This window comes from Lathyrus oleraceus, chromosome 3 (assembly GCF_024323335.1).
Source record: "Lathyrus oleraceus cultivar Zhongwan6 chromosome 3, CAAS_Psat_ZW6_1.0, whole genome shotgun sequence".
In the NCBI taxonomy this organism is placed as follows: Eukaryota; Viridiplantae; Streptophyta; class Magnoliopsida; order Fabales; family Fabaceae; genus Lathyrus; species Lathyrus oleraceus.
Genome location: NC_066581.1, coordinates 218,059,244 through 218,203,422, shown reverse-complemented (window position 1 = coordinate 218,203,422; position 144,179 = coordinate 218,059,244).

The window sequence follows — 144,179 nt, the reverse complement described above, 5'->3', positions numbered from 1 at the left end:
TATCATGATCCAAGGTCCAAATGGAAAAGTGTTCAACAGAAAAGTTGTTCCCCTTCATGATACATTTTCAAAGAATCCAGGATCATGGGACTTGGAGAAGTTTTCAAGAACTTGCGCATGGTTACATTGCATGGTCCCATTTGGATCATTCTCATGACCAACTTTCAAATACATTTCCATGGCCTCATGTTAAGCTTTCAGCAACACTCATGCACAATTTTGGACCTTTCCCAATCATTTCATGGGCCTATCACAATCCCATGCAAGCATGCACATGAGAATTGCTATTTTTGTAAAAATTATGGAAGTGTGTGGAAATCAATTGCCAAGCCTATAAATACATGCCATTCTGCTCAAAATTGAGGACACCTTGCCCAAGCATTGCTACTACAACCTTTCCACCCTCCATTGATAGGATAATCTTAAAGATTTCATTTGAAATTGAGTTTGAATTTCATTTATGCTTTGAAGTTGAAACTCCAAGAGTACAAGTTATTTGAGCTTTAATTTCATCTCCTACAAGAAAGTAGAAGCAAGCCCAAGCAAATTGAGATCCAAATCAAGCTTCATCACTGCAAACAGAAGGTGGATTTTGTGAAACTTTCTCTGTTCGATTCTCTCTCAATTATCCATCATTTCAATTAATTTTTGGTTGGCTGAAGTCCTACCAATGTAGGCAAACAGATTGAGTTTATTTGAGGTCAAATCGAAGCAACTCAGATCAGACTCCTGAAATTTCAAATCCATGTATCTTTCAATATACGTGGAATTGGAAGAAATTGAGGTCAGACTTAGACTCCTGAGGATTTTTCCTTCAAATTAGTGTATTCACTTTCCATTTTTGTGGAGGTTGGTAGTGGACCAGTCCGGTGAGGTCCACCGGAGAAGAAGACCGGAGCTAGGGCTCCGGTGGTGTGTTGGCATCCTCTCAACCGTTTGATCTTGTTTAAATTTTTTAATCATGGCCCTTGGTTCTGATTACCATGCATGCAACACGTTGACTGAAGTGCATCATGGACCGCACACGCGTGGCCATTAAATCTGCCACCACAATTAATGAGGGAGATCTGATGGGCCTTGTTTTTCTAATTTCTTTTTATTTTCTGATATTTCTTCTAATCCACTTATTTTGATTTATTCATAATAAATTCATTTTTAATCAAAAAAATATGGGACTTTCGCCAAAAATCTATAAATATTTTCATCTTCCATATTTTGAATTAAAATATTTTTTTGGATTAATTTAGATATTTTTTGTGAATTAATTTATTTTTGACTTGTTTTTAAATATTTTAAAATCCTTCTGACTTTCCAAAAATTCTAAAATTTTCTAATGAAGTCTTTTGACATTGTTTGGCCAAGGATAAATCCCTTGGCCATTTATTTGGTGATTTGAATGGATTTCAGGTTTTGTCCATTTAAAAATGAATTTTAATTCATTTAAAAATTGATTTTTAATTGATTAATTGTTTAAAAAAATTGTTGAGCCATTTAATTGATCTTGTGATGTTTGACTTTCTGTTTGGCCTTGGTCATAGTTGATTTTACTTTTATTTGACCAATACTATTGGATTTAGGGGGTTGATGAAATGTACATTTCATCCCCCAAAATGAATGGATACTATTGATGAGATGCATAACCTCCTATGATCAATTTTGGTTTCTATTTCCCCTTCCCCCTATAAATTCATCCATATTCTTCCTCAATCTATCATTGACCAATGAATTCACCTCATGTATAATGCTAGTTGATTCATCAATGACCTTGTGTTAGATGAATCAACATGAGCCTGACTGAGATAGGTCCTTTCCACTTTATTTTTTGTATGTGGTATGTTTTAGTAGTTTGGTTCTTTGTACCAAGTCTCTAACATCAATTAACACCAATATTTTTATTGCCCAGCCTCAGATAGTTGTGACTTCTACATAAGTCCAATTACGATTGCTTAACATAATGATAAATTTGTCCCAAAAAGGCATATCATTCTTGTAAGTGAGATTGTAAGTCTCTCATTCTTCATGGAATTGTGTGAAGACTTGACCTTTTTTCGATTTATGAGAGCTAGTGGCATACTTTTTTATTTATCCAAGTTGGAGCCCTTCTCATGGATGATGTCTTGGTTCATGTATTCATACTTGTGAATGAATGATAGAGTGTTCTCAAAAGAATGAGTTAAACAATCAAAACTATTTAGTAACCTTTAATTAACTCTTTATTAATGTTGCTTTACTTTTAAGTCATTTACTTAACGCAATTTAAATTCCAGTACATTTATCATTCATTGCCATTTACATTTCATGCAACTTGTTTATGTTTCAGTCCTTTTCACTTTTCTCACTTGAGCCATATCTTGTGATTGTATATATTGTGTACTTGTGATTTTGTTTTGTTTGTGGTCTTAGAACCTTAAAATACGTAATAGCAACAAAAACCCTAAAAAATATCTTGGTGGACTATTGGACTTGATCTGAACTTTTGGACTTAGTATAGGAAACTTCCATATGCTTTGAAGCCTTGGCCAATGTGTAGCGGTAAATTCATGACCATCAAACTATGGATAAGCTTAACATCAATAAAACCAGATTCGCCACCGCTCTTTTATTGTTTCCAAAGGAAAAGGGAAAAGTACGAACAAAAGCCAAAGATAAGAAGTTTTCAAATCAAAACTAATAAAATGCCAGAGATTTTAGGAAAGGGGGTTGGTTACACAGAGGGAAGGTGTTAGCACCCAAAGTGTCCTAGGTAATCCTAGGGAGCCCTTTTTTATGTGTGAATGTGTTTTTGGTATAAAAGATGTTTGAGAAAAATATAGTGTGGGGATGAGAAAAGAATTCATTGATTATATATTTGTGTTTGACAAGATCTTCAGACTTGTGCCTACGTACCAACATAAGAATGAGGGATCAAAACCTCGTAGTTCGTGGTATCAATATCAAAATTAGTGGATGGCTTTTAATGAGAAATTAAGTTAAAACAGGCACAAAGGGCCCAAGAGTTTGAATGGGTGTTAGTTTTTTTTTCTTTTGAAATTTTAAGTCAATATGATTAGATTTATTTACAAGTTTGATTTTAAGAAAAGGAGTTCAAAAATGCAATGGCATAAGGCCAAAGTTTCTATTTGAAATAAGTCTATGTTTGAAATCAAAAGCAAAGAAGGTTTTTGAAAAAGGGGAGAGATTTTTAAATTTAAGAAGTGAGAGGAGACGAAGAGACTAATCCTAAGCATGAAAGTAAAAGTTAAGAGTTGAAAAGATCTGACCAAAGGGATGCAATCCAACAGACAAAAATGTCATATAGAAAACCCATTTTCTCTTTGGACTTTGAATCAAGTAATTAGAAATATCATACATCATGAAGATCAAGGCATCAAATAAAAATTGCCACATCCAAGCAAGCAAATCCCATAGCTAGTAGTCTTCTTTTTCTTCTCATGTATCAGATGAAATACTCCTTGGTTGACTTAGAATAATGCATCAGACATAAGATCAGTATAATAGTTGCATCAAGGCCATGTAGAAGATAAGTTCAAATAGATCTCAATACTGGCATCAGATGAAGGCTCAAATCACAATAACTGGTATCATAAATGTTGACATTGGCCAAGTCATTTTGCATCTGGAGTGTTGCCTAATCCTAAGTCCAAAAGTTCAGATCAAACCCAACAATCCATACAAATAGTTTTTAGGGTTTTTGTTGTTTATTAAGTATTTTAAAGTCCTAAGACCACAAGCACTATCAAAATACACAAGCAAATATGTACAATCACAATATAGGGCTCGAATGAGCAAAGTGAAAATGGCATAAACATAAACAAGTTAAAGGATATGTAAATGATAATGAATGGTAGATGACTTGAAATTAAATTGCATAAAAATAAATGACTTAAAAGTAAAGTAATATTAGTAAGAATTATTCAAATGTTAGTCAAGGTTAACTATATGTTAGTAGTGTTTTTCTTTTTAATTGATTAAGTCATTCTTTGGAGAACACTGAACCACTTATTCACAAGCATGGATCCTTGAACAAAGATATCTTCCAAAGGAATAAAAAAATGCCAAGTTTCCACATAATACCGTGAAAGATGGGAGACTTACAATCTATCTTACTAGAATGTTATGCCTTTAGGGTCAAATTTAGCTCTATGTTAAGCAATCGTAATTGGACTTATGTAGAAGTCACAACTATCTGAGGCCGAGAAATAAAGATTTAGGTGCTAATACATGTTATAGATTTGGTATAATGAACCAAACTCCTAAAACATACCACACACTAAAAGAAAATATCAAAAAGATGGACCTATCTCATCCATACTTGTATTGGTTCATCTAAGACAAGGTTATTGATGAACCAATTAGCCTTAGGATATTGAGATTTCATTGGACAATGAAAGGGATGGGAAATAATGGGAATGAAGATGAAGAGGGAGGGGAGATGAGAGAAACCCAAATTAGTCATAGGAGGAATTTTATCAAATTAAAATCATTCATTCATTTTGGGAGATGAAATGTATATTTCATCAATCCCCTAAATCAAATGATTTTAACCCAACAAAAGTCAAATCAACCTTGACCAAGGCCCAAACAAATAGTCAAAAATCACAAGACCATAAAAATGGCTCAACATAATTTTTACACAATTAATCAATTAAAAATACATTAAAATTCAAATTAATTTGGTCAAAACCTAAAATCTCTTCAAAACACCAAATAAATGGCCAAGAGCTTTATCCTAGGTCAAACAAGGACAAAGGACCTTAGACAAAAAATTTCATGATTTTTGAAAAGTCAGAAGTATTTTTAAACAATTAAAAATATGCACAAAAACATTTAATTCATGAAAAATATCAAAATCAATGCAAAAAATAATTTCAATTCTGAAAATGAAAGAGAAAAATATTTAAAGATTTTTGGTGAAAGTCCCATATTTTTGGGATTAAAAATGAAATTAATATGAATTAAACAAAATAAAGCAATTAAATGAAAAATCAGAAAATACAAAAACACAAGAGCCATCAGATCTCCCTCATTGATTGAGGTGGCAGATTTAATGCCCAGCAGCGTGCAATCCATCAACACTTTAGTCAACACGTGTACACGCGTGGTAATTAAAACAGACGGCTAAAATTATAAGATAGGAGGAAGATCTGATGGTTCAGGCCATTGCCAACACATCACCGGAGCTAGGGCTCCGGTCTTCTTCTCCGATGGACCTCACTAGACTGGTCCACCACCAACCATCACCAAAATGTAAAACAATGACATGGATTTAAAGAAAAAATGCTCAGGAGCTCGAATTTGGCCTCAATTTTCTCCAATTCCAAGTATATGAGAAGATACAGGAATTTAAATTTTGAGGATGATGAACTGAGTTGCTTCAATTTGACCTCAAAGCAATACAACCTTCTTGCCTACATTTGTAGGACTTCAGCCAACCAAAAATCACAAAGAATAGTGAAGAATTGAGAGGGAATCAAAGAGATGAAAATTCTGAAAAATTACCTTCGAGGGAGCTTCAACCTTGCTTGATCTTGATTCCAATTGTGCTTGGCTTTGTTTCAGAAGCTTGTAGGAAGTGAGTAAGATCAGAAAATGGCTTGGACTGTTGGAGTTTCAATCTCAAAAAAGAATGAGATTTGAAGCTCGAGTTTGAAATGAAAAACTTCCAGATTATCCTTTAATGGTGAGGGTTTGGATTGCAGGTTCAAAGCTTGGGCATGAGGTCCTCAATTTTGAGCATGAGGGGTTGTATTTATAGGCCATGAGATTCATTTCCACACAGTTCCAAAATTTACCATCTTAACAATTTTCAATGCATGCTTGCATGGGTGTGTGATAGGCCCATCAATTGATGCTATCAGGTCCAAAAATGCTTGAGAATCATGCTGAAATCATGTCATGTGGCCATGCATTTGTGTTTGAAATGTGAAGGTGAAAATCATCCAATTGATCCTTTAAAAAGGACCCATGTGCAAGTCCTTCATTCTTTGGCCAAATGAGATAATCTTGGACTTTTTGTAAAGGTGAGATCAAAGGGAACAACTTTCATGTTGAACATTTTTCCATTTGAAGCTTGGATCACGATGAATTTTGAGGTGGAAGTTTGGAAAATCAAACATGTTTGAAAATTTTCTAAGTACCAAGTCAAATATTCATTTTTTCCACCTTGAATAACTTTTTCTTTGGACTTCAAATCAAAAACGTTCCTTCATCAAAGTTTTAGATATTTAAAACCACTTCAATTTGGTCACAAATTTGACCTCATTTGTATTTGGCATGAAGGCGTTGTGCATTTTAGAAGTTGAGGAAAATCACTTGTTCAATGGTAATGGCCCAAAATGACCTATAATGTTTCCTCTTGGTACATGCATTTTCAAGTTGTATTTGAACTTCCTCCAAACATAAAAGTTGAATAGGAAATCTTGAATTTAATCATAGAACTTGAATTTCTTTCATCTCATAAAAAATGAGCAAGTTATGGTCTTGGAAAGTTGACCTCCTAACTAGGGTTCAAACAAAATGACCTATAATCTTTCATCATAAAAAATGACTTTCCAAGAAAGCATAGCTCTATACGTCAACATGAAAGTTATTTGGAATGTCATTACGAGTAACTTTTCTCTTGGAATCATTTTCATATGACAAAACGTTTTGGAGATAGGGTCTAGGGAACCCCAAATTTGACCAGTTGACTTTCTCTGGTCAACCACTATGAACCATCTTGCTAGCTTGACATTCTCTTGATTTTTGGGACGCATGCAGGATCATATACGTATAAGATGATTTAATAATGAAGTATACCTTGAAATATTTGATCAAATGTTGAAGAAACTTGTTGAAGAATTCACACAAGATACCCAGATGAATTAGGGTTTCCAAGGCAAACAAGCTTCAAACTCTTGATGATTTCTTGATCAAAAGGATATTTGAAGACCATGGGGATCCATATATGATGTCTAAAGTAAATGTAAACCATAACTTGATTGGTATCCTTGCATTGAGGGTCTTACATCCTAGATATGAGCTTGATGGAGCATGGGTGAACTTAAATACTACCTACAATAGCAACAAATTATACATGGACATATTTTTTGGTATTTTGGTTAGTAAATAATGAAAAAAAATTATAATACAATCAAATATGCTTGGTGATCTCTCCCAATGCAAACCAATTGAATGAGGGGTAAGGAGGATGGCAAGGTGTGATCCCAATGCTAATGCATATGATGAGATAGCATGAGGGATCTTAGGGTCAAAATTAGAGCCTTACACAATGCCACTATCTGAGACTGTGTTATCCTTCATTGTGCCTATCATCTGATGCAAACCTTAAGTGTTTCTAGTTCATCTGTCACCTTGCCTTTGCGCTGGATTGTTATACTGCTATTATTATTAATGTATGATGATTGTTTCTGAGTTTACCACAAGAAATGTTTTCATCTGATACATTGGAAGATATTGAAGACTGCTAGTAATTGGAGTGCTTGCTTGGATATTATGGCTATCTTTATTGGATGCCTTGGTCTTCATATGGTTGTTTCCTCCTAAAGTCCAAAGGAAAATGAGTTTCTATCCGACATTCTTGTCTTATGGATTACATCCCATTGGTCAGATCTTTTCAACTCTTAACTTTTAATTTTTGTCTGGGATAGTCCATTCATCTCCTCCCACTTCTTTAATTTAAAAATCTCTCCCTCTTTTCAAAACCTTATTTGAATGTGTTTTTTTCCAATTTAGACATGTTTTAATAATTACAAACTTTGGCCTTATGTCACTGAATTTTTTTAACTTTTTCATAAATCAAACTTGTGAATAAACTTAATGATACTGACTTTAATTTCAAAAGGACAAAAATAACTAACAACCCCATTCAAGTCTTTGGCCTTTTGTGCCTCTCCTTTTAAACTTTTGTTAAAATCAATTCACCAGATTCTATGAAATTTTTACCACGAATTATAGGTTTTTGATCCCTCATTTTTATGTTAGTACGTAGGCATAAGATTGAAGGTCTTGTTAAACACAAAAATATAACTAATGAATTATTTTCTCATCCCCTCACTCTATATTTTTATCAAACATCATTTTGACCAAAACACTTGCACACAAAAAAAGGCTCCCTAGGAGTACCTAGGACACTTTGGGTGCTAACACCTTCCCTCTGTGTAACCAACCCCCTTACATGTAATCTCTGACATTTTATTAGTTTTGATTTGAAAAATTCTTATCTTTGCGTTTTGTTCGTACTTGTTCCCTTTTCCTTTGGAAACAATAAAATCACGGTGGCGACTCTGATTTTATTGACGTCAAGTTTATCCATAGTTTGATGGTCATGAATTTATCGCTACAGGTTTGTCTTGAAATATGGTCAATATTACCATGTTGAAACAAATAATGGTGGCTTCGAATATGATCTCCAAGAATTTCTCATGTGTTGTAATAAATATTATATGCAAAACCTCTTGAGCCTTGTCTTCCAAATTGATATACTTTTTTTTAAGCATGAAATAACCATTTGCTTCAAGTGTTGTTGAATGAAAGCGAGTTGCATCAACGTACACAAATTTATTGCATAAAAGTTTTTTTTAATGTAATGGATGTTAAATGATCAATAAATGAGTTCAAAAAATTTCCATTAATAACTTTTTCCAGTTTGGGACATAATAAAGTAAAACATTATTAATTTATAGTAATATAATTTGCTTAATTTTTTTGTATACTATATTAAGGAAATAATCAAAAAATATAATACAAAAATATTTTTACAATTTATTGGTATATTGATATATAATAAACATTCCATTGTTAATGTTATGAATAAACATTCCATTTATCATTGAAATTTTGGACATAAGAAATAATAATATATTTATTTAGTAATTGATGAAATTTTCCAATCTGTTACTAATTTGAGGTATAAAAGCGCAAATATTAACCTTCATAATAAATGATTATTTAACCAAAATACATAAACCATGTAAAAGAAATACCAGAACCTCATTTGTTTTAAAATATAGTAATGAATACTACCAAATGTTGAAATTAATTGCAATTGATACAGTAAGGTTTAATGCAACAAAAGATATTGAAACAAAAGGTTCACAATTTTAGTTAAAATTGTGAGAAATAAGTCCAGCAACAAAAATGATTTAACTTCGTACAATTCTTTGGTCCTTAAAAAACTGAGTTTATACAAAACCTGCCCGCAACCTTTTAGGAAGTGATGATTTATTACCCTGTAAAAAACAATTACATCCATATAAATAAATGTTAAAACATAATGTATATTTTATACAACTCATTCAATAAAATTCTAATAATAAACAACGACATTTGTTGATATAATATAACTAATGAAAAACTTACGTTCTATAAGTTTTCAAAAACTTCTTTGAACACGACGTTTGTTGTAGAATTCAAGGGATGGTTATCCTTGTCATGGATTAATATCTTAAGCCCTTTTTTGCTTTTGGGTACCACCAAGAAACACAAATTTTTTTGAATGATCACATACCTTCCACTGAAAATCATTGTTATAGACACTGCCATTGTTTATAATGCAGGTCATATTCTCCTTAATGACCTCTTTCCATTTCAGTAAATGGTCATGACGAATAAGGACCTAAATCCGATCACCCTAACAAAATAAAAATAATCTTCTTTTTATATGTTATACAAAAAAGCATTTTGTTGTAATTACTAACTATCATATAAAAATCTATACTTAAAAAAAGAAAAGCAATTTACCAAGGAATCCATAACAATCATCTCTAAATGTTCAATACCCTTATTATTCACAACACTCCAAACATCCATTATTCGAACAAGACGCCAAGTTTCTTTTGATTCATTGATGTCTTTCACAGAATCAACCTTTCTACTCATTTTCACTGAAAAAAAATTCAAAAATTAATGTAACTGCAAATTTAGATGACTATAAAATTACAAACCTAATAACCTGGAAAAAAAAGAGTATATAAATTTGATAGAGGTGTGTGGCAAAATGCTGAAAAAGATCCAACCTTTGATGTTACACATATATAACCCTAATTTTCATCTAAATATTAATAAATAACAATATTAATAATAATAATAATGAAAATCAATATTAATATAACCCTAATTCACTGAAAATGATGATAATAAATATTAATAAATAACAATATTAATAATAATAATAATATCAATTTATTCAACTAATTTGATTTCAGGATATTGATTTCATTTTGGAATGATAAGATTGCAACAACAATAAAATATTATATTTGAAAAACTCTCTTTTAATGTATTTTGATATAATGTGGTATATTATTCAACATTATTTGAAAAAATTAAGAATTATTGTAAATTTTAATTGAAATCGTAATACATGTAAAATACTAAATATAAAAAATAATGTTATGAATAATATGATTAAAAATAAAAATTATTAAAAAAAAATTATTAGATAAATCGATTTTTTTAATTGTTTACAAATAAGAGGATTATTTTATAAAAGAGAATACAATTTTAAAATATCAACTCAATTTTTTTAATAGACTCCCTAAATTGTTTTCACATATTTGAAGAAAAATAAACGATCAATTTTTATTATTTAATATTTGGATCAATAGTAAAGTTATTCCCGTTTATAAGGATAATATTTATATTCGTGTGTAAAATATTTTAATCTACAATGTATTTTTCTCATGTAGAAATATTATTCTTATTTTGATATTATTTATAAAAATATTTAAATCAATAGTAAAGTTGTTCCCGTGTATAAAAATATTTGAATCAATAATGTGTTTTTCCCATCAATAATAATTATTATTATTTTGAAAATATTTATAAAATTATTTGAATCAATAGTAAAGTTGTCCCCATTTATAAGAATACAAAATTATTTGTATAAATTTGTTTCACGTATAAAATCATTTGTATGATGCGTAGATAAAGATAATTGAGTAGATATTGATTCATCTGAAAATTTCTTATAATAATTTTAATTTTTAAAATATATAATACAATAAATATTTTATGTATTACGCATCAGTTATAATCATTTGTTCTATAATAGACCAATTGCATTTTTTTGTCTCTAGACAATTTTATTCCTATATTAAGTATAAATATTTGTTCTATTTCTGATTAGATCGATCTATATGAATATTTGTATATATATCTTTTAGCCGACAGTGATTTTAAAATTCATTTTAAAGATTCAAGTTATAATATTTTACTTAAAGTGAATTGTCATTATTTTTTTTTTGTTTTGTCAAACTCATATTTATTTATCTTTGATGCATAATAAAATGTATTGAATCCAAGGTTATGAAAAAGAATCTTAAAATTCAAAAATAAAAAATATTCAATGTTTCGTTAAATAAACCATTCATTTTAATTTTCTTTTATAAATAAGTTAACCATTTTTTTTACACAATAAGTCAATAGTTTTTTAAATTGGTCTGATATTTTTTTTTTTTTTCCGTATATCAACATTAATGACAAATTTGGTATTAAAACAAAACAAATTTAATATTTTTAGAGGCTATATAAGCGTTTCAATATCAGTATATTTCAATGTTGAATTGACATATTATTTAAACTATATTACTCAATTTATTATTATATTATTTGTTTTAAAAATTGAATATTTTTGCAAGAATACCATTAATTAATGTTTTTGTTGCTAATTTTCCATGAAATATATAATTATAACATTAATGTTTAGATTTAAATTAATTAAATTTCCATGAAATATATAATTATAACATTAATGTTTAGATTTAAATTAATTAAATTTACATGATATCAATATATTTAATGTTATGGCTTAAGAAGATTTCAGTAAAGATATTTTAATGTATTCTGATATATTTGAATCAATTTTTTAATTATATTTTATGTTGAAGAGGCAAATTTATTAAATTGTAAAATGGTAGAGTTAGTTAGAGTATTAAATAGAGTTTAGTACGAAATTACTTATAGGAACATGAAATTAGTTGTATTATGGATTGTAATTAGGGTAATTAAGTAATTATGGTGGTAATTAACTTTTATATATTAAAAGTAGATGTAGCTTTTTATATGTAATTATTTCATATATCGGTCTTAATTATAGTCCATAGTAAATTATCTTAAAATAAATTTAATAATCATATTTTATAAAAAAAATATTTAAACATATTTAAAACTGCACATTGAAGGAGTCTTCATCTAGTAATATATTAAAATCAAGGCATAAGACATGACTATAATATAGTACAAAACTCTTATGTAGCTTTTTAAAATATATAGTTCAAGCATTAACCTTCAACCGACCGAAATAAATATTTTGAATGCTTAATAACTAGGCTGGTGGGCAAACCCGCTATTTTTTTGGCGGAGTTAAGGCGGGATTGGCTGAGCGAGTAGACATACACAAAATCTCCACCTAACCCACCTTTTTAGGGGGTGCACGTATCAGGCTGGAAGACCACGACCCATTTTACCACCCTAACTAAATTATTATATTATTAAAAAGAGTAATTAAAGGGTGAATGTGTAAACTGGATTGCGTCCCGTGGATTTTCCACGGGAGGGAATCTAAATCCAAATAAAAAATAAACATATAAATAATTTATTAATTCATATTCCTATACATCATGAATAAAAAAAGGCTAAATTATTGAGATAATTAGATAACCTATCAACATTATGACTTGAGTTTATAAAATTAAATTATTATCATCAGACTAGTACATCAAGTGGGTTAGATATTTCATAATTTATTTTTTAAAGATGCAATTCATCTAATACACACATCAAACATAAACATGTGGCACAGGGATGCTATGGATGATGGGGTTATGTTTTTTATTTGGGCCTGATGGGGTTTGTCTTAAAAGACGACCAATATTATCATGCCAAAACAAATGATGGTGGCTTCGAATAAGATCCCATAGCCTTTCTCGTGTGTTGTAATAAACATTATGTGCAAAACCTCTTGAGTCTTGTCTTCCAAATTGATCTACTTTTTTTGGTAGTATGAAATCACCATTTGCTTCAAGTGTTATTGAGTGAAAGGGAGTAGAGAATTTTGTGGAACTTTGCGATTTCTATTGTGTAATTAGAATAAAGTGCTAACTTTTAAAGAAAATTTACATTCATTGGATATTTATAGTAGAAGTTAATAGAATAATATGAACTTTTAGAAAATTGCCTATATTTGGCCAACCAAAAATATAAAATAAATATATATTCCATATTATTCATTTTTTAAATTTATTAAATCATTATTGAATACTGATTACTTATTCGGGATCAATCCATTAAAATAATTTATTGTTATTTTAAGAAATAGTTTGAAGACTCTCAATTTAATATAGTAAATAAGATTAATTTTTTATATCCAATTAATAAAAACCCAAATAATTAATTAAAAAATCAAGGTAATAGAGTAACTAGCATTTTCAACCCCTTTATTTGATAATAATCACAAACATATTTTATATCATTTAATATTAAATATAAATAAATATCTTTCACAATTTAAGATTAAATATCAAAAAAAAAAAAGAACTAAAAGGACTTAAGAATCAAAACAAAACCAAAAAAACTACTATTTATTTATTTAAATTTGTAAAATTAAATTATAGGTGTCACTTTCAATTTACAATCATGTATTTTTCTTTCAAGTGAAATGTAGCTTTCTATATGTAATTATTTCATATCTCAATTCTAATTATAATCAATAGTAAATTATTGTAAAATAAATTTACTAATCATATTTTATCAAAACAAATTTTCAACATATTTAAAATTTAAGAAAAAGGAATAAACTAATCTAAAACTACACGTTGAAGGAGTCTTCATCTACTACTATATTAAAATCATGGCATAAGAGATGACTATAATATAGTATAAGATTTTTATATAATTTGTAAAACATATAGTTCAAGTATTAACCTTTAACTAACCAAAATAAATATTTTGAGTGTTTGATAACTAGGCTAGAGGGAAAATCTGTTATTTTTTTACGGAGTTAAGGCGAGGCGGGATGAAAGAGTAGACAGACACAAAATCTCAAACCAATGCATATTTTTTAGTGGGTACACGTACCTGTCTGGCAGACCACGACCCATTTTACAACCCATACTTAAATTATTAGTCTTTGACTTTTGATTATATTCATTGGGTAGATCATTTTTATGCTTTTGCTTGTATTATTTTTGAATCTATCAATAAAGTACTATTTAATTAAAACATAATTATATTATTAAAAAGAGTAATTAAAGGGTGGATGTGTAAAATGGATTACCTCCCATGAATTTTCCACGTGAGGGAATCCAAATCAAACATAAAAATATAAATAATTTATTAATTCTTTTCCAAACCAATACATCAGGACTAAAAAGGCCAAATAGTTGAGATAAATAGATAACATATTAACTCTATGACTTGAGTTTATAAAATAAAATTTTTATCACCAGCACTAGTACATCAAGTGTGTTAAAGATCTCACAATTTATTTTATAAAGATGCAATACATCTAATCCATACATCAAACATAAATATGTGGAACATGAATGCTATGGATGATGGCGTTATGTTTTTTATTAGGGCCTGATGGGGTTTGTCTTAAAATACGGCCAATATTACCATGTTGAAACAAATGATGGTGGCTTCGAATATGATGTCCTAGCCTTTCTCGTGTGTTGTAATAAATATTATGGGCAAAACCTCTTGAGCCTTGTCTTCCAAATTGATCTACTTTCTTTGGTAGCATGAAATCATCATTTGCTTCAAGTGTTGTTGAGTGAAAGCGAGTTGCATTTGTTTTGGCATTATTAAAAACCAATACTAAAAGAGCAACATTGATCAAAAGAATTTTGTGGAACTTTGTCATTTCTATTATGTAATTAGAATATAGTGCTAATTTTTTAAGACAATCTAAATATGACATACATTGGATATTTATACTAGGAGTTAGTAGAATATTTTTTCATCTAATATGAACTTTTAGAAAATTGACTATATTTGGCCATATATCATTATAATGTAAAAAATGAATTTTATAATAACAAATATAGAAAATAAATATATATTCCATAATCTTCTTTTTTTAAATTTATAAATCATTATTGAATACTAATGATTTATTCGGGATTCAATCCATTAAAATAATTTATCCTTATTTTAAGAAATACTTAGAAGAATATGAATTTAATATAGTAAATCAGATTAGTTTTTTAAAATCCAATTAATAAAAAACTACATAACTAATAATAAAAATCAAGCTAATATAGTTACCAGCATTTCCAACCCATTATTAATTAGATAACTAAAGTTCAACGAAAATAGATATAAGTTTTATAAAAGTGTTGAAAGTTTTATTTGATAATAATTACAAACATATTTTATATTATTTTATATTAAAAATAAATAAATATCTTTAACAATTTAAAATTAATTATCAAAATAAAAAATAAGATCTAAAAAGACTTGAGAATCCAAACAAAACGAAAAAAAAAACTACTATTTGTTTATTTAAATTTGTAAAATTAAATTATAGGTGTCACTTTCAATTTACAATCATGTATTTTTCTTTCAAGTGAAATGTAGCTTTCTATATCTAATAATTTCATATCTCAGTTCTAATTATAATCCATAGTAAATTATTGTAAAATAAATTTAATAATCATATTTTATCAAAATAAATTTTCAACATATTTAAAATTTAAGAAAAATGAATAAACTAATTTAAAACTCCACATTGAAGGAGTCTTCATCTAGTAGTATATTAAAATCAAGGCATAAGACATGACTATAATATAGTTTATGATTTTTATGTAGTTTTTAAAATATATAGTTCAAGCATTAACCTTCAACCAACCGAAATAAATATTTTGAGTGTTTGATAACTAGGCTAGCGGGCGAGCCGACTATTTTTTTAGCGGAGTTAAGGGGCGGGCTAAGCAAGTTGACAGACACAAAATCTCAACCCAACCCACCTTTTTTAGCGGGTGCATGTACCAGGCTGGCAGACCACGACACATTTTGCCACCCCTACTTAAATTATTAGTTGGCTTTTGATTATATTTATTGGCTAGATCATTTATTATGTCTTTGCTTGTATTATTTTTGAATCTATCAATAAAGTATTATTTAATTAAAACAAAATTATATTATTAAAAAGAGTAATTAAAGGGTGGATGTGTAAACTGAATTACCTCGCGTGAATTTTCCATGGAAGGGAATCCAAATCCAATTCAAACATAAAAATATAAATAATTTATTAATTCTTATTCCAAGCCAATACATCATGAATAAAAAAGGCGAAATAGTTGAGATAAATAGATAACCAATTAACACTATGACTTGATATTATAAAAATAAATTATTATCACCAGACTAGTACATCAAATGTGTTAGATATCTCATAATTTATTTTATAAAGATGCAATACATCTATACCACACATTAAACATAAACATGTGGAGTAGGGATTCTATGAATGATGGGGTTATGTTTTTTATTTGGGCCTGATTGGAATTCATTTAAAATACGGCCAATATTACAATGTTGAAAGAAATGATGGTGGCTTTGAATATGATCTCCTAGCCTTTCTCTTGTGTTGTAATAAACATTATATGCAAAACCTCTTGAGAATTTTCTTCCAAATAGATCTTTTTTTTTTGGTAGCATGAAATCACCATTTGCTTCAAGTGTTATTGAGTGAAAGCGAATTGCATTTATTTTGGCATTATTAAAAAACAATACTAAAAGAGAAATATTGATCAAGAGTAGGGAGGAGAGGGTGTTGTGGAACTTTGTCATTTCTTTTATGTAATTAGAATATAGTGCTAACTTTTTAAGACAATTTAAGTTAGACATACATTGGATATTTCTACTAGGAGGTAGTAGAATATTTTTTCATCTAATATGAACTTTTAGAAAATTGCCTACTGAAGCTAGTGGAAATATACCCGAATGCATCTCACGCTCGAACATAGAAAAGAGTCTCCATCGAACTTTATTTCTTTTTGAAGGAAATGGAAAACATCGATAAAACCCGAGGGAAAGAGATATGAAGGGTAAAGAAGTTGGTTATGCAAGGAGAAGGTTTTAGCACCCCTAACATCCATGGTACTCCATGAGAACCTTTTTGTTTATTCTCGCTCGAATGGGTGTTATATCTAAGACTAAACGAGAAAGAATGGGAAGGAAAAAGAATTAGATAAAGTGCTCGGTGAGGATTGGGCCCCTCATGCCTATGTATCCTCATAGTGCAATGAAGAATTCAGAGCTTCGTAGTTTAAAGAATTAGTGATAGGAGGTGAAAAGAAGTGTGATCAAAGTATTGTCTAAACCAAAGGATAATCTTATTTGAACTCCAAAAAGGGTGAAATATGAACCCAAGAGTAAAATTGGCATTGACTAATATGTGGACTAGCCGACAACGTCTTCCACTATATGGTATAGCCGAAAGTAAGAAGAATTAAGTGTTTGGGTACAATCCAAACAACTCTTGGTTCACAAGATGGCACAAGATAAAGCACAAAGAGGTAGTGTCTTTGGGTCAAAGAATAGGGTATATCAGACGGATTAAATGAAGGTATAACTTGGATGTGTTATGGAGATGAACAGAATGAACGACCAAAGTCACAGAATGTGAAAGGTTTGATAACAATGACTGAAGAGGTATAATTTGAAACCAAAAGTAAAGGTGTACATTGGAATCCATAAGAGAAATGAGATTTGTACTATAGAGGAAAACATCTAGGTACGAGCCAAACAACTCAAGGTACAAATGCGGACTGCCGTTATATCATCCTAAAAGGGTGTATATGGAATTCCAAAGAAAACTGTATTTCGGTCTCAAAGAAATAGTATGTCACTAGAGTGAACAGTTTATGATCTAAGATAGATAATGGATCATGTAATATATGAGTGGTACCCTAAGGCGGAAGGAGGAACAATTAGGAGTATGCTCGCCAAGGATTCACATCCTCGTGCCTACATATTCTCACTATGCAATGAGAAAGTCAGAGCAATCGTAGTACGTGGAACTACAAAAACAAAGGAGGAATGAAAGTGATGGAAAGTATAAGTTGTACCAATAAAAGGGTAACAAAAGGTATTTGTCTAAGTAACAAGGACTCACAAGACAAACCCAATTTCATAAGTTAACTGCCATGGAACAAAGAGAGAGATATTTGTCTAAGCAATGGGGACTCACATGACAAACACCACTTCAAGGATTAAGTGCAGTACTGCATGGTACATGGAATATTGTATCACTTGCTGGGGAAAAAACAGTTCGAGATCCAAGATTGAATGGTATCTTGGATCCATGAAGGAGATAGACTCTAAGCTTAAGAGTAAACTGGCGTCTTAGCAGAAAAATAATGAATTAAATGTTTGGGGACGATCCAAACAGCTCTTGATTCATGATGGGGACTGTCGATATATCTTCCTAAAAGGATGTACATGGAGTCCAAGGAGAAGTATATTTGATCTCAAAATATGGTATTGATTGAATGAATGAAGAAAGAAGTGTAAATAAATAGGGTAGCTCGCAAAGAATCTGGGTTCTCCTGCCTACGTATTCTCATCGTGCAATAAGAAAATCAGAGCTTTCGTAGTTCAACCCACTAGGGCTGAAAGAAAAATAATTGATAAGGCAAGAGAAATGATTGATTGAATATGAAATATGAACAATCTTGATAGTTGATCGATAAGAATGACACTAAAGTTTTGAATACAGGCGAATGCTTTGAATATTTAGGGCCTATGCCCCATACTCAAAGTCACTCTAGATAAGGGTAAGAGAAACTCTATCTCATCATTCCTTATTACTTAAGGCTCATGGAGCATGATATTTCTTATAACTGACAAGTTGTTGGAGAAGAATCCTCATTGTTGCTTCTTGTGTTGATGTTGCTTTGCATGAAGAAGACTTCGTATTTTACTCGATTCGTATTGCACTAAAGTCTATGAATAAGGGAGAATGCTTTGAATAGCTAGGGCCTACGCCCCGTACACAAAGTCACTTTAGATGAGGATAGAAGAAACCATGTCTCATCATTCCTTATTACTTAAGGCTCATTTTGTTCTATTTAAATCGTATTTACCAAGTGTTGACCTTTGATTTATCTTGTATAATCCGTTGCTTGGTATGACTGAGGATGACTTGATTGAGAGTCTGACTTAAGGCTTCGAGCTCCACAGCTTACAGGAAAAGTCTTATTAAGTGACCAAGGATCTTTCGGTCACTCCAATTAGACTGTGGGATTATACATGGTCAAAGGATTTAGTTGATCAAATTTGCTTTTGATCAACTTGAATCGAGGGTTTGATTTGATTTTGAGAACTAGGTTAACCCTAATCTAATGGTTAAAATGTTACAAATTAATTTAAGGAATCATGCAACTCTTGAAACTTGATTAAAATTCTATGTCAAGATTAATCCTAGTGGATCATGCAATTCCATGGTCAAAATTACCAAAATAAACCCTAAAAGGGTAAAAAGGCCATATTACAAAATATATCTAATTTGGGAATTATACTAGGATTAAATATAATTAAGGGTTAACCATCCTAATTATTTCTAATCAAGATAAATTAATTCAATTAACCAATTTAATTCTAATGTCTAATTATTGTATAGCATGTTAATAGTTGTTAATTAATTTCATAGTAGAAACTAAACTAATTATTTCTAAATCCTAATAAAATTAAAACCTAATTACAATAAACCCAATTAGCCTAATTAACCTAATTAAAATTCTAAAAGTCAATTAACAAAAATAACAAAAGAAAATACATGCACAAATGGGCCAAGAGGGTGTAGGCCATGAAAATGGTGTGAAAAGTGAAACTGGCGCATGGGCTTTCAGCCAAGCCCAATGCCAAATTTCTTCTGGCCGTGGGGGGTGCACACAAGGAAAATGGGGTAGGATTGTATCCAAGTGCATGGACCTTGGTTGAAAATCCCACTGAAAAATTTCTTTTGGCCATGGGGCATACACGTGAAACTGGTGTGTGAGAATGAAATCACACTTGTCTTAGATGAACCAAGCCCAGCAGAAGTAACCCAATGGATGGAGGCTTTAACTTGGAAAAAGTCAGCAGAGTTTGAAAACTCCATACTCTCTCTCTCTCTCATGCCCAACCCATACCACTTCACCGGACCTCGACCATGGGCCACCGTGTTAGAGGTTGCCTTCGGCAGCGGTGGTGCACCTGAGCTAGGACAAAAGCTACCATCTGATGCGCAATGCCACGCTGGTGAAGAATATATGGATGGATTCATGAAATTCTCAAAGGATAAACCTAATTGATGGCAAACATCTAAAGAACCCTAGGTGGTTCCAGTCAAATTAAATAGCAATGGTGAGGAATCAACGCCTATGACATTAGGGCGTGGATTCCTTTCCCCTAATCGTACATCTTGGTAACTAGGAAATATAGAATTGCAATGGTTCAAAGTTAACTCATCGGAGAGAAAGATCAGAAATACATATTAGGTGAGCTTATGATTCCCTCTTTTTTCCTTTTCTTGATGCATATTGTCCTATTCTATTCCTTCCTTCCTTCTTCTTCTTCTTCTTGAAATTGAAAGTAACTGAGTGGAGAGAGGTGAGATTCTGATACAGTCTAGCTCCAGCAAATTGAAGCTTCAATGGCTAGGGAAGAAGAGCTCTGAGTGAGGGATTGAGAGATTATGCAAAGTGAATTTGAGAGCTTGAGGGTTGAATCCAAAATTTCTCAAATGATGGTGATGATCATGATTAAATAGATGATGGACTTGGATCAAAGTAGGATTGGATTTTAAGTTTGGAGTTAGTTAGGTAAGGTATGAAGTTAGTTGGTTTATAATCAGTGAGTTACTCACTAAGTTAGTTTGTTATATGCCTTGACAGTTGGTTGGTTACTTGAGTGGAATGTGTTCAAGTGATTGCTTATGACTGGCCATTGTAGGTTAAAACTTGAATGATGACACGTGGTTTAATTGGCTTAGGTGAAAGAGGTCACCAGTAGACTTAATCATGACCTGCAACTGTAGGTTAACAAATGTGTGGTTATGTTATGCCAACCATGATTTTGGTTTTGTTTAGGCAGGGCATGTGATGCTTCTGAGTTTAACCTTGTTCATGCCTTTGGTTCATTGGTTGAATCTTGTTCACACTGCCATGACAAGTTTCCCTTGCTTGTAAAACTTAGGCATTGTATCAGATGGTAGCAGACTGATCTTATGTTGAACTGGTGCAGGATGCAGGTTAGCTTGATTGCTTGTGATGTGTCAAAATTGCTATTAATATGCCTACTGATGTGCAATGTTGCCATAATTGTAAATGGACTTGATGTGTTATGGATTAAACCCAAGTGCTGAGTTGTGATGCTAGGCTCATTTTATACCATGATGCTATGATGCTTTGCTGGAAAAAGAAAGTAAGTATTTCTCATGTGTGGATTCAGCTATGTATAGCATACCGATTTGGAAATGAGCCATTGATTCTTTGGTCATGGTCATATTTATGACAAAAATCCATACATCAATTGGATCAATTCTTATAGTTTGTGTTTGAATTCTGACCTTGTAATGCCATTTCAATTTAATGTTGATATAAGATGTTTTTTCTGTCTATGTCTGATTTGCTCAAGGTCAATGTTGGTTTGTTGTAACAAGCAAGGCCAATGTGTATTGATGTAGGTATGCAAGGTTCTGAAATGACTTTGTTTTAATGCAATTCTGAATTGGTTTTTGCTTATGGTTTTGGTGCAACCAGGTTAGTGTACATTGCACCCTATGTTGTTCTAATTTATGCTAGCATGTGCTTGTTGATCATTGTTTGGATGGTTGTGCAGCATGGTGCATTGCGTCTTGGTTTGGTTTTGTAGCATGTTTCTACTCATGTTTTTTGGTTCAGTTTTTCTACTGCAGGGCCATTTGCAGGTTGATCATGGCCTTTTATTTGGTGGCGTGACAACAGGGTGATGGTATGTTCATGGTTTAATTTTGTTTCATGATGGCCTGTGTTGGTTTTCTACAGCATGTATCAGGTTGTTCATAACTAAATCCATGTTTAATTTGGAACATTTCAATGTAATGATATATGATTTTGTGGTTTTCATTTGCAGCTCAACGCATGTCTATTGGTTCAATCCCCTTGGAGGCTTGGTCATGAACATATGGAGGTTGGTTGGACAAGGCAAATGACAATCACTTTTCCATTTTGAAGTTACAAGTGTCAATGACAAACCAATGGTCAAAATGAGACATGTAGATGGGATTAGAATTATGATAGGGGTTTGGGATTTTAGGATGGAAAAAAATACTTGGGTTGACTTTGGTCAAAGTTGACCTAAAAGTCAACTATTGACCAATGTCAACATTTGGTCAACATTGAATTTTTTATACTTTTTGGATTAATGAACATTATAATGGTTATTTGAATGTAAATTGGTGTTTATGGATGAAATTGTTCTTGAATGAAATCTTATATGAACTTGAATAAATTGAATTTGGAATTTGAATTGACATGATCCTTGAATATATTGACTTGTAAATGGATTGAGATGGATTATAGACTGAAGGAGAATAGCGATCCAAAATGCAGCGAAAATTAAAAATTTCTGCTTTAATGATCCTTACGAATGGGCATGATCAGTGATAGAATCGTTACCTCTTGTGGCGATTGAAACCTTTGATGCAGATATAAGGAGTGATCACAAACGTTGAATGGTAAAAACACCTCGACTCAGTCCACACTGTAGCGGTAAATTCATGACCATTAAGCTATGGATAAACTTAACGTCAATAAAACCAGTTTTGCCACCGCGCTTTTATTGTATCCAAAGGAAAAAGGAAAAGTACGAACAAAACCCAAATAGAAGAAGTTTTCAAATCAAAACTAATAAAATTCCAGAGGTTACAGGTAAGGGGGTTGGTTACACAGAGGGAAGGTGTTAGCACCCAAAGTTTCGTAGGTACTCCTAGGGAGCCCTTTTTGTGTCTACATATTTTGGCATAAAAGATGTTTGCAATAAATAGAGTGTAGGGATGCGAAAAGAATTCATTAATTATATTTTTGTGTTTGACAAGACCTTCAGACTTGTGCCTACTTACCAACATAAAAATAAGGGATCAAAACCTCGTAGTTCGTGGTATCAATTTCAAAGTGAGTGAATTGCTTTTTAACAAAAATTTAAGTTTGAAAGAGGCCTAAAAGAGTTTGAATGAGTGTTATTTCTTTTTGTCTTTTGAAATTTTAAGTCAATATGAGTAGATTCACTTACAAATTTGATTAAGAAGAAGAGTTTGAAAATGCAATGGCATAAGGCCAAAGTTTATAGTTTGCAATAAATTTAAAGTTTGGAAATCATAAACAAAAGAAGCTTTTGAAAAGAGGGAGAGATTTAAAATTTAAGAAGTGGGGGGAGATGAAGAGACTAATCCTTATCAAAAATTTAAAAGTTAAGAGTTGAAAAGATCTGACCAGTGGGATGCAATCCAATATATAAGAATGTCATATAGGAACCCAATTTTCCCTTGGACTTTAGAATCAGGCAATATCAATACAGAAATAGCAAGGTGAAGAGCAAGGCATCAAATAAAGATAGCCACATCCTAAGCTAGCAACTTCATAGTCTTCTTCTTAAGCTCCCATGCATCAGATGCCATACTCCTTGAATGGCTCAGAATAGGGCATTAGACACGGGTTCAAAGTAACATTTGCATCAAGACCATGTAGGAGATGAACTCAAAAGGGATCTCAACACTTGCATCTGATGAAATTTCAATTCACAACCACTTGGTTTCAGAAAATTTGGCATTGACCAAGTCCTTTTGCATAGGGAATGTTGTCTACTTCTAGTCCAAGTCTCGGATCAAGTCCAACAACCCACACAAACAATTTTTTTAAGAGTTTTTTGTTGTTATTATGTACATTGAGGTCAAAAGACCACAAACACAAACATGTATATACAATCATAATATATGGCTCAAGTGAGCAAAGTGAAAATGACATTAAAATAAACAAGTTAAATGGTATGATAATGACAAATGATAAATGGCTTAAATTTAAAGTGAATAAAAGTAAATGACTTGAAATTAAAAGTTAGTCAAATTTTAGTTGATTCAAAGTTAGTGGAGTTTTTGCTTTTTCTTTATTGTTTTAAGTCATTCTTTAGAGAACACTCAACCCTCTATTCGCAAGCATGGATCCTTGAACCAAGACATCTTCTAAAGGAAGGAAAAAAGACCAAGTTTCCACACAATACCATGAAAGGGGGGAGACTTACAATCTCACTTAGTAGAATGATATGCTTTTGGATCAAAATTTAGTGCTATGTTAAGCAATCGTAATTGGACTTATGTAGAAGTCACAACTATCTGAGGTCGGGCAATAGAAATTTTAGTGTTAATGCATGTTAGAGATATGGTATGATGAACCATACTCCTAAAACATACCACAACTAAAAAGAAAATGGCAAAATGGTGGACCTAATCTCATTCATACTTGTATTGGTTTATCAACCAATTAGTCTTAGGATATAGAGACATCATAGGTCAATGAAATGGATGGGATATAAAGGGATTGAAGATAAAGAGGGAGGGGGGAATGAGACAAACACAAATTGTTCATGGGAGGACTTTTATCAAATTAAAATCATTCATTCATTTTGGGAGATGAAATGTAAATTTCATCAATCCCCTAAATCCAATGATTTTAATCCACCGAAGTCAAATCAATCTCGACCAAGGCCCAAACACAATAGTCAAACTTCACAAGTCAATAAAAATAGCTCAACACAATTTATTCACCATTAAACAATTAAAAATCAATTAAAAATTCATTGAATTAAATTATGATTGATCAAAAACCTAAAATTTCTTCAAAACACCAAATAAATGGCCAAGAGATTTATCATAGGTCAAACAAGGTCAAAGGACATTGGAGAAAAAAATTCAATATTTTTGGAGAATTAAAAGTATTTTTAAACAATTAAAAATATGCATAAAAACAATTAAATCATGAAAAATATTAATATTGATCCAAAAAATAATTTTAATTCAGAAAATGAAAGAGAAAAATATTTGAAATTAAGAAATTACAAAATACGTGGACCATCTGATCTCCCTTATTAATTAAGGTGGCAGATCAAATGGTCCACATCGCGCATTCCACCATACACCAAGTCAAGCGCGTTGCACACGTGGTAATCACTTCCAACGCTCCAGATTGAAACAATTTGAAAGGATCATGTGGTTCAGAAGCCTGTCAACACACTGCCGGAGTCAGAGCTCCGTTCTTCTTCTCTAGTGGACCTCACCGGACTGATCCACCTTCAACCATCACCAAAGTAAAAAAGAAGGACATGAGTTTAAATAAAAATGCTCAGGAGCTCGAATCTGGCCTCAATTTTATCTAACTCCAAGTATATAGAAAGATACAAGGAGTTTAATTTTGAGGATCATGATATGAGTTGCCTCGATTTGACCTCTAAGCAACTTAATTTTATTTCCTACATTTGTAGGACTTCAGACAACCAAAAATCAACAATAATAGTAGAGAATTGAGTGAGAATAAAAGATATGATTTTTTTAAAAAAATAACCTTCAATGTAGCTTCAGATTGGTACGATCTTGCTCTCTATTATGCTTGGTCTTGCTTCAGATGCTTGATGGAGTTGAAATGGATCAAGGAAAAGGATGGACTCTTGGAGTTTCAATATCAAAAACTGTGGGAGATTCAAACTCGATTTTTAAAGAAAATATTCAAGCTTATCCTTTGAATGTAAGGGTTTAGGGTTGCTGATTCAAAGCTTGCACGCCAGGTCCTTAATTCTATTTATAGCCAATGATATTGATAATTGCACACTTCCATTTTTTACCAAAGTTGGAAATCTCACTTGCATGCTTGCATGGGTGTGTGATATGCCCATAAAATGATGCACTTAGGTCTAAAATTGTATGTAAGCAGTGCTGATATCATGTTAACAAGCCATGCATTCGTGTATGAAAAGTGGAACTTCAAATCTTCCAAATGGTCCTTCAACTTTAAGCCATGCATAAGTCATTCATACCTTTTCCATATGAGATAATTTTGGACTTTTTGGAAAGGCTGGATCAAGAGGAACAACTTTCATGTTGAACACCTTTTCATTTGAAGCTTGGATCATGATGCATTTTGAGGTGGAAGTTTGGAAAATCAAACATATCAAAAATTTCTCCAAGTATCAAGCCATATGTTCATTTCTTCCACCTTGAGTAACTTTTCCTATGGATTTCAAATGAGAAACATTCCTTCATCAAAGTTATATCTCTTTCAAATCCATTCAATTTGGTAACAAATTAGACCTAATTTGGATTTATCATGAAGGAGTTATGAATTTTAGAAGTTGAGGAAAAACACTTGTTCAATGGTATTGGCCCAAAATAACCTATAATGTTTCCTCTTATGACATGTATTTGAAAGTTGAATTTTCACTTCTTCTAAACATAAAAGTTGAATTATACATCTTGAAGTTGATCATGCAATTTGAATGACTTTCATCTTATGAAAAATGAGCAAGTTATGGTCTTGGGAAGTTGACCTCCAAATTAGGGTTTAGACAAAATGACCTATAAACGTTCATCATAAAAAATGACTTTCCAAGCAAAACTAGCTCTTGACTTCAACATGAAAGTTGTTTGGAATGTCATTTAGAGTAACGTTGCTCTTGGAATCATTTTCATATGACAAATATTGTAGGAGATATGGTCTAGGGAACCCCAGTTTTGACTAATTGAATTCCTCTGGTCAACCACCATGAACCAACTTGCTAGCTTGACATTATCTTGACTTTTGGGACTCATGGAGGATCATATGTATAAGATCATGAAATGTGAAGTATCCCTTGAAATATTTGATCAAATGATGAAGAAACGTGTTGAAGAAGTCACATAAGATATCTAGATGAATTAGGGTTTCCAAGGCAAACCAATATCAAACTCTTGATGAATATTTGATCTAAATAACATGTGAAGATCCCGGGGATTCATATATGATACTTAGAGCCATAGTAAACCATTTATTGATAGAGCTCATTGTATTGAGGGTCTCAAACCCTAGATATGAGCTTGATAGATCATAGGTGAGCATACACACTACCTACAAAAGAGTTACACTATACAATGACATATTTTTGGTATTTTGATTAGTAAATAATGAAAAAAAAGTATGATACAATCAAATATGCTTGGTGATCTCTCCCAATGCAAACCCAATGAATAAGGGGTAAGGAGGATGCCAATTTATGATCCCAATTCTAATGCATATGATGAGAATAGCATGAGGGATCTTAGGTTCAAAATTGGGGTCTTGTCACGAGGAAATAACTCAGCAGGGAATGAGAAAGGTTAAATTGTTTCTGCTTAAGGGGTTGACACTCTATAATTGAAAGAGGACAGACATACCAAATTTGCATGGGGGGAAAGGATACCACCGTAGCAGAGGATCATAGAAATAATGAATTACAAAGTTCATTATTAATGTAATTAATAAATGAATATGTATGTATATGTATATGTATATATGATGATTATGTTGACAAAACAATCACAAAGGATACAAATGTCACTAGTCTGCATCACCGATACAATACTCATCCAATCCTCACAGGAGGGAAAACAACCACTGGAGAGAAAAAGGTTACAAAGGATGAACGTGAATCATCTATCCCAAAGGCTCAAACCTGGCTGGAGAGAAGGAGAAGGTTTGCCGAAAATCCGCACCATCAATTCTGTGGGGAATTTTAGGTCAACACCATAGCAAATGGGAGACAACCTTACAGAGGATCAAAAATACTGCTCAAGAATCGGGGCTAACAGGGGTAAATCCACCGACGACTTGAGGGGAAACAAAATTTGCTGAATCTATACAACCTGCTACAATAACGCGCCTACAACTTGAGAGAGGCAATTACGAACTCATTTGGGGAAACCAACAAAACTCGGCTGGAGATGTTGAAAAGATGCTGGCAAGGAAACAAAGATCACACTAATTGCTTGAGAAAAACCAACAATGCTTCGCATTTTATGGCTTACCTGTCCTTAGACCGCTGTGGACATCCTTTAAATGAAATCGATTGCTCTTAAAGTAACTGCATTTATTATTTAACAAAACATGATTTTTATTTTAAAACTTTAATTTCAAAATGATCATAATAAAATTTAATTCTATTTAGCTGAATATATAAGAGTAGAAACAATTGGATAAAAAGCTAAACTTTATTTAATAGGATGGTAGTCTGTAAATGACAAGACCTCATAGATTTTTTTACAAAAGTTGAAAAATGGTGATTTTCATGGAAAAGGGATACATTGAATACAATGATCACTAATCATTCTACCTCCTTCAATTTCCACTGTGCTCTTGGCTTTGGCTGAAGATGAATCAGAACCGAACATTGTGCTCAAGAAAGTTTTCAAGACTGAAGATCGACAGCTTGCAGTTACTTGCCATAATCCCTAATTTTTGGATAATTTTCCCCAAGATGGGTATTCCATTTATCGGGATAATTTTTCTGTTTTATGTCTCTAACTTTTGCCTGGATCGCCCTTTTGGGTTTTCAATCCACCGAGACGCTCATTTTTTCCTAAGCCGCCCTTTCGGGTTTGACAAGATCTTCGGACTTGTGCCTACGCGCCAACATAAAAATGAGGGATCAAAACCTCGTATTTCATGATACAAATTTCAAAATGGATGCATTAGTTTTAATAAAAATTTAAGTTTGAAAGGCACAAAGGCCTAGGAAATGGTTTGAATGAGTTAGCTCATTTTGGCTTTTGAAAATTTTAAGTCAAGTATAGTTAAGTTTATTTACAAGTTTGAAAATGCAATGGCATAAGGCCAAAGTTTCTAATTTGCAAAGGGTCTATGTTTAGAAGAAAAAAACAAGTTCAAACAAAGAAGTTTTAAAAAAAAAGTGGGGGGGGGGGAGATTTTGAAATTAAAGAGATGGGGAGGAGATGAAGAGACTAATTCTAAGCACAAAATTAAAAGTTAAGAGTTGAAAAGATCTGACCAATGGGTTGCAATCCAATAGACAAGAATGTCATATAGAAACCCAAATTCCCTTGGACATTAGAATCAAGCAACAAACAAAACACACAATATTAACTTGAAGAGCGAGGCATCAAATAAAGATAGCCACATACAAGCTTAACCATCACATGATCTTCTTCAAATTTGCCCATGTAGTAGATAAATTCCACAATGCTACAAGTCACAGGTTCAAAATAACAACTTCACAATGATCATGTTACAGATGAACTCCAATGGATCTTCAATGATGTATCAGATGAAGTTTCAAATTACAAGCACTTGGTTACATGAAAGTTGGTATTGGCCAAGTCCTTTGCATAGGGAGTGTTACCTAAATTCTAAGTCCAATTGTCTCAGGTGAAACCAATAGTCCACACAAGATATTTTTTAGGGTTTTTGTTCTTATTTGTAGCGGGGTATTCGTTACCTTTAGATTTATTGACTAAATCAAAAGTAAATCATACAAATCGAGTCGCCACCATACTTCTATTTATCCAAAGGAAAGCTTAGAAAGCGAACAAAAACCGAGTAGTTTTATCAAATCAAAAACTAATAAAAATGTCATAGATCGGGGTAAGGGGGTGGTTATGCAATGGGAAGGTTTTAAGCACCCAAAACATCCTAGGTACTCCTAGGGAGCCCTTTTCATAATTTGTTGTAAGGTAGGTTGGTATTTGTGAAAAATTTATTTGTGCAAACATGATTGGGGAGATGAGAGAAGAATGTACAAATTATTTACAATTTTGTGTTTGAATGGATAAACCCACTGCCTACGTACCATCTTAAAAAAATATTAGGATCAAAACCTCGTAGTTCGGGGTAAAAATCTCAAAACAAGTTGGTGAATTGATTGGTCCAAAAGCCTTAAGGTCTTTTGTTATCCAAGGGAGAAAACTCAACCTAAAACCACAAATCCACCATGTGAGGATAGCTTCAACATGCTAGTGAGGGGTTAACGCTATAATAAGCATGGAAGACTCATTGTCCATCACTAAGGATGTAGGTCAGTATTATATCAACCTCAAGGATAACTCAAACCTAATAGCTAAGGTTTATGAAAAGCTTTGGCAAGAAGTGGCCATTGAAACCACAAAAACATTTGAATGAGTTATATTTACCAATGAAAAGTATTTACAAAATATGGTCAAAGTTGACTTAGGATTCAATTCAAAATAAGTGTTATGAAAAGAAAGTTTGAAAATCAAAAGCATAATGCTTAGGTTTCTAATGTTTGGAAATAAATGTTAATGTTTGCACAAAAGTTTTGGCTTGGGTTAGAGTGGAGGGAAGAATAAGAATGGCTATGTCCTAAACATACAAGAGGTGAAGGAAAAGAAATAAAACCACAAATGGAGTTCCCTTCTTGAGATCATAGTGATGATCCAAGTAGCTCCCATCCTTTGGAATAAGCAAGCAAATAAGTAATTACTCAAGCAATCAAGCACACAATCAAACAAAGCTCCTAGGAATCTCCCAATGGCTTTTGTATTTCTCACTTTGGATGCTCATGACAATGGTTCTTCAACTAGGCTCAAGTTGGAATCCCTAGCACAAGGACACGCACATCAAAAAATTCCACAATGCAAACAAAGAATGGACAAGAGTGAGTTTAGAGATTAGGTCCTTTCAATTCATCTTCACCATTAAGCATTCTAAAGGCATGAGGCCTAGTTTCTCTTTGACATTTATAGCACTCTAAAGGCATGATGCCTAGTTGCTCTTTGACTTCATTTTGCATAGGAAATGTCCTAAAGTCTAAGTCCTTTTGTCCATTTGCATTTGGTTCACAACAATCAAAACAAAACACAAGTGTAATTCTGGTATCAGATATGAGATGTCGAAGGTAATGTCACGACACTAATATCTGAGTAATGCGAACAGGATAAAGATAAAGAATGGTAATGCAAAAGACACAAGCAATTGTTAACCCAGTACAGTGCAACTCACCTATGTCTGGGGGCTATCAAGCCAGGAAGGAAATCCACTAAATAGAATCAGTTCAAAGACTCTCCGTACACTTCAACAAGTTACAGTCTTTCTCACCTAATCTCTACCCGTGCAATTTCTACCTAAGCACTCTTAGATATGAGAACCCACTCACTTCCCTACAATCACACCTGTGATCTTAAACAACAATCCCTTGAGAAAAGAAAACACTTTTCAATAACACACTCTTGATTTTACTTCACAGTTTCAATCAAGAAGACACACTCTTGATCTTGCTTAACAGCTTTGATCAAGAATAGTCATCATCTTTCTCAGCTTGGGGTTCTACCTCAGGTGAGGGGTCCCTTCTGAACAGAGGGGTATAAACACCCTTGACTGCATGCCCTTCACTTAGAATCCTAGTTACTAGGTTCTTAATGGCATGATCAGCATAGTGCATGTCATTTTGATGAGGAGATTTATCAGGAATGTTACCTTGCTTACTTCTAGCCATGGAAGAGGGGCCTGGGGCGTCACCTGGTATCACACAAAGAGGAGTAACGTCCAACACATCTTCATCTAGAAACTCCATGGAGGGAGTCCTTGCATGATGAAAGGGTTTTGAACCAGATGATGAGGTATGTTGAGACATGTTGTTGAACTTTTGAAAAAAAAATATTTGCCCTAGCAGAGGTTCTCTGGGAAGTTGGATGAAGATGGAAAGAGTTGTGTTTAGGTAGCATGTGGAAATGGCATAGATACTAGTTCCAATACTAGTTAATGATTTATCATTAATGTGGCTCTTTCTTTTAAGTGGGCAAACACTGTTTTTATTTCCTTTTCCACTCCACTTTAATTGCCATAATTTCATAAGAATCCAAATCCCCAATTTCTCTCTTATATATTCAAACTTATTTTCATCCAAACCTCTTACAAATTTGTCAGCTAATTGCATTTCATGCTTTAGAGCTATGAATTTGTCTTCCACAAATTTTCTAATGAAGTGATGACAGCAATTAATATGCTTGGTCCAACTGTGCTGAATAGGATTTTTGGACAGAGTTGTAGCATTCAGGTTGTCATAGTACAATGTCATGACATTGTGTGTGACATTGTAAGCAATCATCAGTAGTTTCAACCAACCCTGTTGAGAACAGCTACTTACATCTGCTATATCTTCAGCATAAACACCATTTTCATCTTTCAAGTGTGTAGGAGTAGGTGTCCTTTCACTCTCCATCCTAATCTTCTCAACATTGTTCTTGGCACTTTTGCTTTGAGATAGACACATAGTCCCTTCTATCTGCTTGACTTGTAGCCCAAGTCCAACAAAGATTTTTCCAACTTCAGACTTCATATGACTAATAACATGTCCACCTATCTGATCCAACCTCCTATCTATTTGAGCCATCATGAGCTTTTCTCCTTTGGAAGTGATGTTAAGTCTGAGCTTCTGGTGTGACATCTTTGTCTGACATTTCCCACAGACTTGTCTTTCATCACTCTTGAGAGTTCCTCTAGCAGATATACTCATCTTCATCCATTTTTCTTTGACATAGGTACACTTTGAGGAATAATCAATTTGAGAGCTCCACATGTAACTGTTGTCTTTGGTCCTGATTCCTTTCATAATCACTTCATTGTCTTTGTTAGGATTCAGACATTCAGTTTTGGTGAAGTTAACATTCAGACCTTGATCACATAATTGACTGATGCTTATTAGATTTGAAGTCAAGCCTTTAACCAGTAGGACCTTGTCAAGTTCAGGAACTCCAAGACAATCAAGCTTACATGTTCCATTGATTTCACCTTTTGCTCCATCACCAAAGGTTACATAGCTTATGGAATGATGATGAAGGCCAGTTAGCAGGTCTTTGTTTCCAGTCATGTGTCTGGAACATCCACTATCAAAATACCACTTTTCTTTGGCTGAAATTCTAAGGGGAGTGTGTGCTATTAGACTTGTAACATTAGTCTTAGGAACCCATTGCTTCTTGTTGACAGGCCAGAGTTGTTTGGGTCTGGATTGATAGTGAGTCTGATGATGAACAGGGCTAGGATAACCATACAACTTATAGCAGAAGGGCTTCAGGTGACCAAATTTCCCACAGTAATGGCATCTCCATCTTTGGTGTTTCCCTTTCTGCTGTCTTCTCTTCTGATGTTGTGACATATGATGTGACATCACAGGTTTGCTCCACTTAGGTTTGGCTTGAGGTTTCTAACCAGTGTAACTGCACTCATTATACCCAATGCTAGATTTGTCTCCTTTTATTTGTCCAGTTTAGAGAATCTTGTCTAAGGAGTCAGATCCATTGTTTAACATTCTTACATACTTGGTCATCTCTTCTAGTTTAGAATTCAAGAACATAGCTTCAGTTCTTAACTTGGAGATGGTTTCCACATGGTCTGCCTTCCCATTCTCCAGCTGTACTATCTTCTGGCTTTCAACTTGTTGACTTTCATCTAGCTTGCCATTCAGAACCACTGCTTCTGTTTTTAATTTGGAGATGGTTTCCAAGTGTTCTACCTTCTCATTCTCAAGTTGAGTTATTTCCTTCTTCTGGATTTCAACCTGTTTACACAACTCTACACTTTTGTCACACAACTTTCTGTAGTTAGAGGCCAACTCTTCATAGGTTACATCATCATCACTTGAGTCTTCATCAGAACCCCATCTTCCAGTCAAGGCAGTTACCAGATTTGCATATTCTTCTGTTTCACTTTCATCAGACCAAGTGGCAGCAAGACTTATCTTCTGCTTCTTGAGGTAGGTTCCATATTCAGTCCTAATGTGTTCATACCCATCACATTCATAGCACTGTACTTCTTTTCCTTCTTGGGGCTTATCATTTGACCTTGCTCTTCTTCCAGCATTGTTGGATTTTCTGATGTCAGATGAGATATTCTTGACATTAGCCTTAGATCTTACATCCATCTTTTTCAATAGTCTGTTGATCTGTCTTCCCAGCATTACTACTTCATTGGCCAAATCTTCATCACCATCCTGACTATTTTCCTCTTCTGTGTTTGACATGAAGGCCATGCTTTTGGTTTTCTTTTCAGAACCATCATTTAATCACATCTCAAATGTTTGGAGGGAACCAATTAGCTCATCAACCCTCATGTTGGAGATGTCTTGAGACTCTTCTATGGCAGTCACCTTCATAGAAAATCTCTTAGGGAGTGACCTGAGTATTTTTCTTACTAGTTTTTCATCTGACATCTTCTCTCCCAGGGCTCCTGAGGCATTAGAAATTTCAAGGATACTCATATGAAATTCATGAATATTTTCATCTTCTTTCATCCTTAAATTTTCAAACTTGGAGGTGAGCAGCTGTAGTCTAGACATCTTTACTCTAGAGGTGCCTTCATGAATGGTCTTGAGAATGTCCCAAGCATCTTTAGCCACTTCACAGTTGTTTACCAACCTGAAAATATTCTTGTCTACTCCATTGAATATTGCATTCAATGCTTTAGAATTTCCAAGGGCTAGATCATCCTCCTCCTTGGACCATTGTTCTTCAGGTTTCTTATCAGTTGTGGCTTCTCCTTCTTTAGTGATTACATGATGTACCCAGCCTGTTAACACAGCCTTCCAAGACTTGTTATCAAGAGATTTTAGGATGGCTACCATTCGAGGTTTCCAATAGTCATAGTTAGATCCATCCAAAGTTGGTGGTCTGTGAACAGATCCTCCATCTCTCTCTATTGTACCAGAAAGCATTGTCCCTAGATCTCACCCAGAACCAGAGCAGGATGCTTGCTCGGATACCAATTGAAATTCTGGTATCAGATATGAGATGTAGAAGGTAATGTCACGACACTAATATATGAGTAATGCAAATAAGATAAAGATAAAGAATGGTAATACAAAAGACACAAGCAATTGTTAACCCAGTTCGGTGCAACTCACCTACGTCTGGGGCTACCAAGCCAGGAAGGAAATCCACTAAATAGAATCAGCTCAAAGAGTCTCCGTACATTTCAACAAGTTAGAGTCTTTCTCACCTAATCTCTACCCGTGCAATTTCTACCTAAGCACTCTTAGATATGAGAACCCACTCACTTCCCTTCAATCACACCAGTGATTTTAAACAACAATCCCTTGAGAAAAGAAAACTCTTTTCAATAACACACACTTGATTTTACTTCACAGTTTCAATTAAGTAGACACACACTTGATCTTGCTTAACAACTTTGATCAAGTAGACACACACTCTTGCTTACAAGCTTTGAGTGACAAATTACAACCACAAATTATACCAATTCAATCAGCTAAGGATGACTTGAATGGCTTAGAAGTCTCACGACTAAACAAGACACAAACCCTAGCTCTCTCTCTCTCAGTATTTCGCTCAGTATTGGTTGTGTTGTTAAATCAGGTTTTCGAAGTCCCTTTTTATAGAAGCTTTCAGCTGGGCTTGGACATCTTGAAAACCCTAAAACTATTTTTCAATTAAATATTTTCATAACAGCTGGTTAGATCTCCCTGGAAAATAAGTAAATCAGGTTGTAATCAATGATTGAATGCGCCTGCAAATCAGATCTTCAATCATACTTAGATTGCCATTAATTGCACAATCACATAACACCAGACATTCATACTGAATGTTCTGTGTACAGGATGTCATGACATCGGGTCTGACATCCTGGAACAATCCTGCGTAATTCCATAATTCCTTTTATAATTTCCAGCAGGTACATAATATCAGATGTCATGATATTGTGTATGACATCATGAAACAATCCTGCATAATTATGTTTTCCATTTAAACTCCAGCAGGTACATACTATCAGATTCCATGACATTGTGTATGACATTCTGAAACAATCCTGCATGATCATGTTCTTGAACTCCAGCAGGTACATAGGATATCTTATGTTAAGACATCACACATAACATCTTGTTTTACCAAAATTGTTGCCAACACAAAGAACCAACAACAAGCACAATAGTATATACACAATTATGTGCTCAAGTGAGCAAAAGGAAAATTGCATTAACATAAACATGTGCTCAAGTGAGCAAAGGGGCAAAAGCAAATGAATAATGTACAAGAATATTAAATTGCATTAATGTAAAGTGGAAGAATTAAAAAGTTAGTGGTCAATAGTTAGAGTTAGTGTGCCATAAGGCAATTTAGCGCTATCTTAAGCAATCGTAAGTGGACTAATGTAGTAGTCACACCTATCTGAGGTCGGTCAATAAAAATATAGGCAACAAACACAAGTTAGAGATCTTGACTAGTAAGCCAAGCTCCTACAACTTGCCATGCCAAAAGAAAAGAAGGATGAGATTGTATTGATTTAGGTTTTCTGCTTGATCAAGAAGCAACCTATTCTTAATGCAAAGCCATTCACTTGATCTTTGATCAAGATGAATTAGATTTGAATCAAGGAAGGTTAAACCGCCCATACATCAAGGCTAACCACTAATCTTTAACTCATTGATCAAAAAGAAAAAGATGAAGAAGAAGATGGATAAGAATGTACATTAATGGAATTCAAATGAAGTAAGTAAAGCACATTGACCAAAGATAGATGGAATCAGGGTCAAACAATAGTAAACAGAAGCAAAATGAAACTTAGAAGTTAAGGAGCAAATAAAATATTTTTGATATTTTTTCAAAATTAAAATAATACTTGAATTAAAATAAACAATTAAAGGTAAAACTTCAAATCCATTTCAAATCAACTTTGAAAAGTCCAAATGGATCATCCTAAGTTCAACAAGGTCACACAAAGTTTGACAAAAAAATTCAGCATTTTTAGAAACCAGAAACTATTTTTAATCAATTAAAAATGAATAAAAAATAACCTAATTGAACTAAAATCTCAAATAAATCTCAAATTAATTATAAATTGATGAGAATATTTTTCATAGATCTATCATCATTCAAAGAGGTTAAGAAAATATTTTTGTATTTTTTGAATATTGGAAACTATTTAAAATGAATTAAAAATAACCAGAAATAAGAAAATTCACAAAAAATAGCAAATGACAAAATAAAAAATGTTAAGAATCATTTTTAGAAACTAGAATTAAAAAGGGAAATAATGAAATTGGTCCCATATTTTTTAGAATTAAAATGAGAGAGATGTGATTTTTTGAAATAAAAGGAAATAAAAGAAAATAAAAGAAATTAAAATCAGAAAATGAAAAATGGGAAAATATCTGGCGCGTTGGATTTGTTGATTCTTAGTGTTGGCAGCAATTTTGGTAAAACAAAGAGTGTTCACAAGATGTTATGGGTGATGTCTTAACATGAGATATCCTATGTACCTGCTGGAGTTCAAGAACATATTCATGCAGGATTGTTTCAGAATGTCATACACAAGGTCATGGCATCTGATATATATGTACCTGCTGGAGCTTAAATGAAAGACATGTTCATGCAAGATTGTTTCAAGATGTCATACACAAGGTCATGGCATCTGATATAGTTGTACCTGCTGGAAGTTATAAAAGGAATTATGGAATTATGCAGGATTTTTCCAGGATGTCAGACCCGATATCATGACATCCTGTACATAGAACATTCAGTATGAATGTCAGGTGTTTTGTGATTGCATAATTAATGGCAATCTATGTATGATTGAAGATCTAATTTGCAGGCGCATTCAATCATGGATTACAGCTTGATTTACTTATTTTCCAAGGAGATCTAACCAGCTGTTATGAAAAGATTTAATTGGAAAATAGATTTAGGGTTTTCAAGATGTCTCAGCCCAGCTGAAAGCTTCTAAAAAAGGGACTTAGAAAACCTGTTTTAAAACACAACCAATACTGAGCGAAATATAGAGAGAGAGCTAGGGTTTGTGTCTGTTTAGTCGTAAGACTTGTAAGCCATTCAAGTCATCTTTTGATGATTGACTTGGACGGATTTATGGTTGTAATTTGTCACTCTAAAGCTGTTAAGCAAGACTGTGTGTCTACTTGATCAAAGCTGTGAAGCAAGATCAAGTGTGTGTATTCTTGATCAAAGCTGTTAAGCAAGATCAAGAGTGTGTCTTCTTGATTGAAACTGTGAAGTAAAATCAAGAGTGTGTTATTGAAAAGTGTTTTCTTTTCTCAAGGGATTGTTGTTTAAGATCACAGGTGTGATTGTAGGGAAGTGAGTGGGTTCTCATATCTAAGAGTGCTTAGGTAGAAATTGCACGGGTAGAGATTAGGTGAGAAAGACTGTAACTTGTTGAAGTGTACGGAGAGTCTTTGAACTGATTCTATTTTAGTGAATTTCCTTCCTGGCTTGGTAGCCCCCAGATGTAGGTGGGTTGGAGTAAACTGGGTTAACAATTGCTTGTGTATCTTTTGCATTACCTTTCTATATCTTTCTTCTGTTAGTGTAATTCAGATATTAGTGTCGTGACATTACATTCGACATCTCATATCTGATACTAGAATTTCAATTGGTATCAAAGCAGGCATCCTGCTCTGGTTCTGGGTGAGATCTGGGACAATACTTTCTGGTACAATGGAGAGAGATGGAGGATCTGTTCATAGGCCACCAATTTTGGATGGTTCTAACTATGACTATTGGAAGCCTCAAATGGTAGCCTTTCTAAAATCTCTTGATAACAAGGCTTCGAAAGTTATGTTAACAGGCTGGGTGCATCCTATCATTACTAAAGAAGGAGAAGCCACTACTGAGAAGAAGCCTGAAGAACAATGGTCCAAGGAGGAAGATGATCTAGCTCTTGGAAACTCTAAAGCATTGGATGCAATATTCAATGAGGTAGACAGGAATATTTTCAGGTTAGTAAACAACTGTGAAGTGGCCAAAGATGCTTGGAACATTCTCAAGACCACTCATGAGGGCACCTCTAGGGTAAAGATGTCTATACTTCAGCTCCTCACCTCCAAGTTTGAAAACTTAAGGACAAAAGAAGATGAAAACATTCATGAATTTCACATGAGTATCCTTGAAATTGCTAATGGCTCAGGAGCCCCGGGAGAGAAGATGACAGATGAAAAAGTGGTAAGGAAAATACTTAGGTCACTCCCTAAGAGATTTGTAATGAAGGTGACTGCCATAGAAAAGTCTCAAGACATTTCCAACATGAGGGTTGATGAGCCAATTGGTTCCCTCCAAACCTTCGAGATGGGATTAAATGATGGTGTTGAAAAGAAAACCAAGAGCATGGCCTTTATGTCAAACACAAAAGAAGAAAAGAGTCACGAGGTTGACGAAGATTTGGTCAATGAAGTAGCAATGCTGGGAAGACAGTTCAATAAACTGTTGAAAAAGATGGATGTAAGATCTAAGGCAAATGTCAGGAACATCTCATCTGACATCAGTAAATCCAACAATGCTGGAAGAAGAGCAAGATCAGATGAGAAGCTTAAAGAAGGAAAAGAGGTATAATGCTATGATTGTGATGGGTATGGACACATCAAGACTGAATGTGGAACCTACCTCAAGAAGCAAAAGATGAGTCTTACTGCCACTTGGTCTGATGAAAGTGAAACAGAGGAGGCTGCAAATCTTGTGACTGCCTTGATAGGAAGATGGGGATCTGATGAAGACTCAAGTGATGATGAAGTAGCCTTTGAAGAATTGTCCTCTACCTACAGAAAGTTGTGTCACAAAAGTGTAGAGTTGTGCAAACAGGTTGAAAGCCAGAAGAAGGAAATGACTCAACTTGAGAATGAGAAGGTAGAATACTTAGAAACCATTTCCAAATTACAAACAGAAGCAGTGGTTCTGAATGCCAAGCTAGTTGAAAATCCACAAGCTGAAAGTCTGAAGATAGCACAGCTGGAAAGTGAGAAGGCAGACCATGTGAAAACCATCTCTAAGCTGAAAACTGAAGCCATGTTCCTAAACTCTAAACTAGAAGAGATGACCAAGTATGTAAGGATGTTAAGCAATGGATCTGACTCTTTAGACAAGATTCTCCAAACTGGACAAATGACTGGAGACAAATCTGGCATTGGGTATAATGACTCAAAGCCTTAGAGCGGTAACACTGGAGCCAAACCTAAGTGCATCCATAATAAAACTAAACCTGTGATGTCACATCATATGTCATAACACCCGAGGAGAAAAAAGCAGAAGGGGAAACAACAAAGATGGAGATGCCATTATTGTGGGAAATTTGGTCATCTGAAGCCTTTCTGCTATAAACTGTATGGTTATCCTAGACCTGCTCAACATCAGAATCACTATCAACCCAGACCCAAACAACACAGGCCTATCATCAAGAAGGAATGGGTTCCTAAGACTAATGTTACAAGTCTAATAGCTCACATTCCCCTCAGAGTCTCAGCCAAAGAAGAGTGGTATTTTGATAGTGGATGTTCCAGACACATGCTTGGAAACCAAGACTTTCTAACTGACCTACAACATCATACCATAAGCCATGTAACCTTTGGAGATGGAGCAGAAGGTGAAATCAAGGGAACAAGTAAGCTTGATTGTCCTGGAGTTCCTGAACTTGACAAGGTTCTACTTGTTAAGGGCTTGACTGCAAATCTAATAAGCATCAGTCAACTATGTGATCAAGGTCCGAATGTTAACTTCACCAAAACTGAATGTCTAATTTCTAACAAAGATAGGGAAGTGATTATGAAAGGAATCAGGACCAAAGACAACTGCTACATGTGGAGCTCTCAAAAAGATTATTCCTTAAAGTGTTCCTATGTCAAAGAGGAAGGGATGAAGATGAGTATTGATGCTAGAAGAATCCTCAAGAGTGATGAAAGACAAGTCTATGGGAAATGTCAGACAAGGACGTCACACCAGAAGCTCAGACTTAACCTCACCTTCATAGGAGAAAAGGTTATGATGGCTCAAACAACTGAGAGGTTAGATCAAATAGGTGGACATGTGACCAGTCATAGGCAGTCTAGAACTGGAGAGAGCATTGTTGGAACTAGGTCACAAGGGACTGTGTGCAAAAATGCCAAGAATAATGTGGAGAAGATTGGGATGACATCTGCTCCTACACATGTGAAAGGTAAAAATGGTGTTCATATAGAAGATAAAAGCAGTTGGGGTCAACTGAGTTGGATGAAACTACTGATGATTGCATACAATGTCACACACGATGTCATGACATTGTATTATGACAACCTGAATACTGAAACTAGGTCCCAAAATCATATTCAGCACAGATGGACCAAGTACTGTTTTTGCTATTATCACTCCATTAGAAAATTCGTGGAAGACAAATTCATATGTCTAAAGCATGGACTGGAACTAGCTAACAAAGTTACAAGGAATTTGGGTGAAATTCAAATTGAATATGAGAGAGGGAAATTAGGGATTTGGACTCTTGTGAAATTATGGCAATTAAAATGGAAAAGAAAAGGAAATAAAAATAGTGTCTGCCCTCTTAAAAGAAAAGCCACATTAATTATAAATCATTCCCTAGCATTGAAAATAGTATCTATGCCCTCAGCACACGCTACCTAAACACAACAATTTCCATCTCCATTCAACTTCTCAGAGGAACTCAGATAGGGCAAATAAAATTCTCTCAAAAGTTCTACAACATGTCTCAACATCCATCATCATCTAGTTCAAAACCCTCTCACCATGCAAAGACTCCCTCCATGGAGTTTCTAGATGAAGACGTGCTGGACGTTACTCCCCTTTGTCTGATACCAGGTGACACCCCAGGTCCCTCTTCCATGGATGGAAACCAACAAGGTAATATCCCTGATAAACCTCCTCTTCCAAATGACATGCATTATGCTGATCGTGCCATTAGGAACCTAGTTACTAGGATTCTAAGTGAAGGGCATGATGTAAAGGGGGTTTCTACCCCTTGTAGCGGTGTATTCGTCGCTATTTGATTTATTGATTAAACCATAAGCAAAGCATACAATGAAATCGAGTCGCCACCACACTTTTATTTATCCAAAGGATTGGCTAAAAAGCGAACAAAATCCTAAGAAGTTTTACACATAGAAAACTAATGAAAAGATCAGAGAGTTTGGGTAAGGGGTAAATTACGCAATGGGAAGGTGTTAGGCACCCACTACGTCCTAGGTACTCCTAGGGAGCCCTTTTCACACTTGTTGTATAAAATTGTTATTTGTTATGAAATATTTACTGTGCAAACATGATTGGGATGATGAGAAAAGAATATACAATTTTATAATTTTTGTGTTCGAACGGATGAACCCGTTGCCTACGTACCTTCCATCAAAGGTAAGGATCAAAACGCCGTAGTTCGGCTAAAAGATTTCCAAAAGTTAGTGGATTCAATTTTAAACACAAGCCCTAAGGTCTTACGTTATCCACGGGAGAAAACTCAACCTTATACAAACAACAAGTCCACCATGTGAGAACAGCTTCAACTTGCTAGTGAGGGGTTAACCCTATAATAAGCAAGGAAGACTTACAATTCAATCAACTAAGGACAAATAGGTGAGATTAACATCAACCAACTAGGATAAATCAAATCTATGGCTAATGTATGAAAACTTAACAAGAATGGACAAAGCCACAAAACAATTGAATGGATGAAGTTAATTGATTATGATTATTCACAAAAGGAGGGTCAAAGTATGATTAAGATTGATTCAAAAGAAGTATTATGAAATGGAGTTTGAAAAAAAGTCAAGGACTTGTGGTCCAGGTTTTTAATTTGAAAGCATGAAGATGTTTGCACAATATTTATCTCAAGTTTTGAAAGCAAAGTGTGAAAAAGTTTAGGACAGAATGGGATGAATGAATGAAGATGGAGTGTAAAACTTCCTAGAAGGTTCACCTCTTGAAATCATATAGAAGATGATTCAAGTGTGTCCTTTGGAATAGGCAATGAGCAATAACAAACAAGCAAAGCAAAAAAGTCAACAAAAGCGGATACCGGATGCCAATCACTGGACTTATACCAATCTCCTAAAACAGAACTGGATATCAGAGGCCAATCTATCTGGGCTTATACCAATCTCCAACAACAAAGCAAACACTTGGATGTCAGATGCCAATCTATCTGGGCTTACTCTAACCTCCAACATATGATCATGGGAAAACAAATTCCAAATTACATGGACTTACAATTGTATCCTCACATAAAACAAGCAAATGCATCAAGCAAAGAGAAAATGAGTGGCCAATTAAATGGTCTTATACTCACTTCCATATCATAGGAACAATGGCCAATGAATGGTCTTACAATTGTCCTCAATGGGCAAACAACAAAGACATGTCACAAAGATAAATGAAATGATCATGCACTAATGAGCAATTAATGATGGTAAATGCACAAAGCATGCAAGCAGACATATACAAATGAACTAAGTAATCAATCAATCAAAGTCATTCAGCACACTCTATAACCAAACAATGAGGCTCATACAAAGGGTTAGGCATTGAAGCCAACTGGAATAGGGTTAATGGTGCTCTTAAACTTGACATTGAGAGCCAAGGTGAAGCAGATGAAAGGATATGAGGGGTGTGCCTCATCACTCTTATCCCTGGTCAGGGAGAGCATTGAATATCAGAAAGTGTGGGAGTTCAGAAAGATGGAACTCTCTCCACAAGTTAGACTCGATAGATCTTGGGTTTTTACTCACTATGCATCAACACATGTGGTGTGAGCAAGGTGAGTGACTCACAGAATAGTAGGAGATAGGTTACATATCTCTTGGATTCTACCAATTGCCTTATTTAAAGGACTTTTCCTGCTTGGGACAAAAGTAAACAAGCATAAACATTGCATCTTAAGGAGGACTTCAGACAGTTGCCTGGCCAAGTAACAGGCCAGGTCTTCCAGACTACATGAAGAATAAGAGATTCTACCTCAATGCAAATGCTATCAAGCAAAGAAATGCAAGTTCTCAAAGAACTATTAGCAACTAAAGGTACCTGAAATCAATCAAGTAAAATCAGTATACAACTCAAATTCAAAACCAATATAAGATAAGGATCAACACAAACAGTCAAATGTGCAATGCACAAAGCTCAAAGCATATGAGCTAAGCATCCTACAAAACAAACAAGTTAGTTCATGATAATCAATCAAACTCAACCAACTTTCATTAATCTCCTTGAAGCATTTGCTTCTTAACCTGAAAAACCAAGCTTAAACATGAGCAACAAGACCACTAGGACAAGCCTAGGGTCAAAAGGAGATAAAAAATCCAAAACAGCAAGTGAAAGATATCCAAAATCAAGTTAAAACAATTAAGGAACAAACCCAAGTGGTTTCACATTCATATCATTCATCATTATCATTTCACAAACAAATTAGGTCAAGGCATGTCATATAGAACCTCAAAGAAGTCAACAAAATGATTCAACTCAAATCCAATCACAAACATTTCAATAAATCCTCAAATAATTCATGCTCAAACATCATCCATAACATGATAAGCATACCAAGTTTCAGCTCATTTGGATCAAAGGAAGTAGGTCAATGAAAATCAGAAAGTCAAAGCAAGTTCAAGCAAACTCAAACAAAGCATCAAAACATGCACCAACTTCAATAAATCATAAAACAGTGACAACATATGATAAATGAATGGGACTAAAACCATGACAAAGCTTAAGATGTCTATAATTCACATGTCAAATTTCAAGTCCATCCAATTAAGCATGAGAATTTCACAAATCAAAAGAAATCATGTATCACAAAAAGTCAACAAATGATCAAACAGGGGAGAAAATTCCAATCAAATAGGAAATGCCATCAATAATCCCAGAAAAATTCACATGTATTCCCAATATCCATAAGTATGTTCATGCAAAAATCCAGACCATTTTGAGTTCAAGAAGCATGGTAATGAAAATCATGAAATTGTCACACCCCTATTCAAAAAATCATATCACATCAACCAGCAATGATAAATTCACAAACTCTACACCAAAATCACCATGAACATGTCTAGTTTAAGCACAAAAAATTTGAGAAGCATTGGATAAAGTATCATCATTTCACAAGCAATTTGGCAAGGCATACATAAAATGGACAACATGAACAAACCCTAGCACATTTTAAAATCCACACATGCAAAAAAATCTGGAAAAATCATCATAAAAAACTAGAGGTCATGAGGAGCAATTCACAAAAAATCCCATCAAATTTGGATTAAAATTGAGTGACTTATGATTTTTTGAAGTTAGCCATACAAAATGAAATAAATATTGAAAATGAAAATGATTTAATGGAATATTAAAACCGGAAATGGCAAACTTGTAAATACTTGGTCCCTTAAGTGAAACTCTGCGTTTCACTTAAGGAGGTGTCCACACCTGATTGGTTTCATGGCAATGGAATAGTGACAAACATGCAAAACACAGAGCCAACAGCCAAAACACGATTCTGGTTTATGAAATTAGGGTTTTGGGTATACTGTTCATCATCATCATCAATTGAAAATCCCAGCAAGAACAATGTTTCACCAAAATCAAAAAGCGACATATCAAACAACTCATCTTGCAGTGTACATCAATAATCTAACAATTATTAACACTAATTTGAACTAACAAGGAAGCATCGAGCAAAATAAAGTTTAACAACCAAATTTCATTTCAACACAACTCTCTTAATACTCAACCATTTTCCACGATTCAAGTTTCATAATAATCAGCATGGAAAGATCTTTATAGGGCATAGCATGATTTTAAGAATAGTGTGATTCGAATTTTTACCAGATTTGCAGAACAGTGATGATTTGGTAGTTGTTTGGCTGTGTATGCACGAAATAGATGTCCAATGATGCTCCAGATGATGATTGAATGAGTTTTGAAAGTTCAGTTGTCTTAATTCTAGCTCCAAATTCGAGCTGCCATGGAAATGGTTCAATGGAACAGTAACGGATTCCTTGCTTACAGTTGTGATATGATACTTGTTAAAGCTTCCAAAAGGATGGCATATGATGAAACAAACAACCCAAGCTCGAGCTCTTTGAAGATTTCAGCAAAAAGTTCAAAGGAAGAAAATGAGTGTTTTGAGAGCAAATGAATTTTTTTGATCTGTTTTGCAAAGTGTGGCTAGGGCTTTTGCAGTCTGAAATGTCAAATATATACTTTGATTAATGTTGCATAACCTTGGTTAATGGAGTGGTAATCACAATTTGCTTAATGGAGTGTTTTTTGGTTAATTGATGAATTTCACTTAAGTGGCAAGGTGCATGTGCTACAGTGTGAAATGGGCTTAGGCAACACATCCCAAATGAGTTTTCTGAACATTTTCCATTGGTAGAATGTATTAGAAATGGTCAATTTGAAAAGTCACTTTTTCACCTCCTTTATTTTAAATTCAAACCACTTGAAAAAGGCCATTTTGATTGGTTGATTTTTGGTGAATTATGATGAAGGATTTGGATAGAGCACATCAAATATGACTTGTAGCAAAAAACCTCACTCAATTTGGCCAAATGGTTTGGAAGATATGCCACTTTGAAGTTCAAAAATTTTTGAGAATGATTTGATCATAACTTGCCAACCACACATGAGAAATGAGTGTTCTTGGACTTGTTGGAAATGGGAGGACAAGATCTTCAACTCTCATGTTGGACAAAAGTTCATTTGAAGCCTGTATGATGATGTAATGTTGGGGAGAAGAACTTTCCATTTTTGGCAAATTCCAATTACAGGTCAACTTTCTATTTTTGGAAATTTCTTGTCTGACTTCAAATTCTTCACTGTGGATGTTTGACATGTTATATGAGGCTTATATGGACATGAATGAGACCTCTCAGACCAATTCCCACCATCAAATCACTGATTAAATGCACAGTTGACCACAGTTGACTTCAGTTGACTTTGCTATGGTTTTGGTTGACTGAACCATGTTCTGATGAATTCCAAGCCCCTACCACTTGATATCTTGATTCAAAATGATGTCACAACTCATACGAACTCTTGATGAATGATCATGGTGCCCAAATTCTTCAAGAATGGCCACCATCTACCTCAATGACTGACTTTGACTGATTTGACCTAATTGGCTTCATCTGCAAGTAACATGGTTAGATGACAATATTTTTGTACCTTTGGTTAATAGACAGATGAAAAGCAATGATACACAAATGCAATACATGCTTGGTGATCAAGAACCACACTCACAAGATAACCCACCCACTAGGAGGGAAGCAAAAGTGCACAAAGATCCTTGAGGCAATGATATGATATGATATGATGCCATGAGGGATCTTAGGGCCAAAATTGGGGTCTTACAGATGCCCCTATTTAAGGTCATTCTAGCCGGAGAAGTGAAGTTTAGAAATCTTCATCTCGACACGGTAGAATGGGCTTAAATAACAGTAATGAGACAAATTTTGGTCCCTAAGAGACCTCATGATGCAAATGTATGTATGCAAAAGATACCAACTCTGTGGGGAATATGATTCACACAGGAGAAAAGAGGATCCATCGGAGTAATACACTCACCAGGAACAGAGACTCTAACAAGACTCTTATTGGGGATAGTAAAAGAAAAAGAATGCGTGAGCAGGACACGACTTCAAGTTGGGGAAAAACAAAAACTGACACAGCGTGAACAAGACACGACTCTGATTAGGGTAACAGAAATCAGACTGGAGACCTCACTGGGGAGTGAAGGACTCACACTGGGGAAGAGAAAATTCCAAAAGGAAAACATCCATTGGAAAGACACAAGCTGACTCCTGGGAAGGAGCAATAGGAAAATCCACTGAGGAAGCACCAAAGAATGAGAGGTTACCGGTATAAGGGTAACAAACTCAGGAAGAATGAATATCTAAGACCGGTATACGGGTGAGAGATATCAATCAACCAAACATCTGAGGAAGACCTGGAAAAGGTACATAAACTCAGGAAAATCTGACTCCACAAGGGACCAAAGTCATAATAGGGAGCAGAAAGGAAGGAACACCAGGGATACCGAGGTATAAAATAGGTGACCGACCAAAGCGTGAATTGGTATATATGCCAAAACACTCATCATCCGAAAGGAGGGCTTGAAAAAGCAAATCGACTTACAGGATGGACATTCGAATCCACAACGGGAAAACGAACCTTACTCAACTGGGGACACAAACCCAAAGAGTGCATGAGATATAATATCCATTACCGGCAGACCGTGGATAAGAATACTCGCATGAGATATATTATCTATTACCGTCAGAACGTAGATAATAAACTCGCATGGTAAGAAAACACCAGAGATACCGAAGCATATAATAGGTGATCTACCGAAAACGTGAATTGGTATATATGCCAAAACACTCATCATCCGAAACACAAACTGGTTAAAGGATGGATATTCGATTCTACAAAGAATACGAATCTTGCTCAGCTGGGGAAAATCAACAAAGGATTCCAACTAAAGAGCGCATGAGACATATTATTCATTACCGGCAGACCGTGAATAATATACTCGAAAGGAAAAGACACCAGAGATACCGAAGTATATAATAGGTGACTAACCAAAAAGAGAGACAATCGATACCAAGCATCCGGGTAAACGAAAGACAACTCAAAGGGATAAATTGCATGCATTCGGCAATTATCCAACAACAAAGAATATTCGATTCCGCAAAGGGATATAACGAATCTTACTCGACCAGGGAAACACAAAAGGCTTCGACTGAAGAGTGCATGAGATATATTATTCATTACCGGCAGACCGTGAATAACATACTCGCATGGAAGGTTATCCACAACCGGTATAAGGGTTAATAAAGGATAAATCAACCGAAAAGAAAGATATCGGGATACCAAACTAGGTATATAATGATGACCAATCAAAAGGAGCAACAGACATTACCAACAAGAGGGTAAATGAAAGGCGATCTGCTGAGGATTCACTGGTGAGAATCAATAATCCGGGGATGAATTGCATAAACAACAATTATCCACAACGACAAGCTGGGGATATATTGATGACAATCAACTATCCGGGGAACGCAATCACTGACAAACGGTGAAGGGACCTGCTGGGGATAAATTGCAAGCATCCGACAATTATCCAACTGTACCACAAGGCACAAACTCCGCTGGGGAGAAACATCAACACTTTGGGATTTACAACTACCGAATACGGGGTAGAAGACCACAGACTCAACCGGGGATAGAAATCACCACAGGGAGACACCAACTCTGTTAGGGATAAAACCACAACAACAGAAATCCACTTATAATCAGAACGGACCGCAAAGGTTACCTCTGTTAGGGGAAAAGAGATAGGACTTACAACTACCGAACACGGGGTAATAGCCATACTCTGGTGGGGATAAACCATGAATTAGGGTTTACATCTACCGAATACGGGGTAGAAAACCAAAAAACTCTGCGTGGGGATAGAACAAATCACAAATCCGCACAAGAAACCAAAAAATAAGGTTTATAACAAATCACAAACTCTGTTGGAGAGTAAGAAACAGGATTTACGACTACCCCCTACTAGGTAGAAAACCAACAATTCTTGCCGAGGAATAAAAGGTATATAACCACCAATTCCATCAAAAGGGCAAGGAAAATAGGACTTACAACTACCGGTATAAGGGTAGAGGCCCAAAAAACTCCGTTGGGGAACAACCCACTGGGAAGCACAAGACATTTTGACAAATAGCCAATCCGGGAATAATCCGAAAAAGACAGACTGAATCAAAAGACGTTCTAATGAGGATGTAACTCAAATAGGAAAATCCATCCCAATATATGTGTTGGGAGGAAACGGAAGAAACCGTCATCCACGAGGATATATCTCAGTGGGGAACTGCAGAAGGACAGACAACAGACACTTTCTGCTTATGGGGTTGACTCTATATGGAGAGATTTAACACCCGACATCTGCTAGGGGAGATCTATTGGGGATCTGCATCACCATAGCAGGAACAATCAACAAGAGATATATGGCGAGAAATGCAACATGAATATCTGAATGTTTTATGAATATGCATGAATATGCGTGATTTATGTTTGATGAATGCTGACATAACAGACATATCTAACACAAACAGGTCCAGGAATCAAATGCCCGGTACTATACTTCCAGGGAAAAACCAACTAGAAAGCCAATCCGCGGAGATCTATATGCCATAAAGCATAGATCTGCGGGTACTGCTGGGAAAGCAGAGGATCAAAGAGATATCAGGAAACAACAAAACTCTGAGTGATGGATCAACAAATAACCCAACCAGGGTACAGAAAGGTCACAACGGGCAAAACAGCCACCAAGACGAATCTGTTGGGGAACAAGAGAAAATCTCAAAGATCCGCAGGGGATCTCAGCATCAACTGAGAAACAAAGAGCTCTGCAACTCCAAACAACTCCGGGGAACAACCCACTGAAGGAGAACATCATCCAAGTAGAATCCAACTGCATAAGCAACTCTACTGGGGAAAACTGCTGCTGGAGAAAACTGAGTCTTCAACAACACTATGCTTGCAACTATGCTGGGGAACAACCCCATCATAAGATCTGGAGAAAGAAGATACAACCAAACCAGGAATATGAACCAAATGTATTACCTGTTGGAGATCATGCCACCCTTGGGAGAGCACTGAGATATCTTTGAGTATCCTTTCGACATTGTGAATATTCACTTTGTTTAAAAACAGCAAATTTTGAAAAATTTGATTTGGTTAAAAACAATGATATTTTATCAATTAAAACATGCAAAACATTTGTTGAATTGAAACAAATAAGAGTGCAAATAATTGGATAAAAAGCTCAAATTAATTTGATGGAATGGTAGCCTGCAAATGGCAAGACTCCATAGATCTGTACAAATTTGAAATCAGTGATATATATTGGAAGAGGGCTACATTGAACATAATGATCCTTTCTCTACCAATTTGAATCTCGATGTAGTTGAAGCTTCAGTTTACGACGAATCGAGAATCCTCTGACGAAAATACAGCTGGTGAAACAGAAAGTCTTGTCAGGATGCAGTTACTTGCCAAATCCCTAATTTTTGCCTAGATTGCCCCAGGGTGAGGTACTCAATCTAGCGGGATGCAAATATTCTTCTTTTTTCAAGTCTCTAATTTTTGCCTGGATTACCCTTGCGGGTTCTCCACCGAGACGCTCATTTTTTCCTAAGCCGCCCTTTCGGGTTTTCAACTTAGCGAGCTGTTCTGTTTTTTCATTTGCATATACTTTTTTTTTAGGCAAAGTATCTCTTGACTGCATCTGAATTCACAAGACGAGTGAAATCCTCCCCATCCATTGTTGTAAGCATCAAAGCTCCGCCTGAAAAGGCTCTCTTAACAACATATGGACCCTCGTAGTTTGGAGTCCACTTGCCCCTGGAATCGGGCGCGAAAGACAAAACTTTCTTGAGCACGAGGTCACCTTCTCGGAACACACGAGGCTTGACCTTCTTATCGAATGCTTTCTTCATTCTCTGCTGATATAACTGACCATGACACATGGCAGTTAACCGCTTCTCTTCAATCAAATTCAATTGGTCATAACGACTCTGCATCCATTCAGCATCAGTCAACTTGGCTTCCATCAAGACTCTCATTGATGGGATCTCCACCTCTACTGGGAGAACAACCTCCATGCCGTAAACAAGAGAGAAAGGGGTTGCCCCTGTTGAAGTGCGTACAGACGTACGATATCCATGCAAAGCAAATGGCAACATCTCATGCCAATCTTTGTATGTGACAGTCATCTTCTGGATAATCTTCTTGATATTCTTATTAGCAGCTTCAACAGCCCCATTCATCTTAGGTCTGTAGGGAGAGGAATTATGGTGTGCAATCTTGAATTCAGTGCATAACTCATCCATCATCTTATTATTCAGATTAGATCCATTATCAGTAATGATCCTCTCTGGCACACCATAACGGCAAATCAGCTGGTTTTTGATAAACTTCACAACCACCTGCCTGGTTACATTCGTATACGAAGCGGCTTCAACCCATTTGGTGAAGTAATCAATTGCTACGAGGATAAACCGGTGTCCGTTGGACGCTTTCGGCTCAATCATGTCGATCATGTCGATTCCCCACATAGAGAAAGGCCATGGTGATGAAATCACATTCAGAAGTGTCGGAGGAATATGAATCTTATCCGCATAAATTTGACACTTGTGACATTTCTTCACATACTTGCAACAGTCAGACTCCATTGTCAGCCAATAGTAGCCTGCTCTCAACATCTTCTTAGCCATGGCATGTCCATTGGAGTGAGTACCAAATGAACCCTCATGGACCTCAGTCATCAATAGGTTTGCTTCGTGTCTATCCACGCATCTGAGCAAAACCATATCAAAATTTCTCTTATACAGCACTTCTCCACTGAGGTAGAAACTGCCTGACAACCTTCTCAAAGTTTTCCTATCTTTCACAGATGCCCCAGGCGGGTAGACCTGGTTCTGGAGGAAATTCTTGATATCAAAATACCAAGGCTTGTCATCTTTCACTTCTTCGATTGCAAATATGTGAGCTGGTCTATCCAAGCGCATCACAGTAATATTGGGGACATCATTCCACCATCTGACCACAATCATGGAAGCAAGCGTAGCAAGAGCATCCGCCATCCGATTATCCTCTCGAGGAATGTGATAAAATTCAACTTCTGTGAAGAATGTTGAAATTCTCCTTGCATAATCTCTGTATGGGATGAGACCAGGTTGATTCGTCTCCCATTCTCCCTTGATCTGATTAACAACCAGGGCCGAATCACCATACACATCAAGATACTTGATTCTCACATCAATGCATTCTTCAAGTCCTATAATACAGGCTTCATACTCCGCCATATTATTCGTGCATTTGAAAGTTAGCCTTGCTGTAAACGGAATATGTGAACCTTGAGGAGTAATGATCACTGCCCCAATTCCATTTCCATATTGATTAACAGCGCCATCAAACACCATCGTCCATCTGGAACTAGGTTCCGGACCTTCATCAAGTGTAGGCTCATCACAATCTTTCATCTTCAAATACAGGATTTCCTCATCAGGGAAGTCATACTGGACAGACTGATGATCTTCGATCGGCTGGTGCGCTAAATGGTCAGCCAAGATACTACCTTTGATAGCTTTCTGAGCTCGATACTCAATATCATACTCAGACAACAACATCTGCCAACGGGCAATCCTCCCAGTTAAAGCAGGCTTCTCGAAGATATACTTAATTGGATCCATTCTGGATATCAACCAAGTGGTATGATTTATCATGTACTGGCGCAAACGCTTAGCAGCCCAAGCTAAAGCACAGCACGTCTTTTCAAGCATAGAGTACCGAGACTCACAATCAGTAAACTTCTTACTGAGGTAGTATATAGCAAATTCCTTCTTCCCTGATTCATCTTGTTGACCGAGTACACAACCCATCGAGTCTTCAAGAACAGTCAAATACATAATCAGAGGTCTTCCTTCCATAGGCGGAGACAATATCGGAGGTTCAGACAGATATTCTTTGATACTGTCGAAAGCTTTCTGGCAATCCTCGGTCCAATCATGAGACTGATCTTTCCGAAGAAGCTTGAATATCGGCGCACACGTGGCAGTCATGTGGGATATAAATCTGGAAATGTAATTCAAGCGGCCAAGAAAACCTCGGACTTGCTTCTCAGTTTTGGGTGCAGGCATCTCTTGTATTGCTTTGACCTTTGCAGGATCAACTTCAATACCTCTTTCACTTACCACAAAACCCAATAATTTGCCGGAACGGACTCCAAATGTACACTTGTTCGGATTCAGGCGAAGTTTGAACTTCCTCAAGCGCTGAAAAAGCTTCAACAAATGCTCAATATGCTCAACTTCCGTTCGGGACTTAGCAATCATATCATCAACATAGACCTCTATCTCCTTGTGCATCATATCATGAAACAAGGTAGTCATAGCTCGTTGATACGTGGCTCCGGCGTTCTTCAAACCGAAGGGCATCACTCGATAACAGAATGTTCCCCAAGGTGTGATGAATGTTGTCTTCTCCATATCCTCTGGTGCCATCTTGATTTGATTATATCCGGAAAATCCGTCCATAAAGGAAAAGACTTTGAATTTGGCTGTATTGTCTACCAACATATCAATGTGTGGTAGAGGAAAATCATCTTTCGGGCTAGCCTTATTCAAATCTCTATAATCAACGCACATACGGACTTTTCCGTCCTTCTTAGGAACATGCACAATATTGGCCACCCATTGAGGATATGTAGAAGTCACCAGAAACCCCGCATCAATTTGCTTCTGAACTTCCTCTTTGATCTTCACTGCCATATCTGGATGAGTTCTTTTTAGCTTCTGCTTCACAGGCACGCACTCAGGCTTCAAAGGCAGGAAATGTTGCACAATATCTGTATCTAAACCCGGCATGTCTTCATAGGACCAAGCAAAGATATCTGAATATTCTCGTAGCAAACTGATCAAATCTTCCTTGACAGACCCTTCAAGAAGTGCCCCAATCTTCACCAGACGAACACAATCCTCAGACCCCAAGTTGACTGTTTCCAAGTCTTCTAGATGCGGCTGAATGATCTTCTCTTCGTACTCAAGGAGACGGGTAATCTCATCAGGAATCCCCTCAACGTCATCTTCCTCTGCCTCAAATACAGGGAATTCAAAATTGGGAGATGGCGTTGGATCATTATGTTCAATGGGTTTTAGGATCAACCTGCATAATGATTTTGGTTAATGAAAAACTTTAGCATTTAAACAAGCAAACCATTATGCAGATGAAAAAGATTGTTTTTATTCTTGTTTTGTATGGGTTTTTTGTGATCACTGATTTCATGCAAAAAAGCAAAAAGCAAAAACAAAGGAAAAACAAATGTTTAACAATGCATTAATTGAATGAAAACATCATTGTATATATGCTTTGCCAACAAGGTCATCACTTCTCCTTTTGGCATGGGAGAAGGGTTTCAAACAAAGTGAACAATTACTCTGATCTATGGATGACTGTAGGAACATCTACAGCGACCCAATTGTGGCAGACACCACCAGGAATAACGAAGTTGTTCACGTCTTCTGCATCCTCTTCCAAGATAGCAGCAACTTCCTCCTCAGGTTGGTCACCATGGATGAATCCTCCACTTGTGAACAAACCTTGCTCATTACATGCCCCAGAACAGTAGCCAATGCCAGCTCGGGATCTATTATCTTCAAGCTCGATCACCTTCCCTAATCCGGCAACTGCACCACATTCAATGGCCAGCTTTGCATCACGGTAGGAAGTGAATGAAGGAGACTTCTTCACGATTGGTTTATCAATAGATAAAGCTTGGAATGGCGTTCCAACTTCATCCTCAGCGTCAATGTACGAGAAAGAAGACAGATGGCTAACCAGGAGAGCCTTTTCTCCCTCTACTACAACCAATTTCTTATTTTTCACAAATTTTAACTTTTGGTGTAGGGTGGATGTCACGGCGCCAGCCTCGTGAATCCATGGTCTGCCTAAGAGACAGCTATAAGATGGGTGGATATCCATTACCTGGAAGGTAACCTGGAAATCACTTGGTCCAATTTTGATTGGGAGATCAACTTCCCCAATCACGGTCTTACGCGACCCATCGAATGCTTTCACAACAACCCCACTCTGCCTCATAGGAGGACCTTGATATGACAATTTGGAGAGTGTGGTCTTTGGCAATACATTTAGAGAAGATCCAGTGTCCACCAGCACATTGGACATTACATCAGATTTGCAATTCATGGAGATATGTAAAGCCATGTTGTGGTCTCTTCCCTCCTCAGGGAGATCAGCGTCACAAAAGCTCAAAGTGTTGCAAGCGGTGATGTTTGCAACAATACTATCAAATTGCTCAATGGTGACGTCGTGATTAACATACGCCAGATCCAAAACTTTCTGCAGAGCCTCCCTATGGGGTTCTGAATTCAGCAGCAGAGAAAGGATGGAAATCTTAGACGGCGTTTGTAGAAGCTGGTCTACAACGTTGTACTCACTCTTTCTGATGAGCCTCAGCATCTCATCAGATTCTTTATCTACAATGCCACTCGGGCCAACCGAAGAAACGGGAGTTTTTTGTACAGAGGAGGATGGTTTGGCAACATCACGTGCCTGATTCTGAGTATTCACAGCGGTCCCAACCGGACGCTCAACCGTATCAGAAGCAACAACCTTAGGAGGCGCAAAAAACACACGACCACTTCGGGTCAAACCACTTACATCAGCGACGTTGGTCACAGAAGTTGAAGGCAAAGGCACTTCTACCCCATCTTGCACAGCAACAGGGTTATATCTGAGTGGAACGGCCTTATCAGATGAGTAGGGCACAGGGCCGGCAGGTTTAATGACCAATGAAGGAGAAACCTTCGGCTTGCTGCTATCATAGAGGATAACAACATGCTCGGGCAACTTGAACACTGGAGATATAACATTCACTTCAGGCTCGTCTTTATCAACATTGCGATTCTGCAGAATCTCAATGGTACCCTCATCCAACAGCTCTTGAAGTTCTCGACGTACGTGATCACAACCCAAGCGGTTAACCGAGCAGACGCGGCACTTTTCGTGGTTATGCTCCAAGTAGCTGTACTGACACAGCAAACGGTGTAATTCAACCAACGACTGCCTAATGTGGCTTACATATCTGACCTTGTACTTCCCAAGGCATTCCTGAACCATATTAACTGACTTCCCATGCGCAGGCAATGGGTTCTTGGTGACATTCGGGCCTGAATCTTCAAAACTCAGAATCCCACATCTCATAAGGTCTTGCACCTTGGTCTTGAGTGGGTAGCAATTCTCAATGTTGTGACCCGGAGCACCGGAATGGTAAACACAATGTTGATCTGGTTTGTACCACCATTGTGGATTTGCAGGAATGGCAGGAGGATCCCTGGGAGAAACCAATTTCCTTTCCAACAAGGAAGGATAAAGCTCTGCATATGTCATAGGAATTGGATCGAAGCTGATCTTCTTCCTATCATAATTCACGTTAGCTTGATTGGTTGTACTGCCACGAGGCTGGTAAGCCTGTTGCTGTGGACGAGGTTGTTGCTGATACCGAGGTTGCTGATATTGTTGCTGATGCTGATATTGCTGATGCTGCTGAGCATTGTCTTTGAAGACAGGTGCTATATGAGCCACCTGGTGCTGATGACCGGCACGACGTGCAGGCTTCCTCTGAGCAGAGGGTCTTCTATGCTTGGGATGGGATTGCACAGCATGTGCTTCCCCATCCTTCCTCTTAAACGCTCCATATCGTTTAGAGGAAGAGCTCTCATCCTTCGCCAATCGTCCTTCGCGGACACCTTCTTCAAGACGCATCCCCATGTTCACCATCTCGGTGAAATCAGAGGGAGCGCTTGCTACCATCCGCTCATAATAGAATGAGCCAAGAGTCTTCAAAAAGATCTTGGTCATTTCCTTCTCCTCAAGCGGTGAAGTGATCTGAGCTGCCAGCTCTCGCCATCTCTAGGCGTACTCCTTGAACGTTTCCTTGTCCTTCTGTGACATGGACCTGAGTTGATCTCGGTCAGGCGCCATATCGACGTTATATTTGTACTGCTTGACGAAGGCTTCGCCAAGGTCATTGAAGGATCTGATATTGGCACAGTCCAAGCTCATGTACCATCTGAGCGCCGCACCTGACAGACTGTCTTGGAAATAATGAATCAGAAGCTGATCATTATCAGTCTGGGTAGACATCTTCCTGGCGTACATGACCAGGTGTGCAAGTGGACAGGTGTTCCCCTTATACTTTTCAAAGTCAGGTACTTTGAATTTAATCGGTATCTTCACACCGGGAACAAGGCACAACTCGGAAGCAGACTTGCCGAATAAATCTTTGCCTCGAAGAGTCTTCAATTCCTTTCTCAGCTCAAGGAATTGGTCGTTCATGGCGTCCATCTTTTCGTAAACGTCCGGGCCCTCAGATGGCTCGGAGTGATAGATGGTGTCGTCTACCCTTGGCATGGTATGCACGACAGGAGGAGCGGGAACAGGGACCGGGCTAGATGCCGGCATGTGAGTAAAAGTTGGCGCAGGCCGATCAGGCATAAAACCTGGAGGCATCCCCCAAGGGAACCCGGCTGGCATAGCATTGGGCACCTGATGAGCACTGGCTGGCACGGTCGAAGCGACGACCTCTGAGATGACTGTCCTCTGGGTAGGCGTTGCAGGCGGTTGAGCAGGTTGATTTTGAGCAGCGAGGAGTTGCTCCATCAAAGCGCCAAGTCTGGCGACCTCTTCCTTCAGTTCTTTGTTCTCTTGTTCTAGCTGCTCCATAACTCTTGCAGAATTGACTCGAGTATAATACCGGTGAGTCAGCTTGTCTTCAAAATAAATGAAGAACAAAGAGTTAGGACAAGAAGACCAGAAACAAAGGGTACCTGCTTATGCAAAAATGATGCATGAAATGCTTGTGCAGATGCTTTGTTTATTTTCAAGGAACCCTTAGGGTATTATTTGCAATATTTTGAATAGTTAAAGCATTTTAATTTCTCACGGAAAATATTTCATTCAATATATCGAGACAAAGGAGTACAGCATTTTTTCGATCATTACAAAGAGAAAAGGGAAATAAACATCCTATGGATCCCTAGAAGCTCGGGATACTGGAAGACGAGAAGTACACAGCTTCTTGATCTCTCTCTCATAGGCCGCTTCCATATCTGCTTTCTCCTTTGCAAGTCGATCATACCTCCTCTTCCAGAATTTGGAAGACTGAGGAAGCAGAGAGGTCCAAGTGTCGTTCGGATCGTCGATCACTCGATGCTCGAGGAACTCAATCATAGCGTCCTTTTCCTTAAGCTGCTGAAGTAATTCTTCTCTTTCATGGATCCAAGCACGTGAAAGGTCTTCTTCTCTCAACTCCTCTACACGTTGGGTAGGGAGGGTTGAAGGCCCAGCCACATCCAACGGTGTAGGTCTCGGATGATCATACGACATCAAGTACACGGCAGCTCTCTGTCTGACCCAAGAGGTGTATGGCTCCAAAGTAATGCAGTTCTTTGGACCCAACTAATTCCTATTCTTCTTGTGAATACTGCGCCAAGCACGGACAAATCTGGCTTTCAGGCCTTGAGGATCTTTACCCTCCTGAAAGAATACGCCTTCTAACAGAATTTTATGAGGTTTATCCTTCAGGGGGAACCCAAGCTGACGTCGTGCGAGAATGGGATTGTAGCTGATCCCACCACATGTGCCAAGAAGAGGCACATTAGGGAATTCACCACAATAGTCAATGATCTGGACGGTATCATACACACGATCATACCAGGTGATATCATCATTGGTGAGAGACATAAGTCTCTGAGACCACCGTAGACATCCCTTGTTCTCCTTGAAAGCAACTGTCTGCGGCAATTGCGAAATAAACCACTTGTATAGCAAAGGTAGACAGCAGACAATAACTCCTCCACCCTTTGCGTTCCTCAGATGCAAAGAGACATAGGCATCGCCCAACAAAGTCGGAACGGGATTAAGAACTGAGAAGATCCTAATAGCGTTCATGTCCACGAACTTGTCGAAGTTGGGAAACAACACCAATCCATAGATGAGCAGCACAAACAAAGCCTCAAAGGCATCCTCACTCATGGCCTTCCCATAAAAGGTAGCTTGGGCAATGAGGAACTCGGAAGGAAAACCCTGAATTCCGCCTTTGGTAGTCAGATTAGCTCTAATCAGATCTTCATCTACGTGCAACAAACTGGCAATCTCTCGAGCAGTCGGAATACTCTCTAGGCCACTGAACGGCACTTGATCCAGAATCGGAATCCCAATGAGATGAGAATACTCCTCCAAAGTTGGCAACAACTGGAAGTCCGGAAATGAGAAGCAATGATACAGCGGATCATAAAACTGGGCTAGAGTACTCATCAACCCTTCGTCAACCTGAGTAGTCAGCAGAGGTAGAAGCTTCCCATAGCGAGCTTTGAAACCCAAGGGATCTAATACATAAGATGTCAGATTCCTTAACTCTTTTACATCGGGCTGTTTAAAGTTGTACTTCTTTGTATGCCTTTTTGGTCTTTCCATGTCTGAAAATTTTGCAAATAAACCCTTTTAAGTTCCTTGAAAATTTTTCTTCTCTTTTTCTGATGACATGAAGTGCAGATGAATGCATGAATGCATGAATGCAACAATCACACTCAAGGATCAAGCAAGTCACACCAAACAAAGGTCATGGGAAAGCTCATTGTATCCCTAATATCAATCATCCATTTTGGTGGATTTAGGTTTTCACCTTATCGACACCCAAGTTCCATTGATATTAACGGTACATGAACCGGCTCGAACATCCTTAATATCAACCATCCGTTTTGGGGGATTTAGGTTTTATACCTGATCAACACCCAGGTTCCATTGATATTAAGGTTGTTTGACCGACTCAACCACGAATCACGGGTTTGTTGAGAGTCACGAGCATGGAGTCTCGGTTAAGAACCACCTAAATGGAGTGTACTAGGGTTTAAACCTGCCAGACATGTTCTACCAGAGGTTCCCATAATCATCGTTCCATCTTTCGAATATTATCGGAGGAACGAATACTCGTATTCTAAGAATATTCTCAAGAGAAACTCTTATGAGTGTAGTATCGCGTAACAATCGTATCAGAACTTACATCTGAACGACCTCCGCACTACGTTCCTAAAAATAGGCCAAGATGGGTTTGGTAAACTACGGTCCTTGGCTTCTGCGGCACATGATTGAAAGAATAATGCCTAACCACAAATAACTTGTGTGACATTATTAATCCAACATGACCTCCACCAAGTGAATGGACTCGCAAGTCAACTGGCTAAGGAATACTCCACACCAGTCGACAAGACTATGCCATTCTCCTATCCTAGAGTGCACTCGAGTTCGGGTATAGAACTCATCTCACAGATCACCAAAGCAAACAGCAATTGTATATCAAGCAATTCAAACATTACAATCAATACAGTCATCCCAAATGGTACAAAAATATGTCATATAACAAATAACAATATATCACACAACAAGGGTGAAAAGTAGGCAATACAACCAGGGATATCTCTTCTCCCCAGCAGAGTCGCCACTTTTCTGTAGCGGTGTATTCGTCGCTATATGATTTATTGATTAAACCATAAGCAAAGCATACAATGAAATTGAGTCGCCACCGCACTTTTATTTATCCAAAGGATTGGCTAAAAAGCGAACAAAAGCCTAAGAAGTTTTACACATAGAAAACTAATGAAAAGATCAGAGAGTCTGGGTAAGGGGTAAATTACGCAATGGGAAGGTGTTAGGCACCCACTACGTCCTAGGTACTCCTAGGGAGCCCTTTTCACACTTGTTGTATAAAATTGTTATTTGTTATGAAATATTTACTGTGCTTACATGATTGGGATGATGAGAAAAGAATATACAATTTTATTATTTTTGTGTTCGAACGGATGAACCCGTTGCCTACGTACCTTCCATCAAAGGTAAGGATCAAAACGTCGTAGTTCGGCTAAAAGATTTCCAAAAGTTAGTGGATTCAATTTTAAACACAAGCCCTAAGGTCTTACGTTATCCATGGGAGAAAACTCAACCTTATACAAACAACAAGTCCACCATGTGAGAACAGCTTCAACTTGCTAGTGAGGGGTTAACCCTATAATAAGCAAGGAAGACTTACAATTCAATCAACTAAGGACAAATAGGTGAGATTAACATCAACCAACTAGGATAAATCAAACCTATGGCTAATGTATGAAAACTTAACAAGAATGGACAAAGCCACAAAACAATTGAATGGATGAAGTTAATTGATTATGATTATTCACAAAAGGAGGGTCAAAGTATGATTAAGATTGATTCAAAAGAAGTATTATGAAATGGAGTTTGAAAAAAAGTCAAGGACTTGGGGTCCAGGTTTTAATTTGAAAGCATGAAGATGTTTGCACAATATTTATCTCAAGTTTTGAAAGCAAAGTGTGAAAAAGTTTAGGACAGAATGGGATGAATGAATGAAGATGGAGTGTAAAACTTCCTAGAAGGTTCACCTCTTGAAATCATATAGAAGATGATTCAAGTGTGTCCTTTGGAATAGGCAATGAGCAATAACAAACAAGCAAAGCAAAAAAGTCAACAAAAGCGGATACCGGATGCCAATCACTGGACTTATACCAATCTCCTAAAACAGAACTGGATATCAGAGGCCAATCTATCTGGGCTTATACCAATCTCCAACAACAAAGCAAACACTTGGATGTCAGATGCCAATCTATCTGGGCTTACTCTAACCTCCAACATATGATCATGGGAAAACAAATTTCAAATTACATGGACTTACAATTGTATCCTCACATAAAACAAGCAAATGCATCAAGCAAAGAGAAAATGAGTGGCCAATGAAATGGTCTTATACTCACTTCCATATCATAGGAACAATGGCCAATGAATGGTCTTACAATTGTCCTCAATGGGCAAACAACAAAGACATGTCACAAAGACAAATGAAATGATCATGCACTAATGAGCAATTAATGATGGTAAATGCACAAAGCATGCAAGCAGACATTTACAAATGAACTAAGTAATCAATCAATCAAAGTCATTCAGCACACTCTATAACCAAACAATGAGGCTCATACAAAGGGTTAGGCATTGAAGCCAACTGGAATAGGGTTAATGGTGCTCTTAACCTTGACATTGAGAGCCAAGGTGAAGCAGATGAAAGGATATGAGGGGTGTGCCTCATCACTCTTATCCCTGGTCAGGGAGAGCATTGAATATCAGAAAGTGTGGGAGTTCAGAAAGATGGAACTCTCTCCACAAGTTAGACTCGATAGATCTTGGGTTTTTACTCACTATGCATCAACACATGTGGTGTGAGCAAGGTGAGTGACTCACAGAATAGTAGGAGATAGGTTACATATCTCTTGGATTCTACCAATTGCCTTATTTAAAGGACTTTTCCTGCTTGGGACAAAAGTAAACAAGCACAAACATTGCCTCTTAAGGAGGACTTCAGACAGTTGCCTGGCCAAGTAACAGGCCAGGTCTTCAAGACTACATGTGCAAGACAGTATACAACTCAAATTCAAAACCAATATAAGATAAGGATCAACACAAACAGTCAAATGTGCAATGCACAAAGCTCAAAGCATATGAGCTAAGCATCCTACAAAACAAACAAGTTAGTTCATGATAATCAATCAAACTCAACCAACTTTCATTAATCTCCTTGAAGCATTTGCTTCTTAACATGAAAAACCAAGCTTAAACATGAGCAACAAGACCACTAGGAAAGCCTAGGGTCAAAAGGAGATAAAAAATCCAAAACAGCAAGTGAAAGATATCCAAAATCAAGTTCAAACAATTAAGGAACAAACCCAAGTGGTTTCACATTCATATCATTCATCATTATCATTTCACAAACAAATTAGGTCAAGGCATGTCATATAGAACCTCAAAGAAGTCAACAAAATGATTCAACCCAAATCCAATCACAAAAAATTTCAATAAATCCTCAAATAATTCATTCTCAAACATCATCCATAACATGATAAGCATACCAAATTTCAGCTCATTTGGATCAAAGGAAGTAGGTCAATGAAAATCAGAAAGTCAAAGCAAGTTCAAGCAAACTCAAACAAAGCATCAAAACATGCACCAACTTAAATAAATCATAAAACAGTGACAACATATGATAAATGAATGGGACTAAAACCATGACAAAGCTTAAGATGTCTATAATTCACATGTCAAATTTCAAGTCCATCCAATTAAGCATGAGAATTTCACAAATCAAAAGAAATCATGTATCACAAAAAGTCAACAAATGATCAAACAGAGGAGAAAATTCCAATCAAATAGGAAATGCCATCAATAATCCCAGAAAAATTCACATGTATTCCCAATATCCATAAGTATTTTCATGCAAAAATCCAGACCATTTTGAGTTCAAGAAGCATGGTAATGAAAATCATGAAGTTGGACATGAATGGTGTGACACAAATTGTCACACCCCTATTCAAAAAATCATATCTCATCAACCAGCAATGATAAATTCACAAACTCTACACCAAAATCACCATGAACATGTCTAGTTTAAGCACAAAAAGTTTGAGAAGCATTGGATAAAGTATCATCATTTCACAAGCAATTTGGCAAGGCATACATAAAATGGACAACATGAACAAACCCTAGCACATTTTGAAATCCACACATGCAAAAAAATCTGGAAAATCATCATAAAAAACTAGAGGTCATGAGGAGTAATTCACAAAAAATCCCATCAAATTTGGATTAAAATTGAGTGACTTATGATTTTTTGAAGTTAGCCATACAAAATGAAATAAATATTGAAAATGAAATTGATTTAATGGAATATTAAAACCGGAAATGGCAAACTTGTAAATACTTGGTCCCTTAAGGGAAACTCTGCGTTTCACTTAAGGAGGTGTCCACACCTGATTGGTTTCATGGCAATGGAATAGTGACAAACATGCAAAACACAGAGCCAACAGCCAAAACACGATTCTGGTTTATGAAATTAGGGTTTTGGGTATACTGTTCATCATCATCATCAATTGAAAATCCCAGCAAGAACAATGTTTCACCAAAATCAAAAAGCGACATATCAAACAACTCATCTTGCAGTGTACATCAATAATCTAACCATTATTAACACTAATTTGAACTAACAAGGAAGCATCGAGCAAAATAAAGTTTAACAACCAAATTTCATTTCAACACAACTCTCTTAATACTCAACCATTTTCCACGATTCAAGTTTCATAATAATCAGCATGGCAAGATCTTTATAGGGCATAGCATGATTTTAAGAACAGTGTGATTCAAATTTTTACCAGATTTGCAGAACAGTGATGATTTGGTAGTTGTTTGGCTGTGTATGCACGAAATAGATGTCCAATGATGCTCCAGATGATGAATGAATGAGTTTTGAAAGTTCAGTTGTCTTGATTCTAGCTCCAAATTCGAGCTGCCATGGAAATGGTTCAATGGAACAGTAACGGATTCCTTGCTTACAGTTGTGATATGATACTTGTTAAAGCTTCCAAAAGGATGGCATATGATGAAACAAACAACCCAAGCTCGAGCTCTTTGAAGATTTCAGCAAAAAGTTCAAAGGAAGAAAATGAGTGTTTTGAGAGCAAATGAATTTTTTTGATCTGTTTTGCAAAGTGTGGCTAGGGCTTTGCAGTCTGAAATGTCAAATATATACTCTGATTAATGTTGCATAACCTTGGTTAATGGAGTGGTAATCACAATTTGCTTAATGGAGTGTTTTTTGGTTAATTGATGAATATCACTTAAGTGGCAAGGTCCATGTGCTACAGTGCGAAATGGGCTTAGGCAACACATCCTAAATGAGTTTTCTGAACATTTTCCATTGGTAGAATGTATTAGAAATGGTCAATTTGAAAAGTCACTTTTTCACCTCCTTTATTTTAAATTCAAACCACTTGAAAAAGGCCATTTTGATTGGTTGATTTTTGGTGAATTGTGATGAAGGATTTGGATAGAGCACATCAAATATGACTTGTAGCAAAAAACCTCACTCAATTTGGCCAAATGGTTTGGAAGATATGCCACTTTGAAGTTCAAAATTTTTTGAGAATGATTTGATCATAACTTTCCAACCACACATGAGAAATGAGTGTTCTTAGACTTTTTGGAAATGGGAGAACAAGATCTTCAACTTTCATGTTGGACAAAAATTCATTTGAATCTTGTATGATGATGTAATGTTGGGGAGAAGAACTTTCCATTTTTGGCAAATTCCAATTACAGGTCAACTTTCTATTTTTGGAAATTTCTTGTCTGACTTCAAATTCTTCACTGTGGATGTTTGACATGTTATATGAGGCTTATATGGACATGAATGAGACCTCTCAGACCAATTCCCACCATCAAATCACTGATTAAATGCATAGTTGACCACAGTTGACTTCAGTTGACTTTGCTAGGGTTTTGGTTGACTGAACCATGTTCTGATGAATTCCAAGCCCCTACCACTTGATATCTTGATTCAAAATGATGTCACAACTCATATGAACTCTTGATGAATGATCATGGTGCCCAAATTCTTCAAGAATGGCCACCATCTACCTCAATGACTGACTTTGACTGATTTGACCTAATTGGCTTCATCTGCAAGTAACATGGTTAGATGACAATATTTTTGTACCTTTGGTTAATAGACAGATGAAAAGCAATGATACACAAATGCAATACATGCTTGGTGATCAAGAACCACACTCACAAGATAACCCACCCACTAGGAGGGAAGCAAAAGTGCACAAAGATCCTTGAGGCAATGATATGATATGATATGATGCCATGAGGGATCTTAGGGCCAAAATTGGGGTCTTACACCCCTCTGTCCAGAAGGGGCCCCTTTCCTGAGGAGGAACCCCAAGCTGAGAAAGATGGTAACTCATCTAGATCAGAAAAGGAAGTGGCTACTGAGGGATTATGTTCTCTAGGTAAAACCCTACCTAGCAAGAAACCAACAAATATGTCTTAGGAGAATGTTATTAACTTAGAGGAAAAAAGCTCTGAAGAAGAGGATGATTCTTTGGTCCATCTTGTAAAACCTAGTGTAGCTGAGAAACTGAGGACTAGAAAAGGGAAAAGTGTGGCTAAAATGAGAACTGCAAGAAGAGTGAAAAAGATTGCTGGTGTAGGACCCTCAAAGTCCTGGAACAAAGTTGAGGTTAGGAAAAGAAAAGAAAGAGACAGTTCTGACTTTGATGAGGATGTCGAAGACGATGTCTCAGACATCTCCCCTGCAAAAAGGCAGGTTGTTTAGAAGTCTCCTGGCAAAGTTGCTGCTGTGCACCTAGACAATATCTCCTTTCATTTAGAAGATGGTGCTGCAAAATGGAAATTTGTCATCCAGAGGAGGATAGCTGTTGAAAGAGAACTTGGAAAAGAGGCTGTAGAGGTAAAGGAAGTAAATGATTTGATAAAAAATGCTGGACTAATGAAGACTGCAGTAGCTCTACCCCAATGTTATGAGGGGTTGGTAAAAGAGTTTATTGTGAATATCCCTGAGTATATCTATGAAGAGAGCAGCAGGGAGTTCTGCAAGGTGTTTGTAAGGGGAAAATGTGTGAAATTCTCACCAAGCATTATCAACAAGTTCCTAGGAAGAGGAACTGATGGAGGAGTGGAGCTAGAGACTACAGACAATGAGGTCTGTAGGATTATTACAGCTGGCCAAGTTAAGGAATGGCCTAGTAGGAATCACTTATCAACTGGCAAGCTCACTGTCAAATATGCCATCTTACACAAGATTGGTTCAGCCAACTGGGTGCATACTAATCATATCTCTACCATCTCCATTGGTCTTGGAAGAATCATTCATGCAATTGGAACCAAGATAAACTATGACTTTGGAAAGTTTATATTGGATCAAACCATCAGACAGGCCTCCACAAATACTGTGAAGTTGCCCATTGCCTTCCCTTCCATTATTTGTGGGATTATCTTGAGTCAACAACCAGGCATTCTTAGTACAAAGGACATGCCAAGCAGAAGGAAACCCCTTCTATCCATTCATTATAAGTTGTTTGAGGGAAGTCATGTCAATGATGTTGTCTGACATCTGCCAGAAGGGAGCCTGCTTCTCAAGGGAGCTTAATTGATCAACTAAAAGATACCTGCAAGGAATTGGATAGTGGTATAAGGGTGGCCAAGGCAAGAAAATAAGCTTTGGAGGTTCTTATTTGTAGCCTGGAAAAGGAAGAAATGGAGAAGACTGGTAAGGATTCAGATGCAAAAGCCCAATCTAGTGGCAGCTCTGAAAGCTCTGAAGGCTTTAAAGGTGAAGGTGATACTTCTTCCTCTGATTGATGGTTCCCCCCCCCCCCCCTGTGTGTTGAAGACTGAAGATGGTGTGAAGTGTGCTGTGAAGATTGTGGTGGATGATATTCTGGAAGCTGTTCTGGTGTTGCTGTTTAGATGCTGAAGTTTTATTGTTTTTTTTTGAAAATGTGTATTTTGTGGCAGTCCTCATTGATGCCTGTTTGTAATATTTTGGGCTCTTAATGAGTTCCATGGATTTGTTCTTTATCCCAGCTATCATAGCTGTGTATGATGATGGTTTGTACTGTCTGACTTTTATGTTTTAACATTTTTAATGTTATAACATCTGATCTGACATTCTCTGCTAGGCTAATTGACATTTATTTGTCTAATTGGTCACCTTTGGTTAATTTTGACTAAAAGGGGGAGAAGTGTTGATGTGGAAGTAGTTGTGGAGTTGTGAGATGTATGTAGCTGAACTGAAGGACAACTATTATTGAAGGAAGTGCACAGGTGTTAAAACAGAATGTTGTTCTGTTTACAAATGTCAAAGAGGATGTCTGATATGGTGCACATGTGTTGATGTTGAAGCAGATGTCAGAATGACATTCTGGCTGGTACAGGTGTTGTGGTTATAGTAGCTGTTATGTTCATGGAAGGTGTTTGATGTATGGACAAATTTAGGGGGAGAAGGAGTACCCTTGTGCATTTGTGTGTCTTACTAGTTGCATCCATAACTAGTAATTCTGTTTTTGTTGCACAAATTTAGGGGGAGGAGAAGTACCCTTGTGCATGTGTGTATTACTAGTAACTAGCTAGTAATTGTGTTGCTTCTGCTGCTGTTTAAACTACTGTTATGTTGTTTAACTGCTGACAGTTTACCTTGTGAACAAAAAGGACAGATATATGTTTTAGCCAAAATTTGCCAAAGGGGAGTTTGCTGATTCTTAGTGTTGGCAGAAATTTTGGTAAAACAAAGAGTGTTCACAAGATGTTATGTGTGATGTCTTAACATGAGATATCCTATGTACCTGCTGGAGTTCAGAACATATTCATGCAGGATTGTTTCAGAATGTCATACACAAGGTCATGGCATCTGATATATATGTACCTGTTGGAGCTTAAATGAAAGACATGTTAATGCAGGATTGTTTCAAGATGTCATACACAAGGTCATGACATCTGATATGGTTGTACCTGCTGGAAGTTATAAAAGGAATTATGGAATTATGCAGGATTTTTCCAAGATGTCAGACCCGATGTCATGACATCCTATACACAGAACATTCAGTATGAATGTCTGGTGTTTTGTGATTGCACAATTAATGGCAATCTATGTATGATTGAAGATCTGATTTGCAGGCGCATTCATTTATGGATTACAACCTGATTTACTTATTTTCCAAGGAGATCTAACCAGCTGTTATGAAAAGATTTAATTGGAAAATAGATTTAGGGTTTTCAAGATGTCCAAGCCCAGCTGAAAGCTTCTATAAAAAGGGACTTAGAAAACCTGTTTTAAAATACAACCAATACTGAGCGAGATATAGAGAGAGAGCTAGGGTTTGTGTTTGTTTAGTCATAAGACTTGTAAACCATTCAAGTCATCTTTTGATGATTGAATTGGACTGGTTTGTGGTTGTAGTTTGTCACTCTAAAGCTGTTAAGCAAGAGTGTGTGTCCACTTGATCAAAGCTGTGAAGCAAGATCAAGTGTGTGTCTTCTTGATCAAAGCTGTTAAGCAAGATCAAGAGTGTGTCTTCTTGATTGAAACTGTGAAGTAAAATCAGGAGTGTGTTATTGAAAAGTGTTTTCTTTTCTCAAGGGATTGTTGTTTATGATCACAGGTGTGATTGTAGGGAAGTGAGTGGGTTCTCATATCTAAGAGTGCTTAGGTAGAAATTGCACAGGTAGAGATTAGGTGAGAAAGACTGTAACTTGTTGAAGTGTACGGAGAGTCTTTGAACTGATTCTATTTTAGTGGATTTCCTTCCTGGCATGGTAGCCCCCAGATGTAGGTGAGTTGGACCGAACTGGGTTAACAATTGCTTGTGTATCTTTTGCATTACCTTTCTATATCTTTCTTCTGTTAGTGTAATTCAGATATTAGTGTTGTGACATTCCATTCGACATCTCATATCTGATACTAGAATTTCCGGATTCATTTCATTAAATGACATGGAAGATCCAAGGACTCTCAGCGTGCGTTCACCATATGCCTTAGTCAATTGAGACACACGAGGCATTAAATAAAGTCATAACAACTTATGGCCACGATTAGATCTGGAAAACCCATCCAATGGCTCATGTTTGATCTGGCAAAGAGCTTGCAGTTTCCGGTGAGAGTTGCAGACAAACAAAACTTAACCAAATGAAGCGATCCTCATATCATTGGAAAGCTGGGGTGATATACATCACCCCTGTACCATTGGTTTTCCTTCTAGATCCCAATAGGAAGAGAAATCAGAAGAGGAAAATAATGGAGTTCAAACTGAACTTGATGATTTTGCAAAATTAAGAACACAATTCAAATGCCTCTGATGAGAGGACTTCAGCCAAGCCAATAAACACAAGACACAAGCAATAATCAGTGAGTTTCGATTGAAAAAAGTTCGAACATCCACCTCTGAAGTGTATATCTATGGAGCACGACTCTTCACAATTCTTGATTACAGTTTGCTCTTGAGGTGAAGATGAAGCAAGGCCAAGGAATTTTAAGTCCAATGATCAACCAATGAAGTTGAAAATTGGATCTGAAGTTATGAAATGAAAGAGAGAAATTCCTTTAAAGTGAGGTTTGGATGGAGTTTTGCAGCATATCAGGCGCCTTAAGGTTGGTTTATGATGATGGTATGCATCTCTATTTATACCAAATGCAAGCTGCAAGCATGAGAATTTTGTGTGCATGAATGATAAGGGCCTCCATGCATGGGCCTGTACAGGCGCATGGAGGGCCCAAATCCAATTGATTTGGCAAGCTGAAATGCAACTGAGCTGGTTTGGACATGTACATGTGAATGATTTGGCTTATGCATGAAGTTTGAACCAAGTTTACATAATTTCACCAAAATCTTCTCCTCTTCAAAAATGCATACTCCCAAAATGAAACATGGCCTTATGGGTAATGGTTGGAAGGTCTTAACATTAGGATAAATATTTATGTTGAACAAAACATCATTTGGAATTGGGAAATTAGTGAAAATTGGTCATAAAGTTCAAGGTGCAAAATCATGTGCATGAGAAAATTTCCAAAATGGGCCAACTCCAAGCCCTTATGTTTCAATGATGCAAGATTCAAATGGCAAAACCTTCAACACCAAAGTTGAAGATATTTTCAAGTCAATCAATTTGGACTCAAATTTTGCATCATTTGGATTTTTGGTCAGAAAGTTTTTGGCACTTGAAGTTGGACTTTTTCACATTTCAATGCCTTTCGTCCAAAGTGATCTATAATGTTTTGCATTATCACATGTGTTTCTTTTAGGATTATGAAATTTTTTTCAACATATCAAATGGATTAGACATCTTAACTTTCCAATTCATTTGATCCCACCTCAAAATCATAAAAAATGAGTGAGTTAGGTCCTTGGGAAGTTGACCCAAAATTAGGGTTTCAGTCAAAATGACCTATAATGTTTTGAAATGAATGATGACCTTCCAAGCATCAAATAAATTTGCTTTTGGGTCATATGGTTCATATGGTTCTCAAGAACATATTTGCTTTTGGGGTCATCTCCATTTGACAAACACATTAAAAGTTAGGTCTCAGTGTATTTCAAAATAGTCAAATGAATTGACTGATCAACTTCTCAAGTCCAAACTTCAAATCTTGATGAATTGATGATTGAGGACACTCGAATAAGCTCAAATATGCATGAAATGATGAGTGAAATAACTTCCCTTGATTGTATTTGATCATGGGTTGAGGTTGCTTCATGAGCAAGGCACAGTTGATGCTCAGATGAATTAGGGTTTCCTTGGGAATCAATCCTCAAGCCCTTTGGTTTTCTTTGATCAAATTGACAAATTGAGATACTTGGGAGGCATATATGATGACTGAGAGCTTTGGGATCCATTGTCATGCTTGCTTTCACCTTCACCTGGACATATCAATGAGCATAGGGTCTCCTAGGAGCCATGGATCTTATGATTGCTCAAGCTACAAAACAAAAGATGTTAGTGACATATTTTTGTTCTTTTGGTTAGTAAACAAGATATGAAAATCAATAATATACAATTCAAGCATGCTTGGTGGTCTCAAACCAACTCACAAGTCCCACCCAAAGGTTAAGGAGCCAAGATGATATGATCCTTGAGGCAAGTGCAATGTGCAATGATATGATGACATGAGGGATCTTAGGGTCAAAATTAGGGTCTTACATATGCCCCTATTTAAGGTCATTCTAGCCGAAGAAGTGAAGGTTAAAATCTTCGTCTCGACGAGGTAGAATGGGCTTAAATAATAACAAAGAGACGAATTTTGGTCTCTAAGAGACCTCATGATGCAAATGTATGTATGCAAAAGGTAATACTCTGTGGGGATATATGTCCATAAAGAATAAAACAAATCAGAAGACTGAAAAATTCATATGAGTAATACACTCATAAATGGAGCAGAAACTCTGGGGGATTTTACGGGGAGTAAAGGGGATAAAATGCGTGAGCAGGTCACGACTTAAAACTTGCTGAGAGACCCGAAGGAATTCCATGAAAATAAATCAGTGGAAAGACTTGAGCTGATGCAAAGATGCATGTATTGGGGAATATGCCAATACAGCAAACATCCACAAAGGATACCACGGATAAAAATCCGGATTCAGGTGGGGAAAAATCCACCAAAGGGACTCAGGCTGGGAACGTCCACAAAGGGCTCAGCTTAGGAAACAACAAATGAGGTATTACTAATTACTGGGTAATAAGCTCAAAGAGACATATAATCAAACACCGGTATAAGGGTGAGAGAACAACACGCTCGGGGAGAATGAATATCTAAGACCGATATAAGGGTGAGAGATATCAATCAACCAAAACATCTGAGGAAAACCTAAAAAGGTATATTTCAACTCAGGGAAATCTGACTCCACAGGGGACAAAAAGTCATAATAGGGAGCAGAAAGGAAGGAACACCAGGGATACCGGTTACTGGGCATATAATAGGTGACCAACCAAGGCGTGAATTGGGGAATATTTCCAAAACACTCATCATCCGAAAGGAGGCCAAAAGAAAACTCGATTACAGGATGGACATTCGATTCCATAAGGAAAAACGAATCTTACTCGACTGGGGAAGAAAAAGACTTCGACTGAAGAGCGCATGAGATATATTATCTATTACCGTCAGAACATAGATAACATGCTCGCATGGAAGATTATCCACAACCGGCTACTGGGTTAATAAAGGATCAATCGACCGAAAAAGAAAGGACATCGGGATACCGAATACTGGGTATAAAATGATGACCAATCAAAGGGGAGAAACAATCATTACCAAACAAGGGTAAATGAAAGATGACTCGCTGGGAATAAATTGTTTTATCAGAGCAATTATCCAAGAGATATATCACCAGTTACTGGGAGATATACTCAAAAGGTGAAGGAATATCAATATCGAATATTTGATAAAGATAACCGTCAAAGAGGGGATTACATCTACCGGTTACTGGGTAGAAAACCAAAGAAGAGAGTAACCGCCATCGGTTAGGATGAACAAAATCAAGGTTAACTCTGCAAGGTGATAAAATGGGGTTTACAACTACCGGTATGAGGGTAGAAAACCACAAAGATAGGACTTACGACTACCGGTTACTGGGTAGAAGGCCACAGATTCCGCCGGGGAAAAGATGGACAATTACTAGTTACTGAGCAATCATTCATTTAAACTACTGGGAAGTGCAGGGGAAAATAACAAGAATAGTCAATCTAGGAACGAACTAGAGAGACACCATGAACAAGGCTCAACCCGATGAGGATATAACTCAGGGGAGAAATTCCATCCCAATACATATTTTGGGAGGAAACAGAAATAATAATCATCCACGAGGACATAACTCAGTGGGGATTATGGAAGAAAGGATAGACACTTTTTGCCTATGGGGCTGACTCTATATGGAGAGATCAAACATCAACATCCTCTTGGGGAAAATATATCACCAAATAGCAGGAGTTAACAAACAAAGATATATGGCAAAGAATGCAACATGAAAGCCAATAACTAGTTATAATTATGCATGTATATGCGCGGTTTATGTATGATTAATACTGACAAACAGACGTATCTAATACAAATAGGTCCAAGGAACAATGGACAAACATCCGGTACTACATCTCAAAAGAGAAAGCCAGGCCCACTAGGGAAACTCCCAATCTGATGGGGGCAACAGATACCGGGAAACACTGATCTCTGCAGGGGAACAAGGCCAATGTTGAGAATCAAATAGAGTCACCGCCAGGAACAAACACTACTTCCAAGGAAACAAGCAGGATCATCGGGAATCAGGGAATACTGTTGGGGACAAGCAAGGGATCACAATCACCAAAGTTGGGGATCTTCCAACAGTACACAGAGAACAGGGATAAGATCAGTCAGAGAAGCGACTACTGGGGATCTTTTCAGGAAGTGATGTAGAATTCTATGGGGAACAACCACCAAACAAAAGCACATACAACAAAATCCACTTCTACACACGGAAGGAAATATCTCTGCTAAGGAGGAGGAGAACCAGTCACTCTGTTGGGGAAGGAATCAACACATCTTCCTCAGAAGTTCCAATGCCAAACTGAAATCAGGCAAAGTCTTGGCTGGGGAACTAAACACGGATACGATCCGTCGTAGAAGCAACTCTACTAGGGAAGTTATCCAGGGGAAGGATGAAACTCTATGGGGAATAACCACCAAACAGCAGTTCCAAAACCAACACATTTCCTCGTACTGCTGGATAAACACAACTCTGCCGAGGAGAAGGGAAACACCATCCCATTGGGGATAGAAAATAAACATTTTCCTCACCCGCTTTCCTCAGGAGGAACACTATCCAAGAAAGAGGAAGCAACAACATATAGGCTCTGATCAGACAACTCCACTAGGAAAACACTGCTGAGGACTAAACTGGGGACATCCTGTAGGCAATCAGCTCGAGATAACCTGCTGGACCGTGCTGGGGAGTTAAAATAGGATCAACCCCGCTGAGGATGAATAAAATGCAACTGCTAGAGATTAATGTAGGCGAGTCCACAGGGGATAAACTAGAAACCAAATGTTGAGAATTCCACTCATGCTGGGGATTTCCTGCTCACTCTGTGGGAGAATCCCAATCTGAATGAGGGAAGACCAACTTCCTCGAAAAGATAACATATTAATTTATCAATTTATCAATTTATAAGGTATTTTAGGTCAATCCACACAAGGGATGACAACCATATAATTGATAACACGAATGCTAGATCCAGCCTCAATTGGGGAGCTAGAAAACTGAGACCAAACTCCAAACCCTCTGGGGGTTTGGTGGGATGTTAGAGATATACTCCTCCAGAAAAAATAGGACCAAAGCTCCAGACCCTCTGGGGATATGGTGATGCATAATCTTCTTCTGCACTCGCGGAAGAGACAACCTAAAAGATAATGAAGAGGACACAAGTATGCTAGGGATTTGAACCAATGTCTTACCCTTTTGGAGATCATACTATCCTTAGGAGAGCACTGAAGATGTCCCAATTATCCTTTTTGTCATTGTGAATGTTCACTTTGTTTAAAAACAATTTATGAGAATTTTATTTAAAACAATGATATTTATCAATTAAAACATGCAAAATATTTGTTAAACAGAAACAAATAAGAATGCAAAGAATTAGATAAAGGCTCAAATTTATTTGATGGAATGGTAGTTTGCAAATGGCAAGACTCCGTGGATCTTTTACAAATTTGAAATTGGTGATATATATTGGAAAAGGGCTACATTAAACATAATGACCATTTCTCCACCAACTCTGAATCCAATGTATTTGAAGCTTCAGTTGATGGTGACTGAGCAAAATTCTTTGACACATGACAGTTGGAAAAACAAAGTCTTGTCAGGATGCAGTTACTTGCCAAATCCCTAATTTTTACCTAGATTGCCCCAGGGTGAGGTACTCAATCTAGCGGGATATATATATATATATATATATATATATATATATATATATATATATATATATATATATATATATATATATATATATATATATATATATATATATATATATTCATTTTTTTATGTCTCTCACTTTTGCCTGGATCGCCCTTTCGGGTTTTCAATCCACCGAGACGCTCATTTTTTCCTAAGCCGCCCTTTCGGGTCTTCAACTTAGCGAGCTATTCTGTTTTTATTTTAGGCGAAGTATTTTTTGATTGCATCTGAATTCACAGAACGAGTGAAATCCTCCCCATCCATAGTTGTAAGTATCAAAGCACCGCCTGAAAAGGCTCTCTTAACAACATATGAACCTTCATAGTTTGGAGTCCACTTGCCCCTGGAATCAGGCGGGAAAGACAAGACTTTCTTGAGCACAAGGTTACCTTCTCAGAACACACGAGGCTTGACCTTTTTATCAAAGGATTTCTTCATCCTTTGCTAATATAACTGACCATGGCACATGGTAGTCAATATCTTCTCTTCAATTAAGTTCAACTGGTCATAACGACTCTGAACCCATTCAGCCTCAGTCAACTTGGCTTCCATCAAGACTCTTATTGATGGGATCTCCACCTCTACTGGGAGCACAACCTCCATGCCATAAACAAGAGAGAAAGGGGTTGCCCCTGTTGAAGTGCGGACGGATGTACGATAGCCATGCAAAGAAAATGGAAGCATCTCATGCCAATCTTTGTACGTAACAACCATCTTCTGGATAATCTTCTTGATGTTCTTATTAGCAGCTTCAACATCCCCATTCATCTTGGGACTATAAGGAGAAGAATTATGATGTGCAATCCTGAAGTCGCTACAAAGCTCTTTCATCATCTTGTTGTTCGAGTTAGATCCATTATCAGTAATGATCTTGTATGGCACACCATAACGGCATATGAGTTGATTCTTGATAAACTTCACAACCACCTGCCTGGTCACGTTTGTAAAACCCTTCTAAAATACCCCAAATATTTAAATAAAATAGCAATATGTCAATCAGAGTAATTATGCAACTAAGGGTGTCACACAATCATTTCACACCATTTTCCAAAATCTCCTGTCATGCTCATTTATTTAATCAAAATAAAACATTCGCATAATACGCAGCGGATACAAACTAACAATATTCAAACCATGTAATACATTACATGTAAAGTTGTTCAACAATCAAATGAAAACATAATAAAACATCCCGTCCCGATGTTACATCTACCAGAGCATGACTCACTAAGGAACTACACTAGACTCCAAGGACTAGCTTCTACTCAATCACTGCTCGTTACCTGAAAAATAGTTGTAAGGGTGAGTTCCTCAATCGATATAATAAGCATTATAAATTAACATGTAATGCCAAGTAATTTCACACATTCATCACCCTAATCGGATCATACATTCAGCAACGGCAACATCAACTAAAATCATACTCAACTCAACCACAAAACACACGTATAATATTGGAATACATCCATTCATATTATACGCCATACAATATAAATGCAATGAGACTCCATGCATGCGGTACCGACTATTTGTGAACATATAGTTCAACCTCACCGACCAAATCCAGGTACGGCTACCAAGCTCACTAGTCCCACTCATTTGAGACATAGTGACTCACTCACTAATTCCTCACCATGGGAATTAGCTACCACCCCAAGGGCTATGATATGCACGCTAATCACCTAGCATGCAAACATCAACAACAATCCAAAATGACTAACTCACTAATTCCTCACCATGGGAATTAGCTACCACCATAAAGGCCACAATATGCATGCTAATCACCTAGCCATGCTAAATCATCAACCACAATTCAAGGAATAGACATATGCTCACACTCTAAGCCATAAAACAGTCTATTCACAAATGCACACATAACTGATACATTTACAAGATCATGCATAACATCACACATCATCAGCATTTTATCACATAAGCATATCATATCATGCCAAATAACAAACACAGTATTAGCACACTCTACTAATACCTATACTACTCAAAACAACGGGAAATGATCCCTAATATATCATACATCAGCTGAATTGCGTTACTCAGCTGAACAGTTAAAAACTGCACAACAACAGTTCAGGAAAATCACAATCCTGCCCATACGCGTATTGCCTAGCCCCATACGCGTATGGCCCATCTCCTGACCAAAACCCATACGTGTATCACCATCTCATACGCGTATGCTACGCGTATCACTTCCCCATACGCGTACCAACAGAGACCAAACTACGTTCAAAACATCATCTTCCTCATCCATACGCGTACTGCCTAGTGCCATACGCGTACCAGACCATCTCATACGCGTATTGCCTAGTGCCATACGCGTATGACCAGAAACCAGAATTTCCAGATCTGCTATGGCTTTCTCTGCTACGAGATCTATCCAATTCAACCTTCCACGGTCCAATTTTTCACAATAATCGTTCATATCATCTAACACGAATCATACCTTATTCAATTTCACAAAATCTAACATTATTACATCTAATTCCTACGAATTTCCTTCATTTATAATCCAAATTTCGTTCATCCCATATTTCACAAATTTCATCATACATCATTCCAATCAGAGGTAAATCAATGGTTTATCACTACCCATTACATATTATCCCATAATACCCATTAAACGATGATAAACCCCCCTTACCTGAGTTAATCCGGCGAATCTTTAAGCTTCAAGCTCTTCCTCTCTTCCACCCTTGTTCTCTGGCTCTCTTTGCCCTTTTTCCACTTTTCTGTCCCTTTTCCCTTTTCACGTGAAAAATAAACCTTTTACCAAATTGGACCTTTTTACTGATTTCTACTTTTATTCCAATAATTATTATTCCACTAAAATAATAACCCAATAATAATAATTCCAATAATAACATTCCAATTATTTAATTAAATTAATAAATATATTATTAACTTAAATTAAATAATTATCTTATTTTTATCGGGGTGTTACAACGTTAGCATACGACGCTGCTTCAACCCACTTGGTGAAGTAATCAATTGCTACGAGAATTAATCTGTGATCGTTGGACGCTTTCGGCTCTATCATGCCAATCATGTCAATTCCTCACATGGAGAAAGGCCATGGTGATGAAATCACATTCAGAAGTTTCAGGGGAATATGAATCTTATCCGCATAAATCTGACACTTGTGGCATTTCTTCATATATTTGTAGCAATCAGACTCCATTGTCAGCCAATAGTAGCCTGCTCTCAACATCTTCTTAGCCATGGCATGTCCATTGGAATGAGTACCAAACGAACCCTCATGGACTTCAGTCATCAACAGGTCTGCTTCGTGTCTATCCACGCATCTGAGCAAAACCATGTCAAAATTCCTCTTATAAAGCACCTCGCCATTGAGGTAGAAACTGCCAGATAATCTCCTTAAAGTCTTCTTATCTTTAACAGATTCCCCAGGTGGGTAAATCTGACTTTGAAGAAAACACTTGATATCATAAGACCATGGCTTATCACCTTTCACTTCTTCTACTGCAAATACATGAGCTGGTCTATCCAAGCGCATCATAATAATATTGGGGACTTCATTCCAAAATTTCACCACAATCATCGAAGCAAGTGTAGCAAGCGCATCTGCCATCCAATTCTCATCTTGAGGAATATGATGGAAGTCAACCTCAGTAAAGAAAGTTGATTAACAACAAGGGTCGAATCACCATAAACATCAAGATGTTTGATCCTAAGATCAATACATTCTTCCAATCCCATAATACAGGCCTCATACTCCGCCATATTATTCGTGCATTTGAAAGTTAGCCTTGCTGTAAAAGGAAAATGTGTGCCCTGAGGAGTAATAATCACTGCCCCAATACCATTTCCATATTGATTTACAGTGCCATCAAATACCATGCTCCATTGGGAACCAGGCTCTGGCCCTTCATCGAGCGTAGGCTCATCGCAATCTTTCATCTTCAAATACAGAGTCTCCTCATTTGAGAAGTCGTACTGAACTGGCTGATAATCCTCAATTGGTAATGTGCCAAGTGGTCAGCCAAGATACTACCCTTAATAGCTTTCTGAGCTCGACACTCAATATCATACTCAGATAACAACAACTGCCAACGGGCAATCCTCCTAGTTAAAGCAGGCTTCTCAAAGATATACTTGATTGGATACATTTTGGATATCAACCAAGTCGTATGATTCAACATATACTGGCGTAAGCGCTTAGCAGCCCAAGCCAAAGCACAACATGTTTTCTCAAGCATCGAGTATCGAGACTCACAATCAGTGAACTTCTTACTCAGGTAGTAGATGGCATATTCTTTCTTCCCTGATTCGTCTTGCTGACCCAAGACACAACCCATAGAGTCTTCAAGAACTGTCAGATACATAATCAAGGGTTTCCCTTGCACAAGAGGAGACAGAATCGGAGGCTCAAACAAATACTCTTTAATACTGTCAAAGGCCTTCTGGAAATCCTCGGTCCAATCATGACGTTGATCTTTCCGGAGGAGCTTGAATATTGGCGCACATGTGGCAGTCATGTGGGATATAAATCTGGAAATATAATTTAAGCGGCCAAGAAAACCTCGGACTTGCTTCTCAGTTTTGGGTGCAGGCATCTCTTGTATTGCTTTGACCTTGGCAGGATCAACTTCAATACCTCTTTCACTGACAATAAAACCCAATAACTTGCCGGAACAGACTCCAAATGTACACTTGTTAGGATTCAGACGAAGCTTATACTTCCTCAAATCCTTAAAAAGCATTAACAAGTGCTCAACATGTTCAACTTCCGTTCTTGACTTTGCGATCATATCATCCACATATACCTTGATCTCCTTGTGCATCATATCATGAAACAAGGTAGTCATATCACGTTGATACGTGGCTCCGGCGTTCTTCAAACCGAAGGGCATCACTCGATAACAGAATGTTCCCCAAGGTGTGACGAATGTTGTCTTCTCCATATCCTCGGGTGCCATTTTGATCTGATTATATCCAGAAAATCCGTCCATAAATGAGAAGACATTGAATTTAGTTGTATTATCTACCAACATATCAATATGTGGTAGAGGAAAATCATCTTTCGAACTAGCATTATTCAAGTCTCTATAGTCCACACACATTCGGACTTTTCCATCTTTCTTAGGCACAGACACAATATTGGCCACCCATTGAGGATATGTCGAAGTCACCAGAAACTCCGCATCAATTTGCTTCTGAACTTCTTCTTTAATCTTCACTGCCGTATCAGGATGAGTTCTTCTGAGCTTCTACTTCACCGGCACACACTCAGGCTTCAAAGGTAGGAAATGGTGCACGGTATCCGTATCCAGACCAGGAATGTCTTCATATGACCAGGCAAAGATGTCGACGTATTCTCGTAGCAATTCAATCAACCCCTTCTTCACAGACTCTTCCAGGAGTGCCCAAATCTTCACTTCACGAACACAATCTTCAGACCCCAAGTTAACTGTTTCCAGATTCTCAAGATGCGGCTGAATGATCTTCTCTTCGTGCTTAAGTAGACGGGTAATCTCATCAGGAATCTCTTCAACATCATCTTCTTCGGACTCAAATACAAGGAACTCAAAGTTGGGAGATGGTGTTGGATCATTATGTTCAATGGGTTTGAGCAAACTGCATAATAATTTTGGATATAAAAGATATTTTAGAATTCAAACAAGGAAAATCATTATGCAGATGAGAAGATTGATTTTATTCTATTTTTAAGGTTTTATGTGATCTTCATGCAAAAAGAAAAAATAATTTGGAAAAAAACAAACATTTAACATAAATTTATTGAATGAAATATCATTGTATTTATGGGCCAACAATGTCATCACTTCTCCTTTTGGCATGGGAGAAGGGTTTTTGAACAAAAATGAACATTACGTTGACTTATGGACAACTGTTGGAACATTAACAGCGACCCAATTATTGCAGACCCCTCTAGGGATGACAAAGTTGCCAGAATCTTCCTCTACATCCTCTTCCACAACAACAACAACTTCCTGATCTTCGACGGTGTCGATGAAACCACCACTCTGAAACAGCCCATGCTTGTTGAAAGTTCCTGAAGAATACCTTATGCCAGCCCGAGATTTATTTTCTTCCAGCTTGATCATTTGTCCTAAACCAGTAGTTGTGCCATGCTCAATGGCCAACTTGGCATCATTGTAGGACGCAAATGAAGAAGTTCCTTTCTTAGAAGGCTCAGCAATAGACAAAGCTTGGAACGACGTCCCAACTTCGTCCTCAGCATCAATATAAGAAAAGGAAGACAAATGGCTAACCAAGAGAGCCTTCTCTCCCCCTACTACCACCAACTTTTTGTTCTTGACAAATTTCAACTTTTGGTGTAGGGTGGATGTCACGGCGCCTGCCTCGTGAATCCATGGTCTGCCCAACAAACAGCGATATGATGGGTGAATATCCATGACCTGAAAAGTGATATGGAAATCACTAGGTCCTATCTTGACTGGGAGTTCAACTTCACCAATCACAGTTTCACGCGATCCATCAAAAGATTTGACGACCACTCCACTCTGCCTCATGGGAGGCCCCTGATATGACAATCTAGCCAAAGTGGATTTTGGCAACACATTCAGTGATGACCCAGTGTCTACCAGCACATTAGACATGGCATCATCTTTGCAGCTCATGGAAATGTGAAGTGCCAAATTATGGTCTCTTCCTTCCTCAGGGAGATTAGCATCACAGAACTCAGATTGTTATAAGCGGTAATGTTTGCAACAATACTATAGAATTGTTCTATGGTGACGTCATGATCTACATACGCCACGTCCAACACCTTCTGCAGAGCTTCACGGTGTGGTTCTGACTTCATTAACAAAGATAGCACATAGATCTTTAAAGGAGTTTGTAGAAGCTGATCTACAACGTTGTATTCACTCCTCTTGATGAGTCTCAATATCTCATCACAATCCTCTTTCATCATGCCACTGTGGCCAGCAGGGACAAGAGTTTTAACAGCAACGGTTGGTCTATTAACACCAAGTGCCGGATTCGGAGAAACAACAGAATTCCCAACCGGACGGACAACACTATCAGCAGTATCAACCCTTCTGGTGTCAGCTTGGGGTTTCGGCGGCGCCGAGAAAACACGACCACTACGGGTCAGGCCACTGACATCAACAATGTTAACAATAGAAGTAGAGGGTAGAGGCACCTCCTTCCCATCTTCCAATGCCACAACATTATAACTATAGGGAACAACTTTGTCAGAAGAATATGGAACAGGGCCAGTTGGTTTGATTATGAGAGTATGAGAAGCCTTCAGCTTGCTTCCATCAAATCGGATGACGACAAGCTCAGGGATCCTGAATACTGGTGATATCACATTAACTTCATCATCCTCATCGCGATTCTGAAGTATTTCAATTACACCTTCATCCAACATTTCTTGAATGTCTTTTCTAACTTGACGACATCCCCTCTCATTGACAGTGCAAACATGGCATCTGTCATGGTCATGGTCATAGTGACTGTATTCACACAATAGTTTGTGCATCTCGACCAAAGATTATCGGATATGGCTGACATATCGGACCTTATATTTGCCAGGGCAACCCTGGACCATGTTGACAGCAGACTTCCCATGCTCGGGCAATGGGTTCCTCTTGACATTAGGACCTACGTCCTTGAAAAACAGAATACCGCTCCTCACAAGGTCTTGAACCTTGGTCTTCAACGGGTAGCAGTTCTCCACATCATGTCCGGGTGCACCGGAATGATAAACACAATGAAGCTCAGGCTTATACCACCATTGAGGGTTGGTAGGTATAGCCGGTGGGTCACGTGGAGTGATTAGTTTCCTTTCTATTAAAGAAGGATATAGCTCTGCATAGTTCATTGGAATAGGATCAAAACTGACCATCTTCCTATCATAGCTTGTACTGGTCTGATTACTGTTTTGAGGCTGGTAGGCCTGCTGTTGAGGACGGTGTTGTTGTTGCTGATATTGGTGATGTTGTTGTTGCTGGTTCTGGTTGTGATGCTGATATTGATGATTTTCTCTAAAAACATGTGCTATATGAGCCACCTAATGCTGATTACCGGTGGGACGCACGGTCTTCCTCTTCACAGAGGGTCTTATAAATTTGATATGGAAGGTCACAGCATGTGCCTCACCATCTTTCTTCTTCCCAAACGCTCCATAACGTTTGGCAGAAGAGCCTTCTTCTCTAGTCAGGCGCCCTTCCTTGACTCCTTCTTCCAAACGCATCCCCATATTCACCATCTCGGTGAAGTCAGAAGGAGCGCTGGCAATCATCCGCTCATAATAAAACGAGCTGAAGGTCTTCAGAAAGATCTTGGTCATTTCTTTCTCTTCCAGCGGAGGCACAACCTGTGCAGCTAATTCTCGCCACATCTAGGCATACTCCTTGAAAGTTTCCTTGTCCTTCTGGGACATGGCTCTCAATTGATCTCTATCGGGAGCCATATCCATGTTATATTTGTATTTCTTGACGAAAGCTTCGCCAAGGTCATTGAAGGATCGGATGTTCACGCTTTCCAAACCCATGTGTAGCACCTCAAATTTTCCCTCCTCATTCATGCATTCATTTTAGGTCATTTAACATTTCATATTGCATTTCATCATGTCAATCAGAATTAGCTCCAAGAGTTTGTCTTCCAAGAAGTTTGGATATCATCCAAGTCATTTTGTGGGTTCTATCTGAATGATCAGTCAACACAAGGGAAATTAGGCATCAACTAGGGTTTTTTCTCAACAGTCAAGGAAGTTTGTATTCATCTGGGTATAAAGGGTGCATCACCATCTTCATGATCTTTCTTTCCTCAAATTTTCATTTCTTATCAGCAAAGTCCATCTGAATTAGGGTTTGATCTCTGGTCAACTTTGGTCTACTGAAGCAGTCAAAGTAGGGTTCCTCAAGGATTGAGATGCAATCTTGGTTTGAAGGTCTTATGGATGTTGTGTAGAGCTCTTGGGAGCTAGGGTTTCATTTTCAGAGGTTTTCTTCAAAGGATCAAGCTTAATGGGCTCAGTAGAGTTCAAAATTAAACTATGAAGTCAAAAGTCAACTGTTGGTCAACTGAGGGTCAAATGGCTAGGGAATGATTTGAGATACTTCCAACATGTTCAAATGGGGTCTATTCATCATTCAAAACATTAATCTTGAAGGAACAAAGGTCCAGTGCACAGGTTACCAAATTTGGAAAGATGACCTGTATTGTGAAGTTTCCAAATTTGGAAGGATTTTGACCTAGCTTCAACTTGATTTTTCATCACCAAGGAAGATCCAAATGAATTTTTTCTCAGACATGAAACTTGTAGATCTTTGTCTCCCCTTTCCAAAAAGTCCTATTTCAAGGCCATATGATGAATGTTTGAAGAGTTATGGTTCTTGAATGACGAAGTGTGCATGAAGGCTTTAAAAAGGCATAACTTGAGGTTGACAAGTCCAATTGGTGTGGCTCTTTTTGCTATGGTTTTGTTTTGAGAAGTACTACAAAATGGGATGCAAAATGACCTATAATTTTGCATGATTCATCAATGGTGCAAGTCATTTTTCAAGTTTTCTTTCATGAAAAGTCAAAAGGACACAGGATGACATCATGGAATATTCTCACGTGCCAATCATTGGGAATTTATTCAGCATTGTTTTTTGGGCCAAAATCCACCTTGGAATTTGAGCCCATGCATTCCCACATGTGTGGAAAAATCATACATGCACAAAAATTATACCTTTGTAAAATTGACATTAAACATCATTTTGTGTTATTTCTTTCATATAATCATGATTAATCAAGTCTCAAGAGAGGATTAATGCATTAAACAAGGTTGTTCATGTGCAAATAAGGGGGGCATTTCCAAAAATAACCAAAATAATCATGGACTTGAAACTCCTTCAATTGAGCCCACCAAGCCACAAAAATCAGAGTATAAACTCTAAAAATATCATTGAGCAAAACCCTAATTCGTGCAACCTCCATACACACTGAAAATCTCACTTTCCAAAAATAATATCATACTTTATTCTCATCAAATCTCTCCATACATCCATGGAAAATGAAAACCAATAGCATATTCTTGATCTACACGCTCTAAGGATCACAAACCACCTACGATTTGAGTCATTCCAAGCAGTTTCTAAACAGAGCTTTAATGGAGGTTGCTTCTTGAATCTCAAGATCTGGACCGTTTCAAGCACAACCAAAGGTAGAAAACATTCATAGAAGTTCAAGGGAGGTATTCTGGAGCTTATCTCATCACCATACTGAAGTTTCCGAAGGTGCCATTTTTGGTAACTCAAATTTCGACTCTCTTATTTCGCTCATTTTTTATGCCTAAATGAAACTACATGCTATGGTGATGATGTAGATGTGTTTACTTTTTAAAATGGTGTAATTCTGAGTGAGAAATCTTGATTTAAAGTTTTGATATTCAAACTTGTTGTTTGTGATTTGAGAGATTGGTGAAGATTCATGAAAAACTAATATGATTTTTGAGTTCCTAGCTTGTGGTTTAGGGGGGGTAGCCCCATTTTCATGGAGCTTTGGCCGCGCGTGGGAGGAGGCCGCCACCGTGGGTGGCCGGAGCCCTACCGGCGCTACTGTTCATGGCCGGATTGTCTTGAGGAAGAAGACAATCCCATGGTCGTTGGATCGCTTTGACTATTATTTGAAATGGATGCTCAAGATTCATCCATGTGTTTTCTTGCTTGGACCAATCTCATCCATCCATTACATGTTTGACTTGTTGACTTTTTTTTGATCCAAAAACCCATATATTTTCTGATTTTTCGTTTTTATTTATTTTTATTAGTCACTTAAGTGACTTGTGTGACCAATTGATATTGTTACATATGTGTCACATGTCATGTACATATTTTACCCTGTTTAATTTTATTTTTTAAAAATAGCAAAAATACTTAAAAAATCTGAAACTCTTTGTGAGTGATCCCTGGTGAGTCCTTGATTTTCTGGTAGCATTGTCAAATTATTTCATGACACGTGGAATTTAATATGAATTTTCTGATTCATTTATGTGCATTTTTGACCATTTGCATTCAAACCTTCATGAAATCCCATATTTTAATCATTCTGACCCAAGCCTTTGCACACACCATCCTCATACATGATACTAAGATGTGGTAACTGGTTTGGTTATTTTCTATGTCATTTTGCTAGGGTTTGACACATGAATTTAAATGTTGCATTTTAGGACATGTTTTTGCATTCGCAATTTCTCAATTTTTGTTTTCATATCAAATGAATCTGGATGCTCCTGATGTTTTGCATGATGTTTATATATTCTTAGTGGAACCTTGTGTTAAATTCCCATAAAGTTATAATGCATTTTCAATTTGATTTGGATTTTTGAAGTTGATGTTTGCATTTTAGTCCCTATTTTGATGCTTGCTTAGCATGAGGCACTTGTGCCACTTCCTTTGAATGTTGAAACCAATCCTTTTGCACATGTTTTAGTATGTATGTCATGTCTTTATGTATGGAACCTTGACCCCTGACTTTGAGTTTTGATACCCTTTTGATGCATTTGTTTGACAAGAGGTTTAGGCCTCCTATCCTTGGTTGTTTTTGTGAACTTTTGTGAACTTTAATAGCATGATTCATGTGGTTACACTTTGATTTTGGTTTGGTGCCTTTGCACATGTGTTCTACCATGTTCTATGATGCTTCTATCAAGTCTTTGTGCATTTATTCATAATGAGCTCCTTTTTTGCATTCATTTGAGCATGAAAGACGCATTAGGGTTTCATGATACACTTTATTTGATTTTGATTCAAAAGTGATTCTATGCTTATGATATGAACTTGGAGGTTTGCATATTGATTACATAGCTCATTTGACATGCTTATGATATGCATACCTTCCTGCCATGTTCATTTCATCTTGACACATAATTGCATGAACTTGTCTATAATGCTTTTGTTGCATTTTGAGGTGTTTTGGACATGATTGACTTTCACTTTGCTAAGTTGGATTTAAATGACTTTTGATTGATATTTTAGGAGTCATTTGGTTCTATTTGTGTGCTTGATTGTCTAATCCTTGACCCTTGCCTCATGCCTTTACCTTTTATGACTCATTGTTGAAGTTGAAGCACTTTGAACTTGTATGTTGACTTGTTTAACTTTGATGCATCTTTGGATGTTTAGTGCTTTTACTTTGATCTTTTTGAGTTGAGTTCTTGAGACACTTATTGAATTGATGTCACTTCTGACTTGGTGTTATTGTATCCTCCTTTCATCATTCATGCTTTGTTATGACATGCTTTTTATTGCATTCGTGCATTGTTTACCTGACACTGTTGTTGCTATGACTCTTTTGTTTGATGCAACTCTTGATTGCACCCCATCTTGTTATTCTAACTTGTTTGTTGAGTTTTTGTGAGGGCTCATATGACTCTTGAATAGATAGTTTGCTTGGTATTCCACTTTATTTGTGGGATACCATTTGGAGATTTATTCTGATTGCTTTGCTGACTTGCTTTCTTTGATGGTGCTAGCTTGAGAGATCTCTGGGTTTCTTGTTTCTTTAGTTGTTGTTAATTTGGATCTTTATCCATGTGGTAGATCTCTTGATCCCTTTTACATTTTTCCAGCATTTTACCGCTTTCTTAGCTGGAAGACCTCGATAGGAGGCAATGTTTTTGTGTGCTTACTTTTGTGCCCAAAGACCTCCAAGAGGAGGCACCAGTGCTAAAGACCTCCATGAAGAGGCAATTGACGGATAAAAGGGATTAGTAGTCAATCCCCCATTATTCAGTGTGTCGTTCTTTATGCTCGCACTACGTGTCGATGCTTCAGAACAAAAGCCCAAGATCTTTTGTCCGGTCAGTCAGTGGAGAGGGTTCCATCTTTCTGAACCCCCACGCTTTATCATGAGCTCACCCTGTCCAGGGTTAAGAGCTATGAGGTCTTATCCTCATTACCCTTTTGATTTTCTCACCCTGACATTCAATGTCAGTGGTTAAGAGCTCATTTGATTACCTTTCCATGGCTTGTTTGTCGAGGTTGATATGACCCCTCTTGACTAAAGCCCTACCCATGTATGTTTGAGCCCCCTTGTTGGTGCGTTTACTTTATGCTATATGTTTTTGTATGGTGTGATCGTCTCCCCATAGGACTGTTAGGCTTCATATAGTCTCTCGTTTGCATGTCAATTTAGGTAGCACGGTTCCTTTGTCTAGGGCTTCCTTTTTGCATGAGCATTCCTAAAACACAAACAAACTCTTTGATTTTCTTTTCTTAAGAACACGTTAACTCCTTCTACTACAGGTGAGTAAGTCTCCAAAGTTCGAGCATCCGGTAGATTGCGTAGTAACGTCGTTCATCTAAAAAACACAAAACAAACAAAAATAGGTTAGCCGAGCTACAGTGCTCTGATTCTCAATCCTTCTTGAGATACGTATGCAGCAGGGTAGGGCCTGTGCGAGCAATAACTCTTTCCTTTCCCTACTTTGGTTTTCTCTCTTTCGCATCGCATATAGGACTTTTTATACACACACTTTAGACATGAATAGAAAGTGTGGATCCTGTGGAGTACCACAGACGTGAAGGGGTGCGATAATCTTCCCTTCACGTAACCGGCCCCCTTACTCGGTTTTCTTTGGTTCGAGACTTTGTTTTATTCGTTCCCTCTTGGTTATGCAGTACTACATTTTCCTCCTCTTGGGATAAAAGTACATAGTTGGCGACTCTACTCTTTTTCCGCGCCACTCTTCTCGCATTTGTACTTGGATTCGGGAAATCCGGGGAGCGACACCATGTACCATCTCAGGACGGCACCGGACAGGCTGTTTTGGAAATAATGAATGAGGAGCTGATCATTGTCGGTTTTAGTCGACATTTTACGTGCATACATGACCAAATGGCTGAGAGGGCAAGTATTTCCCTTGTACTTTTCAAAGTCAGGCACTTTGAACTTTACAGGGATCTTGACATTTGGTACAAGGCAAAGTTCAGCAGCAGACTTGCCAAAGAGGTTCGTCCCTCTGAGAGTTTTGAGTTCCTTGCGAAGCTTAAGGAACTGATCATTCATAGCATCCATCTTTTCATACACGTCTGGGCCCTCAGATGGCTCAGAGTGATAAATGGTGTCGTCTACTCTCGGCATAGTATGCACGACCAGAGGTGGCACAGCAAGGACCAGGCTAGATGCCAGCAAAGAAGCAAACGTTGGGGCGAGACCCTCAGGAACAAAGTTTGTGGGCATCCCCTAGAGAAACCCGACTAGCATAGCAGTAGGCGCAAAATGGGCACTGGTAGCAGACACTGTTGAAGAGGCAATCTCAGAAATGACTGTCCTCTGGGGAGGAGTTGAAGGCGTTGGAGACGAATGGCTTTGGGCGGCCATGAAATACTCCATCAAGTGAGTCAATCTGGCCATTTCCTCCTTCAGCTCTCTGTTCTCTTGTTCTAGGTGATCCATCAGTCTTGAAGAGTTGGCTCTGGTGTAGTACCGGTGAGTCATCTTGTCTTCAAAATAAATGAAGAACACAGAGTTAGACCACTGAACAAGAAACCTGGAGCAAAACCTTCTTATGCACATGATGCATGCAATGCTTGTGCATATGATTTATTGTTTTTAATCAGAGGAACTTTTAGAGTTCTATTTGCAAATATTGGAAATATTAATCATTTAGACATATATGGAAATATCATATCAATATTATCTGGAAAAAATTTTACACCAAAGAAGTACAGTCTTGGTAACCAAATACAATACAAGAGAGAAGGAAAATGAACATCCTATGGAACCTTAGAAACAATCGTCTAAAGCTCTCGAGACCGGAAGATAAGCTGCACGAAGCCTCTTCACCTCTCTCTCATAGGCTACCTCAATATATGCCTTCTCTTTGGCGAGTCGGTCGTACTTCCTCTTCCAAACCTTGGAAGACTGAGGAAGAAGAGAAGTCACCACATCATCAGGCTCGTCGATAACCTGATGCTCAAAAAACTCTATCAATGCATCCTTATCTCTAAGTTGCTGAAGTAGCTCCTCTCGCTCACGGATCCAAGCACGTGAACGGTCTTCGTCTCTCAACTCCTCTACTCCTTGGTCAGGGAGGGTTGAAGGCCCAGCCACAACCAAAGGTGTAGGTCTTGCATACTCATAAGGCATAAGGTACTCAGAAGCTCTCCTCCTAACCCACGAGGTATAGGATTCCAAAGCAATACAGTTCTTCGGACCAAGCTTTTTCCTTCCCTTCCTATGGATCTTGCGCCAAGTGCGGACCATCCTTCCCTTCAAGCCTTGGGGATCTTTACTCTCTTGAAAGAACATACCTTCTAACAAAATGTTATTGGGTTTAGCCTTTAAGGGGAACCCAAGCTGACGACGTGCTAAAACGGATTTGTAGTTAATCCCACCACATGTACCAAGAAGGGGCACATTGGAGAATTCACCACAAGAGTCAATAATCTGCACACCATCGTATACACGATTGTACAAAAAGATATCATCATTAGTGAGAGACATAAGCCTTGTGGACCACCGTAGACATCCTTTGTTCTCCTTGAAGGCGACTGTCTGTGGCAAGTGCGAAATAAACCACTTGTACAACAGAGGCAAACAACACACAATGGTACCACCACCCTTTGCAATCCTCATATGCAAAGAGAAATAAGTGTCACCCAACAGAGTTGGAACGAGATTAAGAGTAGAGAAAATCCTAATAGCGTTCACATCCACAAACTTGTCGATGTTGGGGAATAACAGTAGCCCATAGATAAGAAGTACAAATATGGCCTCAAAGGCGTCCTCACTCATGGCCTTCCCATACAAAGTAGCTTGAGCAATGAGGAACTCAGAAGGGAGACCTTGAATTCCACCTTTGGTAGTCATATGAGCACCAACCAGAGATTCATCTATATGCAACAGATCATCAATCTCTTAAGAAGTAGGCACCCTCTCCAAGCCACTGAGCGACAACTGATCTAGAACAGGTATACCCACAAGATATGCATACTCCTCAAGCGTAGGCAAAAGCTGGAAATCCGGAAATGTGAAGCAACGGTACAAGGGATCATAGAACTGCACCAATACACTCATCAGACCTTCATCCACTTGAGTAGCAAGAATAGATAGAAGCTTCCCATGACGAGCCTTGAACTCCAAGGGATCTAATACATAGGATGTCAAACTCCTTAACTCTTTCAAGTCGGGTTGTCTGAAACTGTACTACTTTGTATTCCTTCTTTGTCTATCCATGTCTGAAAATTTACAAATAGACCTCTTAAGTTCCTTGAAAATTTTCTCATTGTTGATGATATGGATGTGTATGAATGCATGAATGCATGGATGCAACAATCACACTCAAGGACCAAGCAAAGCATACCACACAAAGGTCATGGGATGGATCAAGTCATCCTTAATATCAATCATCCATTTTGGTGGATTATGGTTTACACCTTATCAACACTCAAGTTCCATTGATATTAAGGATACACAAGAACGGATCAACCATAAATCAAGGGTTTGTTGCAAGTCACGAGCATGGAGTCTTGGTTAAGAACCACCCAAAGGGAGTGTACTAGGGTTTAAACCTGCCAATCGTGTTCTACAAGAGGCTCCCATAGTCATCATCCCATCTTTCGGATATTATCGGATAAACGACTACTCGTATTCCAAAAATATTCTCAAGATAGACTCTTATGAGTGTAGTATCGCGTAACAATCATATCAAATCTTACACTTGAACGACCTTCGCACTACATCCTAAAAATAGGCCAAGATGGGCTTGGTAAACTAAGGTCCTTGGCTTCTAGGCTATATATTGGAAAGAGTAATGCCTAACCACGACTACTCGTGTGACATTATTGATCCCAACATGACCTCAACCAAGTGAATGGGCTTGCAAGTCAACTTACTAAGGAATAACTCCACACAAGTTGACAAGACTATGCCATTCTCCTATCCTATGTGCACTCGAGTTCGGGTATAGAACTCATCTCACAAAGATCACCAAGCATACAAGCAATTAATATATCAAGCAATTCATACATTACAAACAATACAGTAATCCCAAATTTGCACAAAAAATATGTCACAAAACAATATACACAATACAATACAACAAATATGAAAAGTAGTCAAAACCCACTAGGCAAAGGTCCCCAGCAAAGTCGCCATTTTTCTGCAGCGGGGTATTCATTACCTTTAGATTTATTGACTAAATCAAAAGTAAATCATACAAATCGAGTCGCCACTGCACTTCTATTTATCCAAAGAAAAGGTTAGAAAGCGAACAAAAACCCAGAAGTTTTATCGAATCAAAAACTAATAAAAATGTCAGAGATCGGGGTAAGGGGGTTGGTTATGCAATGGGAAGGTTTTAAGCACCCAAAACATCCTAGGTACTCCTAGGGAGTCCTTTTCACAATTTGTTGTAAGGCAGGTTGGTATTTGTGAAAAATTTATTTGTGCAAACATGATTGGGGAGATGAGAGAAGAATGTACAAATTATTTACAATTTTGTGTTTGAATGGATAAACCACTGCCTACGTACCATCTTAAAAAAAGAGTAGGATCAACACCTCGTAGTTCGGGGTAAAAATCTCAAAACAAGTTGGTGAATTGATTGGTCCAAAAGCCTTAAGGTCTTTTGTTATCCAAGGGAGAAAACTCAACCTAAAACCACAAATCCACCATGTGAGGATAGCTTCAACATGCTAGTGAGGGGTTAACCCTATAATAAGCATGGAAGAATCATTGTCCATCACTAAGGATATAGGTGAGTATTATATCAACCTCAAGGATAACTCAAACCTAATAGCCAAGGTTTATGAAAAACTTTGGCAAGAAGTGGCCATTGAAACCACAAAAACATTTGAATGAGTTATATTTACCAATGAAAAGTATTTACAAAATATGGTAAAAGTTGACTTAGGATTCAATTCAAAATAAGTGTTATGAAAAGAAAGTTTGAAAATCAAAAGCATAATGCTTAGGTTTCTAATGTTTGGAAACAAATGTTAATGTTTGCACAAAAGTTTTGGCTTAGGTTAGAGTGGAGGGAAGAAGAATGGCTAATTCCTAAATATACAAGAGGTGAAGGAAAAGAAATAAAACCACAAATGGAGTTCCCTTCTTGAGATCATAGTGATGATCCAAGTAGCTCCCATCCTTTGGAATAAGCAAGCAAATAAGCAAATACTCAAGCAATCAAGCACACAATCAAACAAAGCTCCTAGGAATCTTCCAATGGCTTTTGTATTTCTCACTTTGGATACTCATGACAATGGTTCTTCAATTAGGCTCAAGTCGGAATCCCTAGCACAAGGACACACACATCAAAAAGTTACACAATGCAAACAAAGAATGGGTAAGAGTGAGTTTAGAGATTAGGTCCTTTCAATTCATCTTCAACATTAAGCATTCTAAAGGCATGAGACCTAGTTGCTCTTTGACATTTATAGCACTCTAAAGGCATGAGACCTAGTTTCTCTTTGACTCCATTTTGCATAGCAAACGTCCTAAAGTCTAAGTCCTTTTGTCCATTTGCATTTGGTTCACAACAATCAAAACAAAACACAAGCACAATAGTATATACACAATTATGTGCTCAAGTGAGCAAAACGAAAATTGCATTAACATAAACATGTGCTCAAGTGAGCAAAGGGGCAAAAGCAAATGAATAATGTACAAGAATATTAAATTGCATTAATGTAAAGTGCAAGAATTAAAAAGTTAGTGGTCAATAGTTAGAATTAGTGTGCCATAAGGCAATTTAATGCTATGTTAAGCAATCGTAAGTGGACTAATGTAGTAGTCACACCTATCTGAGGTCGATCAATAAAAACATACGCAACAAACACAAGTTAGAGATCTTGACTAGTAAGCCAAGCTCCTACAACTTGCCATGCCAAAAGAAAAGAAGGATGATCTTGTATTGATTTAGGTTTTTTGCTTGATCAAGAAGCAACCTATCCTTAATTCTAAGCCATTCACTTGATCTTTGATCAAGATGAATTAGATTTGAATCAAGGAAGGTTAAACCTCCAATACATCAAGGCTAACCACTAATCTATAACTCATTGATCAAAAAGAAAAAGATGAAGAAGAAGATGGATAAGAATGTACATTAATGGAACTCAAATGAAGTAAGTAAAGCACATTGACCAAAGATAGATGGAATCAAGGTCAAACAATAGTAAACATAAGCAAAATGAAACTTAGAAGTTAAGGAACAAATAAAATATTTTTGGTATTTTTTCAAAATTAAAATAATACTTGAATTAAAATAAACGATTAAAGGTCAAACTTCAAATCCATTTCAAATCAACTTTGAAAAGTCCAAATGGATCATCCTAAGTTTAACAAGGTCAAACAAAGTTTGACAAAAAAGTTTCAGCATTTTTAGAAACCAAAAACTATTTTTAATCAATTAAAAATGAATAGAAAATAACCTAATTGAACTAAAATCTCAAATAAATCTCAAATCATTTAATAAATTGATGAGAATATTTTTCATAGATCTATCATCATTCAAAGAGGTTAAGAATATATTTTTGTATTTTTTGAATATTGGAAACTATTTAAAATGAATTAAAAATAACCAGAAAAGAGAAAATTCACAAAAAATAGCAAATGACAAAATAAAAAATGTTAAAAATCATTTTTAGAAACTAGAATTAAAAAGGGAAATAATGCAATTGGTCCCATATTTTTTGGAATTAAAATGAGAGAGATACGATTTTTTGAAATAAAGGAAATAAAAGAAAATAAAAGAAATTAAAATTAGAAAATGAAAAATGGGAAAATATTTGGCGCTTTGGATTCATTTCATTAAACGACCTGGCAGATCCAAGGACTCTCAGCGCGCGCTTACCATATGCCTTAGTCAACTGAGACACACGAGGCATTAAATAAAGTCATAACAACTGATGGCCACAATTAGATCTAGAAAATGCATCCAATGGCTCACGTTTGTTCTGGCAAAGAGACGGTGGTGTACACCACCGTCTTCTTCGGCGAGCTTGCAGTTTCCGGTGAGAGTTGCAGACAAACAAAACTTAACCAAATGAAGCGATCCTCATATCATTGGAAAGCTGGGGTGATGTACATCACCCCTGTACCATTAGTTTTCCTTCTAGATCCCCATAGGAAGAGAAATCAGAGGAAGAAAATAATGGAGTTCAAACTGAACTTGATGATTTTGCAAAATTAAGAACACAATTCAAATGCCTCTGATGAGAGGACTTCAGCCAAGCCAATAAACACAAGAAACAAGCAATAATCAGTGAGTTTCGAATGAAAAAAGTTTGAACATCCACCTCTGAAATGTAGATCTATGGAGCACGATTCTTCACAATTCTTTATTACAGTTTGCTCTTGAGGTGAAGATGAAGCAAGGCCAAGGAATTTTGAGTCCAATTATCAACCAATGAAGTTGAAAATTGGATCTGAAATTTTGAAATGAAAGAGAGAAATTCCTTTAAAGTGAGGTTTGGATGGAGTTTTGCAGCATATCAGGCGCCTTAAGGTTGGTTTATGATGATGGTATGCACCTCTATTTATAGCAAATGCAAGCTGCAAGCATGAGAATTTTGTGTGCATGAATGATAAGGGCCTCCATGCATGGGCCTGTACAGGCGCATGGAGGGCCCAAATCCAATTGATTTGGCAAGCTGAAATGCAACTGAGCTGGTTTGGACATGTACATGTGAATGATTTGGCTTATGCATGAAGTTTGAACCAAGTTTCCATAATTACACCAAAATCTTCTCCTCTTCGAAAATGCATATCCCCAAAATGAAACATGGCCTTATGGATAATGGTTGGAAAGATCTTAACATGAGGATCAATTGTGATGTTGAACAAAACTTCATTTGGAATTGGGAAATTAGTGAGAATTGGTCATAAAGTTAAAGGTGCAAAACATGTGCATGTGAAAATTTTCAAAATGGGCCAACTTCAAGCCCTTCCGTTTCAACGATGAAAGCTATGGAAAAACCTTCAACATCAAACTTGTAGATATTTTGAAGGCAAACAGTTTGGACTCAAATTTGGAATCATTTGGATTTTTGATGAGAAAGTTATGGGCACTTGAAGTTGGACTTTTTCACATTTCAATGCCTTTGGTCCAAAGTGACCTATAATGTTTTGCATTATCACATGTATTTATTTTAGGATTATAAAAATTTATTCAACATATCAAATGAAGTAGACATCTTAAAATTTCCAATGCATTTGATCCCACCTCAAAATAATAAAAAATGAGTGAGTTAGGTCCTTGGGAAGTTGACCCAAAATTAGGGTTTCAGTCAAAATGACCTATAATGTTTTGAAATGAATGATGACCTTCCAAGCTTCAAATCAGTTTTTGATGAACATGAACGTTTGTAATATGATTCTAAAGAACATCTTTTCTTTTGGGGTCATCTCCATTTGACAAACACCTTAAAAGTTAGGTCTCAGTGTATTTCAAAATAGTCAGATGAATTGACTAATCAACTTCTCAAGTCCAAACTTAAAATCTTGATGAATTGATGATTGAGGACACTCAAATAAGGTCAAATGTGCCTGAAATGATGAGTGAAATAACTTCCCTTGATTGTATTTGATCATGGGTTGAGGTTGCTTCATGAGCAAGGCACAGTTGATGCACATATGAATTAGGGTTTCCTTGAGAAACAATCCTCAAGCCCTTTGGTTTGATTTGATCAAATTGACAAATTTAGATACTTGGGAGGCATATATGATGATTGAGAGATTTGGGAATCATTTTCATGCCTTCTTTCACCTTCACCTGGCCATATCAATGAGCATGGGGTCTCCTAGGAGCCATGGATCTTATGATTGCTCAAGGTACAAAACAAAAGATGTTAGTGACATATTTTTGTGCTTTTGGTTAGTAAAAAATATAAGAAAAGCAATAATATACAATTCAATCATGCTTGGTGGTCTCAAACCAACTCACAAGTCCCACCCAAAGGTTAAGGAGCCAAGATGTTATGATCCTTGAGGCAAGTGCAATGTGCAATGATATGATACCATGAGGGATCTTAGGGTCAAAATTAGAGTCTTACATTATTATGTACATTAATGGGCAAAGACCAAACAACACAATATACACAAGCAAAATATATCATAAAATATGGTCTAAATGGACAAAGTGAAAATGACATTAACATAAACAATTAGAATGGTATGAATAATGGCAAAAGAATAGGGCTTAAAACTAATGTGCATTAGAGTAAATAAATTGAAAGTAAATGTTAGTTGTTAATGAGTTAGAGGTTAGTATTGCTTTTGCCTTTTATTTTAAGTCATTCTTTGGAGAACACGCAACCCACTTATCGCAATCATGGATCCTTGAACCAAGACATCTTCCAAAGGAAGGAAAAAAGGCCAAGTTCCCACACAATACCATGAAATAGGGGAGACTTACAATCTCACTAACTAGAATGTTATGCCTTTTGTTTCAAATCAACGTCTGCTACGCCTATTTCCAATTAAGGATCAACGTCTAATACCACGTGAACCCACAGTTTCACCGCTTCCACCATGAAGTCGACCATGCATACCATGAATGAATGTACAAATACCAATACATATGCAATTAAGATCATCTCTACCATATTAACATTCCACATATCACCATAATTAAACTCTATGAATTATCCACCAATGGTACATATACACATTCATAACAATATATCATTCACAATCCACCAATGATACATATACACATTCATAACAATATATCATTCACAATCCACCAATGGCACATATACACATTCATAACAATATATCATCCACAATCCACCAATGGTACATATACACATTCATAACAAATATCATTCACAATTATGCAATTAAGATCATCTTTACCATCTTAACATTCATAACAAATACAACATTCACATAATACGTAATTAAGATCATCTTTACCATCTTAACATTCATAACAAATACATCATTCACATAATATGCAATTAAGATCATCTTTCTAATGCTTTAAACACCAACCCAAAATGATTCACGAGTTGAAAGTTATGAATAAAACCGTGCACGAAAGCATTACTAAAAAGTTGTTGTTTATTAAATTTTCCAACATAATTTTCATCTTCTTCAACCCCCAAAACGTCCATGAAATAATCTCCAAAATTATGTTATTCCTGAAACAAAGTTATAGCCCTTTGTTTCAGCTATCCAACGCTTCAAATGGCACTCAATTTGGACTTACGGATCAAAGGTTATGACCAAAACAATTTCGACAATAAAACATAAAAAAGCCGCGATTGTGGCGGACAGCATGCAGAATTTTCTGCGTTTTTCATCGTTGGAGGACGTTCGGACCTCCGATTTCAATTCCGTAAAAAGCCAAATGTTCAGAAAATTATAACTCACACAATACTCTAAATATATAACGTAAATTTGCAGTTTTAACACGATCAATCACCACAATCAAGCATACTCATCAAAACCTAACAATTCCAAACAACCATACAAAATTAGGGATTTTAACCTAAACCTACATCTACCCATTGACCCAATCATACTAACCCATAATAATAAGGATTCCCCCCTTACCTCTTCAATTTTTTGGAAACCCTAGCTCTTCTCTTTACTTTTCCTCTCCTCTTTCTCTATTGCCTTCAAATGATTAAATGAATCCTAATTCTCACTCTCCTCCCCTTTATATATAGTATTCTATTTGGGCTTAAACCATAATACTTCTAATTTAATTAATAGGCCCAATAAGACCTAATATTTAAATATCTCTATTTAATTCAAATAAATTAAACCAACCACATTATACACCAAGTTAATTAATATAATTAATTATTCAATTATATCTCATATCAAATAAATAATTAATTAACACACCAAATCAATTAATATAATCAATTATTATACTATCTAACAACCAATTAATTAATTAACACTCCACATAATTAAAATATAATAATAATAATAATAATAATAATAATAATAATAATAATAATATAAGCAATAATTACTAAAATTGGGTTGTTACAATAGACACAGTTTAATAAAATTATTGAAAGTTTTATTTGATAATAATTAAAAATATATATTTTCAATTTATTTAATATTAAAAGTTAATACATCTCTTTAACAATTTAAAACTAAATATCTAAATCAAAGATAAGCAATAGAAAGACATGAGAATCAAAACAAAACAAAAAAACCTCTTGATAGTTATTTAAATTTTTAAAACTAAATTTCTGATACCACTTTCAATATACAAGCATGTATTGTTATTTCAACCGAAATGTATGTTTTTGTATTAATTAACATATCATTGTCTCAATAATAATAATTCTCAATAAATTAATGTAATATAAATTTAATAAACATATTTTATCCATTAAAATCCTTAACATAATTAAAATTTAATAAAAATGAATAAACTAATTTATATTCGCCTATCGCATGTGTCTTCACCAAGTAATGTATTAAAAGAAAGGAATAAGATATGCCAATAATAATGTACAAGATACTCATATAATTTTTATGTTTACTTCCATGTTTGTTTACACGTAGATTGTGTTGAAGACCATTTACTTTATTATATTCTTTTCGATTATTTTAAAATCATTTTGCAAAAACGTTTGATATAATTTATATATCATTTTCCTTAATATGGATGACTTACTTTAGATTCTATACATTAAAATAATATATATATATATATATATATATATATATATATATATATATATATATATATATATATATATATATATATATATATATATATATATATATATATATATATATATATATATATATATATATATATATGAGCATCTTATAATATTTTTTATACATCTATGTAATATAATATATTTTTTATAAATTAAAGAGATATTGAATTTCATTTAATTGATTCCTAGTGTCTTAATGAGACAACATTATATAAAATTATTAACGTATATGTAATATCCCATATACCCTTAAATGCTCAATTGGTTGTCAGTTAGTTCCTATATACTCTATCTCTTGTTAGTTGTAATAATTTGAGCTATTATGTTCTCTAAGTGTTATGAGTTGGGACCAATAGAGTAACCAGTGAACTCTGAAGAGATCAATCTTATTAAAAGAAAAGGACCACTGTTAATAAATATAAGAAGGGATATTTTTGTAGCATTAATAATTGGTCAATTGATATTAGAAGACAAAATATCTTTTGAGATATTTTATATTATCACCTAATATTATAATATTATATATATATATATATATATATATATATATATATATATATATATATATATATATATATATATATATATATATATATATTAGATATATGTTGTATGGTGGTTAATCAAGATAGGATTATATGTGGTTAGGAAAGAGGAAAGATAAGAACAAGACAAAATAGAGTTATCAGTAGAAAAACAAAAGAAGAGAAGAGAAGAGAAAGAGGAAGGAAGAGAGAAAGAAGAAGAGAAAGAATGAGAAGAAGAATAAGAAACTCGTGGAGGGAGCTACCTCTCATCATCATCATCACCAACTTCAGCTCCATTTCATCAATCTCATTAACATCTTCATCAATCATGAGGTGGGTTCTAGTTACAACTTTATGATGTTAGGAATTAGGGTTGTTGAATCATAGAGAAATTTTTAAGATTCATGATAGTATGATAAGAATTTCCTAAATCATGAATAATGTTTTACATGATTGTTGCGTTGCTTGTGATTGAATGTTGTGGTTGATGTGGATTATTGTGTTATGTCTTATTTCTTGAAGCTATAACTCATAATCACTTGATTTTGTGTGGGTTTATGTTAGTCTATGACTTTGAATGGTTTAGAATGCTAAAGTATGGAAGAAGACATGTTTAGAAATGTGATTTTTGGAAATATTTCAGGTGTCAATCGATTGACACCATGGACCAATTGGTTGGTCCCTTCTATTTTAGTGAAAAATCGTGGTAGAATGTTGAACCAATCGATTGGGCCATGACAACAATCGATTGGTTCCCCTATTTTCACTCTAAAATGAGTTTCGTAACTCGGAATTAGACCCGATCAGATGGATTGGAAAAGTAGTTCTATGATCTATTGCTTGGTAAGATAGAAACATGCTTATAATTAAATTATAAATTTCTTTTTGGTATTATACTATTATGTGTGTTTACAAATTGTTCCCATGTTTCCACCATAAAACGGGAATGGTAACTACGATGAACGTGAGGTCGGACATATTGGAAAGGTAGTCCAATGCTTCATAAATTGATGAGAATAAAAACATGTTTGTACTATAATTATTGTCTATGTTTTGGTAACAAATTGATTATGTGTACTTATGAAGTATGTTGTGAAATTGTTGTGTGTTGATTGTGTAAGTATAAGATTAAAACTTATGAGTGAGGTAAACCTAGGTGAATACTAGGTAAATGACTTAGAGAGATAAATTAAGTCATTAAATGAGTTAGATAGTGATGCTTATATGTAATCATATTATGGTGTGTACAACAGACAAGTAGTCACAGGAATTATACATGAACATGATTTGTATGGAACATGTGTGAATTATGTAATCAGAATGGATCATGTTATGATGCCATGAGAATTTATATGATACCATGAGAATTTATGGTTATGAACACTTAGTGATTAATGAGAATAATCACGAGTATACGAGAACTAATCACATATTCATAATTATTTGTGATTGCGTACATACCATTTCAGAGGCTTATGTAAAGAAGAAAATGGGGATGTGGTACCAATGATTCGTGCCTCAATTAGGTTTGAGTCCCAACCATGACGGACATGAGGGAAAGGTGGAGACCTATATGGGTTAGAGTCCCATATGGTTAAAGATACCCTAGGTGGTTTTGAGTCCCATACAGGTGACAGTCGCTTGAACTGAGGATTAAGCCTCATAGAGGACCCGATATCCACCGTGAAAGTTGAATCATACGGACATGCATGAACCGAGTCTGGCTTAGACGTAGGTCCGTTCGGGGGTTGATGTTTCGTGAATCCGAATAGTGATTTATTGAGTTATGTGAACTCAAGTGACATGTTTCCATACATTGTGAATATCCCTCAGTTGCTCAAGTCATAGTTACATTGTCCAAGTGATACACAAGTAACCTTGTATCAGGTAGCAACCTTGTACAACCGAGTGAACCCATAGGATATGGGAACTCACTGAGATTATTATCTCACCCTATAAATATTGTTGTTTTTCAGCTGTTTTACAGGTTTAATTAAGAGGAACTACTTGATGATGTTTCAACATTGTTATGATGTTATTATGTTATGAGCTTCCGCTGTGGATTTTTGTACAATGGTAGATATTGTACATAGATCTTAGATTTTTATTTAGGCACTTTCCATATCTTGTACCATATGTTGTATTTTTCTTTTGTATAATTGGTCAAGTATGTAAATCTTGCCTTTAGGCTCTTATGTTGTATCCGTACTAAATAATAACACTTGTATGATATTATTCTAGATATATATTATATGGGTTGTTACAATTGGTATCAGAGTAGGTCAATTCTTGCCTAGTCTTGAAACATAATAAGTAATCTATTACCGCCTCATATATGTGTTTAGCCAACATGATTCTTAATATCACTGTATGCATTATTAGGTCTGATCAACCTAGTTCTATGTATGTGGTAGTAAAGATCATGGTTGAGCAACCACAAGGACTCTGAAGTGTTGGTGGAACTTGTGCTTTTAGGGTAGTCTCAAGCCAAGAGTTAGAAAGTAAGGAGAACCTGGTAGCTCAGTTGAAGTTTTAGTAGGAGTTGTGATTCAGGTAATGTGGAATTGAAGAGTAGTGTATCTTTCAAGCAATCTTGCAGTGGTAACGGAGTTGAGAAGTTGAGGAATTCTACCGGATGAGTTTGTCAGAATTTTGAGGAATAAGTGAATCTGCTAGTAGAATAAGATTGACTCACTGGTATGGAATAAGTGTTGTAATTAATACCATACATTGAATGAAGAAGGATGGTTATGTTGATCTTATACTATAAAGGCTGGAGGTAAGGTAGTGTATCAATGGTTCAACTTCTAAGGCCATCAGGGCATACTGGAAGAATGGGAGGATTCCAGGGAGTATGATCAAAATGGTACCTTCCTAGTGGTTGAGAGCTAAAGAGATAAAGACGTTAAACATATTTGTATGAGTCTAAGGTAGTGTGTAGTACCTCAAATTTGCACCCCCTATTCATGCATACATTTCATTTTTAGGTCATTAACATTACATTAACATTGCATAGTACATTGCATCTCATCAGTCAAGATTGGCACCAAGGAATTCATCAGTGCAAGAGAGCAAGGGTTTTCTTGAGATAAAGGCCTTATGGGTATTCTAGAGAGCTTACATGAGCCAAGGATCATTTTGAAGCAATTTGACCAAGTGTTAGAGGCTCAAAGTCATCAGTGCACTGCCAAGTCATCTAGGGCCCATAAAAGTCAACTGCAAGTCAATTGAGGACTAAGAGGTGGAGAAATGGTTTGAGACACTTCATTCATGTCCAAAATAGGTTTATTCATCATGTCAAACTCATGCCTTGAAGATTTTGAAGCCAGATCAAAAGTTTCCCAAAATGGAAGGTGACCTGTAATTTCAAGTTTCCAAAAATGGCAAGTTTTTGGACCAACTTCAACTCAACTTTCCAACATCAAAGAAGCTTCTAGTGAAATTTTGTCCAACATGAAATTTGAATATCTTTCTCTCCCATTTCCAAAAAGTCCAAGATCTTGAATTTATGATGAATGGTTAAGGAGTTATCTTCAAATCATTGCCAAGTGTGATTGAAACTTCAAATTGCCATATCTTTTGAACCAAAACTCCAAATGGAGTGCCTCTTTTTGCATTATTCTCCTTATGACTTATATTTTCCAAATCATTCATTACATGGCATGAAATTTATTCACACAACCATTTGCTCATGCATGCTAATTTTGAAGGGAAATTGCCAAATTCAAAATTGGTTGATCACATGAATATAATTCCAATTCCAATGTGTGCATGGGCTGATTTTGAGTGAGTTTGGGCCCATATTTGTTATTGTTCACGTAGGATTGCCATGCATGAGGTGAAATGGTAATTTGTGCATACACCTTATATCTTCCTAATCTCCATTAACCTTGGCCTAATGATAATTTTAGAGTGATTAGGAGAGCATATAAAAGCTTACTTGCAACTGTCTTGGTCATTACACAAAGTTTTAGATCTAGAAATCCCTCTTCACTCTCAATTTTCTCTTCATTGATTTTCCAAAATTATACACATAAACCCTAATTTTCTTGCATAATCATGAACATGGAGTGCTCCTGAGCATGATTCAACGTGTGTTTAGTGGAATCCCTCTCAAATTCGTGCATACCACAAGCTTGAAGGTGTTAATGGAAACTCCAAATTTAGCTGGATTCAAGTCATTTCACGAGCCATTTCTTGCATCAAACTTCCTTGGAGCTCAAAGCAAGTGGAACTGGACATTGCCAAGCCTTGGATACACTGTTTTAGCCAACTGCTCTTCAAACAAGGTGAGTTTCGACTTTCATTTTTCTCCATTTTATGACCATAGTCTTGTAGATCCTTGCTCGCTGATTAATCTGATATAAATTTCATGCAAAATGGTTGAGTATTGGCTGTGTTATAATGATTTAAAGTTTGGATGTTAGATTTTCTTCTCTTCGATTTGCCTTCATTATTGAGAATTAGGATGAAATAATGATAGATTTGAATTCCTCATTTTGTAAGCTTTCAAATGATGTACTCATGAGCGAAATCTGGAAAAAAATTGAATGCGTGAATAGTGCAGCCACCGTCTCAACGAAGGAGACGGTGGAAACCACCGCGGGGCCCTGTAGCGCCACCCTCTGGTTTTAATGCTAGGGTTTGTTGCGTCAGCCGCTCACGTGGCCTCTGCTTGGCAATTTGACTGGCCAGGATCTGTTTGATTGTGTCCACGCGTGTTGGACTTTGCTGACCAGGCGCCAACTTATTTAATGAGGGCGACGCCGTTTTGGTCCTTACTGCCTTCGATTCCCAACGAAGGCCTTCCCATATTTTCTTTTTTTATTTTCCCTGGCCAAGCAAAACACAATCGTTTTGACTAGCGTTGGACCTCACTTCGAATCCACCTGATAGCATTTTCCATTTTATTCATCCATTTCATATTATTTTCATGTTATTTCAATTTTTATTTCATTTTTAAGCATGATATTCAAAAATCATAATAAATAGTATATGGATCCAAATAATTCCAGGTTTTTTTTCACATGATCACATGGGTGTCTAGTATTTTTGTAGGTTGATTTTATAATTTTACCATGTCTGGATTTTTAATTGTGTTGAATTGATTGGACATGTATACAATTAGACCATGCCTCATTCAAATTGGTGTGAAATGCTAAATACTTGACCAATTGCCCTAAAATTTTACATGATGATTCACAACATGATGCATGATTTGTGAGATTTTATTTGGCATTTTTTGCAATTTCATTCTCTGTTTGGGACACATGGACTTAAGGTGTGACAATGTGTGTCACACAATTTGATGTTGATCTTATTCATTTTCATTGCCTTATCAAATGAGCTCTTCTGGTTCTAATTTTTTGCACCATGCTTGTGTTCAATATGTTGAGCTTGTGTATAAAATTTCATGATCATTGGATATGTTTCTGATTTAATGTGCATTTTCTCACTTGTATGGACAATTGATGATCACGTTGTGTGTCTTTACCATATTTTGTTCACCACATGACTTTGCTTGATGATTTTGATTTGGTCCTTTTTAGGACTTGTTCTTACTTGATTAAATGTGACTCATGTTGAGTTTTAGCTTTTGTTTTGACTTTTTACCTCACCTTTGACCCTAGCCTTTGAGCTAGTGGTTTGTTCTCATCCTTTGGATTTTGTGTTTCAGGTTTCAAGCAATTAGTCACATTGGTTGATATGATTTCATCACTTGAGATACAAGTTATTTTGGTTAACTAACCTTGCTGTTTTGTAGGTCTTGTGGATGATGAACCAATTTAGTTTGCTTGCATCTTGTGCCTTGCATTGATATTGTCTGCTGATTGGTTGTCTCGCTGTTGGACTTTCTATTTGATTTGTCTGAATACTATACTGATTGTTTGGTTGTTTACACAGGTACTTTAGTAGCTTTAACTCATTGCTTGAGTTGTTTGGCTTTGCTTGTGGTTGGCATACCACCTAGGTAACCATCCTATTCTTCATGTAGTCTGGAAGACCTGCTATCTTTGGCAGGCACCTGTCTGAAGTCCTCCTTAAGAGGCAATGTTTGTGGTTGTTTATGTTTGTGCCATGTACTTCAAAGACCTCCTAAGTGAAGAGGCATTGGCAGATAGAAGGGATGTGCAATCCATCCCCTGCTATTCAGTAGAGTCTTTCATCTTGCTCGCACTACGTGCTGACGCATTTTGAATAAACACCCAAGATCCTTGTATGTAAAGTCAGTCAAGTGGAGTAGGGTCCCACATCCTGGATCCCCACACTTTCATTGAGTCATGCTCACCCAGGCCCGGGTTAAGAGCTATGAAGTCTTATCCCCATTACCTTTCATTTGCTCACCCTGACGGTCAATATCAATGGTTAAGAGCCTCAGACACCCTTTCCAGTTGGCTTGTTTGTCGAGGTTGATATGACCCCTTGACTAAAGCCCAGCCTTGTATGAGCCACTTGTTTGCATATAGTGTGTGATACCTGTTCACCTATGCTTGTGCTTGCATACTTATTGTTTAGGCTAGCTTGTTTCCTGTGCAAGTTAGGATCTACTTAGAGACCTCAACATAGGGATCGTTTGCATGACAACTTCTAGGCTCGAGTCGTAGTCTCCCTTTTAGTTGTTATCTCCCTAGTCTCTGGTTAGGATAGAAGTTTTTCCCTGTTAAGGGGAACTACGTCACCCTGATCCTCATACCAGATAAGGTACGTAGGCAGGAGATGAGTTGATCTCTCCGGGCGCCCTTTTTCTTTTTCAACCCTTTTGTGTGTGTTAGGAAATGAATGTAAGACCAGCGATTGGCATTCCGTATCCTATTTGCGTTGTTTGTTCGGAGTCTGATGTAAGTCCAGCGATTGGCATTCGGTTTCCTGTTTGTTTGTTGTTTGTTCGGAGTTGGATGTAAGACCAGCGATTGGCATTCCATTTCCAGGTGTGTGTTTCGTTTGACGTCTCAGTGTCCCTGTTCAGTGTTTTGTTTCAGCGTGCGTTAGCTGAGCTACGAGCGCTCTGATTCTTCTCTGGTTAGAGAAGATACGTATGCATAGGATGCGATGTCCTAGCGAGCATGTTTCCCATTCCCCCCGAACTACGTTAACTCTGATGTTTGTCTCTGACAAACTACGTAGGCCCAGGATGCGACATCCTGCCGAGTCACCTTCTTCCGTCTTTCATCTGTGTTTTATTCCAGTGTGTGTGCAGTTCTTGAGCAGTTATTTAGCAACCTTTCTTATATTATATCTGAGCGTGGATCCCGTCGAGTACGACGGATGCGTAGGGGTGCTAATACCTTCCCTTCGCATAACCGACTCCCGATCCTATCAATCTCTGGTCGCGAGACCATACCTTTCCTTTCTTCCAGGTTTACTTCGAGCATTTCCTTTCCCTCCTTTGGGATAAATAATGCACGGTGGCGGCTCTGTGTCTTTTTCCCGCCGGTTTTTCGCATAATGCGACAGTTGGCGACTCTGCTGGGGACTAAAGAGAAGTTGACCTATTGCTGGTCCATCTTACCTAAGCGAGTCAATCCTAGCGCTCTTTAGGATAGGGTTTGGTTGCTTGTACTTGTCGCAGCCCGAAAAATACAGTGGTGCGAAAAAACAACCGGCGAGAAAGAAAGTGACAGAAGAGTCGCCACCGTGCGTTATTTATCCCAAAGGGGGGAAAGGAAACGCTCGAAGTAAACCGGAGAAAGGAAAGGAAAAGACAAGGTCTCGCAACCAAATCTTGGGTTCGGGAGTCGATTATGCGAAGGGAAGGTATTAGCACCCCTACGCATCCGTAGTACTCTACGGGATCCACTTTTGTTTGTTCTTGTCTAAAGGGTGTGTGTTTATCTAATGTACTATTTACTAAAAGGGTCAAGAGAAAAATGACTCGCACGGATGTCGCATCCATTGCATACGTATCTCATCTGAATATGAGAATCAGAGTCTTCGTAGCTCGGGTACCTAAGGGTTAAGGAGGAGTGTGCTCGCTAAGACGTCGCGTCTTATGCCTACGTATCTCATCGGGAATGAGAATCAGAGCAAAACGTAGTTCAGCCTAAACTACGGGAATAAGGGTCTCGATTGCAACTAGGGCAAGAGAAAGGGAAGGTCTCGATCGCAACGAGGGCGAGAGAAAGGATCGCAACAAGGGCGAAAGCAAACAAGGATTAGTTATTAGTCGTTAGTCAAACTTGGCAAGACATCGCATCTTGTGCCTACGTATCTCATCTGAACATGAGAATCAGAGTTGCCGTAGTTCGGCTACACGCACGCCAAACAAACAAACACACAAGCAGGCAAACATGGAGCCTGAGTGCCAATCACTGGACTTACATCAGCATCCGAACCAAAACACACGCACACTGGAACCCGAATGCCACTCGATGGACTTACATCAGCTTCCAAGCACACAACAACCAAACAAGTTAATAGGGAGTCGGGAACTCGAGCCTATAACTGTCAAGCACAACACAAAAAGAAAGAAAAGTGTGCCCGGAGAGATCTCGCACGATCTCCTGCCTACGTACCTCATCTGGTATGAGAATCAGGGCGACGTAGTTCCCCTTCATAGGGATACAGGACTAGCCTAACCAGATAACAGAGGGAGACACAACTAGGGAGACTACGACTCGAGCCTAGATGTTATCATGCAAAATCATCCCTAGGTTAAGGTTTCTAGCTAACTTGCACAGGAAGCAAGCCTATCCTAAACATGACTTGCACAGGAAGCAAGCCAAACCAAACCTATCTTGCACAGGAAGCAAGTCAGACGAACACACAAGCACAAGTAACACACACTATATGCAAGCAATGGGCTCAATCAAGGTTAAGTTTTAGTCGAGGGGTCATATCAACCTCAACAAACAAAGCACTGTAACTGGGTAGTGTTAGCTCTTAACCCTAACATTGAGAGTTAGGGTGAAGCTGATGAAAGGTGAGTGAAGATGAGACTTCACAGCTCTTATCCCTGGCCTGGGAGAGCTTAAGACAAGAATGTGTGGGTTCAGAAAGTGGGAACCCTTCTACACATTTGAAACTGACTCAACTGTACAATTGTACAAGATCTTGGGTTTGTATCTGCAATGCATCAACACAATGGTGTGAGCAAAGCAGATGACACACAGAATAGCAGGGGATAGATTGCATATCCCTTGGGTTCTGCCAATTGCCTCTTCACTTAGGAGGTCTTTGACTCTATACAAGGATAAATTGTAAACAATCACAAACATTGCCTCTTAAGGAGGACTTCAGACAGTTGCCTGGCCAAGTAACAGACCAGGTCTTCCAGACTACATGAAGATAAGAAAATATACCTCAATGCAAATTGCTCTTAAGCAAAGCAAAGCAAAGTTCTTAAAGAACTATAGGCAACTAAAGGTACCTGGAACCAGTCAGACAACATCAGTATTCAATTCAAAGTTAAATCAAAAAGAGATAGAAATCAACAGTCAACACAATTAGTTAAATGTGCAATGCACAAGGCTCAAGCATATGAGCCAAGCAACCTACAAAACAAACAAGTTAGTCATGATAATCAATTAAAACTCATTCAACTTGTATAAGTTTCTTTGGGCAATTGTTTCTTAACCTGAAAAAATGAACTCAAACATGAGCAACAGGACCACTAGGACAAGCCTAGGGTCAAAAGGGAATGAGAAAGTCAAAACAGCAAGTGGAATCCAATCACAATCATATTAAAACATTCAAGAAACAAACTCAATTGGTTTCACAATCATATCATTCATCATCATCATTTCATGAGCAAATTAGGTCAAGACATGGCATATGGAAGCTCATAGAAGTCAACAGCAAGACTCAATTCAAAATCAATCATAAACAGTTCAAAAAAAACTCAAATAATTCATGATCAAACTTAACCCATAGCATGGTATGCATATCAAATTTCAGCTCATTTGGATCATGGGAAGTAGGGAAATGAAAATCAGAAAGGCAGGGCAAGTTCAAACATGCTCAAAGAAGTCAACCAAACATGCACCAACTTCAATAAATCATAAATCAGTGACAACATATGAGAAATGAATGGGATTAAAACCATGATAAACCTTAAGATGTCTACAAATCACATGTCAAATTTCAAGTTCATCCAATAATGTATGAGAATTTCAAAAAACAAATGGCATCAAGTATCACAAAAGTCAACATTTTGGTCAAACAGGGGAGAAATTATTAATCAAATAGAAAATGCATTCCAAAATTCCAGAAAAATTCATACATATTCTCAACATCTAGAAGCATGTTCATGCAAAAAATCAGACCAAATTGAGTTCATTAGGCAAGGTAGAAAAAAACAAGAAGTTGGACATCAATGGTGTGACACAAACTGTCACACCCTAATTCAAAAAACCATAACTCACAAACCAGCAATGATAAAGTCACAAACTCTACACAAAAATCACCATGAATGTGTCTAGTTTAAGCACAAAAAATTTCAAAGGCATTGGATAAAGCATCATCATTTCACAATTGATTTGGCAAAGTGTACAAAAAATGGATACATGAACAAAACCCTAGCACGATTAAAAATCCATCCATGCCAAAATTCAGGAAAAATCATGATAAATAACTAGAGATTAAGATGAACAATATGCAAAAAATCTCATTAATTTTGGATTAAAATTGGATGACTTATGAATTTTGAAAGATTGAGCATCAAAATGAAATAATTATTGAAGAAAAACATGAATTGATGATTTAAATGTGTGACCGGTGGCATTTGTGTAATTATGGAGGTCACTAAGTGAAACTCTGCGTTTCACTTAGTGACGTGTTGGCCTGGGATTCGTCATGGGCAATAAAACAGTGTGAGCTCCATGCAAAACAGAAAAGCAAAGCAGCCAAATCGCGTGCAACATGAATTCTGGGCATTTTTAGGGTTTATCGTTACTGTAGCAATGTTCATCATCATCAACCAATCGTGAAAAATAATTTCGCCCAGAAATGGAAAGTAAGCATAGCATTCAACTCAGCCAACGACATACATCACCAATCCAACCATCATTTTCATTGAATCGAGCTACACAGTATGCATCATGCAAAAACAACAATGAACATCAAACTTTAAAACCAAATTTCTCACTCAATAAATAACCATTTTGCACGATTTAAGTTTCAGAATGACCAGCGTAGCAAACTCTATCATAAGCATGGCATGATTTAGCAAATGGTCATGGTCGAAAACTCACCAAATTTGAAGAACAGTTGTGATGTAGTGGTTCTTTGGCTCCAAACAGCTGAAACAGATGCTCCTAGTTGCTTTAAATGACGAATGGTTGAAGACTTTAAGCTCAACAATGTTGATTCCAACTCAAATCGTGGACTGCCATGGATGGAGCTTCAAAGTTACAGTCCCAATTCCTTGCTTACAGCTGGACAACGATGCTCACAATAACTTCCAAATGGTTTGTAAATGATGAAACAAACAATAAATGGACGAGTTCTTTGAAGGTTTTTGGCAGAAAATGCAAAATGAAGAAATGGTGTGTTTGAGAGAAATGAGTTTTTCTGTTTGTGGATAGTGGCTGCTAGGGTTGTGTTCAGCAGAAAATGCAGAATATATATGATGTTTTAGTGTCCTTAAGCTTGGTTAGTTATGTGGTAATTGGATTTTTGTAATTGGAGGTGTTTTGGTTAATTTGTCAATTTTCACTCAAATGGCAAGGTCTATGGTTACAGTTGCGAAAGTGGGCCTTGTACACACTCCAAATATGATTTCTTAGCAATTTCAATTGGCAAAATATATTGGAAAGGCTTAAATTGCAAAATCACTTTTTCACCTCACTTGAAATAATTCAAGTCACTTCAAAAAGTGCCATTTTGATTGGTGAGTTTTTGGTAAATTGTGATGACATATTTGGAAAGAGGGCATCAAATGTGACTTGTAGCAAAAAACCCCACCCAATTTGGCCAAATGGTTTGGAAGATATGCCACTTTGAAGTTCAAAAAATTTTGAGAATGATTTGATCATAACTTGCCAACCATTCATGGGAATTGAGTGTTCTTGGACTTTTTGAAAATGGGAGAACAAGATCTTCAACTTTCATGTTAGGCAAAAATTCATTTGAAGCTTGTATCATGATGTAATTTTGAGGATCAAGACTTTCCATTTTTGGCAAATTCCAATTACAAGTTAACTTTCTATTTTTGGAAATTTCTTGTTTGACTTCAAATTCTTCCATGATGATGTTTGACATGTTATATGAGGCCTATATGGACATGAATGAACCCCTTCAAACCATTTCTCACCTTGAAATCCATAAAATCAGGCACAGTTGACCATGGTTGACTTTTTAGGGTTTCTGGTGAACTGAGCCATGACTGATGACTTCTGGGCACCCAATCTTTGACCAAAACACTTCAAAAGGACCCCTAGGTCATGTGAACATGTTGGACCAACCCTAGGGCCTTGTCTCAAAGGAAAATGCACTTGCTTGCTTGATTGACTGATCTCTTGACCAGTTTGACCTAATCTGTCTGATGAACCTGCACTTGGGCGAAAGGGACAATGCAATGTTATGCAGTGGACTATGTTAATGTTATGGCCTAATATGAGAATGTATGTACAAAGGGTAGGTGCAAATTTGAGGTGCTACAGCTGCCCCTATTCAATCAGCTGGGAACCCGAACGGATGAGAGCAACGGCTGTCAGACTTTCAGGGTAAACAGGGATTGAATACTAAGAACCGTAGAAATTTGCACTCTGCTGGGAAAATAATTAACAACGCCCGTCAGGATCGGCAAAGAAACAGTCCTGAAAGAAAAATCCGTCTGGAACGAAAAAAGAAATCGGCCTGAATACCGAAACAGAAACGTCGACCTGGATACCAAAATAAATGGTAACACAGGGATAACCATGACCTGAGCGCCGCTCGTCAGTCTGAATACTGAGCATCGGTATATGAGAGATTTGATGTCGATCTGAAACATCGGAAATTGGCCTGAACGCCACTTCAGTCTGAATACCGGAAAATTGGCCTGAATGCCAAAAGTACATCGACCTGATCGTCGGAAAATTCTTCGATATGAAAATCGGAAATTGGCCTGAACGCCACTTCGGTCTGAATACCGCCTCGGTCTGAACACCGGAAAATTGGCCTGAATGCCATAAGTACATCGACCTGATCGTCGGAAACTTCTTCGATCTGAAAATCGAAAATTGGCCTGAACGCCACTTCGGTCTGGATACCGGAAACTACTGGCCTGAATGCCACTTCGGTCTGGATACCGGAAACTACTGGCCTGGATGCCACTTTGGTCTGGATACCGGGAACTGGCCTGAATGCCACGTCGGTCTGGATACCGGAAAAACTGGCCTGAACGCCACTTTGGTCTGAATACCCCCTCGGTCTGAACACCGGAAAATTGGCCTGAATGCCATAAGTACATCGACCTGATCGTCGGAAACTTCTTCGATCTGAAAATCGGAAATTGGCCTGAACGCCACTTCGGTCTGGATACCGGAAACTACTGGCCTGAATGCCACTTCGGTCTGGATACCGGAAACTACTGGCCTGGATGCCACTAGTACTTCGACCTGATCGTCGGAAACTTCTTCGATCTGAAAATCGGAAATTGGCTTGAACGCCACTTCGGTCTGAATACCGCCTCGGTCTGAACACCGGAAAATTCTTCATGTCTATCAGCATCGGCGAAGATAACAAAACAGTGATACGTGAGCCGACACGCATGCCAAAGACCCATGCTGGGGATAACAATCGAAAGATTGACCAAAGAGTGCATGAGATATATTATCTATAGCCGTCAAAACGTAGATAATACACTCGCATGGAAGATTATCCATAACCGGGTTGTTGGTTGTTAAATGGATAAACGACCGAAAAGAAAAGCAACGGGGTACCAGACTAGATATGCAAAAGATGACCAATCAAAAGAGGATAAAGTTGCTTACTCGGAGCAAGTATCCAAGAAGAAGGGGAAGACCCAATGGGGACAATACTGCTTGATCAAGGCAAGTATCCAAAGGGGACAAGACTACCAATACCACAAAGAGGGGATTACATCTACCGGTTTGTAGGCAGAAAACCACAGAAAAGTAACCAGTCATCGACCAGGATGAGCACAAAGGGTTAACTCTGCTAGGGGATGAAAGTGGGATTTTACAACTACCAGTTAGTAGGTAGAAAACCACAAAGATAGGACTTACAACTACCGGTTCGTTGGTAGAAGCCAAAAATTCCGCTGAGGATGAGATGAATGAGTGCCGGTTAGTGAGCAACCATTCATTTATGCCCCAGAGAAGTACAAGAGACCGCGAACAAGAAGCCAATTTAGGATCAATCCAAGAAGGCAAACTGAATCAAGACTCATCCTAATGAGGAAAGAACTCAATAGGGAAAACTCATCCCATTATGGAGGGAACGGAAGCAACCGTCATCCACGAGGATGTATCTCGGTGGGGAGCGCAGAAGGAATGGTGGACATTTTCTGCTTAAGGGGTCGACTCTATATGGAGAGATCAGACACGCCCACATATGCTAGGGGAATTGAACCAAGCTTGCAAAATGATGCCAACTTCGGGGAGTAACACTGCTGGGGATACCCACTCAACTAAGGAGTCACTCGTTGGGAAAACACCAACTTCTCAACCATGCTGATGAACCCAATTCTGAAGCCGATCCAATGGCGCGATGCTAAACTCTTTCCAACAACCCAATCTCGGCTGGTCACCACGGCCTAGGGCTAATGGACATGTTTGCAATGTTGATGCATGAGTTTTTTTGTTTTACACAATGCCCCATGATCATGGAAATGCTATGCACTAATGACGCAATATGCTATGCTTATCTAAATGATGAATGCATAAACACACGTCTCCTCCAGAGACAACACCGGGGAACTCCAGGAACTGTGCTGAGGATCTTATAATCACGTCAACTTCCACCCTGCTGGGGAAAGACAAACCTTGCTGAGGATGCACTCCATCGAACCCGAACTGCTTGGAGATTACCCTGCTAGGGGAGGCAACCCATTCTTATCTCTACTGGGGATGATTTTCTCCGAACCCGATCCGCTTGGGGACCTCGCTAATGGGAAAACCATCAACACAAACCCTACTGGGAAGGCAGTAACCTTTAGGCTCGCTGAGGAGACACTGATCTCAAATCTGTTAGGGAGGTAACCCTCTCACACCCACTGGGGAAATACAGCTTATTGGACACGGAACACCTTTCGAGTCGCCGAACAGCGGCATCCATCGTCCACCCACAGTGTCGGCTTTCCTCTTTTGAGAACACCCAGACTCGCCTAGACTCCTCTGATTCATCCCACGAAGATCGAATTCCTGGGATTCATACAAACTTTCCAGTCCTTAGACTTTGAAGATGATTAATCCTCCAGGGTCGCCGTCACAACTCTGTCACGGGCTTTTCGCCGTTTGTCTATCCATTGCCCCTGGTCGGGCTCTGCAGGGATCTCTTTTGTCAAAAGGTTTCATACCACTACATGCCATCGAATGAAGATATCAAACAGCACCTGCACAAGAGATTGTTAGATAAAAGCGTGCCCCAGGCGTGCCCCATATTTCAACACCTAGGTCACCCAAACTTCCGAATAAGATTTCCAGATTTCAATCTTATAAGCACGCATCGGAAGGGACCTCTATGTTTCAAAATGCAACTATTCTTATCAAAACGAATGGATGTTTTCGTAATCAAAACGGTAATGAAAACAAAAACAAAATTATTTGACTGAACACGCATTTATTGATTGAAACAAAAAGGTGGCTCAGAACTGAGCGACGCACAGGAGGCAAACCCTGGAAAGAGGTGATTGCGCACAAAAGGAAAAATCTATCCTAATGGCAATGCGAAACCATGATTTCATCGGGTTCCAACTCGGTTACGCCCCATATGTTCTCAAGACTTTCCGCACTTTCTGTCTTCTGAACAAGACGCTTCTGATCAATCTCTGTCGGAGATTATCCAAGTCATATCTCAAGCACAAACGATCATGTCAGACGCAGTTGTTCGTTTCAATCCCTCTTTTGCCTGGGCCGCCCTTTCGGGTTTCAGTCCACCGGGATACCCTTTTTTGCCCAAGTCGCCCTTGTGGGGTTTTCGACTTGCCGGGTGTACAGTTTTTTTTCCTTTTTATTATCCCTAACTTTTGCCCGAACCTTTTCTCTTTTTTCTTGGTTCGCCGGGATGCCCTTTTTTGCCTGGACTCTTTTATTCTTTTTGTCCAGCGGGTCTCTCTCTTTTTTTTCACGAAGTATCTTTTAACTGCGTCCGCATTCACAGGGGATGGAAAATCCTCGTCATCCATGGTCGTCAGCAACAAGGCTCTGTCAGAGGAGACCTTTTTTGACCACGAATGGATATTCATAACTGTATTCACTTGCCCCACGATCGTCTTGAGGAGGAAGGATCCTTTTCAACACCATATCTCTTCCCTGATACCCACGAGGTCGCACTTCTCGGTTAACAACACGCTTCATTTACTGGGTACAACTGCCCCATGACAAGTAACTGTCAGCCCTCTCCCTCGGTCAGGCTCAACGTGTTATACCGAGTCCTCATCCACTCGCCCTTTTCTAACTTCTCATCCATCCGGACTCTTCACAATGAAATCTAGCCTCCAGCAGGCAATATCACTTCCATCCCATACCGTATGAGGAAGGCGTTGCCCCAGTAGATGCACGTACCAAAGTACGACACTCAGGATACCAACTTCGTACTCAGCCACTATCATTGGTGCGTTCACATGTTATCGGGGAAGCACTAGCTCACTCTCTTTAAACTCTCCCCATCAGACATCAAAACCCGTTCGGATTCGGGGTCAGGCCCCTCCTCCGGGATCGGTCACTCTCAATCTTTCGATTCGAGTACCTCGAGATGTCCTCATCAGGGACTTCAGACTTCCTTGGTTGACAATCATCAGTGGGTTGTTGGGCGAGATAACCATACAATACCCTCCTCTTGGTTGCTTTCTAGGAGGTATACTGAATATCGTATTCAGTCGACATCACTTGCCCTCTCGCAACCCGTCCGTTCGATGCTAGCTCCTTAAGCACATACTTGATCAGATCCATTTTGGACATCCACAAGGTGGTATGAACCAGCATACACTGTCTCAATCGGCGAGCAGCCTATGCCAAAGTACATCAAGTTTTCTCGAGCAGTGAGTGTATTGTTTCACAGTCGATAGACTTTTTGCTTAGGTAAATTGCATGCTCTTTTCGACAAGACTAGTCATACTGACTCAATACGCACCTCATAGACCCCTTAAGGGCTGTCAGGTACCAGATTAGCAGTCGTTTCTTCCCCGGAAGGTATCAGAATCAAAGGTTCCTGCTACTCCTTTTTTTTTGTCTTTCCATGCCCCTTGGCAGTCCTCATTCCACCTGACCATTTGATTTCTTTCTTTTTTATTTATTTTTGGTTCAGGCGTTTCTAGTACTTTTTTTTTTTTTTTGCAGGATCGACCTCGACTCCTCTTTCGTTTGCAACATGCCTCGGCAGCTTGCTGGACAGCACTCCATAAGTGCGCTAATTCGAACTCAACAGTATGAGTTATCTCTATCTGTCAAACAACTTGGTCCACCGGATGCCCCTCTTCTGCTTGGGACTCTGCCATCATGTCATCAACATGGCATTTGCTTTCACGACGAGTCATATCATGAAACAAAGTCACCCTAGACTTCTGATACTTGGCACCGGCCTTCTCGATACTGAACGACATCACCTTATAACCAGAAGGTGCCCCTTGTGCGATGGACATGGTTTACGTCATATCATCTGGCAACAGTTCAATCTGGTCTCGGCCAAGAAGCCATCCATGAAGATAAACTGAGCATTATAATCAACCAATACCTCGTTGTGACGTACCGGGAATTCATCTTTCAGATTAGCTCAGCTCACGTCTCGACAGTCCGCACACATTCTCATCTTTCAGCACCAGTTTCCACTTCCCTGGAGGACAGTCTTCTCCATGGTAACTCGTGCCTCCACAACATTGGTATCCTACCTTGGTGTATCTAGATACAACCAGGCGCACATATACCATCCTGTTCTTGACTTGCCTCTGAAGCGGCCTCAATATTCGCTTTCTGATCTCAGCGGTGCTTGGAGCAACAATTCTGAGCACTCCTCATGCGGTTGAATCACCTTCTCCTCTGGTTTCAACGACCCGGCTAATTCCAACAAATCACAATCTTCTTCGCCTTCTCCTTCGACATGATAGATCGAATTGTCGAAGTCATACAAAGGTGTAACCAAATTATTATCGATGAGATCAGGAGGGTAATCACTTTTGAGGTTGGAACGAGACAAGTTCAAAAGAAAAACGAAAAACATTGCCATTTTTTTTAAAAAAAAAAACTATAAAAAATGAAAAACAGGGAACACCGCTTTTAATCATAAAAACATCCATTTATTACTGATGCAAAACGTTGCAAAATGAAACACATGAGATGGCCCTTACAATGGACCAGTACGTTTCGGGCAAAACGTATGGCTTTCATGCAAACAAAATTAAAACAGAAATACTACACTTCCGGATGAGCGACAGTGATGCTTTTGGAGACCTTCCAGTTGCCTAGTACGCACGACTTTATCCACAGCTCGAGCTTGCGGTCACGGTCAATCTCTTCACTCACTGAGCAAGCATGATCAGGATCCAACATTCCTGCACTGACAAAGATGTACGGTGGACGACGTCCTCTGTTTGGTCTAGACGACTCTTGATCTGGATAACCAATCCCGAACATGTCTGCCTTTACCACTATGTCGATGATCCTGCCCCAACCTCGGGCCTCTTGGTTCTTCACCACCTCTAGAGCTTGTTTATAAGAAGAAATGGACAGCTTCTTCTCTTTCTCGACAACAAGAGCGCTCTCCACCTGGACGGTTTCGATTGCTTGACTGGGTATTTCAAGTTTTCCAATGTCCATTTCTACTTCTTTCATCTTCTGGGTCGTGTCTCCCATCAATACACACCCCTCTGTGGCAACGGCCGCACAGCAATTATCAACCACAGGGAAGACTCCATCATGCACCAGAGGTTTTGGAACCACAGTCAGGGGAACCTTTAGCTGATCTTCCTCAGTCATCTCCATTCCTTTCTTGACCTTTATCACCATCTTCACTTTTACAGGACCCTGCCTGGGTACCGGGTTGACATCCCCGTTCATTATCTGGGCCAAGCTGATGGTCTTGGAGTCCACCATGTCCTGGACGACATGCTTGAAAGCTCTACAACCCTCAACACTGTGCCCGGGTGCCTCAGAATGGAATTCACAACTGGCATTCTCATCATAGTGTGCAGGCCTCTTCTGTTGTGCTATGGGAATCAAAATCCTTGGCCGGACTAACCCCAAATCCCTCAATCTCCTGAACAGAAGGGTGTAGGTCACAGGTGGCTCCTCAAACTGACGATCCTCCTTCTTCTTCTTCACCTGGCTCTTAGCTCTCGGTGCCTTCTGTTGAAGTGGTGGTTGTTGCGAGGGTACAGGTGAGTTACCAACAAGAGTGGTTACAGCAACATCATAAGGATGATAACGATCCTTACTGCGTTCTTTCTTTGCTGGCACGCCACTTGACTCAACCTCCTTTTTGAGCGGACCACTGTCAAAGAGTTTCTTTGCTACCGAGCCAGAGGGATTTGTTACATCGGATGATGGAGCCTTTCCCTGAACATTCTCCTTGATCATCCAGCTCTCAATCCTTTCCAATCTCTCAGACATGGCTTTCTGCCCCAAGGCAAGCCCTTGCACAATACTGAACAATCCCCTCATCATCTCTTTCAATTCAAGGATGTCGGCGTTGGGAAGATCCATCAGCTTGGATTTGTTGAATCTGACTATATGTCTGAATGGAAGAGCTATGCGCATCGGTTGACACCTACAAAACAGCAAATGGGTTAGTATGACTCACGCATGCAATGTCTATCCGTACCAGGAATATTCCTTTGATTTTGGTTTCACAGAGACAGATAATTTTTCATCAATAACATTCTGACATCTGGATATCTCTCAACCAGAATCTTAATCAAAAAGTGGACCCTGAGTACGGATAGACACGAGTTGAATGCAGATGAATGCGATGCAAATGCATGAATGCAAGTCACTGCGCCACCAAGTCATCTGAAGACCCATTCTCTGAACTAGTCACAGTCATCGGGACTAAGTCACCATAAATCCGACTTGGGGAGTTCCGAAATAAACGGAACTGGAGATTACATCACTATCATCACAGGAACATCCACTGAACGGATGGCAGTCAGATCCTCTGAACAGGTACTTTCAAATTCAACCCGGGGATCCGAAATAAACGGAACCCATTGATAAACCACGGACAGAACTCCGGCGTCCCAGAAATAAATGTCCATAAATTTGGCTGAACCAAAGTCACCATCACAGCACCACTGGCAGAAACCGTATCTGTAGAGATCAAACCCTCCCCTCACTGGTAGGTTCTAAGAACAGAAGTTTGTCAGCTTCAGCCCTTCAGTCGAGAATAATACGTTTACCCCTGAAGGTTTGGCATTATTACGAGATAAAAGACCTTTGCTGACTCCCCTCAACAGGATATCCTAAAGCAAGTTCCCAGTCTCGGGGTCCTCGGATTGAGCAGCGAGAATGCGCCCACCAAAGCTAACATAATCACGTCTCGGAGGAGAGGCCTCGACTGAGTTCTCGGGAAATGGTCACCAGAGTCGACGATTTCTAAAGGAATATCTATCGTTATGGAACACCCATAGGACAAAATATATCCAACAGAAACCTCGTCTGGAATGTGGGTCTCATGAACGACTTATCATAGCAACATGCCACGCAAGCCTCATGACTATCCACTCTAACACCTATGTGTACACTCAAGCCTGGGTAGTGGGCTTATTTCTCACAAAATATCCCATCCCAACAAACAGACAACCCACAGAACCCACAGATACAACAAACATATGTACATGAATGCAATAAGGTAAAGCAGGTAAATGCTGAAAATAAATAACTGTACAAAAGAATAAACACCCAACAAACAAGAAACCTACAAAAGCTAGGAGGGACTCGCTTAGGGAAACTGGATCCCCAGCAGAGTCGCCAGCTGTCGCAGCCCGAAAAATACAGTGGTGCGAAAAAACAACCAGCGAGAAAGAAAGTGACAGAAGAGTCGCCACCGTGCGTTATTTATCCCAAAGAGGGGAAAGGAAACGCTCGAAGTAAACCGGAGAAAGGAAAGGAAAAGACAAGGTCTCGCAACCAAATCTTGGGTTCGGGAGTCGATTATGCGAAGGGAAGGTATTAGCACCCCTACGCATCCGTAGTACTCTACGGGATCCACTTTTGTTTGTTCTTGTCTAAAGGGTGTGTGTTTATCTAATGTACTATTTACTAAAAGGGTCAAGAGAAAAATGACTCGCACGGATGTCGCATCCATTGCATACGTATCTCATCTGAATATGAGAATCAGAGTCTTCGTAGCTCGGGTACCTAAGGGTTAAGGAGGAGTGTGCTCGCTAAGACGTCGCGTCTTATGCCTACGTATCTCATCGGGAATGAGAATCAGAGCAAAACGTAGTTCAGCCTAAACTACGGGAATAAGGGTCTCGATTGCAACTAGGGCAAGAGAAAGGGAAGGTCTCGATCGCAACGAGGGCGAGAGAAAGGATCGCAACAAGGGCGAAAGCAAACAAGGATTAGTTGTTAGTCGTTAGTCAAACTTGGCAAGACATCGCATCTTGTGCCTACGTATCTCATCTGAACATGAGAATCAGAGTTGCCGTAGTTCGGCTACACGCACGCCAAACAAACAAACACACAAGCAGGCAAACATGGAGCCTGAGTGCCAATCGCTGGACTTACATCAGCATCCGAACCAAAACACACACACACCGGAACCCGAATGCCACTCGATGGACTTACATCAGCTTCCAAGCACACAACAACCAAACAAGTTAATAGGGAGTCGGGAACTCGAGCCTATAACTGTCAAGCACAACACAAAAAGAAAGAAAAGTGTGCCCGGAGAGATCTCGCACGATCTCCTGCCTACGTACCTCATCTGGTATGAGAATCAGGGCGACGTAGTTCCCCTTCATAGGGATACAGGACTAGCCTAACCAGATAACAGAGGGAGACACAACTAGGGAGACTACGACTCGAGCCTAGATGTTATCATGAAAAATCATCCCTAGGTTAAGGTTTCTAGCTAACTTGCACAGGAAGCAAGCCTATCCTAAACATGACTTGCACAGGAAGCAAGCCAAACCAAACCTATCTTGCACAGGAAGCAAATCAGACGAACACACAAGCACAAGTAACACACACTATATGCAAGCAATGGGCTCAATCAAGGTTAAGTTTTAGTCGAGGGGTCATATCAACCTCAACAAACAAACCACTGTAACTGGGTAGTGTTAGCTCTTAACCCTAACATTGAGAGTTAGGGTGAAGCTGATGAAAGGTGAGTGAAGATGAGACTTCACAGCTCTTATCCCTGGCCTGGGAGAGCTTAAGACAAGAATGTGTGGGTTCAGAAAGTGGGAACCCTTCTACACATTTGAAACTGACTCAACTGTACAATTGTACAAGATCTTGGGTTTGTATCTGCAATGCATCAACACAGTGGTGTGAGCAAAGCAGATGACACACAGAATAGCAGGGGATAGATTGCATATCCCTTGGGTTCTTCCAATTGCCTCTTCACTTAGGAGGTCTTTGACTCTATACAAGGACAAATTGTAAACAATCACAAACATTGCCTCTTAAGGAGGACTTCTGACAGTTGCCTGGCCAAGTAACAGGCCAGGTCTTCCAGACTACATGAAGATAAGAAAATATACCTCAATGCAAATTGCTCTTAAGCAAAGCAAAGCAAAGTTCTTAAAGAACTATAGGCAACTAAAGGTACATGGAACCAGTCAGACAACATCAGTATTCAATTCAAAGTTAAATCAAAATGAGATAGAAATCAACAGTCAACACAATTAGTTAAATGTGCAATGCACAAGGCTCAAGCATATGAGCCAAGCAACCTACAAAACAAACAAGTTAGTCATGATAATCAATTAAAACTCATTCAACTTGTATAAGTTTCTTTGGGCAATTGCTTCTTAACCTGAAAAAATGAACTCAAACATGAGCAACAGGACCACTAGGACAAGCCTAGGGTCAAAAGGGAATGAGAAAGTCAAAACAGCAAGTGGAATCCAATCACAATCATATTAAAACATTCAAGAAACAAACTCAATTGGTTTCACAATCATATCATTCATCATCATCATTGCATGAGCAAATTAGGTCAAGACATGGCATATGGAAGCTCATAGAAGTCAACAGCAAGACTCAATTCAAAATCAATCATAAACAGTTCAAAAAAAACTCAAATAATTCATGATCAAACTTAATCCATATCATGGTATACATATCAAATTTCAGTTCATTTGGATCATGGGAAGTAGGGAAATAAAAATCAGAAAGGCAGGGCAAGTTCAAACATGCTCAAAGAAGTCAACCAAACATGCACCAACTTTAATAAATCATAAATCAGTGACAACATATGAGAAATGAATGGGATTAAAACCATGATAAACCTTAAGATGTCTACAAATCACATGTCAAATTTCAAGTTCATCCAATAATGTATGAGAATTTCACAAAACAAATGGCATCAAGTATCACAAAAGTCAACATTTTGGTCAAACAGGGGAGAAATTATTAATCAAATAGAAAATGCATTTCAAAATTCCAGAAAAATTCATACATATTCTCAACATCTAGAAGCATGTTCATGCAAAAAATCAGACCAAATTGAGTTCATTAGGCAAGGTAGAAAAAAACAAGAAGTTGGACATCAATGGTGTGACACAAACTGTCACACCCTAATTCAAAAAATCATAACTCACAAACCAGCAATGATAAATTCACAAACTCTACACCAAAATCACCATGAATGTGTCTAGTTTAAGCACAAAAAATTTCAAAGGCATTGGATAAAGCATCATCATTTCACAATTGATTTGGCAAAGTGTACAAAAAATGGATACATGAACAAAACCCTAGCACAATTAAAAATCCATCCATGCCAAAATTCAGGAAAAATCATGATAAATAACTAGAGATTAAGATGAACAATATGCAAAAAATCTCATTAATTTTGGATTAAAATTGGATGACTTATGAGTTTTGAAAGATTGAGCATCAAAATGAAATAATTATTGAAGAAAAACATGAATTGATGATTTAAATGTGTGACCGGTGGCATTTGCGTAATTATGGAGGTCACTAAGTGAAACTCTGCGTTTCACTTAGTGACGTGTTGGCCTGGGATTCGTCATGGGCAATAAAACAGCGTGAGCTCCATGCAAAACAGAAAAGCAAAGCAGCCAAATCGCGTGCAACATGAATTCTGGGCATTTTTAGGGTTTATCGTTACTGTAGCAATGTTCATCATCATCAACCAATCGTGAAAAATAATTTCACCCAGAAATGGAAAGTAAGCATAGCATTCAACTCAGCCAATGACATACATCACAAATCCAACCATCATTTTCATTGAATCGAGCTACACAGTATGCATCATGCAAAAACAACAATGAACATCAAACTTTAAAACCAAATTTCTCACTCAATAAACAACCATTTTGCACGATTTAAGTTTCAGAATGACCAGCATAGCAAACTCTATCATAAGCATGGCATGATTTAGCAAATGGTCATGGTCGAAAACTCACCAAATTTGAAGAACAGTTGTGATGTAGTGGTTCTTTGGCTCCAAACAGCTGAAACAGATGCTCCTAGTTGCTTTAAATGACGAATGGTTGAAGACTTTAAGCTCAACAATGTTGATTCCAGCTCAAATCGTGGACTGCCATGGATGGAACTTCAAAGTTACAGTCCCAATTCCTTGCTTACAGCTGGACAACGATGCTCACAATAACTTCCAAATGGTTTGTAAATGATGAAACAAACAATAAATGGACGAGTTCTTTGAAGGTTTTTGGCAGAAAATGCAAAATGAAGAAATGGTGTGTTTGAGAGAAATGAGTTTTTCTGTTTGTGGATAGTGGCTGCTAGGGTTGTGTTCAGCAGAAAATGCAGAATATATATGCTGTTTTAGTGTCCTTAAGCTTGGTTAGTTATGTGGTAATTGGATTTTTGTAATTGGAGGTGTTTTGGTTAATTTGTCAATTTTCACTCAAATGGCAAGGTCTGTGGTTACAGTTGCGAAAGTGGGCCTTGTACACACTCCAAATATGATTTCTTAGCAATTTCAATTGGCAAAATATATTGGAAAGACTTAAATTGCAAAATCACTTTTTCACCTCACTTGAAATAATTCAAGTCACTTCAAAAAGTGCCATTTTGATTTGTGAGTTTTTGGTAAATTGTGATGACATATTTGGAAAGAGGGCATCAAATCTGACTTGTAGCAAAAAAACCCCACCCAATTTGGCCAAATGGTTTGGAAGATATGCCACTTTGAAGTTCAAAAAAGTTTGAGAATGATTTGATCATAACTTGCCAACCATTCATGGGAATTGAGTATTCTTGGACTTTTTGAAAATAGGAGAACAAGATCTTCAACTTTAATCTTAGGCAAAAATTCATTTGAAGCTTGTATCATGATGTAACTTTGAGGATCAAGACTTTCCATTTTTGGCAAATTCCAATTATAGGTCAACTTTCTATTTTTGGAAATTTCTTGTTTGACTTCAAATTCTTCCATGATGATGTTTGACATGTTATATGAGGCCTATATGGACATGAATGAACCCCTTCAAACCATTTCCCACCTTGAAATCCATAAAATCAGGCACAGTTGACCATGGTTGACTTTTTAGGGTTTCTGGTGAACTGAGCCATGACTGATGACTTCTGGGCACCCAATCTTTGACCAAAACACTTAAAAAGGACCCCTAGGTCATGTGAACATGTTGGACCAACCCTAGGGCCTTGTCTCAAAGGAAAATGCACTTGCTTGCTTGATTGACTGATCTCCTGACCAGTTTGACCTAATCTGTCTGATGAACCTGCACTTGGGCGAAAGGGACAATGCAATGTTATGTAGTGGACTATGTTAATGTTATGACCTAATATGAGAATGTATGTACAAAGGGTAGGTGCAAATTTGAGGTGCTACAGTACTGTTTTATTTATTGCATTTATGATTATCATGCTGTGATTGTATATGTTTGCACATATGTTTGCATCTATGTTTGCATGCATCATACTTTCATTGTGGTTGCCGTGTATCTGTCTCTCTGTGGGGTGGGAGTTATAAGAGGTAAAAGGCCCAATACCCAGGCTATGAGTGAACTTTAGGACACCTAGGAATAGAGTGATTTATGGGAAGCGGGTGGTATGGCGCCACTTAGCGGAACATGATATCACGAGCAATTCTGATTCTGATGGGGTATTGTCGTTACATACATCTGGTGTGTATATGATGATATTCTTGAAAGGATTGTTTATCCTGCGTTTCTCTTGACCTTACCCTGGCCTAGATGACACCCGTGAGTGGGGAGGGAATGAATCATTATAGGTATTGTTGGTGACTTGATCTGTTAGTGACTTGATCTGTTGGTGACTTGATCTGTTGGTGACTTCTGTTTGGTCCTGTTGGTGACTTGGTTCAGAAATATGGGTTTCAGATGACCTTGATTTGTGGTTTCCGGTTCCGATGCCGAAGTTCTGATTCTGTGCCTTGTGATACACAGCCAACCAGTCATAGTTGCATCATTTGCATCATAGCATGTTTATTTTCAAAAAATAATGCAAAAAAAAATGGAAAAAGAAAAGAGAAAAGAAAAAAAGCTAACTTGTACATGCATATCATTTCTCAGGTTCATTCAGGAGTCTGTTCACAGTGAGAGATGGCAGCCATTCCAGAGTCGAAGAGGAAGACTTGCACCTACAGTTTCTACCGTGAGCCGTTGACATCTTTGGTAGAGTTGAGTAATCTTGTGACCGGCTGTAATCAGAAGGTGTTTCATGACCAATATGGGGATATTCTGATGTTGTTGAAGATGGTGGTGGACCCAGTACCATTGCAGACTCTCTTACAGTTCTATGATCCAGAGCTCCATTGCTTCACTTTTCAGGACTATCAGTTGGCACCCACTCTTGAAGAGTATTCCATCCTCATGAATGTCCAAATCAAGTACCAGGTACCCTTCCTGGAGGTTCCAAAGGAGGTTGATTTTAGGGTTTTTGCTAAGGCTCTTTATTTGAGTATCAAGGAGGTGAGTGATAATTGGAAATCAAGTGGTGATGTTGTGGGTTTGTCCTTGAAGTATCTGGTAAGGATGGCTAAGGAAGAAGCGAAGAAAGGGAATTGGGGAGCTTTCAACGCTCAGTTAGCTGTCATGATCTATGGAGTTGTCTTGTTCCCGAGTATACCTAATTTTGTGGACCTTGCAGCAATCACTATTTTCATTGGAGGAAACCCGGTTCCTACCTTGTTAGCGGACACTTATTAAGCTATCCATAGTAGGCATGGTAAGGGTGGAGCTATCAGGTGTTGTCTCCCTTTGCTACTCAGATGGTTCTTGTCTTTTCTACCAACCAGTGCACCTTTTGTGGATACTCAGAACACTCATAAGTGGACTCAGAGGATTATGTCACTCACATCCTATGATATCAAGTGGCAAGCTTACAGGATGAATGTGTGCAATGTCATTATGAGTTGTGGAGGGTTTCGTAATGTTCCACTCATAGGAACCAAGGGTTGTATCAATTACAAGCCAGTTCTTTCTCTCCGTCAGTTGGGGTTTGTCATGAATGGAAGACCACCAGATGCTGAGATAGCTGAGAGTGTGTACTTTGAGAAGCGGAATGATCTAGCTAGAGTGGAGAAAGTGGGAAAGGCTTGGGAGAATATTGGTGTCAAGGATGGATCTGTTTTATGGAAGAAGTTTGCAGTTGCTATGCCTGCCTACGTTGAGTGGGTCAAGGATAGAGTTGGAACCTTGTTGCTACCATATGATAGGATGGAACCATTGCAGGAGCAACCGCCTTTGATCCTTTCTGAGAATGTGTCTGCTGAATATTATAAACAAGCCTTAATGGAGAATCGCTGGCTGAAAGAGAAGGAACAAGAGATCCAGATGGAGCTTTACAAAGCCAAAGCTGATAAGTTGAGTTTGGCGCATAAACTCAAAGGAGTGCAAGGTGAGAATGCTAGTAGATTGGGAAGCAAAAAGAGGTCCTATGAGGAGATAGAAGCAATGTTGGATGGAGAACACCATGAGCGTTTGAGGTTGCAAAAAGCGGAAGCTAATTACCAAAAGAAGATACGAGACTTGGAAAAGCAACTTAGGGACAAAGATGTTCAGTTGAAGAAGGAAGTGGACCTAAGACATGCATCCGAGAGTCGGCTAAGAGAAGAAGTGAGAGGACTCAGGGAGCAACTGAAGGAGAAGCTCACTCCTTTACCTGAGTGTTCAGAGTGTGACCTGTTGATAGACCAGTGCCAGTATCTGAAGACTCTCATTCCTGGAGGACGATTTTCTTAGATTGTATCTGTTGTTTATGTTGAGGATCACCTCCAGGATTGTTGGATGGGATTCATTGGTGTACTCTAATGATTTGAATCTTTGCCTGAACTATGTTGTATGATTCTTGTTGCTCATGACTATAGATGAGATTGTTGATGTTTCGCTTGTGCTCATAATCCTGTGTAGTTTGCTTCTTTGTTGTTTATATTGCAGGTTGCCATTTATCAAAAGATGAATTAGGCTCTTGAATGCCTGAGAAATGAACATAACATGTGCATCATACGCATCATACGCATCATACACATATCATTCTTGCATTACAGGTATTCTTGAAGAAGACTTCTCATTCTGGTTCCTGTTTCAGGCAGGATTGCTGATCGTCGTCCGCACCGCTACGCTACAAGACTGAATCAACAGAGAAGTATGGATCAAGTTCAAGCTGAATTGGCAGAGATGAGGGTTAACATGACCCAGTTCATGAATATGATGCAAGGGGTTACGCAAGGGCAAGAAGAACTTCGAGCCCTGGTCCAGAGACAGGAAGATGCGATTCCACCTGTCAACCATACTTTGCCAGAGGGAGGCCCAATCAATGACACTGTTACTGCTGCTGTTCCCATCAACAACTATGCCGTGGGTGATGAGTTGAGGGGTACCAGAATCAACGGACAACCTATCGCTCCAGAGACTGCTAATGCCAGAGTGACCCGTGCTCTAGCTCGCCAGCCTGCTCCGTTGGTTGATAGACAAGAGGATATGTTTACTCTCCTCAGTGATGATGATGAGGTTGGAAGGACTGAAGAAAGGGATAGAAAGGTTGATGCCCTAGCTGAGAAAATCCGTGCCATGGAGTGTCAGAACTCTTTGGGATTTGATGTAACCAACATGGGATTGGTTGATGGGCTGAGGATTCCTTACAAATTCAAAGCGCCATCCTTTGACAAATATAATGGCACTTCTTGCCCTCGCACTCATGTGCAGGCTTATTTCAGAAAGATCTCCGCATATACTGACGATGAGAAGATGTGGATGTATTTCTTCCAGGACAGCTTGTCTGGAGCTTCCTTGGACTGGTACATGGAGTTGAAGAGAGAATCTGTTAGAAGTTGGAGGGACTTGGGTGAAGCCTTTCTGAGCCAATATAAGCACAATATGGATATGGCTCCGAGCAGAACCCAACTGCAGAGCTTGTTCCAGAAGTCTGGCGAAAGTTTCAAGGAGTACACCCAGAGGTGGCGTGAGTTAGCTGCAAGAGTGCAACCTCCGATGTTGGAGAGGGAATTGACTGATATGTTTATTGGAACGTTGCAGGGTGTGTTTATGGACTGCATGGGGAGTTTCCCGTTCGGTAGCTTTTCCGATGTGGTTATCTGTGAAGAGAGGACTGAAAGTCTTATCAAAGCAGGTAAGATTCAAGATTCTGGTTCCTCATCTTCCAGTTCTAAAAAGCCATTTTCTAGGGCACCCAGAAGAAGGGAGGGTGAGACTAATGCTATGCATCATATGAGAGGTATGAATAGAGGACAGTATCGTCAGGTTGCCGCTGTAACTATCCCAGCACCTCAACCACGACAACAACAACAACAAAGATAACAACCACAACAACAACAACAGCAACGCCCGTTCCAACCTAGACAGAGAATGCCAGAGCGTCAGTTTGATCCGCTACCAATGACATATGCTGAACTACTTCCTGAACTGCTCAGGTTGAAATTTGTCGAACTTCGTACCATGGCTCCTTTGACAAGGATTCCTGCTGGGTATGATGCTAATGCTCATTGTGATTTTCACTCCGGTGCACCAGGGCATCATATTGAGAACTGTAGGGCTTTTCATCATAAGGTCCAGGACTTGATTGATGCTAAGACAATCAACTTTGCTCCTATTCCGAATGTTGTGAATAACCCTATGCCTCAGCATGTTGGGCCCAGGGTGAATAACGTGGAAGGTGAGGAGGCCTTAGATTTGATAGTCAGTGTTGATGAGGTTCAGACTTCGCTGTTGGTAGTAAAAGAACGTTTGCTGAAGGGGGGAGTGTTCTCGGGCTGTGAAGAGAGCTGTTCAGATTGTGTTAATCAAGAGAATGGCTGTGAAAAGTTGAAAAGAGGTATCCAGGGTTTGATGGATGAGGGTTGCCTACAGTTTAGTCGGGCTGTGAAACATCGTGGGGTGGTATCAACTGTCACCATTTACTTCAAACCGTCCGAGGGTCCTGGGCGTGCTCCGAGAATTGTTAGTGCACCCGTAACTGTTGGTACCCCTATAACCATATCTGCGCCAGTGACTGTTGTTGCTCCTACCACTATTGTCGCTTCTGATAGAAGGTTTGTTGAGAACAGTAGGGAAGTTCCTTGGAAGTATGATAATGCTTTCCGCAATAACCGAAGGTCAGAAAGTCAAACAAGACCAGTGAATCAGGCTCCAGTGACAATTGGCATGCCGAGTAAAACTCCTGTAACTGTTGGTCCAACTGTGGACAATGTGGGAGGACCTGGAGGGTTCACAAGGAGTGGTCGTCTGTTTGCACCACAAACTCTGAGGGATAATGATGTTGAGGCTCTTGCCAAAGAAAAGGGGAAACAAGCTGTGGTCGAAGAAGGACCTGTGCAGAAGGAAGTGCCTGAAGGTTCATTTGAAAAAGATGTCGAGGAGTTCATGAAGATCATTAAGAAAAGTGATTATAAGATCGTGGACCAGTTGAACCAAACTCCGTCCAAAATCTCTATCCTTTCTCTGTTGTTGTGTTCAGAGGCACACCGTAACGCCTTGCTGAAAATGTTGAATCTGGCTTACGTGCCTCAAGAGATTTCTATCAATCAGCTCGAGGGTGTCATTGCTAACGTGAGCACGAGACATGGGTTGGGGTTCATAGATCTGGATTTGACGCCTGAGGGTCGCAATCATAACAAAGCCCTGCATATCACCATGGAGTGTAAAGGCGCAGTGTTGTCACATGTGTTGGTGGATACTGGCTCCTCGTTGAATGTGTTGCCTAAGAAGATTTTGAGCAAGATAGATGTTGAAGGGGTTGTCCTCACTCCGAGTGATCTCATTGTTCGTGTTTTTGATGGATCCAAACGGTCTGTTTTTGGTGAAGTCACGTTGCCAGTGAAGATTGGCCCGGAGGTGTTTGATATTGTCTTCTATGTGATGGATATTCAACCAGCATATAGTTGTTTATTGGGGCGTCCCTGGATACATGGAGTTGGAGAAGTGTCGTCAACTCTCCATCAAAAGCTGAAGTATGTATAGAATGGTCAGATTGTAACTGTGTGCGGCGAGGAAGACATTCTTGTGAGCCATTTATCCTCTTTCAAGTATGTGGAGATGGATGGCGAGATCCATGAAACTCTGTGCCAAGCGTTCGAGACCGTTGCTATTGAGAAGGTGGCTTTTGTGGAGCAGAAGAAACCAGGTGTCTCAATTGCGTCCTACAAGCAAGCTGTGGAGGTCGTTAATTCTGGCAATGCAGAAGGCTGGGGCAAGATGGTTGACATGCCCGTGAAAGAAGACAAAGTCGGTATTGGCTACCAACCTCTTCAGGCTGAGCAGGGTGAGCAGAAAGGGCCGAGTACATTCACCAGCGCTGGGTTGATGAATCATGGCGACGTCTTTGCAACCGTTAGTGAAGATGGTGACAGTGATTATGATGTGGACAACTGGGTGCGCCTATGTGCTCCGGGGGAGATGGTTAATAATTGGACAGCAGAAGAAGTAGTCCAAGTTCCTCTTCAGACAGAGTAATTTTATTTTGTTTTTCATTCTGCATAAAAACCCTATGCTCTGCCCGAGGCGTAGTGGCTCATTGTAGGGCCACAACATGTTTGAATTTTCAATGATTATCATTAATAAAGGATGGTTTGCAATCAAATTTGTGCTCACTGTCTTTCTGTTTTAATTTTCACTTTCAAAACAATAAAAATGGCAATGTTTTTTGTTTTTTGTGACTTTCTTGAACTCTTTTCTAAAATAAAGCATTGAACATCGTTCGTGCAGAATTGATCTGGCGGACTCCATTAAAAACAATTCTGTTATGGCTCAGTATGATTTCGATAATCCCATTTACCAAGCTGAAGAGGAGGGTGAGGAAGATTGTGAAATCCTCAAAGAATTAGTCAGATTATTGAAGCAGGAGGAAAGGGTCATCCAACCTCATCAGGAAGAGTTGGAAATCGTTAACCTTGGTACTGAGGACGCCAGGAAAGAGATCAAGATCGGGGTTGCTTTAGAGGAATCTGTCAAGAGAGGGCTGATTGAAATGCTGAGAGAATATGTGGAGATATTCGCATGGTCATATCAAGATATTCCTGGTTTAGATACAGATATTGTGGTGCACAGGCTACCTCTCAAAGAAGATTGTCCTTCGATAAAGCAGAAGCTTCGCAGAACCAGTCCTGATATGGCTATCAAGATCAAAGAGGAAGTTCAGAAGCAATTGGATGCGGGTTTTCTGGCAGTTACCAATTATCCCCCGTGGGTGGCCAACATCGTGCCCGTGCCGAAGAAGGATGGTAAAGTCAGGATGTGTGTCGATTACCGAGATTTAAACAGAGCCAGTCCGAAAGATGACTTCCCATTACCTCACATTGATGTATTGGTTGATAACACTGCTCAATCCTCGGTTTTCTCTTTCATGGATGGATTTTCTGGCTATAATCAGATCAAGATGGCGCCAGAAGACATGGAAAAGACGACATTCATTACACCTTGGGGCACGTTCTGTTATAAGGTGATGCCATTTGGGCTGAAGAATGTCAGTGCTACCTATCAGAGGGCTATGACGACTCTCTTTCATGACATGATGCACAAAGAAATTGAAGTGTACGTGGATGATATGATTGCGAAGTCTCAGACAGAAGAGGAGCACCTGGTAAACTTGCAGAAGTTGTTTGAAAGGCTGAGAAAGTTCAAACTGAGGCTGATTCCAAACAAGTGTACGTTTGGGGTGAGATCCGGGAAGCTGTTAGGCTTCATTGTCAGTGAGAAAGGGATTGAGGTTGATCCAGCGAAAGTCAAAGCTATTCAAGAAATGCCTGAACCAAAAACGGAAAAGCAGGTCCGTGGGTTTTTAGGGAGACTGAACTACATTGCACGGTTCATATCTCACTTAACCGCCACGTGCGAACCGATTTTCAAATTACTAAGAAAAGATCAAGCAATCAGGTGGAATGATGACTGTCAAAAAGCTTTTGATAAAATAAAGGAATATTTGCAGAAACCTCCAATCCTTATACCTCCAGTTCCTGGGAGGCCTCTGATAATGTACCTGTCAGTGACTGAGAATTCAATGGGGTGTGTATTGGGAGAACATGACGAATCTGGTCGAAAAGAGCATGCAATATACTACCTTAGCAAAAATTTTACCGACTGTGAAACAAGATATTCACTGCTCGAGAAAACTTGTTGTGCTTTGGCATGGGCTGCTCGCCGACTGAGACAGTATATGTTGAACCATACTACCTTGTTGATTTCTAAGATGGATCCAGTGAAGTACATCTTTGAGAAGCCGGCTCTCACCGGACGAGTGGCTCGGTGGCAGATGATTTTAACTGAGTATGATATCCAGTACACGTCGCAGAAGGCCATCAAAGGTAGTGTTCTGTCTGATTACCTTGCCGAGCAACCGATTGATGATTATCAGTCAATGATATTTGAATTCCCCGATGAAGATGTCATGTACTTGAAGATGAAGGATTGTGAAGAGCCTCTTGTTGAGGAAGGACCAGATCCTGATGACAAGTGGACATTGATGTTTGATGGGGCTGTGAATGTGAATGGAAACGGTGTTGGGGCAGTACTTATCAATCCTAAAGGTGCACACTTACCTTTTTCTGCCAGATTGACTTTTGAAGTAACTAACAACGAGGCTGAGTATGAGGCTTGTATCATGGGGATTGAAGAAGCCATCGATTTAAGGATCAAAACTCTGGATATCTATGGAGATTCCGCTCTAGTGATTAACCAAGTCAATGGAGACTGGAATACTCACCAGCCGCATTTGATTCCTTATCGAGATTACACCAGAAGGATCCTGACTTTCTTCAAGACAGTGAAGTTGTATCATGTACCCCGAGATAAAAATCATATGGCTGATGCCTTGGCTACTTTGTCTTCTATGATCAAAGTCCATTGGTGGAATCATGTGCCACATGTTGCCGTGAATCGACTCGAGAGGCCTGCGTATGTGTTTGCAGCCGAGTCTGTTGTTGATGAGAAGCCGTGGTACCATGATATTAAGAATTTCCTCAAGAGCCAGGAGTATCCTAAAGGAGCGTCAAAGAATGACAAGAAGACCCTGAGAAGGCTAGCTGGAAGCTTTTATTTGAATCAGGATGATGTGTTGTACAAGAGGAACTTTGACATGGTTCTGCTCAGATGCGTGGATAGACACGAAGCAGACATGTTGATGCAGGAAGTACATGAGGGATCTTTCGGTACCCATGTTGGTGGTCATGCAATGGCCAAGAAGTTGTTGAGAGTCGGTTACTACTGGACGACTATGGAATCCGATTGTTTCAAGTACGCTCGGAAGTGCCATAAATGTCAGATTTATGCAGATAAGGTGCATGTACCACCAAGCCCTCTGAATGTTATGAATTCTCCTTGGTCATTCGCGATGTGGGGCATCGATATGATTGGGAAGATTGAACCTACTGCTTCCAATGGACATCGTTTCATCCTGGTTGTGATTGATTACTTCACCAAGTGGGTGGAAGCAGTTTCCTATGCCTGTGTTACCAAGCAAGTGGTTGCCCGATTCATTAAGAAGGAGATTATCTGTCGTTATGGGGTTCCTGAGAGAATCATCACTGATAATGGATCGAATCTCAATAACAAGATGATGAAAGAGCTTTGTAAAGATTTCAAGATCGAACACCACAATTCTTCTCCTTACAGACCAAAGATGAATGGTGTTGTAGAGGCGGTAAACAAGAACATTAAGAAGATTGTGCAGAAGATGGTCGTGACGTACAAGGATTGGCATGAGATGCTGCCTTTCGCTTTGCATGGGTACCGTACCTCAGTACGTACGTTGATCGGGGCAACCCCTTACTCCCTTGTCTATAGTATGGAAGCAGTCTTACTAGTTGAAGTGGAGATTCCTTCTCTCAGAGTCCTGTTGGACGTCAAGCTGGACGAAGCTGAGTGGGTCAGGACAAGGTTTAATGAGTTGAGCCTTATTGAGGAAAAGCGGTTAGCAGCTATGTGCCATGGGCAACTGTATCAGAGAAGGATGAAGAAAGCCTTTGATCAGAAAGTGCATCCTCAAAGCTATCAGATAGGTGATTTGGTTTTGAAGAGGATCCTTCCTCTCGGTACAGATAACAGAGGCAAGTGGAGTCCAAATTATGAAGGTCCATATGTTGTTAAGAAGGTTTTCTCTGGTAGAGCCTTGATGCTTACAACTATGGATGGTGAAGATTTTCCGTCCCCTAAGAACTCAGATGTAGTCAAAAAATACTTCGCATAAATTGACCCGCTGGACCAAAAGAATAAAAGAGTCCAGGCAAAAAAGGGCATCCCGGCGAACCAAGAAAAAAAGAAAAGGTTCGGGAAAAAGTTAGGGATAAAGAATAAAAAGAATATGTACACCCGGTAAGTCGAAAACCCGCAAGGGCGGCTTAGGCAAACATGGGTATCCCGGTGGATTGAAAACCCGAAAGGGCGATCCAGGCAAAAGAGGGATTAAAGCGAAGACTACAGTCTGAGTTATCTGTACTTCATCGCGCTTCAGTATCTGCCATCTTGAAGGATATGATCGGTCCTGATCAGTCACCATTTATGCTAGGTATTTCACTATTTAACCGTAAATAAGTCAGGTAAACTGCGTAAACTTAAGCATTTTTAGTTAGATATAAGCTCAATTCTATAATATAGAGTGTGTTGTTACTTATGAGTTTCTTGAGGATATTTTACACTTTTGGGTATGTTAGCAGGTCAAAAACTAGTTTGGAAGCTCAGGGAATCAAACGTCAGATGCGAAATTGAGCCAGAGCAAGAAAACGGAAGAAAAAATCAATTCTTGGAGAACCTGCTGTCCATACGCGTATGGCCTTACATGATACGCGTATGGACCTTCCCATTACGCGTAGTATACGCAAAGGACCAGAGGAGTGGAAAATCAAGCAAAAAGACAAGCTTCTGGGAGTTAGCAATACGCGTATCAGATGTTGTCTTACGTGCAATACACGTATGAAACAGCGTAATACGCGTAACAGATGTTGTCTTACGTGCAATACGCGTATGGAACAGAGCAATACGCGTAACGTGTAGCGCAATACGCATATGAAGCCCAGAATCCGGAAAAGCCTAGCTGCGTAGCTATTTATACGGAAGAACGTGATTTTGCTGGGGTTGGACAATTTTGGAGAGAAGAAAGAAACGTTTTGAGAGCTGAAGACTCAAGGATTATCAGAGGATTATATGTTCAAGAGTTTTTCGACGATTGAAGATTGATTTCTCAAGAGAATCTGTAATGACAACAATTTTTATCTTTGTTTTTATTTCTATTATGAGTAGCTAAACCCCCCCCCCCCCATTGCTAGGGGGTGACCCTGATTCTGAATGTGACAGATTTTATGTTTATGAATGCATTGACTATTTCTTCATCTCAATTGATTTGTTCATATTACCGTTCTTTATGCTTTATTCGTCGGACCAACGAATGATGATTAATATGAATAGTTTAAGCTGGACAGCAATTATTCATTGATATGTATAAGAACTTTGGATAGTAAAAATCACCTAGGACTAGGGATATTCTATCTGACCGGTAATTCTTGATATTCGAATGCTTGAGTATGAACTTAATTATTTATGGACATAGTAATTAGGTTAAATAATCAAATGTCTTTTCACTAAGGAATTAGGAATAGATACCCTTGAGGACCGGAATCAATTGAACAAGATTATTGTCAAAACCTTCATAAATTATATCTGTTACAGGAAGTTTCATTCACCGTACCCTAGCAATCTACTCTAATTTGTCTCTCGTTCAACCATTTTATTTGTTTTATTTATTTGCAATTGATAGTATAATTACTCACAACACAAAAACCAAAGGTTTTTTGTCTAATTGAAACAATCTATAAACTCTGTATCGTCAAGCAGTCCTTGAGATCGACAAACGGGGAATTTCCCTTTTATTACTACAGTGAGAAAAATAGTACACTTGCTATTTTCCCATCAAATCTTTGGCGCCGTTGCCGGGGACTGCCAAAGATAATAGAGTTTATTAATTTATTTTCAATTAGAATTTTGTTGCTCTGCATCCAAAATTTTATTTACTGTTTAATTTTATTTTTATTGTTATTGTAACTAATTTCTGTCTAAGCTGTGTATGCGAGGTAAGGCCTCAACTGATTTTCATTTTGACGCAGAACCAGAGACAACATTGCACGCAAAGCTCATAGAAGCTAGAAGAAAAAAACTGGCAAACTCTGACACCGAAGAACCTGGCACACCTGGCACACCAGTCTCTGTTCACTCCGAAAAATCTGAGTCAGACACAGATTCACATCCAGACACTGTTGACATGGTTGCAGACCCGCCTCCAGCGGAAAGACTTTTAGGTGACTATGGCAGACAGAATAATTCAGTAGTGCGGTTGACCATTGTTAACCAACCTGTTAATGTTGCTCACTTCCAGTTACATCCCTCAACTATCCGTCAGTTAGAAAGCAAACCTTTTTCAGGAAAGATCAATGAGGATGCAAACAAGCATCTGCAGAGGTTTCTGACTATGACTACGTCATTAAAAATTGATGGGCATTCTGAAGAGGCAAAGAGATTGGTCATGTTCCCAATCACGTTATCTGAGGATGCTGAGGAATGGTTCTATTCCCTACCCGCAGGAAGCATTACTACTTGGCAACAAATGGAAACAGCATTCTTGAACGAGTATTTTCCTGCTTCTGTGTATATCCTTAAGAGGTATGACATTATGAATTTTAAACAGAAAGATGGAGAGACACTTGGAGATGCATACAAAAGATTCAAGAGATGTTTAGTTGCATGTCCTACACATAATCTGGATCCAACTGAGCAAATGCAGAATTTTGTAAACGGGCTGAAGATGAGAACGAAGCAACTCATTGATACAGCTGCTGGAGGCTCGTCTAATTTTTCAACAGCAACCGGTATCAAAAAGATCATCGAAGCTATTGCAGCGAATGAGCATTTGGAATTATATGACCGTACTGTGAGTCAGCCGGAGGGAAAAATTGACTTGAAACTAGCAAATCAGGTAGTGAAAATGGAAGACCAGATTGCAGCTGAGGTTGAAAGAAGACTGAAAGCGATGAATTTAGGTACCCAGACTGTTTCTCAAGTTCAATCGGTTCAGACTATGATTTGTGAGATTTGTAGTGGACCACACTTTGCCATGCATTGTGTTGCAACCGCAGAACAAGTGCAAGCTATAGATTACCTGAGGTAGTATAATCCCTACTCAAATACGTATAATCCGGGGTGGAAAAATCATCCTAATTTCTCTTGGAAAGATCAGCAAGGACCTCCACAACAACAACCACCTTACCAACCACAATATCAGTCGCAACAGCAACCTTATCAGCAACAAGTACCAAAGAAAGCGGATTGGGAGATTGCTATAGAGAAGATGGCGACTTAGAGTATGCAATTTCAGGAAGAAACCAGGAATAATCAGAAGAGCACCAATGCATCCATTAAAAATCTGAAGATTCAATTGGGTCAGATAGCACAACAGATAATAAATTTTCAAACACCGGGCGCATTACCTAGTGCAACAGTGACAAAATCCGAGGGAGCACAAGAATGTGAGTGCGGTAACAATAAGAAGCGGAAGATCTGTTGAAGATCTTAAGAAGAAGGATGAAGAAGAAGATCAAGTGCTAGAAGTGGACCTGGAAATCTTGGAAAACAAGACACCACCTGAGGACGAAATTGTAATATCGCCGGTGGTACAAGAAAAGCTCACTGAACCAAAACCCATCATTAAGCTTCCATTCTCACAAAGAAACAAAAAGAAGAAGCAAGATGAGAAAAAATTTCAGAAATTCATGGAGTTGTTCAAGAAATTAGAAATCAATATTCCATTCTCTGAGGCACTCGAGCAGATGCCTATCTATGCGAAATTCATGAAAGACATCATCTCCAAGAAGCGCACCACTGACACTGACCCAATTATACTAACTGAAACTTGTAGTGCTATTTTGCAGGGTATGAAGATTCCAGTGAAGAAGCCAGATAGAGGTTCTGTGACCATCCCGTGTACCATTGGAGATAGGTCCTTTAAAAGGGCGCTGATTGATTTGGGGGCTAGTGTTACCCTTATGCCTTTGTCTATTTACAGGAAGCTAGGAATTGGAAATGTTCAAGATACCAGAATGACACTTCAATTTGCTGACCACTCAGTGAAGAGACCCTTTGGGATAGTTGAGGATGTTCTGGTCAAAGTTGATAAATTTGTTTTTCCTATTGATTTTGTAATTTTGGAAATGCCAGAAGATGAAGAGATACCTCTGATTCTGGGCAGACCTTTCTTAGAAACAAGTAGATGCATGATAGACATGGAGGGAGGTACCATGACCCTAAAGGTATATGACGAAGAGCTCAGAATTGATGTCCGAGATACTTTGAAACATAAAGAGGATATATGTACAAACCACTCCGTGGAAGTAATTGATCAAATTGTAACTAGCACAATTCAAAGAAAGTTTCCTAAATTACCGTTTGAAAGAGTTCTTAGTATGTCGGTCAGAGAGATTGAGGAGAATGATGATGAAAAAGAAAAAGAAGTGCTTGCTATGCTGGATACACAACCCCCTTGGATGAAATCCAAACCATGCAGGTGGGAGGATCTGAGAGCTTCACCAGAATTAGAAGATGAAAAGGTACTGAAGAAACATAAAAGTGCTATTGGTGGGACTATTGAGGATTTAAAAGGGATTAGCCCCACAGTATGCATGCATAAGATACTGATGGAGGATAATCAGAAACCGGTAGTACAACCACAAAGGAGGTTAAATCCAGCGATGAAAGAAGTGGTAAGGAAAGAGGTTGTAAAGTTGTATGATGCATTGTGGGCATACAGGACTGCATTTAAAACACCTATAGGTAAATTGAGGTCAAGATGGTCCTGACCGTTCGTCATTAACAAAGTACTTCCTCATGGAGCAATAGAGCTTAAAAATGAGAAGAATGGCGACACCTTCAAGGCTAATGGTCAGAGGTTGAAACCATATAATCCCGGTGAAGGGGGACCAATTGAAACTGTTAAACTCATCTGAGTATGAGGTGTCCCGTCGAGCCATGCGACGTTAAACGAAGCGCTGCTTGGGAGGTAACCCAAGGGAGGTTTGAAATTTTTTTTTTGTTATTTTAATTTTGTCGAGTCAGTTGAAATTTGAATTTTAGTTTTATTTAGCATTTGTTCATGTCATTTGAGTCAGTTTTTTTTATTTTCCTTTGCCTTGATGTAATCACCTATTATGGGTTGTCTTAATCTAATGAATTTGATTTTGTTTACATACATTTTCCTGTTTATTTCGTTAGATATGTGACTGTGTCTGGCTAAGGATTGTCCTGATTACTTACACCAAATACTTGGTTGTCCTCTCATTCTGTCACCTTGACTGTAGATGTTGTTGTTTATGATTGGACGCACTGGTTAAGATTAACATCAGAACCAAGAGCACATGAGCTTTGAACTCAGAGGTATGATAGAACAAGTCAGCTTAACCCGTCATGGTGAGATCAGAAAAAGCCAAACACCTATCATCATATGAGAGATATCAGGTATGTCTTTATCAATCATGGTTTGCGTATGTTCTTTTTATTATTAGCTGTATGAATACACACACTGAGGCATGTTTTTGTTTATCACCTAGAGCCTTTCTAGCCATCCCATATATTATTATTATCCATTGTTTAACCCTGTTGAGCCTGTTATTCATTTGTTTCTGATATACCCGTTCTTCTCAATCCATGACCTTGTAACTATCCTACCCTGTTCAGAGTATGTGAGGATTAATTTCAGCTCTACGTTTCTATCTAAGTTTGGGGTTGCTGTTGGAATAGCAACCTTTAAGTTTGGGGTAGCTTTGCAGTAAGTGAATGTAAAAAAAAAAAAAAAAAAAAAAAGGCAAAAGCTTGTGATCCGAAAAAAAAAAAAAAAAAAAAAGAGAAAAGCGAAAAACAATAAAAGAACAGCTTTTGAAAAATGCTACATTCACTATAGATAAAAGGAAAAGAGGAATACAAAACTCAACAGGAAGAATAGGAAAGAAACGTAGTGAGAGAATGATTTCATGTACTCTGAACCAAAAACCTTTGTTCCAATTTCATACCCTACCTAAACCAAAGCCCTGTTACAACCCAAAAGACCTCAAAAAAAATGTGTGTGATTGTACATGTTGATAGGATGAGAGAATTTATTCAAACTTCTGATTTGATATTGCATACTGTGATTTGAGCATGATAACACTTTAACCCAGAGAGACATGGTGAGAGTGTGATATGAGCTGACAGGTAAAGTGATATCTCTGAGGGAAAGAGTTTCTGGCTTGTTGGTTATGTGGAAAAATCAGAAAATCTAAGAAAACATCAAGAGGTTCAGTGCGAAAGATTTCAGCAGTATTGTGGCAAGAACTGTTTTACAGTAAGTTTGGGGTGACATGATCTTTGATGGTAATAGAATGTTACTTGAGGACAAGCAACGAGCTAAGTTTGGGGTTGTGATCAGTCACCATTTATGCTAGGTATTTCACTATTTAACCGTAAATAAGTCAGGTAAACTGCGTAAACTTAAGCATTTTTAGTTAGATATAAGCTCAATTCTATAATATAGAGTGTGTTGTTACTTATGAGTTTCTTGAGGATATTTTACACTTTTGGGTATGTTAGCAGGTCAAAAACTAGTTTGGAAGCTCAGGGAATCAAACGTCAGATGCGAAATTGAGCCAGAGCAAGAAAACGGAAGAAAAAATCAATTCTTGGAGAACCTGCTGTCCATACGCGTATGGCCTTACATGATACGCGTATGGACCTTCCCATTCCGCGTAGTATACGCAAAGGACCAGAGGAGTGGAAAATCAAGCAAAAAGACAAGCTTCTGGTGATACACGTATGGGAGTTAGCAATACGCGTATCAGATGTTGTCTTACGTGCAATACGCGTATGAAACAGCGTAATACTCGTAATAGATGTTGTCTTACGTGCAATACGCGTATGGAACAGAGCAATACGCGTAACGTGCAGCGCAATACGCGTATGAAGCCCAGAACCCGGAAAAGCCCAGCTGCGTAGCTATTTATACGGGAGAACGCGATTTTGCTGGGGTTGGACAATTTTGGAGAGAAGAAAGAAGCGTTTTGAGAGCTGGAGACTCAAGGATTATCAGAGGATTCATATGTTCAAGAGTTTTTCGACGATTGAAGATTGATTTCTCAAGAGAATCTGTAATGACAACAATTTTTATCTTTGTTTTTATTTCTATTATGAGTAGCTAACCCCCCCCCCCCCCAATTGCTAGGGGGTGACCCTGATTCTGAATGTGACAGATTTTATGTTTATGAATGCATTGACTATTTCTTCATCACAATTGATTTGTTCATATTACCGTTCTTTATGCTTTATTCGTCGGACCAACGAATGATGATTAATATGAATAGTTTAAGCTGGACAGCAATTATTCATTGATCTGTATAAGAACTTTGGATAGTAAAAATCACCTAGGACTAGGGATATTCTATTTGACCGGTAATTCTTGATATTCGAATGCTTGAGTATGAACTTAATTATTTATGG